We start from the raw sequence: 144,179 nt of genomic DNA, 5'->3' as shown, positions 1-144,179 counted from the left end.
ACTTAGATTTAATATGAAAATATTGATGTAATTGATCAATAGACAAGTAATGCTAATGCTTTTGGAAGGGATTTTATGCTATCTAAATCCTTGATATCAGACAAATTCTTGCCATTCCAAGAAATGTGAATGGTTTCCCTTACAAATTCAAATAATGTATCAATACCTCCATTATTCATTAATGCTAAAGATAGGTATCATATAAAGACACTTTAATTAGTGTGTAGATTTCATAATAATTGATAATAAATTTTATATAACATTCTATGAGTTATCTTTAAAATATAGTATATCTATAATTTCAATATGATTTATCTTTATTATACTGTGCCCATAGTTCTATATCATTTTTACGAGAATTTCTTGTTTCAGGAATTTCTAAGATATCCTTTGCCAAGTTATATAAAAATGGAATGTGTACAAATAATGCGTTTAAACACAAAAATTAACTTATTATTATTATTTGTTTAATTTTTGTTAATTGTTGTGTTTAAATAAATGCAAAAGTTTTTTTGCATTTTGTTAAAAAATAGTATAAAGGATAAAGAATAATTTGGATCCAATTCATGAAATATTCAAATTAATAGTTTTTATTTGCCTATTCAAACCATATGAATCCACCACAATAGGATTACTTAAATTAATTGCTGTATACCATGAAGGAAATTCCAGTATTTACAAATTTGTCCATTATTGTTGCATGATTTAATTGTGAAATATAACAGATGAGGTATAAATGAAAGACTTCACCATTCACTTCTTCTTCTAAGTAATCAGAATTGATAAATTGATTTATCTAATTAAACTCAGCAAATTTGAATAATTTTCAAGATTATTAATGCTGATAGCACATTTTATAATATAAAATTGTCCATGCACAATATAATAAATTTCATTATCTGTAATAAGATTATGCCTACCAGTAAATATAGTGGTATAAGTAATAAAACTTCTTAAATAGTTTATTTCTTTAAGAGCCTACTTTCCATTTAACCTTAGTAATTTGGAGAATATTTGTATAATAGCCATTTTTATAGATATAATACTTTAAATCATTTCAAATATTTTGATGGGTTAAGATTGAAATTATAATAATAATTATTTAGAATAATTATATTTGTGAAATAGTGTTGGCTTTATCAATTTCATCTATAGCTACAAATTCAGCACATCAATTCTTTTTATTGTAATTGAAGTCTTCATCGTGTAATGGTATCAAATTATTTAAATGGAATGAAAAAAATACATCATTTTTAGGAATAAATGTGCCATCCATCATCCAAAATAAATTCTTTTAGAATATAATTTCTGTGTCACAACTTTGGATTTCAGAGTTTAAAGAATTTAATATATGTAATAAAATATTGCTGATAATCCTTTTTTTATAGTCTTCAGATCAATTCTACAGTAAGTGTATTAATCTCTGATCTTTTTCAAGGTAGAAAAGTAATGACTAGATCCATATCAGATAACTTAACTTTGTGCTATAAAGAAAAATGCAAATATTTGAATTGTTGGCATTATTAGAACTAATGTAAATCTATTGCTTGTAGTTTTATATTATGATAGTGAACATGCAATATCATAGAGAAATTATAAAGTCCAATGATATCACTTTTCAATAAGATTTCCTTAACATTCAAAATCCATTTGTGCAACTAATAATAATCTCATAATTAAAAATTTGGGTACTATTTAAATAAATATAATTTCAAATTATTATAAGAGTATAAATATAACATACAATTCTTTAATGACATAATTAATGAGAAATCCAACAATTTGAGTAATAGAAATAGGAGCAAAAATAGTAGTGATACTTTTGATTAAATATAACTGCCCTTTGGGTTAATTTTTGGGACTCTTTTTCCATTAGTTGAATGGCATAAAACACAATAATGCCAATTCTAGGAATATTCTACTAATTCTACTCTCATGAGCAAGGTTTTTGTTTTCCATTGAGTCTTATTTATTTGCTGTTGTTGACTGATAATATCTTGTCAGCTGTTGGATCTGTTGCGATTGTTGCGATGATTTTGCTAATACTTTATCAACATCGTCTTCATACTCAGTATCACTTTTACAAACTTTTTTCTTAGTATTATCTTGAGATTGTTGTGATGATAACCAATAGCACAAAATAAATTGAAGATAATAATATGAGCCATCTGGGTAATGACCTTTGGTGTAACTAGCACCATGTAATGATCCTTGGTGTAACCAGCACCATGACATCATAAAACTAGCATGATGGCTAATTGGATTTGATATTCTTTGTAGAATATAGTTGATATATTTATGAATAAAATATAAGCCAACTTAAAAAAATAAACATTATGAAGAGTTTAGTTTAAAAAATTGTTGAGAATACTTTTGAATTCCAGTACAGCCCAATTTTGTTATGTATATTGTTTCTAGGTGGCAGTCTTTATATAGAATTGATATCGAAATAATTCATATTTGAATGAAAATTTTTTCAATTTCGTCCATGAGCCAATTATAGACCAGCACAGAATTTGAAATCGTGAATGGGATTGAAAATTTCATTAATATTAAATTTTTATAAAACTGTTACTTAATCTTTAAAATTATAGATCTTATTGTATATTAACATTCTTAAATATAGAAATTAATTAATTAGCAGTTCTAATTTATCGTATCAACAGCGTCTTCAAGCTACCCTCTCCTGTGTTTTGGAAGTCTTATTGTTGAATTAGAGTCTCAAATAATCTAACAATCAGAAGATATGTTTATACAATAAAATTGCGAAGCCACATTTGATATTTAATAAATAATATATGTTTGTTGAAAAAGAGACTTTCTTTATTATCAAATATATATTTTTTGTTTCTTTTGAATATTCATTGAAAAAGTCTCTTTCTATTCTCCCTTTGAAAATATTGTTTTGGTGGTTTTGTCAGTGTTGTCTTAGGATCATGAATGAATACCCATGATATCCGCTTAGGGGATTGCTATTTTCATCTTTTTTAATATTTTATAATTGATGAAATTGATGATTTGATCTTCCTGTAAACATGATGAAATGATGGATGTATATAATCCTTAATTTATGTAATTATTTTAATTATTTTATGTTATAGTGTTATATGAAGAAATTATATTAGTGTATCACTATGAGGGCGGACTTTATTGATAATATTATTTAAATAAAAAAATAAACAAATGTTTTTGATTTGATCATTTATTATATAATATTTAGGTGTTATTGGGAAATTATGAAATGTATATACAGTAATTTTATTTCATGAGACAGAAAAAAAAAGAAAGATTTAGTCTATAAGGAATAAGTGAAGTATAAATATAAAATGCAATCATCGTGGCTTTGTGCAAAAGATGGGGCTTTTTATACATGATAATCAAAATCAACAAAAAACTTTTTTTTCATTCCGTTTGTGTATGTAATAAGCCCCTAAAATAAAGGAGGTTATTTATTTTAAATTTGCTAAGATATATATGTCATGGCCAAATGTACAATGGGTTTTCCCTGAGACCTGAGTGGCTTAAGAGTGTTTGTTATGTTTGTTATAAGCCACTCAAATAATTGTAAGATGATTTGTACATTTTTAAATCACATGACCAAACATGTGTAGTGGCGTATACGAACCAATAGTTAATGGGATCACAACTACTGCGTTGTTACGCTAATCATTTCTAAATAATATTATTCTATCCTGACGTTTAATGTTTAAAAAAAGTTAAAAAACGGTATACAAAAATCTTCCAAATAAACCTGTAGAGTAGATAAAAGTATGCTTATTAATATGTACAGTAAATTTAGAATTTCGGAACTTTATTTGTTTATTTGTTTTATTTGCTTTAAAAAAAAAAAAAGTTCTTTAGAGAATTGCGTAAGCTGCAGGATAATACTACAACATGATCATCTTATTCGTTTAAGGAATTACCAATTTCGGAATCAATTACAAAAAAAAACCTTCAAGATATATATATTGAAACCCTCCTTTTTCATTATACGAAAAAGATTTAAAGGAATATAATATAATTGTTAATAAATTATGCATATCACAATTTTAATATAATGATCTAATTACTAAAAAAAATCAAAATTAACTAAATTAGTATAGTACATATTGCGTGTGGTCACTCGAAAAAAACGTGCTATTGTTAAAAAATAGGTTTTACCCCTTATTTTTTATTTTTAACCTGATTCCATAAAGAAAAATAGAACGAAATTTATTCGTTGATGAATAAAATAATATCCAATCAAAAAAATTTTAGTAAATGTTCATCCCATAATGTATTAGCGTTTACCTATTAAGGAAAAATCGTCTTATTATCAATGAAACGATTTTGGGATTCATATTATTGGAAATGATTAAATCTTGTTGTAGACCAAACAATACAAAAAATATGTGATTGTTAAAAAGCTAGTGTAAATGATAAAATTAATGATTACGTTCTGAAACAATAAAGTAATGATCTAAGGATCTAATATAAATATGGATGGTGGATGAGATAATTTTCACTTTTTTTAAAAAAAAAAATTATATACATAAATTTTGTTAAAAAAACAAATAATAGTTTACCATGGGCTGCAGTGTCAGCAAAAAGTCACAAGATTTTGAATTAAAATTAAGTGAATCATATTCTTCATTCTCTTTACGGCCTGATCCTTTTGATGAATTAAATTTGGAATTAACTAAGCAACGAAAAATTACAAAAATACCTTGGATACCATATAGTAATTTTAATAATATAACATCTATCCCAAATGATGATATTAATTATATAAATTATTTTGCTACATGGAAAAATGAACCTACTAGAATCAAAGATTTAAAAGTTATATTAAAAGAATTAATTAATTCTTCTCATTTGACTCGAGATGACTTAAAATTGGTAAATAAATTTTCAAAACTTGCTATATTATATATACAAATATACTAAAGTCTCAGTGTTATAATTTATAGATTGCAGCTGAACTCGAATGTAACGACAAGAAAAATTTGACCGAAGTTCTAGGGATTTCCCAGAATCCAACTTCGCTCAACTATATTATTGTCGTTGATTTTCTATTTTCTGGAAATTTGTAATGATGTAATCCCTTTTCTTCGGTTGTTTTAACGTTAAGAGCTTTTCGTGGATCATTTCCGTCTCAAGCGTCGATCATAATGACATCGAAAATCGTTATTATTTTCATATAGGGCTTCGACTTTCAGGTTTCGACTTTCTCGTAAAATTATTTCGTAACAAAATTTAACGATAATTTTAATCTAATTAAATTAATCATATATTAATTATCTTGTAAATAAATAATCAGATAATTTGATTTTATTTTAAAATATTCAAATAATCCAATGTATTTATTAAGTTATCGTTATAAATACACGAACTTTTTATATTTATTATTAAAAATATTATTATTTATTCATTACAAATTAACCGAGCTATTAATATTTTTTGAGCCATATAATAATTACAGTTGAATTAATAATAAAACTTTATTACACCAGTATATTTCAAGAGTCCATAAAAAAAAAGATGGTGGTTCCTCCTTCGCTAGTTTATTACAAGGAGATGTCTGACGGAAACAATTATCGTAAAATTTACGTAAATTCTCGTGATGTTGCCCAGTCACAACTTACCACAAAAAAAAATTCAAGACAAACATGGAAGGCTATATAAAATAGAAATGGTATTTATATTAGAGAAGTCGTTTGGCTGAAACTTAAAAAGAAAGAATTAAAGCGTATTTATTTATTTACTCTTACAATCTGGTAATAAAGTAAGTATCAAGATTATAATCATATCATGTAATTTTTTTCACATAAATAATTTTTTTTTTTTTGTATTTGTTTTTTCACGACTTATATTTCTTAATTCTTTTTACATTGATAATTTTAATAATACAACTTTACATTTTAACTTTACATTTTAATTTCGTAACATCAATAATATAAAAGTTATAAATCTTGTACTTAAAATGATTTCATTAAAAGAACTGGAAGTCTTGGAAAACTTTGGTAGAAAACGAGCCAGAATTTCAAATAAAAATTCTCGAATTTTCTTTCTTTACCAGTTTAACTTTCAGGTCTTGATTTAATATTTATATTGCACTACTAAGAAAGTTAATTATTGTTAATGCGACGAACTTCTGCTTCACGCCCTAAACCGCCAAAAGCTTTCATAGAAGTTTTACATAAATTCTTCGCTTTTTTTTTGGTATTTAGGGCTACGATTTGTATAACGTTCTGAATATATATAATTTTGCTGATCCTTATTTTCAGAAAGGAGTATGGTGTTCCTCCATATTAAATTATATAGACCTAGTTCAAACTGTCGCTGCCTTCGAAATGGTTTACAAATATTTAAAAAATAGTTGAGATGTTACCACTTACCACAGTGCACCAATATGATAATCCAACCGTAAACAAACATAAATTGCATCATCGTTTACTCCATTCCAAATAGTTCCACGTGTAAATACTGTCATGAAATATCAGGCACTAGAAAATAAATTTTATATGTTATATAATTCTAAAAAAGAAGAAAACACAATAAAATAGAAAGCACATACCATAAAAAAGAAAAGTTTCTCAGAAATCTATCGTAAACTGTTTTATTTTAAATTAACATATCGGTTTATCTTTCACATGATATTTTTCAAAATGTTAACTGAATGTTATTTATTGGCTTTATTGGCGTAACTTCTTAGTTATAAAAAAAAAAATGACATCACATGATTTTAAAAACAATAGTCTGGAATTTTGACGAAAATTCTATGATACATTTTGTGTTTAAATAATATGGTATATGACACTATTGTGACTGTGACTATAAAAACCTATTATTAACATCAATATGTCAGTCCAAATCATGCTGATTATAATGAAACATATTACATTATTACATGTTCTTCATTAATTACTGACAAATTTATGGTAATATTGACTCATATTAACAAAGAATATGTAATACATTTTAAAGAAAAAAATAGACAATATGATTTTGACTGATATATTAATATTTTATTTAATTATATTATATAATTTGACTAATAATGTACTTCTTATTCACATCAATGTGTCAGCCCAAATACTACTATCATGTTTAAATGATATAATTCAATGCAATTATTAACATTAATATGTCATTCCAAGTCTTACTGCCTGTAAATATATATAAATACCCATCCTATATGTTCTTACTTCAATAATTTAAATTTATTAATTTACTCTTTGACAATTTGATCTTTCTTAAAAATTTATTAATCTATTCTTTAAATTGAATCCAATCAATATGAGCAATTATCCTGGACAAAATGGTAAGTCTTAGTCTTATGAAAAGTGCTTCAATATAATTAATAAATATTTTGAACTAACCTTCAACCTCATATCTAGTTCTAATTTCTTATCTAAAAGAACGAGGTAATAAATCATCATATCGTGGATTTTTGGATAATAGCAGTGATATTATTACTACTACAATATCATCTGCAGATACAGTTAAAAATCTTGATGCTATTTGGTTTCGTCACTTTCTAAAGGAGGCAAAATCTCTATTCAATCAGGAAACTTATGTTGAAATAAGAAATAGGGTGTGTTATTTTTTATTTTGCAGAATTAGGGTAACTCCTAGTTGACTGCGTCTTGACTTAGGAGAATTACTGATCTCGACATCTTTGGTAACTAATCCATTGATCTCATTTTGGGCACCCTAATTTTGTAGTTGATACAAGTCTGCTAATTCTGGAGGAGGAATTGGCTATGTACCTTCTTGTATCACTAAATAAATTTTGATGCACTACTAATAATTTCTTTCTTATAAATAGGTAAATGAAGAACACTTTCGTTGTATGAAGTTTCTGCAAAATTTCTGGCAAAGGATTATTAAGGAATATAAAAAAGAAAATTTAGCCTCTGCTATTACATTAAATAGGACATCTGATATAAAATCATCTGAAATTTCTCAACCAGATATTAAGGAATATAAAAAAGAAAACTTAGCCCCTTCTGTTACATCTCACTTAAATAAGATATCTGGTATAAAATCATCTGAAATTTTACAATCAGATAGGATTATTAAGGAACATAAAAAAGAAAATTTGGCCCCTGATGTTACATCTCACTTAAATAAAACATCTGATATAAAATCATCTGAAATTTCTCAATCAGATTCTATAAAAAAGGGAGAGCTAAAAAGAGTAAGAGATGATAATACTGATACAGAAAGTTTATCCAATGGTAAGTTATTATAATGTTTATACTATTTCATAAGTAATATATTTTTAAATTATATTTGATAATTATCCATTAGAACACTGGAAGAAACAAAGCCAAATTCTAAAGCAAAACAAGAATAATTCAGCATATATCCAAGTTGTAGATAATGCACTTCTTGTTGCTTCAGCATATGAAAGTCTTATTGCAGATAATATCATACCTTTTATTAAAATTTTGAAAACTTTTTTATCATCAAGATCACGAATGTCTCTATCATCAGCAAATGAACCTGTACTTCAAGCAATTGTAGAAAATCTTTTGCCATTAAAGTATTGTATTCCAGAACTTTCATTAGTAATTAATGGTAAAAAGTAAAAAGGTTCAGATTGTTTTGGTTATTCAGATATTTTTATTTTAAGTAGTGAAGGAGATAATAATGTTATTTTAGAATTAAAATATATACCATTAGTTGGACTTATCAATAGTAATCAGAAAAATAATTTTGGTGCAAATGAACTTGAAAATCTAGATAAAATACTTGAAAAGGAAAATGAAGAATCTGTATTAAAAAGATCATATACATATTGGTCAAAGGAAGAAAAAAAAATGAATTTAACAACTATAGATGAAACATTAAATAAAGGGTTGAATCAATTAAATTTATATATGAAAATAATTTCAAAAGGAAAAGCTATAAACTATTCTAACTCAGGAGTATTTGATGAGCGTGTTAAAATAACAAAATCTAAACCTAATAAGTTAAAGGGATTTGTTATATTAGTAATTGGTTTTCGTCACATTTTATGGAAATCTGCCAATGAACTATATATATAATAAGATTTAAAATATTTAGTTTAGCATATATTGCATTTTTAGTATTATAATAATATATTAATAGTCTAAATTTATTAAGTTTTAAAAATATTATTTATTTTATTCTTTCTATTTCTAACAAAATACTTTAATTTTTTTTATAAAATTCCTTGTTCTTTTGCTTTTTACTATTCTATTCTTTTATTCTTTATTCTTTCTTAACAATTTATTAAAAATTTTTCTTTATTCACATAATACTTTCAATTTATTATTACTATATTTTAAATTCCTTATATATCAAACTAATTTGAGCAACTATATATCCTGGCAAAAATAGTACTAGTCTAATGAAAATTACTTTAACTCTTAATATTTATTTTCAACTTGTGATACTTAGTTACTAACTAATCTTTTAATCTATTATCTAAAGATACTTTACTCCCTGTAAAATTTTCTTTAACTATATTATTTACACAAATTTTTTCTCCAGCTTTTTCATTTCATAAAAACTTTTTTATAACTATTTAAATTTTCATATAATAATCTTTTATCTTTGTATACAGGAGATAAAAAATATCTATAGTTTATTATTATACTATATATATTATATACTGTACCTACAAATTTTACATGTTAATTGCTAGTCCACAAATGAACTATAGATTAATTGAAAACCTGATTTTACTTAATAATCTAAAAATAAACACAGTGTATACTTTCAGAATATATGATTAGGGGCGCCACAGATCATTTTAAAGCATCTTTGTGGAGTTATTTAACTTAAACTGAAAAATTTGAAAAAATCACAAAAAAATCAATATTAGGTAGTTTTGCAGGTTTTGAAGTCATTAAATCAAATATAAAAAAACATCCATATTTTTTTAATTAATTTTTTTTAAAGAATATATTAATGCATATGTAAAAGTATATAAATTGGTTAAAAATTGTGCCATAGTTGGTGATTATTATTATATGCAAGCAGCAAGTATTAATTGTTCATTTAAGGAAAGGTCATTGTAGTCAAACAAATTTGATACAGTTATAACATATTCCTTTTCTCAAGTCTCATTCTTGTATTTCTTTGAGAAAAAAAGGATAGTGACATGAATGAAATTTTAAATACTGTAATCATTTGGTTAATATTAATTTTTTTGGTAGTAATATATTTATGAAAAAGAAAGTTAAAAATACAAATTAAAAAGATATATATTAAATAATGTAATGAAATGCAATAGTATTTTTTTTCATATTAATTGTGACACTTTTGTGACTGTGACTATAAAGACTTTTGATTCAGGATTATTTACATCAATGTGTCAGCCTAAGTCATGCTGCCTACAATGAAATATATTACTTCTTCATTAATTACTGATAAATGCATGGTAATATTGACTCATATTAACAAAGAATATATAATAATATTTAATTACATTATTTAATTTGACTAATAATGTACTTCTTATTCATATCAATGTGTCAGCCTACTACATAATTTATATAAAATTATTTTAAACTGAACTATCATGTTTAAATAATGTAATTCAGTGCAATTATTAACACCAATATGTCAAAATAATGTAATTCAATGCAATTATTAACACCAATATGTCATTACAGCCTACAAATATATATATAATTAAAATACTTTTAATTTTTCATTAACTTAAATTACTATTTTTTTTATTCTTAAATTGATTATAATCGGAAATGAAGTGATTGATCATTCTGTCTATGGTATTCCTGGGTATAAAATTACTATTTTTTTTTATTCTATTCTTTTTTATTCTTAAATTACTATTTTTTTTATTCTTAAATTACTATTTTTTTATTCTTTCTTTCTTTATATTAACTATTTAAAATAATTCATTTTGCAATATTTCTTTTCAAAGATACTTATAGTTATTAACTAACTTCTATTTAGTTCTAATTGAATATTTAAAAGATCATGTAATAATCTTGATAATGTTTGGCTTTATCACTTTCTAAAGGAGGAAAAATCTCTGTCTAATCAGGAAACTCATGTTGTAATAAAAAATAAGGTGCGTCATTTTTATTTTGCAAAGTTAGGGTAACTCCTAAGTTGGATGCGTTTCGGCTTAGGAGAATTACTGATCTTGATATCATTGGTAACCAATCCATTGTTCTCATTTTGGGCACCCTAATTTTGTAGTTGATACAAGTCTGCTAATTCTGGAGGAGGAATTGGCTATGTACCTTCTTTTATCACTAAATAAAATTGATGCACTACTAATAATTTCTTTCTTATAATAGGCAAATGAAGAACAGTATCACCTATAGATACATGTGATAATATTAATACTGTTTAATTTTATCACTTTCTAAGGAATAATCTCTATGTAATAAAAAATAGGTATTGTCATTTTTTATTTAAAAAATTGAGTAAGGCTTATTAAGATACCAATTATACTTATCAGGATGCATTTTTAGCCTTCTGGATTTACTTCAAATGATAGAATCTTTGCAGAATTATGAAAAAGTTAGAGACAAATTCTTAATTTTCCCTGCAGAAATTTTTACATATTAATTAATATTAATTAATAATAATTATTTATAGACTACTTCCTTACAAGACAAATATATAATGTATTTATGAATAATGATATAATAGATATATAGTACAAGTGAATAAATTAGTATATTTAAATGCATAATGAATTCATTCAAATGTATATAATTTATTATTAATTTATTGATAAAATAATGAATTCAGTCAAATTTATATAAATAACAAAAAATTGGAATTATGCAAAATACAAAAAGTAAAAGAATATATATTTATTTTATAAAATATTTTCCTTTTAAAGTTTAAAGCTATATTCAAATACCTAAATACATTCAAATTTAAATATGCCTTTATTATTAATTTATTGATAAAATTACATTACTAAATATGCAAATAATATGTATTTTGAGGGTACACAATTAAACTAGCAATTCCAACAAGATTTTGCATTTATTGTGATTTTTTTATGCATAAATTGCACATTGAATATTTCCTGATGAAAATCAAATAATACAGATTCAATTTGGTTACACCACGATTTCCTGACAACCTTTTTCCTGACATACCCTTTGCCTTTTACAGATCCATTCACGGAAAATGTAAATAATTTGTGATATAATAAGGTTATTAATTCTAGAAATATGAGCCTTTAACGGAATGAGATGGAATATAAAAATGGCTTTTTTAGAGGGTCAACATATCTTGACATGAAAAGGATCTCTGTGTTAAGATTTGTTGTTTTTTTTTCAAATTGTTTCCTTACAAATTTAATCTTTTTGAATTTTTAGTTGTGATAGCATGTAAGAGAATTATATTTATATTTATAAACATGATACATTATTACAGTAAAAAATTACTTTTTGCAAATCATTTTTAACATGTCAGGAAAATGTCTGTCAGGATATGTGTTGTTGGGATAATGTCATATCAGGGAAAATAGCATGTCAGTATAATGTATGCCCTATAAAAAAAGAAAATTCGGAATTTGTCCTGAAAAGTATGGAAAATGTCCGGAAACTTTCCGTGCGTCCGGAAAACATTCGGAAACGGTCATGTTTTGGAACATTTTCTGGACGCTTGATTCTGGACAAATTCTGGACAAATTCTGGAGTGTCAAGAAAATGTCTGGAATTTTTGCGTCCGGAAAGTGTTCCAAAACGTGACCGTTTCCGAATGTTTTCCGGACGCACGGAAAATTTCTGGACATTTTCCATACTTTTCAGGACAAATTCCGAATTTTCTTTTTTTATAGGGATGTCCACTAGGGAATGTGTCATGTTAGTAAAATGTTCATTCAGGAATATGTTTTGTCGGGCAATTATTGTTGGCAAAGGGTATATCAGGAAAAAGGTTGTTGGGAAGTTGTCCAACATCAGTTCAATTTATAGATGGATTTTTAAAATTTTGATTTTGTAAGAATCACATTAAACATTTGAATAAAAAAAAATCAAATTTCAAAGTCCTTTCAATAAAAAGTTGATTTAGTTAAAAATTGTGCCATAGTTGGTGATTATTATTATATGCAAGCAGCAAGTATTAATTGTTCATTTAAGGAAAGGTCATTGTAGTCAAACAAATTTGATACAGTTATAATGTATTTCTTGTTTATTCTCAAGTCTCATTCTTGTATTTCTTTGAGAAAAAAAGGATAGTGACATGAATGAAATTTTAAATACTGTAATCATTTGGTTAATATTAATTTTTTGGTAGTAATATTATTCAATTTATGAAAAAGAAATTTAAAAATACAATTAAAAAGATATATATTAAATAATGTAATGAAATGCAATAGTACTTTTTTTCATATTAATTGTGACACCTTTGTGACTGTGACTATAAAGACTTTTGATTCAGGATTATTTACATCAATGTGTCAGCCTAAGTCATGCTGCCTACAATGAAATATATTACATGTTCTTCATTAATTACTTACAAATGCTTGGTAATATTGACTCATATTAACAAAGAATATGCAATAAAAAAAAAATAAGACAATATGATTTTGACTGATATATTAATATTTTATTTAATTATATTATTTTAATTTGACTAATAATGTATCACATCAATGTGTCAGCCCAAATAATGCTACATTTTTATATGAAATTACTTTAATCTGAACTATTATGTTTAAATGATATAATTCAATGCAATTATTAACATTAATATGTCATTCCAAGTCTTACTGCCTGTAAATATATATAAATAACCATCCTATATGTTGTTACCTTATTCATAATTTACATTTCACTGAAATGTAATATTTTAATAATTTACATTAATATAACATCACTGCTATCTATATCACAGATACAATAATAATAATTTTGGTTTTATCACTTTCTAAAGGAGGAAAATTCAAGGAAACTTAAGGTGTGTCATTTTTTATTTTGCAAAGTTAGGGTAACTCCTGGTTGACTGCGTCTTGACTTAGGAGAATTACTGTATTGACATCTTTGGTAACCAATCCATAGATCGCAATGCAGGCATCCTAATTTTGTAGTTGATATAAGTCTGCTAATTCTGGAGGAGGAATTGGCTATGTACCTTCTTTTATCACTAAATAAAATTTTGATGCACTACTAACAATTTCTTTCTTATAATAGGTAAACTAGAGTCATACCCTAGGGCCGGTGACTGGCCCTTTCTAAGAGTATGATATATACCATAAATTTTAACACTTTTTTGCAAAAACAAAAGTATTGATAAGATATAATTTAATTTTGTTTGAAATAAATAAATAATTTATTTTATTTTTTTTTTCATCTAAAATATTTTAATTTGTTTTTTACGTTTTGATTTAATAATCTTGTAATTGGCCTTAAAAGAAGAATTTATAAAAAACAATTTTTTTAAAAAAATTTTTTCATTTCTAACCAAAATAAAATAATTCAATAAAATTTATTTCACATGATTATAAACTTAATATTGTAGGATATTTCAAATCAAATTTGGACGATTCTACATCCACATATGTTTTTGGGTCTGGTACAAAATCCTGAATGTCAAAATCCCAAAAATCCCAAACCGGGCAGCATTATGCTTAATGTTGATCAATATTTCGGGATTTCGTACCATTCAGGATTTTGACATTTGGGATTTTGTATGGATCCCATGTTTTTAATAAATCAATTCATGTAATATATATTTTAATAATTAAATTTGTATAATGTTTTTTAATAATTACTAAATTTGCATAATGCTTTTTTTTAATAAATAAACTCGTATAATGTTTTTTAATAAATAAATTTAATAAATTTGGATATATATATTTTTTTTAATAAATTCGGGTATATATATTATTTTTAATAAAATTCAGATATATATTTTTTTAATAAAATTTGGATGTATTTTTTTTTAATAAAATAAAATTCAGATATATATTTTTTAATAAAATAAAATTCAGATATATATATTTTTGGATATATATATTTTTTATATAATTTTTTAATAAATAAACTCGTATAATGTTTTTTAATAAATAAATTTAATAAATTTGGATATATATATTTTTTTTAATAAATTTGGGTATATATATTATTTTTAATAAAATTCAGATATATATTTTTTAATAAAATAAAATTCCGATATATATATATTTTTGGATATATATATTTTTTATATAATTTGGATAGAGTTTTGCCAACTTGCCCTCCAGGTTAAATAAGCCAGGTTAAATCACCCCCCCTAAAAATTTATATTTTATACCAATCAATTTTAATTGGTTAATTTAATTTATTTACGTTACTGAAAATTTGCAACACTTTTCAGTTATTTTCAAAATTTTTTTGTTTAAAAACATTTAATCAAAGTTTATTAATAAGAAAAAATTCATACTTTATTTGTTTTTAACAGGACTAGTAATTATGGTACATATACATGAAAAAATATATGACAATAACAAAGCAAACAAAAGAATAAAGCTATAAGAATGAAGAATAAAACTCATGTAAAAAGTTAAAGAATGAAATGATGATGAAACCTATGAAATCAAAAAGTAAAATTTGTGACAGAAAAGTAAAACATATTAAGTCAAAGAGCAGTATAGAGTAAAGAAAAGATAGTTAGTAAAGAATAAAAATTAGAAAATAAGCAAGAACCTAAATATTAAAGAATAAAAAAAGATACCACCACAAAGAAAAAAGAAAAAATCCCCATAATTAAGTTTAAGAGTGAACCCAAAAAAAGTTAATGACCAAATAAAAGCAAGTTAAGAGCAAAATGCGTCATATAATGTTGAAGAGAAAGGATTTAAAGAATGGCATAAAGAAAAGAAAATATAGTTAGTAAGGAACAAAATTAAAAAACAAAACCAATAAAAAAAGAGAATGTATCTTTTTAACACATTAAGATATAGAAATTGTAAAACCTGAAAGAGCCTAAAAAAATGTACTAAAGAAAAAAAAAGAAAGCAGATAAAAATAATAAACAAAAAAAGGAAATGGAATGGGAAAAGAAAGGAAAATAAAACGAAACAGAGAGAACAGAAAAAAAAACAAGGGGGAAAGAAAAAACAAAAAAAATAAAATAAACATATAGTGTAACTATAAATATTAGTCAGCCGAATCAAATTTATCACATAATAGGGGTGAATAATTCATATAATTATATAAAATTTACTAGTACTAGCCTACTAGGTTAAATCACCCAGGTTAAATCACCTCAGGTTAAAATTAGTCTTATACATTTGGATATATGTATATTTTAATAAAATTCAGACATATTTTTTTTTTATATTTGATCAGGTTCATTTATTTAAGAATGTTATTCACTTTGTATATTTAATTTCCTTCAATTCCTATTATAATTAATTACAAAAATTAGCCTCCTAAACAATGTATACGAATAATAAATATTTCCTTGATGTTAATATGTAGTTAGCCCTATAAAAAAAGAAAATTCAGAATTTGTCCTGAAAAGTATGGAAAATGTCCAGAAATTTTCCATGCATCCAGAAAACATTCGGAAACGGTCATGTTTTGGAACATTTTCTGGATGCTCGATTCTGGACAAATTCTGGAGTGTCAAGAAAATGTCTGGAATTTGTGCGTCCGGAAAGTGTTTCAAAACATGACCATTTCCGAATGTTTTCCAGACGCATGGAAAATTTCCAGACATTTTCCATACTTTTCAGGACAAATTCCGAATTTTCTTTTTTTATAGGGTAGCTTCCAGATTTTTGGCCAGCCAATTGACAATTCATAATTCCTTGATGTCAATATATGGTTAGCTCATGATTTTTGATCAACCAATTCAGATCATGCTGCAAATTATGATCAATTTTTTTTTTATATAAACGACCATTGTTCGTAATATTGAACTCAATATTAACTCAATATCAATATCAATATCAATTCAATATCAATATCAATATCAATACAATATCAATACAAATATTAATATCAATATCAATATCAATATCAATAATATAAAAACGTACCCTATACTTAGCTAACCAAATTAGTAAAATTTTCCTTCCTTTCCAGGATAGCACGATTAGCATAACAACCAATTATAAGGACTATCACTATTAAAATAAAGAACACCTGATATTGTTAACTATATAGCGTGATCTGTATATGGTATCAATTAGGTAAATGAAAACAATATCATGTAATAATCTTGATACTGTTTGGCTTTATCACTTTCTAAGACAAAATCTCTGTTTAATCAGGAAATTTATGTTGTAATAAAAAATAAGGTACGTTATATTTATTTTGCAAAGTTAGGTAACTCCTAAGTTCAATGCATTTTGGTTTAGAAGAATTACTTTGGTAACCAATCCATTGATCTCATTTTGGGCACCCTAATTTTATACAAGTCTGCTAATTCTGGAGGAGAAATTGGCTACATACCTTCTTTTATCACTAAATAAAATTGATGCACTACTAATAATTTCTTTTTATAATAGGCAAGTGAAGAACAATATTACATGTGATAATATTAATACTGTTTAGTTTTATCACTTTCTAAGGCATAATCTCTGTAATAAAAAATAGGCATGTCATTTTTTATTTTGCAAAGTTAGGGTAACTCTTAAGTTAAGTTTCCAATCAGATTTAAATAACAAGAATACTAAAAAAATTACTCTTCAAGTTAAACAAAAAGGAGAACTAATACTGAAAAAATTACTTCAAATTAAACAAAAAGGAGAACTAAAGAGTAATGAGATGATAATGCCAAAATTTACCTAATGGTAAGTTATAATATTTCTTTTTGTATTTATATATATATATATTATATATTGTTAAATAATATTTAATAATTAGGCTGTTCCAATTTAATTGTTTGTTTAATGTCCAGACCTTTTTATAAAATTAAGGGAGGAGGGAGGCTTAAGTTAAACAAACTAAATAAATAAACATAGGAAAATTTGAAAATTTCAGGCAAAATTTAAAGGGAATATTTATCACTATATGTTTATTAGCTTTTAAATTTTTTCAAAAATAGAGGGGGTATTTAATAACAGATAATATGTGTTTATTAGATCTCAAATTTTTTAAAAAATAGAGAGGGGTGGGGGACATTAAATAAATAATCAAACTGGAACAGCCTTACCCACTAGAATACTAGAAGTAACAAAGCCAAATACAAAATAAGAATAACTTAGTATATAGACAAGCTGTTGATGATGCACTTCTTGTTGCCTTAGTATATGAAAATCTTATTGCAGTTAATAAATATTATTCTTTTTATTAAAATTCTAAAGGCTTCTCTTCTTTTAAGATTACAAATGTTTTTATCATTAGCAAATAACCTGTATTTCAAGCAATTGTAGAAAAACTTATTTCCATTTAAGTATTGTATTTTATTCAAGTAAAGAAGATAATAATATTATTTTAGGACTTATTAACAGTAATCAGAAAATAATTTTGGTATATATTTGAACTTGAAAATCTAGATAAAATACTTAAAATGAAGAATATGTATTAAAAAGATCATATATATTGTAGGTGGAAATGGAATCCAGTGGATTCTGAATCCACATAATGTGAATTTCAGATCTCATATTAACTTATGTGGAAATAGAATATTCCGTTTTCACATAAATCACTTATATGTAATAATAGAATTTTTTAGGAATAGTTATTTAGGCGACACAAAGTGGTAAAAATGGTTTTCATAGTCCGGCCGGGTCAGTTTTTGTTAGGTCTTAAAAAAAAATTTTTATATTGTTACTATGCCGGGTGAGAATTTTTTAAAAATTGAAAAAAAATTTCACATATAAAATTTTTGAAAAAAAAATTAAAAGCCGGGTTGCCGGGTTATTGATGAAATTTTTATATTATGAAAACCATAAAATCAAGTTTGTATGGCCTTAATTATAGAATACGAAATCTTACATTTTATTAAAATTTATTATCTTGACTATTCTCTATTTAAACATTTATTACTATGTGGATGACAACTACTTCCACATGCCCTATAAAAAGTATTATACTTAAAATATATTTAAAATATATTTGAAATATACTTAATTTAAAAATTGCAAAATACTTAAAATATATTTTTAATATATCTAAAATATACTTAAAATTATCTTAAAACATATGTCTAATATATTTAATTTTTGCCCATATACTTAAAATATATTTAAATTATATTTAAATTAAAATTTAAGTATATTATAAGACTATTATAAGTATATTTTTTATGTATTTAAAATATACTTAAAATATATTATAAAATATATTATAAGTATATTTTAAGTATGTAAAAAATATATCTATACACAGTGAAATTCGATAAACCGGATCTATCAGTTCCACTAAAATTATCTGGTTTATCGGGATATCCGGTATAGCGAAAAAATTTCGATATATTGGAAATCTATTATACTGAATTTTTTTAAAAAATTCATGCTAATAAAATTAATATGCACTATATTTTAATTTTTCATCTTAGTTTTAAGTTGAAAATGAATATAAAATATTTTTAATTGAATATATAAGTAATACATAACTTCAGCCAGAATTAAGATTTACCGCATCACGTTACTTAAATTTTATTGGTTAATGATCACGTGCCTAGGTTTATCGAATCATTTTTACTATAGCTGGTTAGAAAATTGATCCGTTATATCGAATATCGAGCTTTTACTAGTAAACTCCGGTATATCAAAACTATTTTAATATACATGATTTGGTTCCAGCAAAAAAGTCCGGTTTAGGGCCAAATCCGGTTTATCAAAGATCCAGTTTATCGAATTTCACTGTGTACTTAAATTTTGATTTAAGTATAATTTAAGTATATTTTAAGTATTTTGGCAAAAATTAAATATATTAGAAATATATTTTAAGATAATTTTAAATACATTTTAAGTATATTATAAGTATTTCGCAATTTTTAAATTAAATATATTTTAAGTATAATTTAAATATATTTTAAAAAGTTTTTAATTTTATTTTAAATATAAATACTTTTTATAGGGATGGTAAGTTAGAGCGTTTACATTTACAAACATTTTTTACATTTTCCCTTACAATTGCTTTGGACCCTAGTTATAGCTGATGTAGACTGCATTCTTGCAGCTTCTCTTACACTAATAATATCACTTTGACAATTTTCAAGTTTTCTATATTCATTAGGTCCTAGTGGCATAAGTTCATTTGCGCTAAAAGAAATATCAAGTATACCATTTTTGCATTGTAATTTATACGTTTGATCTGAATACTTTTTACATCGATCAATACTATTTCTGTCAATTCTTGGTATTGCAAGACACACATAGTCATTAATTGAATATTCAAGTGGATGCTTATTATTCTTTAACATTTGATCTTTCATTTGGTTTCTATAATTAACAAGTGACTTGTTAGCATAATCACAAAAAAGTTGATGATGTGATTGTGTATTTAGACTATAAAACAAATAGAAACCATTTAATATTGTTTAGTTTCAATAAAGATTAGAATAGAAATCAAATTTTTATTATATTATTTTTATCTTACTTTATGATTTTTTCGTCTTCTATATTTCTTTTGTCGAATATAGGAATTTTCTTAATCATCCTTACCAATAGTACTTGTACTAGTAAGTATTGTATCCTATATATAAAGTAAATTAAATTAATATAAATTAAAATAAAATTATAAAATAAATAAATATTTTAACTTGCCATTGATAATATTAATTGGCTATCATCATCCAATATATAATTATGATTATTATTTTCCCATTCTTGTATTGAACTCTCTTGCTATATAATAAACATTATAAATTTTAAAATTAAAGCAAAATTAAATGGAATTGTGAAATTTTCACCGGTGATGATTTTCACCGGTCATGTAATCATGTGATTACTTATGTTACACAACATAACATATATTTATCATATTTATGAAATTTGTTTTTGCTTTGCTTGCTTTGCTTTTCTTTTAATATTTTATGTGTTTTTAATACAAAAAATATTACTTTTGTTACACTATTAAACCAGGACCCCGAAAAATACATAAAAAGGTCACATTTGAGTTTGCTTAAAAAGAACCTAAATTTTCATGAAAATCTTGCCTTTTTTAGATAGTGCTGGCCTAAATTTTATTGTCCATTTTGATACTGGCTAGCATTATCATAATTCCGGCCCTGAAAAGTTGCTTATTTTAGGCCAAAATCTTGCCGATCATTTATGACTTCCATATGTATTTTTTGGGGTCCTATTAAACCCATAGGAGTATATTTCAATTTCATAAAGTTAGATATAATATTTATGAAAAAAAAAAACACATTTAAATATTTGTTTTTCTGTTTACCAAATTCAAAGTGTAATTTCAACACTTTAGTCAAATGATATCATCTTTCTTTATTAAGTGAAGGTCGTTCAGCGAGGTTGAAACTAGTTGTATATAAAATTTCATGGATGTAAGTATAATACTTGTGGAAAGAATTACATTTTTCATAATGGTACTAACTTTTGAATTTTTTTTTTTATTTGTGAACTTCAGAGTGTAATTTCACCACTTTAGTCAAATGAAATCGTTGTTCAGCAAGATTAAAACTAGTTGTGTATCAAATTTCATGAGTGTAAATGTAATACTTTTGGAAAAAATTGCATTTCTCATAATGGTATTAACTTTCAAATTTTTTTTTTCTGTCTATTAAATTTAAAGTGTAATTTCCTTACTTTGGTCAAATAAATTAAGTTTTTTTATTAAGTAAAACATGTTCAATATTTAAAAAAACTACTTACATTCAATTTTTTTTCTCGGTAAAAATTTGCAAAAAAATTTTTTATAATTCTGGCTAAATCATAATTTCTGCCAACATTAATAACGGTGAAAGTCACCACTGGTGAGATTTAGCAATACCCAAATTAAATTATTAAACAAAAATAACAAATATCTACCAAATTAATTTGAATTTCTTGTTCCTTATTTTCATCCATATAATTTTCTGGCTCTATAAGATCCTTAAGAAAAGTTATCTGGTAATGCCTTTTCATCAGCAATATTTTGTTTATGTGAATCATCAAGTATTGAAAAATGGCACATGGGATCTTTTCCAAATACAAATGAGTAAGGAGATTTACCAGTTGCACGAACAGTTTGAACATTCATTGCATCTAAAAATAATAAATCAATTAATTTTATATAGTTTTAACCATATAATATACAAATCTTATATATAATTAAAGGCAATCCTTCTATCCAATTATTTGTATTATTATCTTCCATCTATTTTCCAAGCTTAGTTTGCAGAATACCATTAGCTATTTTGACTAAACCCTGTGATTGAGGGTGCCTTGGACGTCCATTTATGATATGTACTTCTGGCCAAAAGGTTAATAACTCAACAATAGGCCAGTTCATTTCTGATTGTTCGGGTTTTTGATTGCAAAATCTGTTAGCCAATCTGAACATATAATCAAAATCAAAATTGAGTACACTGATCATTGGTTGCAAAAAAATTTCAAATAACCAATCAGCCCATTTGTTTTTGTTGTGCTTTGCCTATTTTAAAATATGATCAAAAAAATTCCACCTTTTTTTAGTTTGGGAAAACCAGGTCACTAATTGAGTTATACCAATTTATTAACCAATATTATTCAACTAAAAACTGATCAAAATTCTGAATGATCAGAAATGAACTGGCCTAATAATTTTAGCTGTAAACTCTTTACCATTGTCTAATTGCAGAATTATTGGTGCCCAAATACTGTAAAGATATCATATAAAAATACTGCCACTTCTGAAGCTCTTTTACTAACCAGACATCTTGCCCAAGAGAATCTAGTAAAATGATCATGAACATGGCAGTTGTTCTCCTACAGGTTGAAATGTTAAGCTGATTAAATCAACTTGGACACGAGAAAGGAATTTTGATGTCACAATAGGTCTGGTTGCAAGAGAATTGGGAAATTGTCTATGTTTAGCACATGTTAAGCATACTCCACAAAATTCTCTTACAAATGATTGAGGTATGTAATCATATTGTTTTCCAATTTAAAAATAAAAAGAATTTATTTATAATTTATTTATAAATACATTTTAAATTTTGTAATATTATATAATTAATACCTACCATGTTCCACATTTTTGTTGCTCCTACATGTTTCAAAACACTTGCATTAACTTTATACAAACATCATAAAGACGGTCAAAATGGCAAACAGTACATATAATTTCTGCTTCATTTTTATCTTTTATAATTGTTACTACTTGTATATTAGGATTACTTTCAGCTTCTAACTCTCTAATATGAAAAGTATCTTTTATCCAATTTCAATCTTTAGCAGTTCCTATTTTTATATTATTATGTTCGTGAAGTACTGAGATAATAAGGTCATAATCACTACAAGAAATAAAAGTTTTACAACATCTTTTAGGAGTTTTTTTTCAAGATATTTATTAGCCAAATCATTAAAAAGTTTTTTAGGAAAAAAATTGTATTCTTCTTGGTTTGACAAGGAAAAAGTTTTTATGTGAAACTTTCAATACAGTACAATCAATGATGCAATATATATTATCAGTTATGTAAACAAAATAATGTACTACATTGCACAATATCGTGTGATAACAAATATCATGTGGAAATGGAATATTCTACTTCCACATAAGTTGATATGAAATCCAAAATCCACATTATTTGGATTCAGAATCCACTGGATTCCATTTCCACCTACAACATATATATTGATACAATTAACCAAAATGACATCAATCGGTAAGCTACCAAATAAGAAAAATGGATAACAATAGATTAATCTAACAAATAAATAAAAAAAAACTGGATAACAATAAGGTCAATCCTATTGATATCCAGTTGCGAATGAATAGGTACTCTATTGATAACCTTACCCTGCACGATTGGGCCATTTTATAGTTACCAATCAGGCACCCTGCAAAAATAAATAAAAAAAAATTGGTGACCATCTAGGTCCTTTTAGGATAGCCTAGATAATCCCTGATTTTGTAGCTTTCAACCTGTGTATGAATTATTTAAGAAACATTTCATTGATTTTCTTCTCTTGATGATATTTTTTCAGGTTCTGGCCAGATTTCTCCTTTTTGAATATGAGAAGTATGGTTATTAGAGTTTAATTGTTAGGGTTAATAAGCTTAGAATAGGAACTTTACCATTACTTAATAACTTATTTAGTTATTTACAACTTCAAAATATAATTTTACCATAACTTTAATATAATTGTACTTATTTAATATTTACATAATATAACTTTAATATACATTTAATACATTTTGACTATACATTTAATATAACTTGACTATAACTTAACATAACTTTATGATGATCTCCTTAATATGCATCAACTTTATACATAATCAATTTAATCTTATATAATGATGTGAAACTACAGTATATCATGACCAAATCTTAGTTATAAGGTCTACAATAAATTTTTGACTTAGTTATAATATGGTTTTATTATAAAAAGTTCTGCAAAGTATATTTTTAGAGTAGTCACTAATCACTATTACTTAATATTATAATGAAATTAAAATTTTAACTGAATTTGAAATTCAGTTATACTAATTGTTTCACTCAAAATTAAAATCTAAATAAAATTTAAATTCAGTTTCAATTACTGAAATTAAATTTTCTGAACTTCAAATTAAATGTTTGGATATATATGTTGTGACTGAAATTTAACTGAATTTAAAATTCAATCAACTTTTCCAGAATTACCATATCTGAATTTTAAATTCAGTCAAATTTCTATTTCAGTTACAACAGATATACAATAGATAAGCAATCAACTATGTCTGATTTTAATTTCAGATAAATTTTAATTTCAAATACAACCCTTTAACTGAAAGACAAAATTTCAATTTCATTTAATTGATTGGCAAATTTTAATTTGAATTTAAAGATCAGCTAGATTTCAATTTCAGCCACAACAATTATTAATTACCATTGATTAGTTTGATCACCCATTATATTATATGATTTCATCACCTAATTTTTCTATCATAACAGTATTATTTAGACTGACACATTGATGTGAATAAGAAGTGCATTATTAGTCAAATTAAATAATGCGATTAAATATAATATTAATATACTGTCTATTTTTTTTTAAAAAAAAATGTTTTTACTTTCATACTTGGATTGTCTGCACAGATTAATTTATTACATATGAACTACTTAAACTACTTAGTGTGAGAATTTTTTGATCGGCAATTTAATTAAAGAATGAATAAATTCTTTGTTAATATGAGTCAATATTACCATTCATTTATCAGTAATTAATGAAGAACATGATGTAATATGTTTTATTGTATGCAGTATGACTTTGACTGATACATTGATGTGAACAATCCTGAATCAAAAGTTTTAACTATCAAGAAATTCTATTTTTTATTAAGACATATTCCTGGTTTATTTTCAAGTCTCATAGTAGTATAGTAGTTATTTATAATAAAGATGTACAATGGAAAAGATATATATTAAATAATGCAATGAAATGTATGTAACACTATTGTGACTGTAACTATAAAGACTTTTAATTCAGAATTATTCACATCAATGTGTCAGTCCAAGTCATGTTGCATATGATGAATATATTAAATTGTTCTTTGTTAATTATTGACAAATATATGTTAATATTGACTCATATTATCAAAGAATATGAATATGTAATACATTTTAAAGACAATAGATTTAATTACATTATTTAATTTGACTAATAATGTATTTTTATTCACATCAATGTGTCAGCCCAAATAATACTACATTTTTATATGAAATTACTTTAAACTGAACTATTATGTTTAAATGTTATAATTCAATGCAATCATTAACATTAATGTGTCATTTCAAGTCTTATTACCTGCAAATATATATAAATAATTAAGATACCATCCTATATGTTCTTAAATAAGTATAATAAGTATAATTTTTGAATTTAGTTCAACATTTTTTCATAAATTCTTTATTATTTACTATTTAATAATCTAATCAATATGAGTGAAAATATAGATGACTATCCTGGACAAAATGGTAAGTCCTATAAAAAGTACTTCAATCTAATATTTATTTTCAACTTGTAATATTTAGTTACTAACTAACCTTTAACCTCTATCTAGTTCTAATTTCTTATCTAAAAGAACGAGGCATTAAATCATCATATCGTGGATTTTTGGATATTAGCAGTGATATCATTTCTACAACAATATCATCTACAGACACAGTTAATAATCTTGATGCTATTTGGTTTCGTCACTTTTTAAAGGAGATAAAATCTCTGTTCAATCAGGAAACTTATGTTGAAATCAGAAATAAGGTGCGTTATTTTTATTTTGCAAAATTAGGGTAACTCCTGGTTGACTGCGTCTTGACTTAGGAGAATTACTGTATTGACATCTTTGGTAACCAATCCATAGATCGCAATGCAGGCATCCTAATTTTGTAGTTGATATAAGTCTGCTAATTCTGGAGGAGGAATTGGCTATGTACCTTCTTGTATCACTAAATAAATTTTGATGCACTACTAATAATTCTTTCTCATAATAGGCAAATGAAGAACAATTTCGTTTTACAAATTATTTTCAAAAATTTTGGCAAAAAATTATTAGGGAACATAAAAAAGAAAATTTAGCACCTACTTTAGCACCTACTGTTGCACCTTATTCAGATGAAACATCTGAAAATGAAACATCTGAAGTTTTGCAATTAGATTCAAATAAAACTAACAAGAATACTGAAAAAATTACTTTCCAAGTTAAACAAGTAAAAGATGATAATACTGATAATACTGATATAGAAGAACATTCATCTAATGGTAAGTTATAATATTTATTTTTGTATTTATATACATATCATTAAATTATGTTTAATAATTATTTATTAGAATACTGGAAAAAGCAAAACAATAATTTAGCACCTTTTGTTACATTTTACTCAAATGAAACATCTGCTATAAAATTATCTGAAGTTTCTCAATCAAATTCAAATAAAACTAACAAGTATACTGAAAAAATTACTCAACAAAAAGGCAAACTGAAAAGAGTAAGAGATGATAATGCTGATACAGAAAATTTATCTAATGGTAAATTATAATATTTCTTTTGTATTTATATATATATTATTAATATTTAATAATTATTCACTAGAATACTGGAAGAAACAAAACCAAATTCTAAGACAAAATAAGAATAACCTAGTATATAGACATGTTGTTGATGATGCACTTCTTATTGCCTCAGCATATGAAAGTCTTATTGCAGATAATATTATACCTTTTATTAAAATTCTGAAGACTTCTCTTCTTTCAAGATCATGAATGTCTCTATCATCAGCAAATGAACCTGTACTTCAAGCAATTGTAGAAAAACTTATTCCATTAAAGTATTGTATTCCAGAACTTTTATTAGTAATGAATGGTAAAAAGCCAAAAGGCTCAGGTCGTTTTGGTTATTCAGATATTTTTATTTTAAGTAATGAAGGAAATAATAATATTATTTTAGAATTAAAGTATATCTCATTAATTGGACTTATTAATAGTAATCAGAAAAATAATTTTGGTGCAAATGAACTTGAGAATCTGGATAAAATACTTGAAAATGAAAATGAAGAATCTGTATTAAAAAGATCATATACGTATTGGTCAAAGAATGATAAAAAAACAAATTTGATAACTATAGGTGAGACATTAAATAATGGGTTGAATCAATTAAATTCATATATGAAAACAATTTCAAAAGGAAAAGCTATAAACTATTCTAGCTCAGGAGTATTTGATGAGCGTGTCAAAATAACAAAATCTAAACCTAATAAGTTAAAGGGATTTGTTATATTAGTAATTGGTTTTCGTCGCATTTTATGGAAATCTGCTAATGAAGTAACAACTAACTATATATATAATAAGATTTAAAATATTTAGATATTGCTATATTAATAGTCTAAATTTATTAAATTTTGAAAACATTAATCTAGATTATATTATATTCTTTAATTTTTATTCTTTTTATTCTTCTTATTTTCTTTTATTTTTTACTTATTTTTACTTACTAATTCTTTAGTATAGTTTATACTTTATTCTATCTGTTACATTTATTAAAAATATCTTTTATTTTTTTTTATCATTTATTCTAATCTTTCTATTTCTAACAAAATACTTTAACATTTTATTAAATTCCTTATTTTTTGTTTTTTACTATTCAATTTCACTTATGCAATTTAAAGATATGTAAAACTGGGTATGATATTACTTCTGTGAAAATATTGAAGATGCAATCAAAGATCTAGTGGATACTCATATAGCACATATTCAACCTAACCATTCTCAAGATTTGTAATTGGTTTGATTATTATAATTAATAATTTAAAAGAAAATTACATACTTTATTTCTACTTTTATTCTTTATGCTTTCTTAACAATTTATTAAAATTTTTTCTTTATTCACATAATACTTTCAATTTATTATTACTATATTTTAATTTATTATTTAGTTATCAATATTCCTTAACAGTTTGAATTTAATCAACATGAGCAACTATCCTGGCCAAAATAGTACTAGTCCAATGAAAATTCAGTTACTTTAACTTTTAATATTAACCTTTTAATCTATTATCTAGATACTTTACACACTGTATAAATTTTCTTTATTCCTTCTATTCTCTTTCTATTATATTTATTAACAATTCATAGTATTAAATTATTTCTAAAACTTTTATTTTTTTTATTCTTTATTCTTAACAATTCATTAAAATTTTTTCTTACTACTTTCAATTTATTATTACTACATTTTAAATAATTTATTATTTATCATATTCCTTATAAACTAATCAATATGAGCAACTATCCTGGCATTATTACTTATTTATATAATATTTACGTATAATTTAAACTAACTAATTTCTTTATTTAATATAGATCGTAAGTTAAGTTATTTTTTTAATTCTATTATTACTTATTTATATATAACTAATTTCTTTATTTAAAAGTTATTAAATAATATAGGGTGTAAGCTATTTATTTAATTCTATTATTACTTATTTATACAAAATAGTACTAGTTCAATGAAAATTACTTTAACTTTTAATATTATTTTCAACTTGTGATATTTAGTTAATACTAATTAATCTTTTAATCTATTATCTAAAGATACTTTACACACTGTAAAATTTCTTTAACTATATTATTTACACAGATTTTTTCTCCAATATTTTCATTTCATAAAAACAATTTTTATAACTATTTAAATTTTCATATAATAATCTTTTATCTTTGCATACAGGAGATAAAAAATATCTATAGTTTATTATTATACTATATATATTATATACTTACACTAGTCCACAAGTGAACTATAGATTAATTAAAAACCTGATTTTACTTAATAATCTAAAAATAAACACTGTGTATACTTTCAGAATATGTGATTAGGGGCGCCGCAGAGTATTTTAAAGCATCAAAATTTATTTTCGTGGAGTTATTTAACTTAAACTGAAAAATTTGAAAAAATCACAAAAAAATCAATAATTGCTTAATATTAGGTAGTTTTGCAGGTTTTGAAGTCATTAAATCAAATATAAAAAAACATCCATATTTTTTAATTAATTTTTTTTAAAGAATATATTAATGCATATGTAAGAGTATATAAATTGGTTAATAATTGTGCCATAGTTGGTGATTATTATTATATGCAAGCAGCAAGTATTAATTGTTCATTTAATGAAAGGTCATTGTAGTCAAACAAATTTGATACAGTTATAACATATTCCTTGTTTATTCTCAAGTCTCATTCTTGTATTTCTTTGAGAAAAAAAGGATAGTGACATGAATGAAATTTTAAATACTGTAATCATTTGGTTAATATTAATTTTTTGGTAGTAATATTATTCAATTTATGAAAAAGAAATTTAAAAATACAATTAAAAAGATATATATTAAATAATGTAATGAAATGCAATAGTACTTTTTTTCATATTAATTGTGACACCTTTATGACTGTGACTATAAAGACTTTTGATTCAGGATTATTTACATCAATGTGTCACCCTAAGTCATGCTGCCTACAATGAAATATATTACTTCTTCATTAATTACTGACAAATGCTTGGTAATATTGACTCATATTAACGAAGAATATGTAATATAGTATTTAATTACATTATTTAATTTGACTAATAATTTACTTCATATTCACATCAATATGTTAGTCCAAGCCACGCTACAATGAAATATATTGCATGTTCTTCATTAATTACTAACAAATGCTTGGTAATATTGACTCATAATATTAACAAAAATATGTAATACATTTTTAAAGAAAAAAAAAATATGATAGTTTAATTTAAAGTAATTTCATATAAAATATGTAGTATTATTTGGGCTGACACATTGATGTGAATAAGTAGTACATTATTAGTCAAATTAAATAATGTAATTAAATAAAATATTAATGTATCAGTCAAAATCCCGCAAATATATATAAATAATTATAAATTCAATTTTTAAATTCAATATTTTAATATTTCATATTCAATATTTAACAATAAATAATTATAAATTCAATTTTTAAATTCAATATTTTAATATTTCATATTCAATATTTAACAATAAATAATTATAAATTCAATTTTTAAATTCAATATTTTAATATTTTATATTCAATATTTTACATGAATTTATATTATACTTAAAATTCAACATTTCAATATCTTACTTTACATTCAATCATTCTTAGAATAAAACATTTCAATATCTTACTTTACATTCAATCATACTTAGAATAAATAAAGAAATTGTTTAAAGAATAAATTTTTGAATTTAAAGTATAATTTTTATTCTTTCTTAACAATTTATTAATCTCCTTTATAACAATATGAATAAGCAACTATCAATAGTAAGTCCTATGAGAAGTACTTCAATGTAATATTTATTTTCAACTTATAATATTTAATTACTAACTAATCTCATACCTTATCATCATATTGTGAATTTTTGGATATTAGCAGTGATATCATTAATACTACAATATCACAGATACAATTAATAATTTTGGTTTTATCACTTTCTAAAGGAGGCAAATTCCAGAAAACTTATATTGAAATAAGAAATAAGGTGTGTCATTTTTTATTTTGCAATGTTAGGGTAACTCCTGGTTGACTGCGTCTTGACTTAGGAAAATTACTGTATTGACATCTTTGGTAACCAATCCATAGATCGCAATGCAGGCATCCTAATTTTGTAGTTGATATAAGTCTGCTAATTCTGGAGGAATTGGCTATGTACCTTCTTTTATCACTAAATAAAATTTTGATGCACTACTAACAATTTCTTTCTTATAATAGGTAAATTAGGTAAATGAAAACAATATCATGTAATAATCTTGATACTGTTTGGCTTTATCACTTTCTAAGTAGAGTTTGGAATCGATTAAGGTTAATCGATTAATTAATCGACTAAGACGGTTAATCGATTAAGGTATCTCAAAAATCGGTTAATCGATTAAAATTATCAACCCATAATTCTGGTCAAATTATCTAATGCGGCCCAGAGCTATGAATTTTTGGTCACGTGTTCTCCGAACTTGGAAGAATTTGTATTAATTTTTTAATGATAATAATAATAAATAAGACTTCCCTATAACTAAATGTATGATCAAAAACAATTTGGTGCAATCTGCGGTCAAAAAAAAAAATTTTAATATTTTAATATTAATCGATTAATAATCGATTAGGGCCCTTGGTTAATCGATTATTAATCGATTAAGGTTTTTTTGGTCGGTTCCAACCTCTATTTCTAAGGCAAAATCTCTGTTTAATCAGGAAATTTATGTTGTAATAAAAAATAAGGTGCATTATTTTTATTTTGCAATATCCAATATAATTCTGATTGGAAATTATAACCTGTTTACTATATACTACACCTTTTATTTGATTGCACAATCAAATGATAATAATATTGATATCATTCTTGTTTAATTTTGTTTCATTATACAAAAAAGTAATAATATACCAATAAATAATGATCCTATGATTGTGACACATAATTAAAGTTGTTAAAAATAAACATTGTGACCAGCTAACCAATATTGTTTCAGCAGAAATCTGTAATTTAAGAAATTTTGACTTAAATTATATAATTATTGTAATTTTGGGCTACTTTGATGACATAACATTACAAGTAAATTGACATTATTTTTTTTTATGCTATAATGTACTGTATCTCAAAATAATATTTTTAATTTACTAATGAAGTGTGAGATTGTAGAAATTTATTAATCTTTAATTACACAATTTGCTAATTATAAAGGTTATAAATAAATATTATTGAAGTATGAATATGACTTAAAAACAAAATTATTTCTATTATAAGTACCTAAACTTTCACTCATATCATTATTATTATCTTCCATAATTACAAACTTGTCACTTAATTCTTCTTGTTCCAACATTTCATTTAATTTAGTTGAATAATTGATTTTTCTACTAAAATAATAAGATTCTGGATGACATTTTAATTTCTAATTTATTTTCTAAAAAAATTTAATAATAGTTAAATAGTAAATATTTAATAAACAATATGATTTGTAAAAAAATAATAGAATTACCAGGAAAAAGTACTCTCTTTTCTTCATCTTTTTCTATGGGATATTTTTCATCTCATTTAAAAAAAAATGGTTTTAATTCCTTGGCAGTTGGCCTCCTTTCAGGATTATTATCCCAACATCTTTTCATTAATTCAACATATTCTGGAATTGTTCCTTCTACAATTTCTGGTCTTTTACCCTTGCAAATATCTAAAGAAAAGAAAAAATCATGAGAAATATTATGAAATGCCGGAACTCCTGACGTCATCTCCCACTGATTATTCCAAAACAATAAATATCTGCAGCTTTTGTATATGGTTTACCGATCTCCATGAACTAAATCTAATTTATGAATAGCTTCAAGCTGTGCTGAAATAAGAAGTAGATTATTAAATTTATCATTTGGATTATATTTTTTAACCATTAAGTTATTTCTTAAATTATCAAGTGGCATTTTTCCCATTACAACCATATAATTTTTAGTGTTTGGATCTTGTGTTATTCCAAACAATGGGACAAGACCAGAACCATTTGATAATGCTTCACACTGACATTGTAAATGTAACCTCCACTGTATCATAAAACATAAGCATTAATTAGCATAAAAAATTACATAATAATAATATTAAATATAACTACATACCTCGTTTAAAAACTCCTCACTAATATTTGATAACTTTTTAGTACTAAGAGAGCACTGCCACATTCTTCGTCATTTCTTAAGAGGATTTATAATATTGGTATCAATTTCATCGTCATAATCATGCGGCATAACTGGACGGTACCATGTTTTTCATAATCCCACTTTTCTATCCATTCATCTAACCAAATTGCTTCATAAATTGTACTAAACCCTCCTTGAGCCAAATATTTGATGTTTCTTAATCGAGAATAAAAAATCCATTCAAGAGCTTCAAAACTTGTTCTTGCATTTAATTGTGAATTCTTAATAAAACTTATCTACACAGTGAAATTCGATAAACCGGATCTTCGATAAACCGGATTTGGCCCTAAACCGGACTTTTTTGCTGGAACCAAATCACGTATATTAAAATAGTTTCGATATACCGGAGTTTACTAGTAAAAGCTCGATATTCGATATAACGGATCAATTTTCTAACCAGCTATAGTAAAAATGATTCGATAAACCGGAGCACGTGATCATTAACCAATAAAATTTAAGTAACGTGATGCGGTAAATCTTAATTTTGGCCAGAATTATAAAAATCTTAATTCCGGCTGAAGTTATGTATTACTTATATATTCAATTAAAAATATTTTATATTCATTTTCAACTTAAAACTAAGATGAAAAATTAAAATATAGTGCATATTAATTTTATTAGCATGAATTTTTTAAAAAAATTCAGTATAATAGATTTCCAATATATCGAAATTTTTTCGCTATACCGGATATCCCGATAAACCGGATAATTTTAGTGGAACCGATAGATCCGGTTTATCGAATTTCACTGTGTATATTATCATTTCCACTAGTTCAATTATCAAAATTTTGTTGACATTTTTTGGAACATTTATTACACCAATCATGATGTGTATTTGGTTGATTACATCCAGGACATAAGCCAAATTCTTGATTAATTAAACGTTGTTCATATGAATAAGAATAATCATCATTAACCGTAAAATTGCTAAAATTTCTTCTAATAATGTAAATGTTACTGTTATAAAATAATTCAAAATAAATATCTCATAAAGTGATTCATAGAGAAATTCATATAACTTATATTAATTCTCTTATAAGTACCATTATTGAATTTGAACTTTTAAACATATACTTTTGTAATTTGTATCAGAAATAGATTTAAATAACGATTTCTCCGAATGTGTAACGATGTACTGCAATGCCAGGAATTAACCTAGTGAATTTATTAGTTGTGGGGCGCAGTATTACATTTAGTTTAAGTGTATAAAATTTTAAAGTATTATAATTGTGGAATGTTACGTAACATCCGTAAAGATGTAAAACTATTCTTGTGTTCACCTTTATTTTTAGGTTTGGGAATGGGAATTATGTTCGGGATATTTCTATAATAAGAAATGGATTTGGAGATCAATTTTTAGGAATTTTCAAAGTTAATATTTATCAAAAGTGGGAATTGAAAAAGGGAAACATGTCAAGAAAATGGTTTCCTAAAATCAAAATCCGTTTGTATAAAAATGGGAGACTTCAAGAAATATTTTCACGAATTTTATCATTTAGGAATTAACTTATTAAGAAAAATTACTAATCCAAGCATTACATTACATTATTTTGTATTATCATATTTGTGTAATTAATAATCATCATTTTTGTTAAGACTGCGGTGGCAACGTACTGTAGTTTACTACGAGCGTAGGTCTTACAGTGTAACAGTGCACAATTAAATAGTCGATCGTTGTGAGACGCAGAATTTATAGTTTATGTAATCAAGTTGAAAAATATAATTCGTACAAAGTACAAACTATATTATTTTATGTATAATGCCGGTCACAGATCCATGAAGTTAGAAAAAGTTGATAAACTGTCATTTTGTATTAATAAAATAATTGATAATATTATATTGAATGATATCAGAGTATATAAATTTTATTTATTGCATAAATAAATCTGAACAATAATAAAATTATTACGAATAAAGTCATTATTAACATTATAATAAGTGACACATTAAAAAATTAATTATCTTTTTTAATATTATTTATTTTGATAAATATGTAGCAATATTTGAGTAACGAAATTGACAAAGTATAAATTAATAATGAGTATTTTATTTACCATTATTTTTCAGTATTAGGAAACATAAACTATAATGCTAATCACATGAATAAATAAATGGTGTGGTTATTTATTTATTTTATGTGAAGCAGTAGAATTACAATGAGAAGTCGCTACACTATTCTAACGAATATACATACGAATATACATAAACGGACACCACGTCCAAACCAACGGTCAAAGGCCGAAGGAGCGGACCTTCACTTGTTAAATCCCACCTATCCCGGATCCCGACCGATACGGGGTAGTAAAAGAAGAAAAGAAAAAAGACTAACTCCTAAAAGAAAAGGAAACAGCATTAATTCTAGAACGGTGGGTAATAATAGCTAAACTTTTAGAAGCAAAAATTATACAAGTGGTAGGTGACTGACTATACATAAAAGGGTACGTGTCTATAATCTATAGAAGAACTACGTGTATTATCTGTAAAACTAAGGTTTGGGTGTTGATAAAATGGTCCGCTATGTAAAAAGTTGGATGACGTAAAAGGATAAATAAAAGATCAGTATTATTCTTATAATTCCTATAAACAAAGTACGGGTTGCAATATACAAATCAGTTTTAGAGCTTGATCGTTAACGAACAGCGCAAGCGGCTCTGTAGGCCGATTCTGATGATAATCTTTGAATTGATGTTTGGTAATACCATGGCCCATGGGTGCGTTTCCAATCCTTCCATTTCATGGAACGAGTTTTCCAAACTTTTGTCTTGATCTCGACTAAGGTAAATTGTAGAAAAGGCAACAAAATGTTTGAAATATTTTTGTATGTGTTAAAGTGAGCTTGAAAGATATTAAATAAGTCTTGAGTGACGTAAGATCGCATTAACAAGATGGCTTCTATCGTGATCGGTTGATGGTTAAGGCCCATTTGAATGTGTTTGCATATTTAACGCTATTGGGAATACAAAGTGAAGAGCTTGTCAGCATGTTGTTGTAATGTCATTTGGAGAACCGTAGCAAGATGAAGCAATATGTCTCTAATTGAAAATTGCGGTTAAGTATATCTAAAGTTGGTAAAGTGTTGGTGGAAGTTTTTATTTTCCAAGTCGCGTCTTTTGAGTGATTCTTGTCTGTGCCTTATGTGCGAGCATTGTGGTTAAGCCTTATTTGTGATGATGATTTGTCTATGTTATCAATAAATTTCAATGGTAATAAAAAAATATTAAATATTTAATAATGGATTAAGTTTTTTTTTTAATAATATTTATTTTAGTTATTACTTTTATTACTTGGATAATTTTTTTTTTATTGATAATTGATGTTTAATGAGCCAAATTTGAAGTTTCGAATGAAAAGGCAAAATCAAAAATTCAATTTTGATTATAATCGATATTATATTATAGTAACATATTTTTCAGGCAAAATTTATTGCATTTTTGTAACATAATGAGCTTATAAAAATTAAAAGTTAACCATGTTTTAGATAATTATTTTACTCAATAAAATTTTTTAAAAAAAAAATTTATTATAGTTGACTAAAGTTACTAAATATTTAAGATTATAAGACAATACATAATATCCCTTTTTAGGTATATCTGGAAATTTTGATGACATTATTGATGACTATATCTATTTGGTGAACGACTCTATAAAATGATCCTTATTTTAAATATCGTTTTTTATTCACTGTTTAATGCAAAAAAAATCATTTATTAGGGCTTTCTAAGAATTTAGTCCATTAGAAAATTATACTAACCATTTTCATAAAATTCTTGAAGAATTTCCTAATGGTTCACAAGTTTACAATATTCTAATATTATTATTTTTATTTAATTTAGTAATGAAGGTTGATTCGATTTAAACTGGCAAATAATTAAAAGAACTTTTTTAACGGTCATGAAAATTTTTACGCCAAGTTTTTCCAGATTTACGATACAAAAATTTTAGAAATTGTTTATAAATTAAAATTAGGATGACTATTTTTACTCAATTAAACTCTTGGAATATTCCACATAATTAAATTACTTTTTATACAAAAATATGTTAAGTCTTTATAATTTTTTTAACATATTTTCACAATATCAATTATATCATAAAAGTAAATTTATTGGATACGGATACAATAAATAAATATAAAGCATAGAAAAACAAAAATTATATGACGTAATATTAATATTATTAATTTATTGTGGGTTGAAAGATTCTATAATTGGCTAAATAAAAAAAATGTCATAAATTATTATGATAACTTGATAATTTTTTTGAGATAATTTATTAATTAATTCACCTAAATAATAATTTTGACGCAAACGAATTTAAGATTTTCAGTTTATTGTTAAGTGATATAAATAATAAAAATGAATAAATAACGATAAAATTTATTTCTATTATAAAGGAATTTGGTGAATTTTTTTAAATTATACGGTGTAATTATACGATGTTTTTTTTCCATTCTTTTTTCTTGACATTATAAATCACAAGAATTTTGATCGTGTGACTTTTGACCTGATTGTTTGCATCTACGGCGGGTAGGGAATTAGATGTTAATCTATTAACGTCACTATATTACGTTATGAAGTTCGTTCATTTGAATTCGTGATTAATTGATCAAAACTTTTCTAAAAATAAATATTTTTTTTCTTAATTATAAAAAATCAGAAGAATAATACTTTTAACTTTATAACTTCGTAATTAATATTTATACAAGAAAATTGGAACAAATGAGGAATTTGTACAATGGTAGATTCTTTTTTTTAAAAAAAAAAGTTTCAATGTATTTTACAAACAAAAAATATTCAACTTTGTAAAAAAAAAATCAAATAATAAGATCCGAATAAAATTAGAAGTCCATTCATTCGAATATCATAATATGTAAAGAAATTTTGCTTCATCGTTCTCTTTCGAGTCATGCGAAGAAATTTCCGTTTGATTTATTAAATTTTAATCCAATAAAGTTAAGAATTTACTAAAAAAATTAAGAAATTTTTTATGATTTTAATTATTTTTTTTTTTTCGTCGTAAGATAAAGAAAATATTCGTTTGTAAATTAACTGCTTATTATTTGCTATAACTTTTTTGTCAAATCTTTGTGTTTTATCCGAGTCTATTTGACTATTTCCCTTTATAAGAATAGTAAATGTTTTTGTAAAATGACCCAACTCTCTCAAGAAGCTATTCCAATACTCGTCTTCAAGGCGATTGTCACTAAAAGAAAATAAAATGAACGTTAGCAACGTTCTTGGGATGATTCCCTCCTTCCCAATTACCTCAATATTTAAGAAGCCATTCCAATAGCGGTTATCTCTATAAAAAAAAGATTGTGACGTTTTGTAAATATAAAGAGATACAGACTTTCCCTTTTTATTTACCTCAACTCTCAAAAAGCCCCAATAGTCCTCAAAGTGTATTCTCTTAAAAAAAAGAAAAAAAAAGTCAATAGCGTTCTTGATAAGAACCCCAGACTCGTACCTTCAATTTCCATTACCTCAAGAAGTTTTAAGGTGGTTATCCTAAAAGGAAAAAAAATGAACATTAATAATGTCCTTTTAAAGAGTCCGGAACTCTCATTCTTCCATTTACCTTAAAAAATAATTCTCACGTTAAAGTGACGTTCCTGAAAAGAAACCGGCCCTTCCATTTACCTCAAGTAGTAATCACTAATGGTTGTACTTTAAATTTAAAAAGGGAAATATTATACAATATATACTGTACAATTGACAAAAACTATTTTATTTTTAATTAAGAAAAAATTTTTTTTGTTTATAAAGGGTAAAAGGGGTTCCGGATCTGACGGATGATCCTACATCATCCGATCTCATTCCGTCATCCGATCCGTTAAAAAATACTCATCCGATCTATCTGATTTATCCGACGAATGACGGATATCCGAATTTCAAACGGGATGAACGGTTGACGGATTGGAACACTAATGATACATTTCTTTAACGACTTTTCGTTCTAAATTAAAAATTTTTTAATTTTTTAGAAAACAAACATTTAAAAGGGGTTTTTATTGGTTCATATATTCTTATTATATATATAATTTATTATTCTTCCTTAGTAAATTTATTTAGAATATTTAAATTTTGACAAATATTTTTTTTTTAGACATATACTAGCCAGATAATTTTAGAGTAGTGTAACCTTTGAATTTCAATTGATTTAATTTATACTTGTTATACTTGCAAAATTTTCAGCTTTATTTGATTTATAATTAATTGGAGACGATCGTGCGGCTAATTGGCGACGAAACATCACAAAATAAGTAAGAATGAAAAGAGACACACGCTGATCACATTCGATTCTATACTATTCATGAAACCTATTCAATGCAACATTATTCACATTTTTCTTTAGACAGGTAATATATTAATTTATACAATATTCATGCAACTTTATTTTTTTTTTTAAAAAAAAAATTGAATTCTGTGTACTTAGATAATCAAATATCAAAAAAATTTTACTTTATTTATATATATATAAGAAATATTTAAGTTAAATATATATGTAATAATGTACTACAGGTAATCAAATGAGACAGTCATAGATGACTCAAAAGAACGAATTTTAAAAAAAAAATTCATATACTAATAATCAGCTATTTTTATAACATATTTACCAATATTTTTACCATTCAACATATCAACAAAAGCTTTTGCTATATTTTCAACTCCGTCAATCACAGTCTCTTTATAAATAATTTTACCACTTTTAACCCATTCAATAATATCTTTTTCAAATTCTTTCTCAATATCTTTACCAATATAATCCAATGCAATAAATCCTTGGAAAACAATGCTTTTAACAACAATATTGGCTAGGGTTTTTATCCCATATCCTTCTTCAGGAGTTTTTATATTGTATTGTGATATCATACCACAAGCCACAACACGTGCAAATCGATTACAATGTTCCAAAGCCACTTCAAGAGTTTTTCCACTATTTTTTTTTTTTAAAAAAAAAGTATTAAAAAATTTTCATAATGAGGTCATATTCATACAGATACATACCCAACGTTATCATAATAAATATCAATACCATTTGGACAATATTCGGATAATGCCTAAAAACATAACGAACAAAGTTAAATATATAAATAAAAAAAAAAAATCTATTTAAAAGTTAACTTGCTTACCTTGTCAAGATCAACTTTTTATAATTAAAAGCAGCATCAAATTTTAATTCATTCAAAAGAAAGTCAACTTTCTCATCAGATCCGGTGGACCCAACAACTCTCAATCCTTTAATTTTAGCTATTTGACCTACGAGTTGCCCAGTAAGGCCAGCAGCAGTCTAAAATAATTGGTAAATTTTATTTAAGCACCTTTTTTAAAAAGAATGTAAGTAAATATAATTAAGAAAATTTATTATACATACCGAAACATAAATTGTTTCTCCTTCTTTTGGTTTTCCAATATCTATAAGAGATGTATAAGATGTCAATCCACCAAATCTAAGAAAGCTAGCATGATAACTTAATGGTGTATCTTTCAACAATTCTTTATTTACGAACATAAAAGAAAAGACAGAAGCATCATCGGATTTGATATGAGAATATTCTTCCCAACCTAAGATAGAACAAAAAAAAAATAATAATTTAATTTCAATTTTTGCAATAAAAATATTTTTACATATGTTTTTACATATTATTTATTTACCAATAGGTCCATAAACGAGATCTCCAACTTTATAATTAGGATTATTTGTTTTTACAACCTCAGATACTCCTAAACCAGATATAACCTGACCGGTTGATATCATTTTACCATGTTTCATAAAGTTTAATGCTGGGTCATGTAAAGTAACACGAACATAAGGATCTATAGACAAATATAAATTTCTTAAAACAAATTCATTTTCTTTCAAATTTAGACATTCAATATCAATTGTACGATGAGTCAATTCAAAATTTTCGTCAACTTCAGGAATTCCTTTTGGATATGCCTTAAGAATTACTCCTTTATTAGATTTGACTGTCATTTTTTTTTTTTAGTTTTAGAAAAACAATAATTCTGTGTGAATCAAAATTTGCACATTTTATAGTAAAAAATTCATTTAATTTCGAAAGAATTTTCTTATTTTTAAATGGACTTCCATATCTAAAGTGTAAAAGTAAATTTGCCATTACAATAATTAAAAGTAAATTTGCCATTATAATAATTAAAAGTAAATTTGCTATTACAATAATTAGTAAAAGGAATTTGCCATTACAATAATTATAAGTAAATTTGCCATTACAATAATGAGCCTATTAAATCAATTAATTGATTTTCATTTATCAATCAACAAACAAATAAAGGAGGAAGTATAACTTAACGTTAAAAGTAAATCAATATAACGACAAAATAAGAAATAATATTCCTTTAATTGTTAATTTATTATGTGAATGATGACTCATTTTCATCGAGTTGCATAAGTTGCACAAAATTCTCCGGATGTCTCGTGGCCATATGTAAATATTAAAAATCACCATGGTTAATTAACAGCTAAAATTAGGTAGATTACCAAATATTATATGATTTGCGATAATGTAGAAGCTTTATAAAAGTCGATCTTTTGCTTTATTATTTGTGTGATAGTTACACCGCTGATGTGAGGCGCAGGATATGACAATCTGCTTGTATAAATGTAAAATATGTAGTTAATTTATCCATTAAGTGAAATCTTTATAAAGTAAGCCTCGTTTTTTATTAACAACACAATTTAGATAGTACCCTAAAAACCTTAACTGATTAACGAAAAAAATATAAAGATAAAAAAATTTATTTTAGTACATACAGGGAATAAAAATCTGATTCGTTGATTGAAATTTAACACAGTCAATAAAAGTCTAATAATGGGCAATAGACATACTTATTATTCAATGGATAATTGAATATCAATGAATAACTAAAATATTCACCGATGCATTGGGGCCCCGATCCTATTGAACAAAATGATTACTGCGGGTTATTCATGTGACGTGAAACGACTGAATCGTCAGGTTTCGCTTTCATAGCAAAAATGATCATGTCTTCATGTGTTTTATACGATCAAATAAAATTTTCTGCCAGAATTATATGGTCATATTTAACTTTTTTCATATAATGGTGTAGTTAGCCGAAAAACGGAGTCGAATTCCTGATTGCCGATCATCCGGACCCGGTTTAATCGCAGAAAATCCCTGGAATTTCACGACGATCTACGCCTGAGCCGGGTCCGGATCACGTTGCGGCTAATTATTTTTCGGCTAACTACTCCATTATCTTTTTAATCGAAATTGAAGATTAATAATAACACTATTATGTTTAGAAAGTATATTAATTTTATCTTATAGTATTGTATTATGGTCAAGATTTATGTTTAAAATATGTTCAAAAGGAATAACTTTGATTATAAAATTTCTTGCCATATTTAAATTAAAATAATAATTTTTACGTATACTATAGCTGATAATCGTTCATATAAAATAGAATTAAAATTTTTCATTAACTAAATTAGACAAATTTCTTTCACAAAATTAATTATTTCAAATTTTTTTCTTGAATATTTAGTGATCACAGAAATTAAAAAATAAAAATGATCTACTTTTACGAAAAGACTTTTTCAAATGATTTGAATAAAAAAATACAATAGAATATATTTTAATAAGTTTGACAAATTTTATTATTGCAAAACTAACGTATTTATAATAATAAACAAAGTTTTTTATAATAAGTATGCTTTGCGTAGTTTCTAGGACTATACTTTCAGGAATTAGTTTACTTGAATCAAAACTAAGTAGTAAATTTATTATTTTTTACATATATTTAGTGTATGTACGTACAGTCTGTCCTTTTAACTACGCTCAAATATTTGAACGATCCTAACAATTCTAAGCGATTGTGTAACATGTGAATTCGTGTTACTTACGTTTGTTGAACTTTTGTAATATAAGATCTTTGTTCCAGCGGTTTCCGAAATTTCACGCCTAGTGATATCAATAAAAAAAATAGTGCGACATAAAAAAGCGCAGTAGTATTTTAACCAAACGTATTTAGAAGTTCATGTTTCAGCGAGTACCTTATATGGAAATTTAAAAGTGAAATAGGTTAATTTCTATTTTCGATCTCAACGATTCCACACAATTTCATTGTAAATTTGACTATATTTTGACATTTTATTATAATGATTTAGTGTTCTGACTTAAATTTTTAATTTTTTAGAAAAAAATCATTTAAAAAGGATTTTTATTTGTTCATATATTCTTGTTGTAGGTTTATAATATAAGATTTAAAGTTTAATATTAGGAGAATATTCATTAATTTTAACCGAATTTTTTATTTTTTGTAATATCTAACAAAAAAAAAAAATTTTTTTATAATTTATTATTCTTCCTTAATAAATTCATTTAAACATTTTAAAATTTGACAAAGAACATATGAACTTTAATACGAGTTTTGGATAAAGTCCAGCTGCTTCACGCCATTGTTTAAACTCTTGAAGCCAAAATAGCGGATCTTCACCTGGCAAGCCTTTGAATTTCTTAGGTGCGTATCTGAGTATCTGGTTGTTGCATTTTTTTAGACGTATACTAGCCACTTCTCTTTGCCCGTTTACTATTATTATTATTTCTACAAGAGATATTTTTAATTTCTTGTCTCATCCATCACAAAGTGAACGGAAGTTGGTAAGAAATTGAGTAGTGTAACCTTTGAATTTCATTTGACATAATTTATACTTGCAAAAATTCTCAGCCTTGTTTGATTTATGATTAATTGGAGACTATCAAACATTGGAAATATAAATAAAAAGAGACACACGCTGATCACTATAGTACTATTCATGAAAACCATTAAAACCATTCTATACAACATTTTTCTTTAGGCTTGTAATGTCATATATTCATACCACTTTTTAAAAAATCAAAAAATTGAAATTTTGTGTTCTCTGATAATCAAATATAATCATTTCCTTTATTTATATATATAACAGAACATTTGAGTTAAAATATATACTAGACAGTCTTGGATGACTCAAAAGAATAAATTTTAAAAAAGAAATTCATATACTAATAATCTGCTATTTTTACAATGTACTTGCCAGTATTTTTACCATTTAACATATCAACAAAAGTTTTTGCTATATTTTCAACTCCATCAATAACAGTCTCTTTATAAATAATTTTACCACTTTTAATCCATTCAATAATATCTTTATCAAATTCTTTTTCAATATCTTTACCAAAATAATCCGTTACAACAAATCCTTGGAATATCATGCTTTTAAGGACAATATTAGTTAAGTTTTTCACTCCATATCTTTCTTCAGGATTTGTCACATGGTACTGTGATATCATACCACAAGCCACAACACGCGCAAATCGATTACAATGTTCCAAGGCAACTTCAAGAGTTTTTCCACTATTTTTTTTAAAAAAAGAGTATTAAAAAATTTTCATAATGAGGTCATATTTTACATGGATACATACCCAACGTTATCATAATAAATATCAATACCATTTGGACAATATTCGGATAATGCCTAAAAACATGATGTACAAAGTTAAATATAAAAATATAAAAAAATTCCATTTAAAAGTTAACTTGCTAAGTACCTTATCAAGATCAACCTTTTTATAATTAAAAGCAGCATCAAATTTTAATTCATTCAAAAGAAAATCAACTTTCTCATCAGATCCGGTAGACCCAACAACTCTCAATCCTTTAATTTTGGCTATTTGACCAACGAGTTGTCCAGTAAGACCAGCAGCAGTCTAAAATAATTAGTAATTTTATTTTAAGCACCTTTTTAAAAGAAAATGCAAGTAAATACAATTAAGAGAATTTGTTATACATACCGAAATATAAATTGTTTCTCCCTCTTTTGGTTTTCCAATATCTATAAGAGATGCATAAGATGTCAATCCACCAAATTTAAGAAAACTAGCGTGATAACTTAATGGTGTATCTTTCAACAATTCTTTATTTACGAGCATAAAAGAAGAAACAGAAGCATCATCGGATTTGATATAAGAATATTCTTCCCAACCTAAGATAGAATAAAGAAAATAATAATTTAATTTCAATTTTCACAAAGATATTTTTACATGTTTTACATATTATTTACCAATAGGTCCATAAACGAGATCTCCAACTTTATAATTAGGATTATTTGTTTTTACAACTTCAGAAACTCCTAAACCATTTACAACCTGTCCAGTTAGTACCCCTTTACTATATTTCATAATGATTGATGTTGGATCTTGTAAAGTAACACGAACATAAGGATCTATGGACAAATATAAATTTCTTAAAATAAATTCATTTTCTTTCAAATTTAAACATTCAATATCAATTGTACGATGAGTCAATTCAAAATTTTCGTCAAGTTTAGGAATTCCTTTTGGATATGCCTTAAGAATTACTCCTTTATTAGATTTAACTGTCATTTTTTTTTTTAGTTTTAGAAAAACAATGATACTGTGTGAATCAAAATGCAGCACATTTATAGTAAAAAATTCATTAATTTCGAAAGAATTTTCTTATTTTTAAATGGACTTCCATATTTAATGTGTAAAAGTAAATTTGCCATTACAATAATGAGCCTATTAAATCAATAAATTGGTTTTCATTTATCAATCAACAAACAAATAAAGGAGGAAGTATATCTAACGTTAAAAGTAAATCAATATAACGACAAAATAAGAATAATATTCCTTTAGTTGTTAACTTATTATGTGAATGATGACCCATTTTCGTCAATTTGCATGAGTTGCACAAAATTTTCCGGATGTCTCAGGCCATATGTAAATATTAAAATCACCATGGTTAATTAACGGCTAAAATTAGGCAAATTACCAAATTATCATATGATATGCGATAATGTAGAAGATTTTTGTTATAACAGTCGATCTGCTTCAGTTATTATTTGTGTGATAGTTACACCGCTGATGTGAGGCGCAGGATATGACCCCAGCATACCCTACAAAAATGTCACGGTCGGCATTAAGAAATTAAGAAATTAACTATGTGACAAATAATGTGTGACAAATAGAATTTCACACCTCGAAAAATTCGTCCCCCAGAAAATGGCGTGTGTGACGCATGTGACGAAAACATTAACGTGATTATTTCGTGACATTTTTGTAGGGTACGCTGGGTAAATCATGAAAATCTGCTTGTATAAAAGTAAAATATGTAGTTAAATTATGCATTAAGTGAAATCTTCATAAAGTAAGCCTCGTTTTTTATTAACAACACAATTTAGAAAAACCTTTACTGATTAACGAAAAAAATATAAAGATAAAAAAACTTATTTTAATACATACAGGATATAAAAATCTGATTCGTTTACACAATCAATAAAAATCTAATAATGGGCAATGGACATATACTTATTATTCAATGGATAATTTGATATCAATGAATAACTAAAATATTTACCGATGTGGGGCCCCGATCCTATTGAATTGATTACTGCGGGTATTCATGTGACGACTGTGACGTGAAGCGTCAGGTTTTGCTTTCATAACAAAAATGATCAGCATAGATCATGTTTTATACGATTAAATAAAATTTTCTGCCAAAATTATATGGTCATATTTAACTTTTTCATCGATAAAATATAAAATAAAAATTGAAGATTAACTAAATTTTCTTATATGGGTGAATTTGTTCCTTACCCCAAGTCATAAATTGTCAAAAATGTCAAAAATGGTATTTATAACCTTTCTTAAGGTATTAAGTAAATTTGTAGAGCAGTCAAAATTAACTATTGGTCCTAATTTTGAAGGCTATACAAAGCTTATATTAAGTTTTATTTTAAAAAATAAAATTTTTTTTCGTCAAAAATTACCTTTTGAAAATGATCGGCAAATGATCAGCATGATGTCAAAATTCAGAATAAATTTTTTCTTACGTTTAGAAAGTATATTACTAATTTTATTTTATAGTATTTATTATAGTCAAGATTTATAGTATAGTATTATAGTCAAGATTTATCTTTAAAATATGTTCAAAAGAAATAACTTTATTATAAAATTTCTTGCCATATTTAAATCTCTATCTATAAAAAAAAGCATTGTGCGACCGTGACGTTAAGACTACCCTGCATAAAAAGGTGGATTTAAATTGGATTGTCCATCATCATGTGTCTGCGCCCTGTGCTACAGATTTTTATATAGGGATTCGGAGTGGCGCATCATTTGACATTGATTAGCAGCTCTAATCCCAATACAATTTTGAATTAGGCTGCATAAATGATTGGCGTAAAAACAAATTATAGCAACTAATCCAATTAGTACTAATTGTAATATAAAATATAAAAAATTTATTGAGCAATCGTCATTGTTTTTTTTAAAAAAAAGTTTTTTGGATTTTCCCATACGACACATTTTCTTTTTTTTTTTAAAAAAAAAATATTTTTCAGTTTCTGAATTTTCCCATATGCCGAAAAAAAATCCCTTTCTTTTAAAAAAAAATACACCTTTTCTTTTACATTTAATTTTTAATTTCTAATGCCTGCACAGCTCTCAAAGTAGGATTTTACCAGGGGGATTGAACATTTCTAATAACAGCAATTACAGGTATTTAATAACTATGCAAAAAACCAAAAAAAAACCCAAAAAATAAAGCTTTCTTTTTTTAGGTATCAGTGGTTTTCTTGGTTTGTTTTCAGACGCGTGGAAATTTGGTAAGGAAGGATTTAATACATTTCTTTTAATCAAACATTTCTAACAGTTTGATTTTTCATTTTTTTAGATAACTGAAAAAGGAATAATTTATACACGAACAGAATTGTGGTGAGTATTTTTTCTTTGAAAATTTTTTAACAAAACATTTACTAACATCATGTTTCTTCCTTTTTTATATGGTTTGTTCATGATTCTGGATGTGTGAAATTTTAGTAGGTTCTTTTAAAATGCTTCTTTTAACATAATGTTAGTTAACAAAATGTTTACTAATGTTTATTTTTGCATTCTGTAGGGTGGTTCTTTGGCTCTTTCCAGACATGGAATTTGTAAGTGTTTTTCATTAATTTTTTTTATTTCTTAATGAAATGAAACATTAAAACTAACATTTTGTGTTCTATATTTTGTAGTTTAGACAGTACTGCAACACCTTGGACATATGTAAATTTTGGTAAATAATATTTTCCTAACATTATTTCTTTAACGAAACATTATTGATGATTCATTCTTTTCTTTTTTTAGTAGATGATCAATTTTTGAGAACTTTGGGTAAGTTCTGAAAATGAATTTTAAACTTTAAAAAATGTCACTAATTTAACTTTTTTTTTGTAGGGAACACCCCTTTTCTCTTTTTTAGGTTTTGGTAGTCCTTTCAGAGTGAAGGTTAGTTTGAATTATATTTTTAATTTTTTTTAAAAAATTCTTTTTCATAATTACTAATCATTTTTTCTTTTCTTTTTTTAAATTTTGGTACCTTTTTTTAGGTCTAATGATTCTTTGGATGTTTTTTAGGTTTGCCCGGCTTCCTAATGAACCACTATGACTATTATAATAACTATTATAATAAAAAATGTATTGCATATTATTTATACTGACACTCATTATCTGTTATACTTTGTAATGATTAATATTCCTATTAATATGTAATAATTTTTAAAATATTTCGCAAGGATTGTGAGTGCTGTAAAATCACTACGGCATATGAAGTTTATACCGTAATATATTAAATCGTCGTAATGCCGTAATTATTTAATGCTAAATATACAAAAATTACACAGAGAAAGTAAATATTTTTTTTTTATTATGCCGAAGATAATTTGTAATCCGTAAATCTATAATGCTGATCTTGATGATTTGTTTAGATATTTAAATGGTAAAATCTATATTTCGTAACGCCATAAATTCAATTCGGCAATTCCGACGGCGCCTATAAAAATCCCTTGCCATACACAGCCTATGATTCCCTATTTACCACAAAATTCTAAATTAATGCTAATAACCATTCTAGACTTTATATAACAGCTTAGCAGAAAGGTATCTGATTTTCATAATTTTAATTAGCCAGGCCCGCGTAAAACGCGGGCATCCAGCTAGTTAAATAATAATTTTTTACATATATAGATGATAATCATTCAGCATTAAAATTTTTCATTAACTAAATTAGACAAATTTCTTTCACAAAATTAATTATTTCAATTTTTTTTCTTAAATATTTAGTGATCAGCTATTTTTTTTTTTCATCAGAAATAAAAAATGATCTGGTGCGTATCTGGTTGTTGCATTTTTTTAGACGTATACTAGCCATTTCTCTTTGCCTGCCTACTATTATTTCTACAAGAGATAATTTTAATTTCTTGTCTCATCCATCACAAAGTGAACGGAAGTTGGTAAGAAATTGAGTAGGTAACTTTTGAATTTCATTTGACATAATTTATACTTGCAAAAATTCTCAGCCTTGTTTGATTTATGATTAATTGGAGACGATCAAAACATCAGAAATATCAATAAGAAGAATGATCACTATAGTACTATTCATGAAAACCATTAAAACCATTCTATACAACATTTTTCTTTAGGCTTATTCATGCCACTTTTTAAAAAATCAAAAAAATTGAAATTTTATGTTCATAGATAATCAAAATATAATCTTTTCCTTTATTATATATAACATAATATTTAGTTAAAATATAGTATATACTAGGCAGTCTTGTACGACTCAAAAGAATAAATTTTAAAAAAAATTCATATACTAATAATCTGCTATTTTTACAATATACTTGCCAATATTTTTACCATTTAACATATCAACAAAAGTTTTTGCTATATTTTCAACTCCATCAATAACAGTCTCTTTATAAATAATTTTACCACTTTTAATCCATTCAATAATATCTTTTTCAAATTCTTTTTCAATATCTTTACCAAGATAATCCGTTACAAGAAATCCTTGGAATATTATGCTTTTGAGGACAATATTAATTAGGTTTTTCACTCCATATCTTTCTTCAGGATTTGTTATTTGGTACTGTGATATCATACCACAAGCCACAACACGCGCAAATCGATTACAATGTTCCAAAGCAACTTCAAGAGTTTTTCCACTATTTTAAAAAAAAAAGTATTAAAAAATTTTCATAATGAGATCATATTCATACAGATACATACCCAACGTTATCATAATAAATATCAATACCATTTGGACAATATTCGGATAATGCCTAAAAACATTATAAACAAAGTTAAATATAAAAATATAAAAAAATTCCATTTAAAAGTTAACTTGCTAAATACCTTATTAAGATCAATCTTTTTATAATTAAAAGCAGCATCAAATTTTAATTCATTCAAAAGAAAATCAACTTTTTCATCAGATCCGGTAGATCCAACAACTCTCAATCCTTTAATTTTGGCTATTTGACCAACGAGCTGTCCAATAAAACCAGCAGCGGTCTAAAATAATTGGTAAATTTTATTTTAAGCACCTTTTTAAAAAAAGAATGTAAGTAAATATAATTAAGAGAATTTATTATACATACCGAAATATAAATTGTTTCTCCCTCTTTTGGTTTTCCAATATCTATAAGAGATACATAAGATGTCAATCCACCCAATTTAAGAAAACTAGCGTGATAACTTAATGGTGTATCTTTCAATAATTCTTTATTTACGAGCATAAAAGAAGAAACGGAAGCATCATCGGGTTTGATATGAGAATATTCTTCCCAACCTAAGATTAGAACAAAAGAAAATAATAATTTAATTTCAATTTTCACAAAGATATTTTTACATATGTTTACATATTATTTACCAATAGCTCCATAGACGAGATCTCCAACTTTATAATTAGGATTATTTGTTTTTACAACTTCAGAAACTCCTATACTATTTACAACCTGTCCAGTTAATACCCCTTTACCATATTTCATAATGATTGATGTTGGGTCTTGTAAAGTAATACGAACATAAGGATCTATGGAAAAACATAAATTTCTTAAAATAAATTCATTTTCTTTCAAATTCAAACTTTCAATATCAATTGTACGATGAACCAATTCAAAATTTTCGTCAACTTCAGGAATTCCTTTTGGATATGCCTTAAGAATTACTCCTTTATTAGATTTAACTGTCATTTTTTTTTTTTTGATTTTTTAAAAAAAGTATGAACCAAAATTTGCATATTTATAGTAAAAAAATTCATTCAACTATGAAAGAATTTTCTTATTTTTAAATGGACATATACTTGAAGTTTAACACAAATAAACGGCGACAAAATAAAAGATAATATTCCTTTTTTTCGTTAACTCTTATTGTGCCTTATTGTATGAATAATGTACTATTTTCATTATCTTATTATGTGAATAATATAGTCTATTTTCGTCAAGTTGCGTGATTTGCTACTTGTAATTCGTGATATGGAAGATTTATAATGTTTCGTATATACCTGATTTTATTATTTTGTGCGATAGTTACACTGCGTAGGATGTGGCTTGTATAAATTAAAAATATATGTAACTTAGAAACCTTAGAGGCCTGCATTGACCCCTATTTTACAACCGGCCCGCTGGATCCGTGTCTGGAATTTTCGAGTTACGGTCACGTTTGTAGGCTTCTAACTTAGTTAAATAATCCATTAAGTAGAAGCTTTATAAAGTATTATTGACCTCATTTTATTAACAATTTTACTACATTTATAGTCATAAAATTTGTAAGAATAAAAACTAATTATATAACTATCCCCTTTAAACGGTAATTAAGGAAAATTGCCTGCAATTTTTTTTTCATTAGTAAAGTTTTTTATAAATTTACCCGAAATGTCAAATTATTCTGCAGGTGAAATAATCAACATGATGATCATCAAATGTATGGTTAGTTATTTGGCTAATCGGCTAATCATTAAAATAAAGTCGCCTGCAAATCAAACATTTCGGAATTTAGAAATCCCGAAATTTTTTTAATGTTTTGCATTTTTTCTCACACTTTCAACTTTTTATTTATTTATTTTATGAAACTAATGAAGAGATACATAGGCCCTATAAAAAGATTTTCTGGGAAAAACTCCGATAAATGATCATTTTTCTAGAAAACTCTGACATGTGATCTGAAAAATTTTTATTATAGGGAGTACAAGAAATTGAAGAAATCTTAGAGGCAAAGCCAGAGGTAGCGGTAGTGGTAGTGGTAAAGGAACAGCCATGGCAATGAAGATGAACAGATTACACAACTTCCGGCTCCACCTTTTAATATCCTATAACACTCTAAACCTTTACATGAATTTACCCTATGAATGCCAATTTAATTTTACCAACACCCTATTCCATTTTTAGTCTCTTTTTCTCATTAGAACAAATAAAAATAATTGTTAAAAATACCAATACTTATGATGGAAGTGAGGGAAAGATTTAACAATAAAGGAATTTAGAATATGGTTAGTGATAGTGATATATTTTAAATTACCCAGTATTCGGGATTATTAGAAACAAGAATAGTAGATACTCTAAAAGAAAATGACAATTAATAAAAATTTTTTATATTTTAAACTCGTTTGCACTTTTTTTATTAATTTTTCGAAAATTATTCAGTTTTTTAGGTCCTATGTAGGATTAAAATCCTACTTTTAAATCTCAAAGGTTCAAATAATAAATGTTGTTTGTCATGACTAATCTACATATTGTATTATGATACTTATATAGCTATAATTAAATCCTGATGAAAGCGTCGAAATTAATTGCAAAAATTTTTAAGATCGCGGTTGTTATTAAAAATGCTAACTTTTTAACTAATGATTAATTTTTCAAGTATATAATCAAAAAATAATGGTCACCCGTCATCATCATATAATATGTCGTTTAAACTGTTAGGGAAAATAAATAGCTTTATTTTTTAGAGGAATTAGGGCTGAATTTTTATTAAAATCGCAGGCAAATTTGCCTGCAACTGCTTACCGTTTAACAATTTCATACCGTTGTAAGACTTGTTACCGTCTTCCCTATGAAAAATTTTATCCGTAATTTCTGTAAAAACTCCATAAAAATATAAAAATGAGCCCTTCATGGATCCATCACGGAAAATGAAAATGATTCGATAAATACCGTGATATAATGTTATTAATTCCGGAAATATGATTCTTTTGCGGAAAAAAGATGGAATATAAAGAACGGATCGACTTTTTTTACAGGGCTTATAGACGTTTTCCACCACAAGCTACAAAGATAATCCTTTATTAATTATAACAAAATATTAATATATCCCGAGTTTCATACTAAATAAACTAAAATAACAAAAATCAAATAATTTGAATTGTGTAATATGAAACACATGATCTGCCGCGCCTCTGTTTGGGTTATTCATTGACGTTGATTACTAATGAATGTATTATTAATTTTTTTTTGGCTAGATTTTTTTTGATTAGATTTTTTTTTATAATATACTAAAAAAAATTCCCTGTATAACCTAACGTTTAGATTAGCCTGTATGAATTGTGATTTGTATACGCCTGAACTATTCCGTATCCATGTTGATTACTAATATAAAATATTTTAAATTATTTTTTAGTTTCCAGTAATTGAAGTTTTTCTAAGAATAATAAGTAATAGACAATTAAACTTATTAAGTTAATAAATTGTAAACAATATAGTAGCTCTTCTTTTTATGATTAGTAATATTTTTATTTTTATTTTTTCTTAACAATAGATCGGACTTTGCCCTTTCTTTATGTTCGGCAACTGACATTTACTAATATTAATTAGTAATAATTAGTTCCTTTATTTTATTTAATTTTATTATTTATTTTATTCTGAATCATTTATTTACTTTCAATTCTTCAAATTTCTAATTACAAATAAAATTAGTATTATATAAGTAACAAAATTTCTAAACATAATCAGAATTTTCTTTTCAATACATAATACTATAATATGCAATTAATATATATCCCGGCGCAGCGCGACGGATTCTCTCCTATTAATAATTTTACTAAACCATTAATAAAATAAATAATGTGGCACTTTTTCGTCATAAGAAAAAAGGCAAAAAAAATCGATTAATTAAAATAAGAATGTAATAATCTAATTAAAATCCTCCTATAAATCATTCGAATTTGAAGTATATTTGTATCTTCTGAAGTGATACTAATCCTAAATAAATCTCCCATTAAAATACCAATTAAAATATAATTTCCAAAATAAAGTATCGAACCAATAATTCAATGATCCTGGAATCAAATTTTTCTTCCAATATAAATTGAATTCGTTAATCATCGATAAATTCTACGCTATACTCTTTTGATTTTTTATCTTTTTCTTCATTTAATTCTTTTCTCAGATTCCTTTTCAAATCGTCTAACTCTGTTAATATCTTACTATTACATGACTCTATATTCATCTTAGTTTTCTTTAGAAAATTCTCCATAAACATTAAATCGATATACATTTTTTCATCCAATTTTCGTCTATTACTCAAATTTTTCATAAATTCATTCAATAGTTTCAATATATTAATATTGATCCCAAAATATATATCGCTTTCATTTTTTATCAAAATCAATCCTATTATTAAACTTCTCAATAGGATTTTATATTGTAACTTTAAATATAGTGTTCATTTTGATTTCTCATCTCTTATTATCCATTTTACCCTATATCCATAATCACGTTTCTCATTTTGTCTAATTTTATTCTTTATCTTTAAACAATCTATAATTAACCTAAATACATTCCGTCTATTTCCTATCCCACTCTCTTCAATAATACTATTTTCAAAATATTTATCCAATTTTCATTCGCACTAATTAAACTATCTATAATATCTATTCTAAAATTATAATGTTCGTTCATTTTATCTTCTATTACATAATTTTTAATCATTACATTCTTAAAAATTATATTTCTTAATGATTCATAAGGTTTAACGCACCAACCTTCAAAACGCTTTTTAATTATCCTACTTTCTTCGTTCGCAAATATATTAGACATTCACCTATTTCACCTTCTTTTATCTTTTTCTTACTTATATTTCGTTCACATACTTCACACTTAATTAAACTTGGTGATTCATCTATACTTCATCTTTGTTTCTTAGAATTAAATGACTTCTAATTCTTTTATAATTTTTGCTTTTTTTATTTTTCTTGTCTACACCAAACATTGGGCGTCCCTTTTCATCATTCCACGTGACAATGTTATTATTATTTACTTTTTCGTCTTCGTCAAAAAGCTTTAAATGAATATTCTTTTTATCGAGATTTCTATTTATATATTTCTCTTTTATTCATCTCGACTTTTTATCTTCTAAAACTTCTTTTTCTAAATCCGTAAACCACTTTGGCACCTTTCCTTTAAAACTTAATCCCTTTTCTGTACAGAAATGTTTCTACTTCATTAAATGTTCTTTATCACTTTCTAGTACTTGTTCTAAAAATAATACTCCTTTTGTTCTTCTTGATTGTGCACTTTTTAATATTTCTTTTTTACTCATAAGATCAATAACTTCTACATTTCCTCCTTTAATTTTATGATTTACATCTTTATCTACAATTTCATGTATACATATACTCATGTCTCCCGATTTTAACAAATTAATTGCGTCTCTTATCCAGCAATTTACTCCTTTATAAATATTTCTCCTATACATTTTGCAGTCCAAATTCTTTTGTCCTTGCATCATTTTTATTTTAAATAATCTCCTCAATTTTTCGTTACCGTTTGCTTGATAAATTATATTCTTACTTATACTTTCTAATTGTAAATCATATATTATTTTCAGTCCATAAATTTCTTTTTCATAAATTATGAAATTTGGTGTCGATCTTGATAAATTTGCACATCTTTTCACCAAACAATTAATTCTTTGCATCAAAAATTCGCATTCCTCTTTACTCAATACTATTGCTTGTAATTGGTATTCTATTCTTGGAATTACCACCATATTTCAAACAGCTATTATTTGTTTTTCGTTTAAATTTTTCCATGCAAAAATTTTAACATGCTTTATCAATTATTGTCTTGATCTTTTTCTTAAAATTTTTCCTTCGATTATCGTATCTAAACCAAATTCCAAGATATCTATTACCTTCTTCGTGATTCATTTTCTCTATTTTTGTACCGTCTATCTCTAAATCCTTATCCTTATAATAATTTTTTTCAATTCGTACTTTTATACATTAGCTTTGATGTCATTTATCTGAAAAAATTCATGACAAATTCTGACCATTTTTTCTTCAAAGTCGTATCATCCATAAATGCTGTTACATTAAATTTTATCGATACTTCCTCTTCCCAATTGTCATTAATATTATTGATAGGTGTAGTGGAAAAATCTTACCACACTACGGTGACTGCTGCGTTCGCGTTGCTTAATTTATATCGTGACATTTTTTGAATGGCCTGATCTTTATTTGTCACACCACCCATTGAGTGTTATAAATGTCACCATAAACGTATCTATATAGTGGCATCTTATTTCTAGCACCAAGCCGCCACCGCAGCTGTCTTTAAAGGTCAAAAATTACTCAGACTTTTTCATATGGCCACCTTCTTACTTCATAACAAATTTGCAAAGAGCACTATATTAGTTTTAACTTTTAACTCTTCTATAGCTAATGATCGACAAGAAAGTTGTGTTACCGAATAATGACGGTAATAAAGAGACGAATGGCGGATGACTTATATCGTATAACTAACTACACGGATACCAACGAAATTCTTACTCAATACTACCTATCCAAGGTATTTCCGGTATTGTTCGTTAAGAATCGTCAAGGTAAACAACTATAAAATACGATTAGTAGTAATACGCGATATATAAGACAAATCTTATATAAATATATATAGAAACAATGTATAATAACCAAAATGTAACGATTTTATTTAAATAGAAGGGGAACTTTCGGTTTACAACAAAGCGAATAAAGGTAATAGGGGAAAATTCTCTAGAACAACTATATATGTCTCCTCCTTTTTATAATGGAGTTAGTAGAGGCGTATTTATATCTTATTAGGACCCCGAAATATATATGTAGAGGTCAGGTCCAGAAGTGGTCCAAAATACGCATTCTTTCAGGGCCGGAATTACGATAATTTCAGCCATTATCTAAATTAGGAAATATTATTTTGGCTGGGATTATCCATAAAAGGAATGATCTACATGATTTTTTTGACTCATTATACGCAAACTCTGACCTGACCCTTTTATGTATATTTCGGGGTCCTATCTTATTGCCATCTCTTTTTCTAACAATCAAGGGCGAAATCTAATCTAATAATGTTTAATCGTCAATGTTTCATCTCAATATATTACAATAGCGATAATTTTTATTGTAAGCCACCTTTTTAATAGAACACAAACGATAATTTTAGACAATTAATATTATTGAACTAATTTTCACACAATTATCTTCAAATAAATTCAATAAAATTGTTACATATAAATAATACAAATAAAGAAAATAAATGATATAACTAATAATAAATAAATAAATTAAAATAGATATAAAAACGATATATAAGTAAAATATCAAATAAAATCAATATCTTTAATATAGTTAAACTATACATCGGCGTAAATCGTCTCGTAACACCGGAAATCGACATGTACACAAATGTACCGAAATTTCATCGGATCATCATGTAAGATCGGAAATCACGTGCGCAAAAATTCGCGTAACAGTTGTAATCAACATTTCGGATGCTTTAACGGTTCCTGTTATCTCATTTATCTGGCTGAAAATTGGTATCTGCATTTTGCATAGATAATATTACACAAACAACCATATATACTCGAATAAAGGCGTTTAATTGTATTTACCCAAAAATAAAATTATTCAGTAATGGCTCAAAGTAACGACGAAGGTAAAAGCATATAATATGAATATAGATATCTAATACAAATTGAAATTGCTCTAAATTTTTTTTCAAACCAAATTTGCAACATAGTGGACCTATTTTTAAAAATAGAAAAAAATAAAGGTAAGAAAATTATTTAACAGCTTGTAAATTATAAACATATAATTTAAATTTTTTAAACTATTTTAAAAATTATTTTTACTATATTAGCTCGTAAGTAATAGGCTGTCTTATAATCAGAATGATAATTAATTACTTAAATTACTTATTTCTATTATTTTATATAACCAAATAATTTATTTTATTATTATAGTTGGTAAGTTAATAGTTATTTTTTTTCATTGAATTTTGCATAATATTTAATAACAAAATTTTCTATTAATATAATTGTTTAATAATTATGGTACTAATATTATAGAAAGTAAGTATTTATTTTATATTTATTTAAAAGTATTTATATATAATTTAAACTAATAATATTTATTTAAATAATTAGATTGTAAGTTACTGTATATACTTAATTTTTATATACAATTATAATATTTTATCTAATTGGTTATAATTACTTTACTTTATAATTATTATTAATTAATAATGCTACAGGGTGTAAATTATTTATTTAATCTATTATATTTATATAATGCTTATATATAATTTAAACTACTAACTAAATTCTTTATTTAAAATTATTTATCCAATAATATGGGCGTGCGTCAGTTAAAAAGGGGGAAATCTACCTCAAAACCAAATTTGAGGTTTTTGGCTTATATTGTGTAAACCATCAATGTACACTATTTTCACTTAATATTGTATGCCGATAAGCATAATAAATTATCGAAATAAAATCAAATAACTGAAATATGCTATAGGGACGATCATTTGATTATTTGACGATCATTGACTTATTTAGCAATAGCATGACGTAAATGATGAAGGTAAAGTCACATGATATGGATAAAAGTTTAGCCACCAAATTTCCCCCCTTTTAACTGACGCACGAAAGCAAAATGTTTTTTCTTGCAAATAAGTTAATTTCATTTTTCTCAAAATGATGAAAACGTAGATTTCCCCCTTTTTAACTGACGCACGCCCATATAGGGAGTATGTTATTTGTTTAATTCTATTATATATATATAATATTTATACATAATTTAAACTAACTAATTTCTTTATTTAAAAATTATTCAAATATTTTAGATTGTAAGTAATTCTATTATATTTAAACTAACTAAATTCTTTATTTAAAAATTATTCAAATATTTTAGATTGTAAGTAATTCTATTATATTTATATAATATTTACATATAATTTAAACTAACTAAATTCTTTATTTAAAAAATTATTTTGTAATTTTTTTTAGTTGGTAATTTATAAATTATTTATTTAATTCTGTTATATTTATATAATATTTACATATAATTTAAACTAATTTAATATTTAATAATATAGGGAGTATGTTATTTATTTAATTCTATTATATTTATATAATATTTATATATAATTTAATTCTACTATCAGTTATATTTATATAATATTTATATATAATTTAAACCAACTAAATTCTTTATTTAAAAAATTATTAAAATATTTTAGATCGTAAGTAATTCTATTATATTTATATAATATTTACATATAATTTACCTAACTAAATTCTTTATTTAAAAAATTATTTATTTAATAATATAGGGAGTATGTTATTTATTTTAATTTTATTATATCTATATATAATATTTACATATAATTTAAACCAATAACTTCTTTATTTAAAACATTATTTATTTAATAATATAGGGAGTATGTTATTTATTTAATTCTATTATATTTATATAATATTTACATATAATTTAAACTAACTAATTTCTTTATTTTAAAAATTATTCAAATATTTTAGCTTGTAAGTAATTCTATTATATTTATATAATATTTACATATAATTTAAATTAACTAAATTCTTTATTTAAAAATTCAAATATTTTAGTTTGTAAGTAATTCTATCATATTTATATAATATTTACATATAATTTAAAATAACTAAATTCTTTATTTAAAAATTCAAATATTTTAGCTTGTAAGTAATTCTATCATATTTATATAATATTCACATATAATTTAAACTAACTAAATTCTTTATTTAAAAAATTATTCAAATATTTTAGCTTGTAAGTAATTCTATTATATTTATATAATATTTACATATAATTCAAACTAACTAAATTCTTTATTTAAAAAATTATTTATTCAATAATATAGGGAGTATGTTATTTATTTAATCCTATTATATTTATATAATGTTTACATATAATTTAAACTAACTAATTTCTTTATTTAAAAATTATTTATTTAATAATATAGAAAGTATGTTATTTATTTAATCTTATTATATTTATATAATATTTACATATAATTTAAACTAACTAAATTCTTTATTTAAAAAATTATTCAAATATTTTAGATCGTAAGTAATTCTATTATATTTATACAATATTTACATATAATTTACCTAACTAATTCTTTATTTAAAAATTCAAATATTTTAGCTTGTAAGTAATTTTATTATATTTATATAATATTTACATATAATTTAAACTAATTAAATTCTTTATTTAAAAATTATTTATTTAATAATGTAGGGAGTATGTTATTTATTTAATTCTATTATATTTATATATAATTTAAACTAACTAAATTCTTTATTTAAAATATTTTAGATCGTAAGTAATTCTATTATATTTATATAATATTTACATATAATTTACCTAACTAATTCTTTATTTAAAAATTCAAATATTTTAGCTTGTAAGTAATTTTATTATATTTATATAATATTTACATATAATTTAAACTAATTAAATTCTTTATTTAAAAATTATTTTGTAATTTCTTTTAGTTGGTAAGTTATAAGTTATTTATTTAATTCTGTTATATTTATAATATTTACATTAACTAAGTTCTTTATTTAAAAAATTATTTATTCAATAATATAGGGAGTATGTTATTTATTTAATCCTATTATATTTATATAATATTTACATATAATTCAAACTAACTAAATTCTTTATTTAAAAAATTATTTATTTAATAATATAGGGAGTATGTTATTTATTTAATTCTATTATATTTATATATAATATTTACATATAATTTAAACTAATTAAATTCTTTATTTAAAAAATTATTTAATAATATAGTTCGTAAGTCATGTATTTAATTTCATTATTACTTATTTATATAATATTTACATATAATTTAAATTAACTAAATTCTTTATTTAAAAATTATTTATTTATAATATAGGGAGTATGTTATTTATTTAATTCTATTATTTTTATATAATATTTATACTAAATTCTTTATTTAAAAAATTATTCAAATATTTTAGATTGTAAGTAATTCTATTATATTTATATATAATTTATATATAATTTAAACTACTAACTAAATTCTTTATTTAAAAAATTATTCAACTATTTTAGATTGTAAGTAATTCTATTATATTTATTAATATTTATATAATATTTACATATAATATAAACTAACTAAATTATTTAAAAAATCATTTAAAATATTTTAGCCTGTAAGTATTCATTTTTAATTATAATAATCCTATATTTTTTATATTTAATTTATTATAATTATATAATATTAATTAAATTTTTTTAAAAATTTTGATAATTTATTTTAGTTTGTAAGTTATAAGTTATTATATACTATTTATTTATTTAAAATTTAAATTAATTAATTATTATTATATTAAAATCTTATAATTTTATTTAGAGTAAGTATAATTAATATTATTTAATATTAAATTTTTAATTGTAAATTTTATTTTGAATTTTAATTTTTAATATAATTTCATTTTTATATTTAAAGATTTGGTAATAGTGGAAGTGAAATTGTGGATCAATTTATTTCTAAAAATGAATTAAAATGGGTTCCTTATGATAAATTTGAAAATATTGAATATCTTGATAAAGGAGGATTTAGTACTATATATAAAGCTAAATATGATAGTATTGAAGTAATTTTAAAATATTTTGATTATCTTAATAATTCAGATGAAAGTTTAAATGAATTTTTAAATGAAGTATGATTAAATATTATTATTATTTTTTTTTTTAATATTATAATTTATTTATATTAATTAATTAAATATTATTTTTTTATAGTGGAAAATTATTAATAATTCACATGGAATTATTAAAATATATGGATTTACAAAAGATCCAGATACTTTGTATCATGTATTAATAATGGAGTATACAAATAAGGATAGTTTAAAAAGTTGTTTAACAGAAATAACAAAAAATTGGGAACAAAAATTATTTTATTTATATCAAATTATTAAGGGTCTTAATGATATTCATGAAAAAGATCTTATTCATTATAACTTTCATAATGGTAATATTTTATGTAACAAATATGAAGAAGATACGTATGGAATTTTTATTAGTGATTATTTAGGATTATATCAACTTGCAAACCCTTTTTTAAAAGAAAATGACATCTATGGAGTTTTACCATTTATAGCACCTGAAATTTTAAGAGGTCAACCTTATACTCAAGCTTGTGATACATATAGTTTTTCTATAATTATGTGGGAATTTACATCTAAAATTCCACCATTTAATGATAAAGCACATGATCTTCAACTTGCTTTAAGTATTTGTAAAGGTGAACGTCCTAAAATTATTGAAAATACTCCACAATGTTATATAGATTTAATGAAAAAATGCTGGGATGAAGATCCATTAAAAAGGCCATCTTCTAAAGAAGTTTTAAATATCATTGAAAATTGGATTTTTCGTCCTGTGTATAAGAAAATTGAAGATATTAATGAAGAATTAAAAAGAAATATCATGGAATTTATAAATGCACCAATTGAACATAATAATCTTATTGTAAACTCTCATCCAAAAGCATGCTATACAAGTCATTTACTTGATTTTACCAGTGAAGAATTAAATGAAATTCTAGAAGATTCTCAAGGATTTTTTAAATTTTTGAAACAAAAATATCAAAGTTCTCAAAATGAGTTTGATTATCACTCTACAAAACCGAAAATAAAATGGGTTTCATATTCACAAATTAAAATTTTAAAAAAAATAGCAGAAGGAGGATTTGGTATTATTTATAAAGCTTTAATTAATGGAGACATTGTTGCTATAAAAAAAGTTTTAAATTCTCAAGAACTAAATAAATACTTTTTTAATGAGGTAATTAATTTTCAAAATTTGTTTTTTTTTAAAAAATATTTAATATACTAATTTAAACTATAAAATTTTAGTTAGAATCATTTTATCAATGTTATGATAGTAAATTTGAATATATTATTAATTGTCATGGTATCACAAAAGATCCTATAACAAAAGAATTTATGTTTATAATGAAATATGCAAATGGAGGAGATTTACATAATTATTTACAAAAGAATTTTACGGAGATTACATGGAGGAAAAAATTGCACATTTTGTGGCGAATTTCAGATGGGTATTTATAACTTAACATTAATTAATAATGATTTTAAAATTATTTAAATAAAATTTTATTAATAACCAATTTCTTATTTTAGACTTCAAACTATTCATGAAAAAGACTTCGTACATCGAGATTTTCATAGTGGAAATATATTGGTTGAAATAATTGAAAATGATTCATGTAAAATAGATCAATATCTAATTGGAGATTTAGGATTATCACAGCCCGCAAATGACATTCCACATGATAGCAGTATATATGGAGTAATACCTTATATTGCACCAGAAATATTTAAAGGCGTCAAATTTTCTAAATCATCTGATATTTATTGTATGGGCATGATTATGTGGGAATTAACAACTGGCTGCAAACCTTTTGCTAATGTTGAACATGATGCTGATTTAATTTACAAAATTATTGATGGAAAACGACCTAATATTACTTACGACACTCCTGAAGATTTTGCTAATTTAATGAAAAAATGTTGGAATCCTGATCCTAAAAAGAGACCTTTGGCAACGGATGTTTGTGAAATTTTTAATTCTTGGTCAAATATGGGAGTGGATGCCAAATATTTTAATCAAGCTGAAGAAATAAGATTAGAATTAATAAAATTAAAAATGCTTGGACCAGATTTTAATGAAAAACCTCATCCAAAAGCAATTTATACAAGCAGATCATTAAGTTCTTTAACTGGTTCACCTTCAATTATAACATTTAATACGAAACCAAGTATGTAAACATTATTTTATATAAATTTGGACAACATTTACAATATTTTAACATTTAATAATTATTATCATCTTAGATAATAAACTTATTGAAGAATCAATCAACAATAAAGGTACGTAATAAATTGTTTTTTTTAATCAGTACGTAAAGGAATTTATTAATTACTTGATTCTTTTTCTTTAGAATATATTACAAAAGAATATGAGTTTGATATAAATGAAATTTAAAGATACAATTAAAGTTTTCTATTATTGCTTTTAATAATTGTTTTAGACAATTCAATATCAAGATAAGATTTCAGAAGTAATCCAATAAATTCAAGGAAACAAGAGTCAACTGAAGATTTTGATGAATAAATTTTTTATGATTTTTATTCTATTTTATTTTATTTATTTTCTTTTTTAAAAAAAAGGAATGCATATTAAAGTTAGTAACAATTTTAACACAGAATCTTATGAATAGAAACTTTTGTAATCATGTTCTGCTTTATTAAATTATTTATTTATTTTCCTTTTTTTATAGAAAAATTATTTATTATTACAATTACTATTTGTTGTAATAAAGATTATAATTACATCTAAATTGTAAATGTTAAATTCTCACTAGTTGCTATAATTTTAATATCATATTATTTATTTACGTTTACTACATAAAAAAATGCATAAGTAGTAAAGTTACAACTTTTCAGATAAAACCATTTATTTGCCAAACCTGTACACATGAATGTATATAGCTTTTCTCTAATGCGGACCAAATCATGATAATAAAGCTATAAAACACGTTTTGCACTGAATATGATTATTCCTGATGAAATAAATTATTGTACACTAAAATCATAAATGATAGTACAGTATGTATTTAAATGATATTTGAAGATAAAAATAAATTGATGAATAAGCTAATAACTATGTGAGGAAACATGCATGCTGGATACTCATTCGTTTTGTTATTATTTGAATTTTGTAATTTACGTACTAAATACAGTAAATACTTTTGAATTAATCATAAATTTTACAGAAAAATTTTAAATATTTCTATATTTCTTTCATTAATTAACTTTGCAAAACAATAATAAGGCGATATAAAGTTAGAAAACTGGTTCTCATATTAAAATTTGACCCGGCCGCACGGCTTTTTATTTTTTTTTAGAATAAAAATTTTTTTCATAAATACGGAAGATTTCATATGTACATTTATATTAATATAGTTAATTCAATAAAAAGTCATAGACAAATTTTATATATCAAGTTAATTACAAGTTTATTTCTCATAGTTTAGAGCGATTTGATTGGTTAACAAAAAAAAAATAAAAATTTAAGATTCCCGCTCTGGTGAGAACCAATTTTTTAACTTCATGTCGCCTAATTGATAATGTACCATCGTTATAATTAGATTCTAATGAATAATTCTCTTGATTATTATTACCCATGCATTTAGCTACAAAAATTTATTGCAACGCTATGAATATTTTTAAATTTGATTTTATTTATTGCATTTACATATTTGATAAAGAGCTAATATCTCAAAATAGATTGCCTCAACAAAAAAACCGTGTATTAAACAATTATATGGACATATAAAAGAAATTTTTTAATTTTATTAATAAGAATATGAGTACGTAGTCTAAATATTATATTCTTCTTCTTCAAAATCTGTAACTTTAAATTTCTTAATAACACCTAATTTAATATATTTATTAATTATTTCAATATTTTCATCATTTTTAACTAAGCTATCTTTTTCATCATAAGTAATGATTACTAAAGAAAGTGATTTTTGTGGTACACGATTTGTCCAATTTATGAAAAAGGACTCTAATTCTTCTGGTAGTAAATTAAATTGTATGGTAAATTTATGATATAATATTAGTTCATTGATATTTTGTGAATATTTCACAGTCATTTCTAATGCTTGCTTTTCGCTCAAAAATTTACCTCCACACCAAATTTTGATACTTTCTAAATATTTGCAACTATTAAAAATTATTTTTAATGTCTCCAATTCATTGTTTTTAATTCCAGTGGAAAGTTTTGTAAGCATTGGACAAAACTTAGAAATAGCTAAATTTAATGAATTATCATTACAATCTTCAATTTCACCTATATAAATTTCTTTTAGATTTTTCCCATTATTTTCTAAGAATTTTATTAGTAATCCATCACTTGGAAATGCATCCCAAATTTTTAAAACTTGTAATTGTGAAAAAATAACATATTGTAATTTTTCAAAATCAACAAAGAATTCTTCAAGATCAAACGATAATTCAAGTTCTTGTAAATTTGAGAAATTGGCAATAAAAGACAATGATGGAGTACAATAAACGCTGCTATAAATACCTAATTTAATTAAAGTTTTAGGAACTTTTGACATTAATGAAAAAATTATATTTGCCATACTATAATCATCATACAGTATCATATCAAATTGTTTCAAACTTCTCTGAACAGAAATTATATCTGCTATTCCATTTGAAATAATTCTTTTAAATTCTATAGTAAGTGATTGTATATTATAACATGTTTGAGATAGTTGATAAAATAATTCGGTGGAAATATTTGAACAACAGCGTAATTCTGAGAGATTTTTTAGGCAATCTTTTGCTCCAGGATATAATGAAAAAGTTATATATGGAACTGAGGTAAAAGTTAGACTTCTTAAAGAAGAGATTTCTTTCATGAACATTTGAAGTACCTCCTGCACAACTATAAGTGTATAATTTTTAAGATTTTGTAGTAAAATATTTTGTTGATTTTTAAGAAGCCTTTCAATATTGTAATAAATTCGATTAACTGATAGAACTTTGCAAAATGATGCATAATTGAAAGTGGGAGGTTTTAAAGTTGGGGTTAAAATAGTAATTTCATTTTTAGATAAAATTTCTTTTGACTCGTTTGGAAGGCAAGCAATTAAAGTACTGAAGATCGAAGTAGTATAATTCCAATCATTTCTCCACAAAATTCTTACTGAAACTTCACACCAAAGGCGATTAACTAATATGCATGAATACAAAGTATGTATGTTATCTTCCAAGTACTCAAAAATCTCATTCCAGCAATCAGCAGGAAGTTTAGACATTGTTTTTCAAATATAACAAAAAAGAGTTCAAACTTTAAAAATTAAAATGAGGCGAAAAGTTCATTATTTATATCATTTATGATTATGCCGATCGTGTTACAAACACAAAGGTCATTTGGTCTTACAAGTTTAATTAAGGTAACATGTAAAGCTAATATGATTGGCTGCCTTACTAATATCATTATATGTGTTTATAGTATAAGATTTAAAAAATATTAGTGTGAGAATATTCATTATTTTTAACCGGATTTTTTATTTTTTTGTAATATCTAAAAAAAAAAAATTTTTTTATTCGTTTATATAATTTTATATTAGTCTTCCTTAATAAATTCATTTAAACATTTTAAAATTTGACGAAGAACCCATGAACTTTAACGCGAGTACTGGCGTTGGTATTAGGATCAAGTCCAGCTGCTTTACATCATTGTTTAAACTCTTGAAGCCAAAATAACGGATTTTCACCTGGCAAGCCTTTGAATTTCTTAGGTGCGTATCCAGCATTCCGGCCATTGTTGGTTGCATTTTTTTTGGACGTATACTAGCCAATTCTCTTTGCCTGTTTACTATTATTTCTTCAAGAGATAATTTAAATTTCTTGTCTCATCTATCACAAAGTAACGGAAGTTGATAAGAAATTGAGTAGTGTAACCCTTGAATTTCATTTGATACTTGCAAAAATTTTCAAATAAAGATGGGCCTTGTTTGATTCAGTTTATATTAATTGGAGACGATCATGTGGCTAATACACTGGAAATATCTCATAAGCACACTGATCACGTTTGCATCTATACAATTCGTGAAAACACATGTAACATTTTTCTTTAGACTTGTAATATACTATTAATATTATATATTCAATGTCAATTAAAAAATAAAAAAAAAATTGAATTCTGTTCATAGATAATCAAATATAAAAATCTTTTCCTTTATTTATATATACTGTCAGAAATTGGAGAAAGAATATTTTTCCTAATAGCATAAAAAAAATTTTACCTAGAATTCATTATTAGAATAAGAGAGATTCTCATCGTCGGGACATTCATAATCACATTTTTCAAATTCTTGTTGATCTTGAACGGAATAAGGATCTTAGAAAATATTAAGCAGTTAAGATACTGTATATATATAAAAACGCATTAAAGGAGATAGAGTAATTAATTGTACCTTTGAAGCCTGTTCTCTTCCAGAAAAGTTTGTGAGAAATGAAATCTTTTGGCTTATCAGGATTAGGCAAAACTTTCTCTGATTAAATAATAATAACAATAATAAGTAAATAAGTTCACTTAGGACAAAAGAGTTTATAAATTACCATTAATGTGTTGTATATCTCGGCCTTGATTTTCATCTTTGCAATTAATTACATTTTGACAATAATCGATATGACGATGTCTGCCTAAACCTTTACAGAACTAATATAGAGAAAGAAAAAATTAACATAAATAGGAAATTATCAATTATAGTTTTGTGTTTATGTAATACTCACTAAATTGCAAAGAACAAATGTTCCTTGATCACCAACTCTTAATTTATATCTAACAATTAGAGATCTTAATTAAAAACAAAAACATCATATTTACTAGTAGGTTATTTGTTAATGATTAATATATTATACCCTGCATATTCAAACACATTATCTTCTCCTGTGAATTCAGTTTGAGTCATAATTCCATGTCCCGTGTCATGAGTGTGTAGTGTGTGTCCATAGGGTAACGTACACTAATTTTTTATAGTTTTAATATTTTAATTAACAAAAAAATTAAACATAAATTTTCTTAATACATACATAATATTCACAAAACTGGCATTTTGCATCACAATAATGAAATCCATTTTCCTTATGCGTATGTTTTCCAGTATGTTTAAATTCATTTGGAGGAATCTTTTTATTACATTTTAATCTTTCACTTAACTGAATATACTATTATAAATAACAAAACTTTAATACATTTTTGTATTATACCAACAATATTAATTAGAATTTTATATGCATTAAATTGTACCTTTGTAAATGTAATGGAAGTTTCTTTGACTAAACCTTCATAAATTTCTTCTTGCTCTTTAGGTTTAGTTACCACTTGACATATACCATTATCTTCACATAATTCACGACATTGATGCTCATTCCTTTAGTCAAAAAAAAATTATTTTTAATTAATAACATTTATTTGAAAATAATCATAATAATACATACCCACAAAAATGATTGACCTGTAGGTCAGAAAAAGCATGAAAATGATCATCACTTTGACATCTTTCTTTGCAATTCGGAATTGGACATTGAATTGGACAAATTGTATTCTCACAAAGATGCAAATCATGTTCTTCTTCATATGACATAATACATTTATTTAGACATTGATAATCTCCTTTTTGGGTATATGATGATAATGTACAATTTTTTCCACAATAGTGACGTTTTGATTGACATAAATGTTCATTGTCATCATGTCCGATTTTCTTTGAACAAACCTTTTGACAATTACGCTTGTCAATAAGACTACAAGGTTTACCACATAAATGACTTATTTTATCGCAAGCATGTTTTCCTTCATGTCCAGCTTTGTGACTACATTCTGGGATTATTATATCTTTGTGAGCTTCAGTAAAGTGACAAGAAAAATGACACTTATGATCAGTTAAACAGTCATGGTTTTCTTTGTGATCACGATTTTTGACACATTTCAAACCACATTGATGACATGTTAATCCACACAAGGTCCATAGGAGTGAGAGTTTGCTTATTTCTTGCTCCATTTCATACTTTCCATTAACAACATTACTGTTATCTTGTGGAAAATTGGCAGTATTTTGCATATACCAATTTTGAACACGTGAAGTTCGACGAGCAATAATATTCTTAAAGAATCTATCAAGGCTAGAAAACCATTCATTGTCATTAGATGATTCTCTTCGAGGTTGTACAATTTCTTCAAAATAGTTTCTTAAAATATTAGAAAGTTGGATACAAGTTTCATATTTATTATCATATAACCAGATATTAGAGTCTGGTAATAATTTAGTTGATTTTTCAAAGTTATTCAAAACGTCACATAAGTTAATTATTGGGTCATCAATTGGTTTTCCAGAATCGTGATTCTATTTGAATAAAAATTAGATATACCTCTCATCAAGAATTTAATATTGTGTACATTAAATAAAATTTTTTATTTACCATAAGGTGTTCAATGATAGAATCTTTTTGTTCTATACCATAAGAAACAGCAATTGGAAATAATCTTTTTAATGTTGCAACGCGAATTTGTATGAGGTTTTCGTCCAATGAACCCCAATCACATATCTAAGTTTACATCCAATGATGAGAATTTTTTTTTAATTATCTTTATTTAATGTTTACACAAACCTTCAATTTAGCCATGATTACTTTTGTATTTTGCAAGAAAGCTCTTGCATTTTCATATTTAGTTTCTAGTTTATCCAGCTTTGTTTTAAATATAAATAACTTTTTAAACCATGCGATATCACCAAGAACTGGCCAAGATATAATATCCAATCCATTTCCACACATTCTTGTTATAAAATTATCTTCAACTTCCTAAAACATTCAATTAGTTTTATTTTTTTTTTAAAAAAATAGACAAATAAAATTTTTTAATTACCTCTGAAAATAGTTGATCAACTCTCGATTGAAATTCTCTAGTAATATAATCTCTATCTAATTTAGGCACGTCTTTAATGATAACACAAAGTCTTGCCTATAATAGTTAATAGGCAATGACTTTTTAGTATTATAGTTTAAATTTATTTATAATCATGATTTACCTGGAATATATTTGGATCAGACTCAAAAAATTTTGAACCATCTTGAAATTTTTGAAACATTGATATATCTCTATTTATAGCAAATTGATTCTTTGGAAATAAATAATTTATTATTCATATTAGTAACATGTAAAACAAAAGCGGGTCAGCAAAACAGACAATATTTACTTTAAAAAAAATAAGATTTGAAACAACTGTATTAAAAAGTGCTAAAAACATATCTAAGGATAATAAACATTCTTATTAGTTGATAAATAAAAGGGATTGAATTGTAAGAGATATATACCTTCTTGTGGAGTTCTTTCAAGAGAATTTAATCCTTCAAAGTCGAGCGCAACATAGACACATTCTTGTGTATTTACTATAATAAAAAGTTAATAAAATATCAATAAAAAATATATATTTTTTAAAAATTACCTAATGACATCCATACGCCTTCAGTACAACGCTGAAAACAAATTAGCTTAAATTTTAGAATTAATAAAAAGGCTTAAAAAAGAATATTTATTATACCATTGCTGATCCAAATGTAGTTCCAACAATATGGTTTAGCATAAATGATTTCCCACACGATTGTTCGCCCATGATTGAAATAACTTTTACTTTTTTATTACCAAAATGCTTGAAGATTCCTTCATACCATCCAAAAGATATATTTTTTGATATAATGTCTACATGATTATCATCTTCAAGTTCAATTAAATAATTTTCGTTCGAAGATAATCCATCTTTAAGTGGTTGAAATAAATTATTTCTTGTTACAGCAATTTGTATAGGAATTAAACAACAAAGTTGAATAATCCATTCGCCTAATTGATATTCTGATGAAAATTTCTTCTGAAAATTCGCATCTTCAACATCAAGTTCCTGAAATGTAATCACTGATGTAGAAAACTTTTTTAGAATTGATGCGGGTTTTTTTGTGGAATGTTTCAAATTTTCGAACATCTTAATGATATATTCTTCAAATTTTTCGCCGTAATCTTCAACAGCATCATCATCAATATCGAGAACTATTTTCAAACAAAGAGGACGATTTTGCTTAGAATCGATACAGTTATCAATTGGATATTTTTCAAACGTTAATTTATAGGCATTAATAAGATCATTTAGGTTTGTTCTCTGAAATATAGGTGACTTTTTTCGCATGCATTTTTGGAAACGAAATTGAGCTTTTTCAAGAGTAATTTTGACTAATAAAGAATTCAAACACCCATTCTGTAAATCGAGTGAGATCAAATGAGTCTGTCGGTTATTGATACAGGAAATTTGAAGAGATTCCAAGGATTTAAAACTTGATGGTAAATCAATAACTGAAATATATTAATAATATTAAATTTAGTATAAATTTTTATATCATAAAATAAAATTTTAATAACACACCTTTACTAACAGGATCTCCAAAATTTTTGGAAAAATAAACGTAAACACGATTAATTTCTTTAATATCATTATTGTAGTCGCGTTGCTCTTTCGCAAATACCATAATACAAGAACCATCGGTAGAACTTAGAACATTTACCAATTTACGTGGAAAATTACAAGCTGCTGGTCGGAATTGTAGAGTTATGAGATTAAAAGTACGTGCTCGTCCATCATTCTCAACAAAGCATAGTTCCTCAGTATCTTTGATGAATAGAAAATATTTAATGTTCGGTATACTATTATTATACCATTGCAATAGTTGAATATTTGCATAGTGTCCATATAATCTTGATTGATTATCATCAAAAGAAAATACATCAAGCTGTTATTATCAGAATTTTTTTTTTTAAAAAAAAAGAAAAGAAATGCTATTAGACAAAAAATGCAGAACTTAAATAAACTAGGGATTTCCAACAAATACCTTAACTTCTTTCGTATTATATATTGCGAGGAACCCTTTTGGCTCATTAATTGCAATAATAAAATTTTCATCTATATTCAATATTTTAAATGGTTTAATAGTCAAATGTGATTTAAAATTTTGTGCCAATTGTCGCGCAGTATCAAAGAATATTTCGATTCTTTGTATTTTTTTATTATAAAGCACAAGAAGAAATTTACGATTATCGAATTGAGATATCTTTCTATAATTATAAAAATGATATTAGATAATGTCTTAAAAGATTTAATTTTGAATTATAATTTATTAATATCTTACTTAAAATTATAGTTCTGAAAATCAATACGAAATGATATACCATATTGATCCATGTTAGAAAGTAAAATTGGACATGGAATATGGGAATCATTTTCATGAATCCGAAGCTTATCTTCTTCTTTTAATGCTGTTTCATAAATAGTTATCTGCAGTTGGTTTGGTTGAAGCTCTTCAATATCATATTCAACCATAAAGCATGCAAATGATTCTATAGAATAAAAAATTATTTTTTAACCTGATTCATTAAAAAGTATATTCAAGTAATATAAGAAATTAGATTACTTTTTACATCTAACACAATTAATCGCATAGAACTACAAAATGTGTAATTATTAGTTAATATAAATAAAGAATAATTTCTAAAAAAAAAAAACTCACCCATCTTTATATTTAGCTTCTATTTCATTACATATTTTGTCAAACATATCTTTCTCAATTATTTTCTTTTCTTCTTCATATTCTCGCTTTAATTTATCTTCTAATAGTATGTTATTTCGGATATTATTCAAAAATTCTTGAAGATTATTAAGAAAATCATTTTTTTTCCATCTATTATATTCTTTAAAGAAATTATTTATAACCAATTCTTTAATATCATCATATCCTTTAAATAATTCAAAATTTATGAGTTCTTGAATAAATTCTTCATCTGATTTATCTTTGGTCTTTTGTTTTGCTTCATTGATATATGGATCGCCAAATACCCATCGCTTTGCCTTATCGATTTTAGAATCATAAAGTATCCAATTAAATTTTGATTGTATTTGTTGTGTATATTTTTCAAGAAATTTTTTTAAGTCAGTTTCGTCATCAATGAACATATTACGAAAAATATTTGCTACATATTCTGTTATTTCATCATCATTTTCTCCTGCTTCGTTGGCTTTTTCCAGTATATCCTCAATAAAGGTATATGTTAAATTATACCTTTTTTTCATTTTTTTCCAATTTTTTGAGTTAATTTTAATCTTTTCTTTAATTTGATTTTCTATTTCGGGATATTTTGTTCGAATTCTTTCGAAATCTACATAATTAAATAAATACAATAAATATTGCTGGTTCATTAATGATTGTTTTATTTATAATTACCCGTATCGCCCAAATTTGTCTGTGATAATGAACTTTCTTGTATATTACGTTTGTCAAAATTGCTATACATTTCATATATAAGAGAAATAATTTAATGATTGTATAAATATACATTATTCAAATAAATATTAATTAATATGCGAACCTCTCAAAAGAACGTAGTTTTATTGATGTCATTTGTTGAATGATACTAATATCTTCATCGATAGCACTTTTTCTTTGAATCTTCCTCATTTCATTTTGCATTTTAGCAACGGATAGTGCTTCGTGCAGTGGAACTAAAAGTTCACCCATGTTTAATCCATGTTTGACAAGTAATTTCAATGCTTTTATATCCATCCTATTACGATCAATACGTAAATAACGATCTTGCGATTTAGTTTTAAGATCATCTGGAAACTGTTCTGCAGAAATATATGAAGTAATATTTTTTATATGCCAAGTTTTCCTTATCAGTTGCCGAGTGACGAATGATTGATTTGTAGTAGATTCAACAACTAAGAATAAATAGATTTATTTAATAAAAGATAAATCTCAGTTTAAGTTAAAGTAAAAATTTTATAATACTGAACCTATTGGATTTAATGGGACACCATCTTCCATTTGATTATTAATTTCGATCTTGATTTTGTTAGGCAGATTCACCTTTATATGAAAAATTAATAAAAAAATTATTAAATTAATTATAAACTTATTTATTTAATACAAAAATTAAACCTTAAATCCGTCATCAATTTTGACATCATCTTTTTCTTTTTGGCTATTCTTTACTTCAAATCTATAGTCATCATCATCATCATCATCATAATAATCATCATCATCAGAGTTATTATAAGAATTTTCTAAATTTAGATTAAAATTTTCTAAATCTTTATAGCTCATAAAACACATCTGATGATCGGTAAGTTTTGTTAAGTATCTAATAAACAAATTCAAAATGAAATTAATTATAAAACCCTAAATTTTTAATGCAAAAAAAAAACAAATAAAAATACCTATGTAAATTAACCATATTCCTCTTAATCGGAGAAGAATAATTTGAAGCATTTTCATAGCATCCAATTTCGGGCCAATGAATAATTAAGCCCAAATTAGAATTCACTATTGATAAGTAAATTCCTGGACGTAACGAAGGTTGGTTTGTATCACCAATTGATACCGAAGTTGTAAGTGAATCATATCTATAAGAAAAATTTGAATTAATTATTTTCGTTTATATGATATTATTACAAAATAAGATATATTATATTTACAATTTTTGATCAATTATGTTTCTATTCAACAAGAACTTTGCGATTAAATTGCGATTTCCATAACATCCAATAAGACGAAATGAGATTGAATTCAATTCTGTATAATTAATTTCAGAAATAGATTTGAAACTTGATGGGACCATATCATTGCATAGCTTCCTTAAATATTCCTTGGAAATAATTATCTTATCCACTTTAAGAAATTAAACATAATTAAACCACTATTTCTTTGCAGAATGTCCTAACATTTTGAATTCACAACTAAACTTACCAATGCCGTTTGAACCTTCATCATTACGTAAGTCTAACAATCGATACAATTTACTAATATGTGAAGGCGCCGTCAAAGGATTGACATGAATGAAAGAGTCACTCATGTCTTCTAAAGAAAGAATAACGAATATATTAGTTTGCTTGTTGATCATTTCTTATTTTATTGAATGCCGAAAATAACTTTGAATTAAAAGCAAAAAAATAAGTAAATAAAATTATATATATGTACCATAAAAATCGTTAAAAATCTGTTACATACAAAATTAATTTTAAACGACAAATCACATTCCATAGATATCCTTGATATTTATATAAATAAAAGTTCTAAATTGTTTTTGGAAACAATCGGCTAAATAAAGCGCCGACATATAATAAATTCATGTGACAAGTAGATCTTTATCATTTCTCGACCATAGACGCACAACAAATGAACCGTGAGAAAATTTATTTAGAATGTATTTATTTTGAAACGGTGTAATGTGCAACATGCATAAAGTTGAATTTTAAAAATCAATATGACGACGTCGCTAATGTAAGGAAAAGAAATAAAATAATCAAAAATTTCAAAAACTAAAATTAATAGTATATTTATTATAAATTATGTAATCAGTAAATGATTATTTAAAAATTCACAGAATTGAAACTTTGCATTATAAAATAAACAGCATCTTAATTTTCGCTTAGTTGAAGAAGACTACTGTATATTTACTAATTATTTGGGCCAGTAAATCGGTGACTGCGTAACCGGCTAAAACAAACAAAAACAAAGTGGCTGATTAGTTGAAATGATTTTTTCGTGATAAGTGATAATATTAGCGATCAACAAGCTCCAAACTGCAAGTTTTCAAATAAAAATACAATTCATAAGTGGATTTCATTCAACTAAGTAAATTAGCGAAATTGATTACTACAATTTTGTATTGTACATATAGTAGCTTTAACAACCGTATATTTAAGGTAGTATTATTGTCCGGAGCGAAGCGAAGGACAATATATGTTTACGCGCTAATCATATGAAAAAAAAAAATCGATCACGTGAATTCTCTGTCCGCTACGTGATCGTCACCCAATGAAATCGCATATTTTAGTTTTTCGCTCCAGTTCTGAGCAAACAGGGCGGACATAAAAACACTAATTTTAGAACTTTATTCCAAGCCATATGTCTACGCATTATGAAAAATGAACTATCACGTGAGTTTTTCTGTCCACACGTGACGTCGTCGAGTTTTATCTTTTTTTCGCTCCGGACTTACAACGGTTTCCGTTCCTAGTTTATTATACTTTCTTCAATGTTAGTAAAAGTGATTAATTAAAGCACGTGGCGGACAGAGAAATTCACGTGATTGATTTTTTTTTCATAGTGCGTAGACATATATTGTCCTTCCCTTCGCTCCGGACAAAAATAAATAAATTATACCGAATAATTAAAGTATTTTAACATGCTCAAAATAGTATACTTTGCAAGATCAAAGTGAGATTCAATCAAAAGTCCAGCTTTCTGAATTGCAAGGTTATAGTTTGTTCCACCGCGAGCTTGATTATATTTAATAATCCTTTATCTAGATTTTTGATAACCTGTAGAAAGATAATTTACCACCATTTGATTCATTTCTTTAAAATAAATCAAATGATATAAAATTGTAAAATTTTTAAATTTAATGTTTTTCAATCATCATTTTGTTAATATCAATTATGAAAACCATCATTTGATTTGTTATAATAAGATGAATCAAATAATTATAAATTTAAAAAATTTATAATTTCAAAATACATAAATCTTATATTATTAGTTAAATTACATTTTAAAATCTGATCTTATATTATTAGTTATTTAAAAGAACTTACTATAAAATTAATATTGCTTTTTTTTTAACTTATAAAAAATCTATCGGTATTCTAACTTTAAAAATTTAATACTTTTTTAGAAAACAATCATTTGGAAAGGATTTTTTATTTTGGCTCTTTAATCGTTCATATATTCTTGCTGTAAGTTTATAAGTTTTAAAAATGTTAGTGTTTTAATATTAATGGATATTCATTATTTTTAACCGAATTTTTTTACTTTTTGGTATAATTTAAAATGTAATCTATTAATAAATTCATTTAACCATTTTTAAATTTAACAAAGATTCCATGAATTTTAACACGAGTTCTGGCGTTGGCATTGGGATTAAGTCCAGTTGCTTCACGTAATTGCCTACCAAAGTAACGGATCTTTATCTGGCAGGTGCGTATCCGGGCATTGTTGGTTGTTGAATTTTTTTTAGGCGTATACTAGCCACTTCACTTTGCCTGTTTACTATTGCTTCTTTCGAGAGATACTTTTTAATTTTTGTGGACTAATAATTTCTTATAATCATAAAGTGAACGGAATCACGGAAGTTGGTAAGAAATTGAGCAGTGCAATAATCTTTGATACTTGCGAATAAAGATGAATCTTGTTTGATTAATTGGAGACGATCATGTGGCTAATTAGTAATGAAGTACCGGAAATATCATAAAAAAATGAAAAGAGACACGCTGTTCATGTTTGCGTCAATACTATTCGTGAAAACCATTCTATGACATTTCTTTTTAGACTTATAATATATTAGTGTTATATATTCATGTCAATTTTAAAAAAATAAAAAATTCTGTTCATAGATAATCAAATATAAAAATCTTTTCCTTTATTTACAGTATATATATATCAGAAATATTTGAGTTAAATATATATGTACTGATGTACTACAGATAATCAAATGAGACAAAAAAGAAATTCATATCCTACTACTAATCAGCTATTTTTACAACATATTTACCAACATTTTTACCATTCAACATATCAACAAAAGCTTTTGGTATATTTTCAACTCCATCAATCACAGTCTCTTTATAAATAATTTTGCCATTTTTAATCCATTCAATAATATCTTTTTCAAATTCTTTTTCAATATCTTTACCAATATAATCCGTTACCATAAATCCTTGGATATTTATGCTATTAGCGACAATATTGTTTAGATTTTTAATTCCATATCTTTCGTCAGGATTTGTTATATTGTACTGTGATATCATACCACAAACCACAACACGTGCAAGTCGATTACAATGCTCCAAAGCCACTTCAAGAGCTTTTCCACTATTAAAAAAAAAGAGTTTTAAAAAATTTTCATAATGAGGTTATATTTATATGGATACATACCCAACGTTATCATAATAAATATCAATACCGTTTGGACAATGCTCGGATAACGCCTAAAGATATAATGTACAAGTTGAATATAAAAATAAAAAAAAATTCCATTTAAAAGTTAATTTGCTTAGTACCTTATCAAGATCAACCTTTTTATAATTAAAAGCAGCATCAAATTTTAATTCATTCAAAAGAAAATCAACTTTCTCATCAGATCCGGTAGACCCAACAACTCTCATTCCTTTAATTTTAGCTATTTGACCAACGAGTTGTCCAGTAAGACCAGCAGCAGTCTAAAATAATTAGTAATTTTATTTTAAGCACCTTTTTAAAAAGAATGTAAGTAAATATAATTAAGAGAGTTTGTTATGCATACCGAAACATAAATTGTTTCTCCCTCTTTTGGTTTTCCAATATCTATAAGAGATGCATAAGAAGTCAATCCACCAAATCTAAGAAAACTAACGTGGTAACTTAATGGTGTATCCTTTAACAATTCTTTATTTACAAATGAAAAAGCATAAGCAATATCAGATTTGATATAAGAATATTCTTCCCAACCTAAGATAGAATAAAAAATAATAATAATTTAAATTCAATTTTTTGCAATAAAATATTTTTTTTACATATGTTTTTACATATTATTTACCAATAGCTCCAAAAACGAGATCTCCAACTTTAAATTTAGGATTATTTGTTTTTACAACTTCAGAAACTCCCAACCCTTTTATAACCTGACCAATTGGTATCTTTTTATCATATTTCAAACTGGATGATGTTGGTTCTTGTAAAGTAATACGAACATAAGGGTCTATAGACAAATATAAATTTTTAAGAACAAAATCATTTTCTTCCAAATTCAAATTTTCAATATCAATTGTACGATGAGCCAATTCAAAATCTTTATCAACTTCAGGCGTTCCTTTTGGATTTGCCTTAAGAATTACTCCTTTATTAGATTTGACTGTCATATTTTTTTTTTTTTTAGTTTTTAGAAAAAAAAATTAATTTGTATGAATCAAAATTTGCACATTTATAGTAAAAAATTCATTTGACTTGGAAATAAAATTTTTATTTTTAAATGGACTTCCTATATTACCCAAAGTGTAAAAAGTAAATTTGCCATTACAATAATGAGCCTATTACATCAATTAGTCGATTTTCATTTTTCAATCAAACCAAACGAAGGAAAATATATCTTAAAAAAGAAATCAATATAGCCGACAAAATACGAGAGAATATTCCTTTTTTGTTAATATAATGATCGCCTTATTGTATGAATAATCATGCTTATGCATAATAATCTTTATTATGTGGTCGATTTCCGGATGTCACGTGACCAGATGCAAATCAACGGAGGATAATCTATCTTAAAATAGAAATCATTATAGCGACAAAATAAGTCCTTTTTTTTTTTGTTAACTTAATCATAGTTTATTGTATGAATAATCATACTTACGCATAAAAATCCCATTATGTGAATAATGTGGTGAGTTGCACAATATTTCCGGATGTCCCGTGACCAGATGCAAATGGTAAATCACAAACGGTAAATGATTAAAATTACTACCATATTGGAATAAATATATTTATGAATTATGATAATATATTATATATTTGTATACGGCAATGCCGAAGCTTTATAATATTTCAATATAATATATTCGTGCTTTTATTATCTGTGTAATAGAGGCGTACCGCAGAAAAATGTCACGCTCACGTGATTTGTGATGTTAAAATGCCAGTTCGAAAATAACGACAAATAAAAAGGTAAAACAAAATAGTAAGACTTTGATATTTTTATTTAAGTTAATGATGATTAATAAATTTTTTTTTATTAAATCTTTTTTATTAATACAATATAACTTTATAATGTAAATTATTACATATTATGTCCATTGCTATTATAATCTTTCCAAGTATAAGTCACTTATTATAACTTTCAATATCTTTTATCATTTTTGAAAGCTATAATTTTATTCGACTTTTTTTTAATTATTTCAATATTCCCTGCATCCTTTTGCTTCTTTTGCTCCTTAAGGATTTTTGATGTACTGTAGGATCAATTATTTGAATAAATTCATCAAAGAAGATTCTTTTGTTGATTACATGCATTATTGTTGTATTTTGTGCCAAATATTCCATTGTTATTAGGTCCTCATTTTCATTTGGAATGATCAAACAAGTGTATAATTAAGCTAAATTAAATCCCTATAAAAAATTTATTCCGTGTTTTTTTTTATTCCATGTTATTTCCGGGAATGTATCATATTCACGGAATTTATTAGCCTCAAAACATAGAAATTATTTGCTTGGATTTTTAGTTAAATATATCATGTTCATGGAGTTGTACAGAAATTACAGTTAAAATTTTTTTACGGGGAATGGAAAAAATTCGTATCCATATTACCATTAAAATGAATTAGATCACTCTGCTTTTCCGTTCCCGTCTACAAAGAATTTGTTGAAACTTTTATTCTTGTAAAGGAACAATCTTTTGATAAAGTATATGTAACTAAATTATGTGACCTACCAAAGTAAATACTATATTTATCGCAAATGGACACATGACTGGCCTTGTTAAAAGTCGTAGAATGATCAGACCCAATCAATTACTTGGATTCAAAATTCGTGATCCTGAAATACCAAGTGTCAAACGGTATAAGACTATAAGTATTAAGTCGGAAGATTTGACAAAAATTAGCTTAGATCATCTTCCTAGGATACATGGGGATGACGATAAACAGGTGTGGTTGAGCGGCAGACGATCAAAGTTAATACATTTCGTCGTACATTTTCGTCATACATTTTGTTACCCAAAAACCATAATTTGGTCAATCTTATATCTGTTATATCAATTTTATTATTATTGAAGCTTTATTACTTGTTTTATAATCCATTTTAAAATTCTCATGAAATTTTTAAAAATAAATGAAAGGATGAATTAGTATTGCAAACGAATATTCACGGCCATATGGGTTGATAGAAAACAGTGCGTAGACATATATTGTCCTTCGCTTCTCTCCGAACAGTTAGTTATTGATACGAATTTCATGATTGAACGTTTAACTTGTAATATACGGTGAACATTTATAAAAAATTAGAATAAATGATTATCAAATATTTGATTTATTGGTTTTATTTAAATAAAATTTATTATATAACCATGATTTTAACGTTGCACACGCGGACGATGATTTTTTATTTTTGATTTTTGACAACATTGATGGATGATTGATTTTTCAAATTATTATATATACAGTATTATTTAACAAGGGAATACCGTCCCAATTATTAAGGGAACCATGAAAGTGCCAACAGCAATCCTGATTATTATTGATCGGTCCGCGTGTTTTAGTATCTTCAAAGTTCTAAATAAAGGTAAAACGTTGTATAGTTATCAGGTATAGCCAAACTGATCAATTTGATTTTGATGTTCTAAATCTAAAGTATCGATGGCAGTAACTACAGCCCATGTACTGTACCTGCAACAAATTTGTTATAAACCCATATTGTATGGCCTGTATATACAAGATATTGCATCTAATTAATACGTAATAATACTGAGAGTCTGAGAGAATTACTGCTATAACTATTCAAAAATTTACCTTCAGTGAGCGATATATAAGCTATTTGACTAAAGATGATTGAAATTATTAAAGCGAGAAGAGGATGAGACTTCATGGTAAATATAAATGATACAGTGTATACCAAGATTTGGTCACGATATGGTTTTAGTTGCATTTAAAAAGAAATTATAAAGTGCGTGCATTTAAAAAGTGTTAGCTTAGATAGAATTGACTGTATAATTATTTGAATAAATTCTGGACACTTTTTTCAATCAAACATAAGGTTTTATACTCCTTTAGTATTTCTCTTTGAGGAGGTCATCAGGATTTACAAAAAATATTTATAGAAATAACAAATCTTAAGTGTACAACGTGACAAATTTATTCGAGAGATTTTATCTTCTCGCTAATTTTAAGAAAATTTCAGAAATCAAAATATCTCACAATTTCATTTAATAAATGCTTGTAATTACCTTTGAAATTGATGCTAAATTTCGAGTTGTTTTTGCCAAATTTTCAACCAACTCCTCTATCTTTTCTAAGCGTTCGTTCAAAATTTCATGTCAGGATCATCATCGCTTTTATTTGAAACGTCAGTTATATTAGAAAGCTTTTTATTAAATTTTTTGTTAGCAGTGGCATTTTTGGTTCTAAAATATTTTTATTATTTTTATTAATTTGCTTAGGCATTTTGCTCAAATATCAATTAGTATATAATTCGATAATACATATATTACTATACAATATACAGTATACAGTATGTATTAAAATTTAAAAGTGTTATTATAACTAAATGATTTTTTTTGATTTTATTAGATTTTTATTAATGAATTTTTGTAATTACCGCCGCCGGTGACCATCACCGCTATCACATGATTGATATAACACGTGATATTTACAATGTGATTGCGATCGTTTACTTGCAAATTTTAAAAAGTTTTTAAGCTCCCTATGCAACTAATCCTAACCTAACCCTAAGTTTGACCTTCAACGCAATAATATTCCTATGCAACTAATGCTAACCTAACCCTAAGTTCTACCTTCAACGCAAATGATATTTTCAACACAATTAAATCCAAGTCACTTTTAATACAATCGATAAAAAGAATTCAATTGGTAATCAATTTATTACATAATAAAAAAAAGCATTACAATATTAAAATTACAGAAGTAATTACAATATAAGAAGAATCATATATAGGTACGATGCCAATTGTACTGAAACACCAAGGAATCATAATATCATTAATAAAACTGGTGATTTTTACAGAATCTGTATTCTTTATTCTATTGACATTGCATACCCAAGGACAATTTATCTTTTCTGATTGTCAATTTCTTTGTTGCATAAAATCAATAACCTTCTTTGATTTACGAATTCTTTCATGATGACATTCAAAAGACCTTCTTACAATGATTGATTTATCGGTTTTATCTTTTTCTATTCGTCCTTTTATGATTACAAATCCATTTGATTTTGCATACTGATCAAGAAAACGTTCTGCAAGCTCATAATTGTAAAAATCATTCCAATTTCTGATTTCTGTTTCCTCTTCTTGGTACTCAAAGCCATCATTAGTTGAAAATCTAGTTAAAATATCAAAAAAATCAATGTTAGTAAAACAAAACTGTATATTAACACTTACCATCATCATTTTCAAATTCATCCGATTTATTAGCAATATAACTGTAGCTATTATTATCATCAAATATTATTGTAGGATCATTCAAATTAATTTCATCATTATAATTATCAATATTCATTTTGGAAAAAAAGAAAGTATATATATAATAAAAATAAAAAGGAAGAAATATTTGTATATGAAAAAAAAAATACTTTCACAAAACTATTTTGATTTGATTTGGAATCAGTAAATAAAATAATATCGTAATAATCACGTGAAACAAACTTTTGCGGTGATGATCACCTGCGGCGGTACTAAGATTTTATCATTTATTTATTTCAAATTTATATGTACAATTATAAATGAAAGTTGAATTTATAATTTTGAAATAGGAATTTAAAATTGCATAAAAATCTATAATCACTATTCATAACTAATTTATTATCTATCAATATCTTTATCTGCAATATAAAATAGTTTATCAATCTCAATTGGGAAAGGGATAGGAGTAATAGTCTAAGTTGATTCAAAAAGGCTAACATAAATTAATAAATAAATTTTTATGATAATACTTAGGTGTAAAGTTGCTATTATAATTGGTATCCATGTACATTTCACTAAACCCATTTTTCTGAAGAAATTTCGCCAGAAATGTTTTACCAAAGTGCCATTTTGTCAAAAAACAATTTCCCGAATGAATATTCTCCCTAAATGGCTATTTTGCTGAAAGACATTTTGCCAGAGCCATTTCAGTGAAGGAACATATTGCCAAGATATGGAACTTTTTAAATTTCCTATTTTTTTGAAGATAAATGAATTATTTATATGTTATATTGACTCATTTTTTTTATTAATTTTATTTGATCTTAAATTTAAGATAATGAAATCATCATACTCCTAATTTTCTGGAATAAACGAAAAAAGAGAATTTGTTCTTTGAAAATTTAATTATTTTCTTTGTATTAAATTGATTTAATTAAGGAAATATGTCAATTACTAACATTTTAGGTAAAATGTCCCACCAAAATAGATGAGGAGCCAGCGAAATGCCCATTTGCCCATTTGATGGGATGTCTCTTCTGCAGAACTTCCAAAACTTTCTTTTAGTGAATGACTTTGGAAAAATGAGTTTCTGCAAAACAGACTTAGATGAAATGTACGATAATCATTATAATTTATAAGAAATAATGAAATAAAAATATTGTATAAACAAACATTATTCAATAATTATTATATTTAATAACGTTCATTTTATTGCAAAAATTGTAAATTACATAATTTAAATATTTTCTATATAATAACTGATAAATAGTTCAATAAATAAAAAGATTATTGATTTTCAATTATACATTCAAAACACTCAGACTTTTCTTGAACTAAGAAGTTTTCAGACTTTCCCTGAATTACGATTTCAGATTTATTTTGAGCAGTAAATTTGCGACTTGTATAATATGCTTGTGGATGAGATTGCATAATAGGAGAATTTGCATGTTCTTGTACTGAAGTTTTGTCTGCTTTTGCAAATTCCAACATATCATCTTTTAATCGATTAACAACATTAGGTACCATAAATTTATAATCTCCATCCCTGTTTATACTATAATATTCACTAATACAACTAATCCATTCAGATATAATATTTTCAAGCATTCTTATGGTTGGTCTATTGGAGGGATTTGAATCCCAACATTTTTTCATTAAATCTATATAACATTTTGGAGTATTTTTTATAATTTCAGGACGTTTCTCTTCACAGATACTCAAAATAAGGTGATGATCATGTGCTTCATAATTAAATGGAGGAATACCTGATGTAAATTCCCACATTATCATTGAAAAACTATAAATATCACTTGCTGGGGTATAGGGTTTGTTTCTTAATATTTCAGGTGCCATATAAGGTAAAACTCCATAAATTTCGTTAACCTTATTATCAGAATCACTTATAGGTTTACATAGTCCTAAATCAATAATAAATAATTCATTGTGATTATCTGACATTAAAATATTACCATCATGAAAATCACCATGAGTTAAATTTGATTCATGAATTACTTTGAGTCCTAATACAATTGTTTTCAATAATTGTAACTTGTCTTGCCACTTAAATTTAATTATATCAGACAAACATTTTCTCAAACTTCCTTTTTTTGCATAACTCATTACTATTATATAATTTAAATTATTTGGATCTTGAGTAATTCCAAAGAATTGAATAAATTTTGAAAATGATTTTTTTTGACAATTATAATGATATTTCCACTATATAGATGATAAAAAAATTATTAATTTTTTTGCAAAAGAAAATAAAATTTGCTATTAAAATAAATACTATACCTCATCAAGAAATTTACTATTTAAATTTGATGAATTATTAAGTGTTTTGAGAATAACCTCATACTCTGTTTGTCTATACCATTGTTGTTTGTCAAAGTCCCAACTATAAATAGGTCCATCTAACCAGATAGCAGTATGAATTTCACCAAATCCTCCTTTATCATAATAATCTATACTTGACAATTTATTATAAGGTATCCATTCTAAAATTTCATAACTATTTTTAGCATTTAGTTGTGCTTCTTGAATAAAATTATTAATAAATTCATTTTTACTAGTCCACTTTGAAAAATCTTGTTGAAATCGTCTAGTATTACATTGTTGGCACCACTGATAATCGGTATATGGTTGCTTACATTCATTACATGATTCAACTTCATTTTTAAGATTTACTTTATTATTTTCTGCTACTTTTTGATACCAATAAAAAGCTTTTTCTAAATTCTTCTCTGTTCCTTCTCCATTTTTATAACATATGGCTAAATTATTCATTGCATTTTTATCACCATTTTCTGCTGCTTTTTGGTACCAATGAAAGGCTTTCTCTAAATTCTTTTCTGTTCCTTCTCCATTTTTATAACATATGGCTAAACTATTCATTGCATTTTCACCGTCATTTTCTGCTGCTTTTTGATACCAATGAAAGGCTTTTTCTAAATTTTTTTCTATTCCTTCTCCATATTTATAGTGTGTAGCTAAATTATTCATTGCACCAGTATGACCATTTTCCGCTGTTTTTTGATACCAACAAAAGGCTTTTTCTAAATTCTTTTTTGTTCCTTCTCCATTTTCATAACATATGGCTAAATTAAACATTGCTACTTCATTACCATTTTCTACTGCTTTTTGATACCAATGAAAGGCTTTTTCTAAATTCTTTTCTGTTCCTTCTCCATTTTCATAACTTATGGCTAAACTATACATTGCATTAATATGGTCATTTTCTGCTGCTTTTTGATACCAACAAAAGGCTTTTTCTAAATTCTTTTCTGTTACTTCTCCATTTTCATAACTTATGGCTAAACTAAACATTGCATTAATATGGTCATTTTCTGCTGCTTTTTGATACCAACGAAAGGCTTTTTCTAAATTCTTTTCAGTTCCTTCTCCATTTTCATAACTTATAGCTAAACTATTCATTGCATTTTCATCACCATTTTCTGCTGCTTTTTGATACCAACCAAAGGCTTTTTCTAAATTCTTTTCTGTTCCTTCTCCATTTTCATAACATATGGCTAAATTAATCATTGCTACTTTATTACCATTTTCTACTGCTTTTTGGTACCAACAAAAGGCTTTTTCTAAATTCTTTTCTGTTCCTTCTCCATTTTCATAACATATGGCTAAACTATTCATTGCATTAATATGGCCATTTTCTGCTGCTTTTTGGTACCAACCAAAGGCTTTTTCTAATTTTTTTTCTGTTCCTTCTCCATTTTCATAACATATGGCTAAACTATTCATTGCATTAATATGGCCATTTTCTGCTGCTTTTTGATACCAATCAAAGGCTTTTTCTAAATTCTTTTCTGTTCCTTCTCCATTTTCATAACATATGGCTAAACTATTCATTGCATTAATATGGCCATTTTCTGCTGCTTTTTGATACCAACCAAAGGCTTTTTCTAAATTCTTTTCTGTTCCTTCTCCATTTTCATAACATATGGCTAAACTATTCATTGCATTAATATGACCATTTTCTGCTGCTTTTTGATACCAATGAAAGGCTTTTTCTAAATTCTTTTCTGTTCCTTTTCCATTTACATAGCATATGGCTAAATTAAACATTGCTACTTCATTACCATTTACTACTGCTTTTTGATACCAATAAAAGGCTTTTTCTAAATTCTTTTCTGTTCCTTCCCCATTTTTATAACATATGGCTAAATGAAACATTGCCACTTCATTACTATTTTCTGCTGCTTTTTGATACCAATGAAAGGCTTTTTCTAAATTCTTTTCTGTTCCTTCCCCATTTTCGTAACTTATGGCTAAATAAAATATTGCTTTTTCGTCACCATTTTCTGCTGCTTTTTGATACCAATAAAAGGCTTTTTTTAAATTCTTTTTTGTTCCTTTTCCATTTTCATAACATATGGCTAAACTACTCATTGCATTAATATGACCATTTTCTGCAGCTTTTTGATACACTTTTTTTAAATTCTTTTTTGTTCCTTTTCCATTTTTATAACATTTGGCTAAATTAATCATTGCATCAGAATTACCATTTTCTGCTGCTTTTTGATACCAATGAAAGGCTTTTTTTAAATTCTTTTTTGTTCCTTCTCCATTTTCATAAAATATGGCCAAATTATTCATTGCTTCTTTAACATCATTTTCTGCTGCTTTTTGATACCAATAAAAGGCTTTTTCTAAATTCTTTACTGTTCCTCTTCCATTTTCATAGCATAATGCTAAATAATACATTGCATTTTCACCGCAATTTTCTGCTGCTTTTTGATACCAATGAAAGGATATTTCTAAATTCTTTTCTGTTCCTCTTCCATTTTCATAACATGTTGCTAAATAAAACATTGCTTCTTTAACACCATTTTCTGCTGCTTTTTGATACCAATAAAAGGCTTTTTCTAAATTCTTTTCTGTTCCTTTTCCATTTACATAACATATGGCTAAACTATTCATTGCATAAGAATCACTATTTTCTGCTGCTTTTTGATACCAATAAAAGGCTTTTTCTAAATTCTTTTCTGTTCCTTCTCCATTTTCATAACATATAGCTAAACTATACATTGCACCAATATGATCATTTTCTGCTGCTTTTTGATACCAATGAAAGGATTTTGCTAAATTCTTTTTTGTTCCTTTTCCATTTACATAACATATGGCTAAACTATTCATTGCATTAATATGGCCATTTTCTGCTGCTTTTTGATACCAATGAAAGGCTTTTTCTAAATTCTTTTCTGTTCCTTCTCCATTTTCGTAACTTATGGCTAAATAAAATATTGCTTTTCTGTCTCCATTTTCTACTGCTTTTTGATACCAATGAAAGGCTTTTTCTAAATTCTTTTCTGTTCCTTTTCCATTTTTATAACATATGGCTAAACTATTCATTGCATTAATATGACAATTTCCTACTGCTTTTTGATACCAATGAAAGGCTTTTTCTAAATTCTTTTCTGTTCCTTTTCCATTTTCATAACTTATGGCTAAATTATACATTGCATTAATATTGCCATTTTCTGTTGCTTTTTGATACCAACAAAAGGCTTTTTCTAAATTCTTTTCTGTTCCTTCTCCATTTTCATAGCATATAGCTAAACTATACATTGCACCAATATGGTCATTTTCTGCTGCTTTTTGATACCAATGAAAGGCTTTTTCTAAATTCTTTTTTGTTCCATTTCCATTTTCATAACATATGGCTAAACTATTCATTGCATTAATATGACCATTCTCTGCTGCTTTTTGATACCAATGAAAGGCTTTTTCTAAATTCTTTTCTGTTCCTTCTCCATTTTCATAACATATGGCTAAATTATTCATTGCATCAGAATCACCATTTTCTGCTACTTTTTGATAAAAGGCTTTTTCTAAATTCTTTTTTGTTCCTTCTCCATTTTTATAACATATGGCAAAATAATTCATTGCACTACTCTGACCATTTTCTGCTGCTTTTTGATACCAATGAAAGGCTTTTTTTAAATTCTTTTTTGTTCCTTCTCCATTTTTATAACATATGGCTAAACTATTCATTGCATCTTTATCACCATTTTTTGCTGCTTTTTGATACCAATAAAAGGCTGTTTCTAAATTCTTTTTTGTTCCTTTTCCATTTTCATAACATATGGCTAAACTATACATTGCTACTTTATCACCACTTCCTACTGCTTTTTGATACCAATGAAAGGCTTCTTCTAAATTCTTTACTGTTCCTTCTCCATTTTCATAACATATGGCCAAATTATTCATTGCTTCTTTAACATCATTTTCTGCTGCTTTTTGATACCAATATAAGGCTTTTTTTAAATTCTTTACTGTTCCTCTTCCATTTTCATAGTATAATGCTAAATAAAACATTGCTTCTTTATTACCATTTTCTGCTGCTTTTTGATACCAATGAAAGGATTTTTCTAAATTCTTTTCTGTTCCTTCACCATTTTTATAACATGTTGCTAAATAAAACATTGCAATAATATGACCATTTTCTGCTGCTTTTTGATACCAATAAAAGGCTTTTTCTAAATTCTTTTCTGTTCCTTCTCCATTTTCGTAACTTGTGGTTAAATTAAACATTGCTTCTTTAACACCATTTTCTGCTGCTTTTTGATACCAATAAAAGGCTTTTTCTAAATTCTTTTTTGTTCCTTTTCCATTATTATAACATATGGCTAAACTATTCATTGCATTAATATGACCATTCTCTGCTGCTTTTTGATGCCAATGAAAGGCTTCTTCTAAATTCTTTACTGTTCCTTTTCCATCATAATAACTATTGGTTGGATTACCAAGGTTAGTTCCCATTTGGTTATTTTAGAAATTTTTTTATTGAAAATAATTTTTTTGAAAAAAAATTTTAATTTTTTTTTTTATTCAATATGCCATGAATTGGTTACTAAAAGGGAATATTTAACGAAGTTACTACAAAAATGAATTTTTTTGGGTCATATTTTTTCCGATGCACTGATCTGCATCATACCTATTTGAAACAGATTGGCGAATTTCACTGTGTATAGTAGACATGCAAAATTTCAAACAATTTATGTATTTTATTAATTAAAAGCTCTAATTAAGTAAAATCTAAATAAAAAAAAAATTTTAATTTAAAAATAAACAAGCTTAATTTTTGAAAATTTTAAGATTATTAGAAACATTTTTATAAGCATTTTATTAAATGAAATTGCAAATAAATTGGTATGAATTGAAAATTTTCATAAATAAAAAACTAATAACTATTATTTATATAGGTGTACAAAAATCTTTGTACTAATAAATATATTAAATTGTAATAATAATAATTTTCTTATGTTCTTAGAAATTTGACGATACATAGTATAATAAATGATTATTATAAATTAAGAATCCTGTTATACTCACAAATATACTTACAAATACACAAATACTAAATAAAAAAAAGAATTTTTTTTTTAAATAATAAAGTTAAATATATAAATTATCGCCGTTTTCAATTTGGCTGAAACTGCGGCTTGTCGATCAATTATAATTAAAAGACGGAAAACTCGTAATTTTGTGAAACTGTACTAATAAAGCATCACGTTTCAGTCGTTTCACATATGAACACACAAAAAAGGGGTGCATTTTGATTGATGCATTATGCTAAGCCACTCCTATATTACTTTTATAATGTTTTTTTTTTTTTCGTAATGTTTCAATGGGAGATTACTAGCGATTCAACTCTAAGTATAATGGAAGTATAACAGCAGTCCCTTACCGAAAACTGCAACTTCATACTAAGTATTATATTATTATTTTTTATTTAACTGAAGTATTTAACTGAAAATACTTATAAACATTTAAAAATACATGGTCTCTGGCTGTATATAAAAAAAGTTTTGTTATTATTAATAACTATAGATAAATGCGTTGGTATTTGTGTTTGAGCAATTTTTGGATTATAATTAGAAAAAGATTTATTTCTTCTTTCAAAATTAAAGAATCATTTGAATTACAGAACACTAAGATTTTGACTTTTTTTTTTAAAAAAAATCGCCATAATTACAGTACTATATAAACTTTGTAACATTTCAATTATCTGTGAATAATTTTTTATTTAAAATAGTAATTATTATTTTTAAATGGTTGGTGAAATTTTTTAATTATTGTAAAGTTGTAAAAGGCATAATAATAAAATTTTCTTTTGAACTTTTGAAAGTTTGAAGTTTGAACGCGAAAAATAATTATTTTACTTAGTAAATTATTATGTGTTTAAATTTCATTGGCTGATCATTGTTGATCAACATGTGATTAAGTGTTTTCGTATTTTATTATTTTTATTTATAATTTGATCAGTTTCAACTAAATCGAAAACAGTGATAAATCTATTTTTGATAAAAATAGATGTCAAAAGTTACAATAAATGAATCCTAAATTTAGATTTGCCCATGTGCTATTACGTAATTCTAATTTTTGTATAATGATTAAAATTGAAAAAAAAATTCAAAAAATTCTAATGGCAAATAATGTTTTATTATCCATTACGTAAACCACCATAGTGCAGATCAATGAAATATAGCCCGAAAAATAAAAATCAACGAAAATTTTTAATTTTAGTTAAAACATGGAGAAAAACGGCGATAAAAATTCGCCATAACAAATACTGTAAATGTATGAAATGTGATTTATTTTGAACTTGTTCATTTCTAATAAAATCATGACATTCGAATTATAATAAATATTTTTTAACCATATTGAGCCAACAAGCAGTAAATTCCAAATTGTGGGTAAGAGGAGTTATTGAAAAGGTTGTTGAACCCGTATTATTAGGATGAATAAGCGCATATCCTCCGTCCATCGTTGCAACCGTCTCAAGCGGGTGGCCTGTAAGATATATGTTTACAGTTTCTACAATCTGTTGTATTACTCCATTTTCATCGCTTAAAAAAGGAAATATTTGAATGTTAAAATTAATTTTTATCTTAGTTTCTATAATTAAAATTTAGAAATTTATTAGGATAAATTACATTTTAAATTTCTGTAAGGAATAACCAGTAGTATTTGTTATAGGAGCAATTTAGATAAATCCCGATAAACATTTAGCGTGATGGAATCTTGACCTGGTCTTCCATTCTTTAGAAGCGATATTAACATACGATGATCCCAGCTTAATTTTACTATAAAGGAATTAAGTAAGTATTATTGTTTTATATATATTTAAAGGAAATTTATTTATTACCTGTGGATTACTCCATCTAAGTCGATAACCATTCTCCAATCATTATAAGTAAGAGGATTGTTTATATTATCAGCTTCCACGTAAGTTACTAACAAAAAAATTTTTTTTTACGGAATAAAATCTGAGAGGATTTGTTTTTATATATTTTGGAAGAATACAAAAATTAAAAGATTGTATATTTAATGTATCTGAAGGAAGATCAAATCCTTTAACAGTTCCATCGGGATAAATTGTACGAATAGATAAATATTCCTCAAATCACCGTAATTTGGAGGGATCTTTACGAACTATTCGACCGACAATAATGTTATTATTATAACAATCTAAACTGAACATTCTGGATATTTGTGCGGTTAAAGGTTGGTTTTCTTCAAAAATGATTGATGATTTTACTCAATAAAATTATCGATAGAGATATAAAAAGTGATATATGATTTAATTTCATTTTGAATTTTTTTTTAGAGTTGTAATAAATTGGGCATGAAATAATTAAACTTTTTTTTTTAAAAAAAAAGTAAAAAGAAATTTGTTTTTTAAGGTATCTTATGATTTTTTTTAAAAAAACTTTAATGAAATTATTATTCTCATTTGTTATAATTTTTTTAAATTAAAAATAATATGAACGTTGCTATTAAGCAGTAATAATAATGGTTACATTTTATTATGCATAGGACTTACTTTTTTTATACAATCAAAAACTTCAGATAATCTTTGAAGTTTCCAGTTACGTCACGACAATTTTGGAATCTTTGAATGAGTGAATTATTAAATTCTTTGACGATCAAGTTTGACTTTTTCGGAATCTTTGAATAAACTTCCTATTGCGTGTTCCAAATATTTCTATAAAGGGTAAAATTAAAACAAACGTATGAATAAAGGTTTTTTATAATATTAATTGGAGTTTTTATAATCCGTACTCCGACTATCTTTGAAATTTTTCATGAAAACAAATTTAGTAAATTCAATTAAATTTACTTAATTTACATAAAACAAAAAGATTTTATATTTGTTTACATGTTCTTATGATAAAATATTTTATTTGTTTCAAAGAAATTTTTTTTAGTTATTAATGTAATTTTTTGTAATGTAATTTTTTTTTCATTAAAAAAAAATATTTATACGAACTCTTCTCTCTTTATGATATAATGAATCAAATAATTTATCCGAAATTATTGACAATAAATATCCTTGCCGCAGTTACTGTATATTAAGGTTATTGCTTGTTTTTAACTGTAATATTTTATTTATTACTATAAATAAATAAATATATATAGATACGACCGATACATGTAAGTTTTATGTTACACAGCTTACGTTATATTTGTTTCACTATTACAGTTTTTAACTCTGATAATCTTGGAATAATTGATACGGGAAGAAGCCATAAAAAAAGTATTAACCAATTTATCAAACCAACAATTAGAAGTTACAAAAAAAAAAATTCTTTACATGTTTATTCATTAATCATTTCCCTGAATATTTTCTAAAGACTTCACCCATATCATCCATCTGAACATTTATTCATTACTCTTTTAAAAAAAATTAATGCACTTAAAACATTCCGAGCTTATAAATTTCCTTACAGAGAAAAGTATACATTCTTTAGCCTTGTTACATTTTTTTTTGTTTTTTTGTTTTTTTGTTTTTTTTTGGCTTTTGATGATAATAGTCCCGTACTCCAATTTTCTCTAACCTTATTTGAATTATTTATTATTTTTTCTTTCAATGATGTGTCTGCTACACAATGTATCACAGTATGTCGATCGTAGTTACATTATCATCTTGTGCAACATTGAATCTAACCACTTTTGAATTTTTAAACGATGTTGTGTCTACACAATGCATGTTGATCGTATCATCTTGTATCTAACCACTTGTATATCGCAGTAGTAAGTACAATTTACTGCATCAAATGATTGCTTTTCCGCTTGCATATCTATCTATGTAAAAGTAAAATCGTTTTTTTTTTAAATATTATTGGTTTTTCATTATTTGTTAACTATTTATGGAATTTTTCAATGAAATTCTTTTTATTGTTCGTTAGACTTAATTATTTAGTTATGGAATTTTTCAATGAAATTCTTTTATTGTTGTAATTATTTTAATCTAAATGAATACAATTATGTTAATATACAATAATATGATAAAAAAAAAAACTTGTATCAAAAACAAATAATTGGTAAATTTTAAATGAAGTGATGAATTGGGATAGGGACGTAGGATCTAATATACATTTTTTTTTTTTGGTATTCCGATTTGATGGAAAAAAACTAGATTATTTTTCATTGTTAAATAAAGCATATTTTGTACAGTACGCGCGTGTCTACCTTTAATCAAAGAAAAATCGAATGTGCGTGCGGCGTGCCGTCATAAAAATACGATGATTAATAATTATTTTTAATTTCTTTTAAATCTCTTTTAAATCATTTATTACTAAAAATATGACGAATGATGCGATTATAAAATCGACCTTAAAGTCTACTGTAAATACTTGGCCGAATTTATCATAGTGCGGGCTGAATTTAATAATCAAATCACGTGATATCAGATATAGCTTAAAAGTACTTTTAAGTTTTTTTTCAAATCGTATGAAGAATTATTTTCTTTGTGAAATAACAATAACAATTTGCATGAAGAATAAAGTAAATAATTTAATAAATACAGTTTTTATGCAAGAAATGTTATTTTTTATATATATTTATTAGTAGTTATTCAAATAATAATTAATTGATCGAGTAAAAAAATTTAATCAAAATATAAAAGACAATACATAAGAGACTTAGATCAAGTTTAAACACCAACTTATTCTTTTACATAAATTTGGTTTTTTGCTAGGTTTGTATTTCATGTTGTGCCCGGTGTTGTCAGTGTTGTCACTTCATATATCTAATTCCACTGGACCGTTTGTTCCACTTTAAGTCCAGTTATCAAAATTAATTAACTAGCCCATCCAGTCAAAGAAAGGTACTAAAATCTCATTTTCCAGTAAAACTTGATTTAGCTGAAAAATAAAAATAAAATTAAATAATAGGAAATTAAAGATCGAGATAACTTTTTTTTTTGTATAAAGTACCAAATGTTCTAAAGTTTTGGAGTCACGTTATTTTCTATTTCGCCAATAATTAATTAAATCATGCCAATCCATCAAATTTCCGCACAATTATTGTACGAATTTGATATTTAAAAATCTTAGTCAAAGAATATTAAAATAATATGTATAGACAACTAAAAAGGTTTAGAGAATAAAATAGTATACGACATGATGATGTATTTATTTTATAGTTCAAATTTTATTTTTCTTTGATCAAATAAAGTCACGTCACTACATTTAATATATAGTAATAAAAATAAAAAAATTATAAAGAAATTTACTGAAATAATATAATAAAATACTGAAATCAAAAGAATTTGTATAAGAAAATGGAATAATATATAATTAAAAAGAAATATTAAAATATACTAATTTTAAAATTGAAATAATTTATTCATCACGTGTGCGATATCATCGCTACCTTTTGTCACCCTCTCTATTTTGGCTGGCATTACATAATTTTTCCCAGAGGCGATGCGATAAATAAATTTACTCCTTAAAATTTATTCATCATCGTCTTGGTTGAGATCTATTTTAAAAAAAAATGATAATAATAATTAAATTAAATTAATAATTTCATATATTTAAAACCAGATTGCTTACCTAATTCATTTGATTCACAACCCAAACATTCAGAAACTATTAATAAAATGAAAATAAAATTATTATAATAATCACAATAAATCTTTAACAATGCAAATATATACTTACTCGGATTTGCTGATGACGATGAAATAGTTTCTATTAAAAAAAATAAAAAAAATCAATAAATTATATTTTCATATTAATTTTTTAAACGTATAAATACCGGTTGAATTAACTGGTTCTGGAAGATTTTCAAAATTTAAAAGTCTGCTAGTATAAATTGCTTGTGGATGTGTTTGAAGATTTTTAGATTTATTTTCATTTGTTCTGTTTTTTGATTTACTCTCTTTAATTTTTTCACGTTCTTTTATTTGATACCTAATTTCACTATTTTCATCATCCATTCCTGCTCCATATTTAAGAATTGTTTGGCGTAATTCTTTAGCAGTTGGCCTATTTTCTGCTTTAGCATCCCAACATTTAATAATCAAATCTACAATTAATTTTGGTATATCTTCAGAAATTTTTGGTCTAAATCCTTTACATATTTTAACAACCAAAAAATGATCATGAGGAATATCATTATAAGGAATTTCTTCTGACATAATTTCATTCATTATTATTCCAAAGGAGTAAATATCTGCTGCTTTTGTATATTGATATCCACGTAAAACTTCGGGTGCTATATAAGGTATTACTCCATAAATTCCTTTTCGTTCATTATCATTTACTGGTTGACACATTCCCAAATCACTAATTGATAGTATATCATTATCATTATCATGTAATATATTGCCCGGATGAAAATCTTTATGAATATATCCAGCATCATGAATACCTAAAAGCCCATCTATAATATAAAATAAATATGCTATTTTAATTACAAGTTTTGAACCTTCCACTAAAGCATTTTTCAAATGTCCTCCCTCAAAATATTGTAAAACCATCATATAATCCTTAGTATTTGGGTCTTGAGTTATTCCATAACACTTAACAGTATTAGTAGCATGAAAATGACCTGAAATATAATATTTAATCTAAAATCACAAATTTTGTTAATAAATTATGTATTAAAATACAAATAATAATATAAAGCAAGATTTATTTTAATTACCTCATTTAAAAAATCATTACTTATATTATTAGATGAATTATTTAAACTTTTCAATGCAACTTTTCTTGAACTTCGGAACCATTCTTGTCTTTCAATACCCCAACATACAATATTTCCTTCGGGCCAGTAAGCCGAATAAATTTTACTAAATCCACTTCTATTAAGATAGGTAACATTTTCAAATTTTTCAAAAGGTATCCATTCAAGAAATTTTGAGAAATGAAAAGCATTAAGTTGTGATTGTTGTATTAATTCATCAATATTTTTATTTCCACTAGTCCAATTTTTAAAATTTTCCTTAAATCTTTTAGCATTACAAGGTTGACACCAACGCCATCCTGTACCTGGTTCATTACATTCTCCACATACTCCGTATGCTTTTTTTCTTTTTTCTAAATCCATAATATTTAATTTTACTCTTTTACGAATGGAAGTAGTTTCATCTGATTCAGTAGTTGAATCAGTTGAAAAAATTGTAGCGTGGAACTATCAAAATAAATGGTTAAAAATTTTAATAAATATTTATATTGTTTATTATATTATAATATTTTTACCTGATATTCATTATCATCATCTTTCCATAAATTTTCAGAATCAGTTTTAGAATTATTTCTTATTGTAATCTCAGTTGTATTTAAATTTTGGTTTGAAATATCCATCTTATTAATATTTTCTAAGTAAAAATATAACACTTATAATTTATCAAATATACTCAATAATTGTAAATTTTTAATAATATTAATAATGAAAAAAAAATATTTTTTAAAAAAAAGAAAAAATCGAATTAAAAAAAAAATTGAGCGACGGTTAAATCTCATTTGTAAATCTTCCCTTAACTTAGAATTTTGTGTCAATGTTATGATCTCATGACTAAAGGTTCCTTTCAGAAAAAAAAAATTTTTTCTCTGGTCTATATCACATGTAAATGGTAAAATTTTCATAGAACTTTTATCCTGATAAAATTAACTCTTTTACTTTTTGACAAAAAAAAATATTTAATACTGATACCGTTTTATTTCTTGTGTTTGGTAAAAACAAAATTATGCCGATCATCTTTCGATCATTTTTTATTTAAGTTAATATTTTTTGTCGAATTTTTTTTTTGACATTTGGATAAATTGACAATTTATTGGACACATTTTATAAGTGTATAAAGTTTTTATATGAAAAACCTGTTGTTATATCCTTAAAAAAAAAGTTGATATTTAAACTTTAAAAGGTTCACAATAAAATCATACTGAAGAAAGCTGCTCTTTAAAAGAAAAGTAATTTTATGAGATCAAATAATGATGATAGGATGTTATTATTGTATATTGTATAATTATGAGTTATGAAATTGTCTAATAATTAGTACATTTTCTATTAAACGTTACTGTGTTAGATATTGTATGACATAAATTATTAGATTGAACAAAACTTTGGGAAACTATAAAGACTATGTAATGTATTAGTTGGTATAAGTTAAAAACTTATTATTTTATATAATTTTATTCAATTTTTTTTTTTTAATATACTGTAATAATTTAACATCATATTTTAATTTTTATATAGAAATTTATTATTATTAAATTAAATGATACTAAATTTTGATTCTTTATTTGCGGATTATGTTTAATTTTTATAAAATTTCTAAAAATTTACAAATTCTTATTAACGCGTCCGATTCTATTATGATCATTTTTGCGTCATTAATTTTGAAAGCCACTAAATTTAAAAATACTCAATATAACACCATAAGATGCTGGTAAAAAGTATGCCAAAAGCATCAAAGAATATTTACGGACAAAATATTCCAAAGAGTTTTCAAACCGTTCTGCACTTCTGCCACCCAGCAATACCAATTTTTAATTACACAAAACTATGTTTAAAAATTAAAATTAATTTTTGTATACAATACGCATTTGATATGTAGAAAATTTTTTAAAATTTTTTATTGTTAAATTTATCATTACGAAAAAGAGTCTACTGTTTGTATATCTTGTTTTTAAACAACGTCAACGCAACAATTAAATCACGTGACTAAGCCGTCGTTTTGCACGTTATACGACGCATTATGAAAGTGAGAAAATTTATCACAATGAATTTTTCTAACTATCACCGGGAGTGATGCTCACCGGTGACTGAAATTATGACGATCGACCAGCATTAAAAAATATAGCGCCGGTAAAAATTGATAATTCTGGCCAACGGTGATGATCACCCCCGGTGATTTGAAGTAAAAAAACTAACTTTAATATTAGTATCATCCGTCTCAAATAAATCTGGGACAAGTTTGTTATCTGTTATCTATCTAGTTAAACACGGTTTTCAATACTAAAATAGTGTGTTAAACGCGTTTTGAGTTAAACGCGTTTTTCAATACTAAAAATAGTAAACTATTTTTATCACAGGTGCGTACTGCTCCGTATGTATCATTTTGTGAAACATTTAAGAATATAAATAAACATCACGTCTATCTTTTTTTTTTTGCTCTATTTGACCAAAAGTTCAAAATAAATGTTAAACTGGTAAGCTTTATACTTTGTATTGTGGACATGCATTATATACATAAAACCAAAAATTTTTAAAAGGAAATACTATGACTTTATTTTTCTTAAGAGTAGCTTTTTTCTTATGAGCAGGTCTGTATTATTGATAAAAATTTTATTTAAATTAAATTTCAGATTTTAAAAATATGGCAGAAGTATTTACTTTAAGTGAAGATGATGTAAATCAAATTAACAAGGCATTATCGCTAATCTGGAGAAGAACTAAATATAACAGATAATATTGCAAATATTTCTTATGGTAAACGTTCTGACAGAATAATAGTTAACCTTGAAGATTCCAATTATATTATAACTGATCAGGTTCATATAATTAATATTTTAAATATATATATTGTAATTTTTTAATAAAAGTATTAAATGGTAATTATTTTAATAATTTAACTTCTAGGATTTTGAAGAAAATTGTAATATTCAGTTGAGCATGCAAAGAAAATAGATCAATAATTGCAAGTAAGGGTACATATATAATGAACCTTGTTTATTAACGTTAATTTAAGCAGCTTATCTTTATAATTTAATTTTATATTAGAAAAATTTGCTAATTGCCGAAAAAGCTTATGAAAAATTAAAAATAAATAATAAGCAACTTAATGATGAGTTAAATTCATTGCAAATTTATAATCTTAATCTTGAGGTAAATGTAAATGCATATTAGATTTAGTTTTTACTTTTTTAAGATTAATTCAATTCAATGAAATTCTTAATTGCAAATAGAAAAAGATCAATAAGTTCAAAAGAAAATCTGACCAATTCAATACACCAAAAAGCTCTTCAACAATAGTTTCTACATCAAATGGGATATACAATAGAAAGCAATCCAGATTCCAGATGATGTTTGGGAGTCATTAAATAAACGTTGTTATGAAAAATTTGATTTTGAAGATCTTATTAAAGAATCAACTGAAATAGAAGAATTACAATGGGCAGAAAAAACATTACCTTCTTATACAATCTGGGATAAGTTTAGTTAATATCATTCACTTGTTAAACTTTGGATTAATAAAGTTAATAACTCTTACAAAAAAAAGGAAGAAGGTAAGAATTTCAAGTAGCAATAATATTTATTTATATAACTTATATTAATTTATTTGTTTTATTAAAAAATATTGATACTATAAATTTACCATAATTAATCAATCTATATTCTTATATTAAAAAGGTTAAGATATGGTAGTTGAAAATTTTGAGAAAAAAATTATTGCTAACAAAGGTAAATGGCAAATATTAAAATATTGATAATTATAAATTTATCTTAATTTTATAATTTGATCAAATTTTTTAAATTAAATAACAGAATTACAAGAAAGTGAGAAAAGAAAAAAATATTCTAATTTTGGAAAAAATCTAAATAGTTTGGTAGTAAAAACCATTTAATAGAAATCAAAGACTACTAAATTCACACAAATTTTAACCAGACTTTAAAAGTTATTACCTCAGAACCAATTCAAATTACAGATGAAGATTCTGCCAAGGAAAGAATTACACAGTGAGTTGATCAAAAAAATCATTCAAAACAATTTGAGCTTGCTACTAAAGCTTATAAGCTTTATCATCAAATGTCACTTGTTTATATTTATAATGACTTACATATCATTTCAGTGGAAAATATCCAAATGATGAGAGAGAACAAAGTATATTTGAATGAAACTTTATGTGCATCAAATTAGGTATTCATACTAGATCTGAATAGCAACAAAAGAAAAGTGCTTTTAGAATACATAAATTAATTAATATTGGGATTACATTTGATCAACTTGTTAATACTGGTCTTAATATTTCAAATTTTGAAGTTACAGATTATTATTATGATGTTTTTTTCAACAGATTTATAATCGGGAATGATTAAAAATTTATTTCAAAAATCTAATATGCAAGAAGATGATATGGATCTAGATATGAAAGATAGTGAAAGTAATGAAAGTGATATTGCAAATTAAAGTAATTAGTCATTTTATTTATTTTTTTGCATGTACTTTTCTCTTTTTGTTTTATTCTATCTTGTTATTAAATAAAATTAATAAAATTTGGTGGAATAATACTATAAATTTGTCAAAGATATATAATTTTTTTAAATAATGTTTTATCACCTGACTGACTAACAAATTTATATACATGTTATATTATTGGCATTGTTACACATTATTTTTTGGCTTCATTGAGATGGAAAATAATAACTTTGACTTAGATTCTGACTTAAGTGGTAAATATTTATAAAATACATGAATATATGTTAGGTTTGGATCAAATATTGGGAAGAATTTTATCAGACTTATAGCAACTTAAAGTGATGAAATCATTCCATTTCATTGTTTCTCTATTTTTAAAAAAAGATATATGATGTTCATATATTATTATATATTAATTACATTTGACTTTTTAACAATAAATAAATTCAACCTGTATTTATTCTGTATATAAGAAAATGAAGGAATAATCAAATCTGTTGCTGAAACTAAGTCATCTGAAATTTTACCAGATGAATCTGAAACTGGACATACTTTTAATCTATCTGATATTAATATTTCAAAACCTGATAGCATTGAAACAAGAAATAAAGTAAGATTTATTTCGCAGGAAATGTTTGGTAATATTCAATTAATTTTAATTCAATTTTAAATTTAAAAATAAAAATTTACTGTGATTATATTATAGAACAAGGTGTAAAAGGTAATATTATACCATATAAAAGATGGAAAACACAAACTCCATATAAAGTTATAAGATGGCTATTAGATGTTGAATTTCAGGATTATTCTAACCTTAAAGAAGAAGAAAGGATTAAAGTTTTGGATTCACTTTATAACATTAGATTTGAACGAAATGAATAGGATATTAGTGAACTAATTAGTGCAATAGGAATAATAATATCAATCAATAATAAATAAAATACTCAACTAAGTTTAATTCATGTGATCAAATCTGTTGCTATATTATAATTTAAGACAATTCATTTGAATTAATTAATTTTTCATTAAAAAAAACATGGAGAAAAATAATAATCTTGATGATTAATTAAATATTCATAAAATTAATTAATACATTTCTTACATTACAGATTGTTTATAAGAACAAAATTTTTTACATTTATAAAGTCTTATTTTTATGTAATATTTAGAGCTTTTTGTATATATATATATGTATATATGTGTCCATTAAATAATATTAATACATTTTACATTTTAATATTATAAATATTAAATAATGAAATATAAGTTAATTTTAAATTACCACTATACAATACAAAAAAATATGAATTATGAGAACAAAAAAAATGTCTCAAATTTACAAGAATAACAATTTCCTCAAAATTTACAAGGACAACAATGTCATCAAGACTACAAGGACAATAATGTCCTCAAATTACAAGGATAACAATATCATCAAAACTATGAGGACAAAAATGAAAAATGTCCTCAAAATTATGAGGACAGTAATATCATCAAAATTATGAGAACAAAAATGTCCTTAAATTATGAGGACCAAAATTACAAGTACGAAAATGTCCTTAATTCCTCAAATTTACAAGAATAATAATATCATTAAAATTGTAAGGGCAAAAATATCCTCAAATTATGAGGGCCGCAATACCATCAAAATTACAAGAACAAAAATGTCCTCAATTCCTTAAATTTACAAGAACAACAATATCAAAATTGCAAGGACAAAAATATCCTCAAATTATAAAGACAGCAATATCATTAAAATTACAAGGACAAAAATGTCCTCAAATTATAAGGACAGCAATATCATCAAAATTACAAGGACAAAAATGTTCTCAAATTTACAAGGACAAAGACAATAATGTCCTCGAAATTATGAGGACAGCAATATCATCAAAATTACAAGTACAAAAATATCCTTAATTCCTCAAATTTACAAGAATAATAATATCATCAAAATTGTGAAGACAAAAATATCCTCAAATTATAAGGACAGTAATATCATTAAAATTATAAGGACAAAAATGCCCTCAAATTACAAGTATAACAATATCATCAAAACTATGAGGACAAAAATGTCCTCAAATTCATTTATGAGGATAGCAATATCATCAAAATTACAAATACAAAAATATCCTTAAATTATGAGAACAGCGATATAATCAAAATTATGAGGACAATAATGTTCTTAAAATTATGAGGACAAAAATGTCCTCAAATTTATTAAGACAAAAATGTCCTTAACAGTTAAGTTACGAGGACAAAATGTTTACACTTATAAGGTTACATCACGGCTTAATATTGGCCAATAAAAACCGTGGTTTCCATGGAGGATATTAACCTATGCATTTGAGACACGATGGATATATCTTTACCAACCAGGCGAATAGAGTGCAATAACTGCAATCATGCCAATCCGTCAAATTTACTGCACAATTACTGTTAAGTATATATATATACAATACGAATTTGATATTTAAAAATTTTATTAAAATAATATAAACTAAAAAGTTTTAGAGGATAAAATAGTATATGACATAATGATGTATTTATTTTATAGTTTAAATTTTATCTTTCTTTGATCAAATAAAGTCACATCGCTACATTATATAATAAAAATAAAAAATTTATAAAGGAAATTATTGAAATAATATAATAAAATACTGAATCAAAAAGAATTTATATAAGAAAATGGAATAATATATAATTAAAAATAAATATTAAAATTTTTTGAATATACTAATTTAAAATTGAAATAATTTATTCATCTCGTATTGCTACCTTTTGTCACCTGTCTCTATTTTGGCTGGCATTACGTAATTTTTCCCAGAGGCGATGCATCGCTATAGGCGATAAATATTTACTCCTTAAAATTTATTCATCATCGTCTTGATTGAGATCTATTTTTTAAAAAATAATAATAATAATATAATTAATTAATAATTTCATATATTTAAAAAACAGATTTCTTACCTAATTCATTTAATTCACAATCCAAACATTCAGAAACTATTAATAAAATAAAATAAATATTATTATAACAATTACAATAATCTTTAATAATGCAAATATATACTTACTTGGATTTTCTGATGATGATGAAATAATTTCTATTAAAAAAATAAAAAAATCAATAAATTATACTATTTTCATATTAATTTTTTAAACGTATATTTTACCTTGATAAGAAGATGAATAATCGGTTGAATTAACTGGTTCTGGAAGATTTTCAAATTTTAAAAGTCTACTAGTATAAATTGCTTGTGGATATGTTTGAAGATTTTTAGATTTATTTTCATTTGTTCTGTTTTTTAATTTATTCTCTTTAATTTTTTCACATTCTTTTATTTGATAACTAATTTCACTATTTTCATCTTCCATATCATTTCCATATTTAAGAAATGTTTGGCGTAATTCTTTAGCAGTTGGTCTATTTTCTGCTTTAGCATCCCAACATTTAATAATCAAATCTACAATTAATTTTGGTGTATCTTCAGAAATTGTTGGTCTAAATCCTTTACATATTTTAACAACCAAAAAATGATCATGAGGAATATCATTATAAGGAATTTCTTCTGACATAAGTTCATTCATTATTATTCCAAATGAGTAAATATCTGCTGCTTTTGTATATTTATATCCACGTAAAACTTCGGGTGCCATATAAGGTATTACTCCATAAATTCCTTTTCGTTCATTATCATTTACTGGTTGACACATTCCCAAATCACTAATTGATAGATAATCATCATTATCATGTAATATATTGCCCGAATGAAAATCTTTATGAATATTTCCAGCATCATGAATACCTGAAAGTCCATCTATAATTTGAAATAAATAATCTATTTTAGTTTTAAGTTTTGAACCTTTTACTAATATATTTCTCAAATTTCCTCCCTCAAAATATTGTAAAACCATCATATAATCTTTGGTATTTGGGTCTTGAGTTATTCCAAAACACATAACAGTATTACTAGCATGAAAATGACCTGAAATATAATATTTAATCTAAAATCATAAATTTTGTTAATAAATTATATATTAAAATACAAATATTAATAAACAAGATTTATTTTAATTACCTCATTTAAAAAATCATTACTTATATTATTAGATGAATTATTTAAACTTTTCAATGCAACTCTTTTTGATTTTCGGTACCATTCTTGATTTTCAATATCCCAATACCAAATATTTCCTTCGGGCCAGTAAGCCGAATAAATTTTACTAAATCCACCTCTAGTAAGATAGGTAACATTTTCAAATTTTTCAAAAGGTATCCATTCAAGACATTTTGAGCCAAAAAAAGCATTAAGTTGTGATTGTTGTATTAATTCATCAATATTTTTATTTCCACTAGTCCAATTTTTAAAATTTTCCTCAAATCTTTTAGCATTACAAGGTTGACACCAATATAATCCTGTACCTGGTTGATTACATTCTCCACATACTCCGTATACTTCTTTTCTTTTTTCTAAATCCATAATATTTACTTTTTTAAAAAAGGAAATAGTTTCATCTGATTCAGTAGTTGAATCAGTCGAAAAAATTGTAGCGTGGGCCTATCAAAATAAATTGTTAAAAAATTTTAATAAATATTTATATTGTTTATTATATTATAATATTTTTACCTGATATTCATCACCATCATCATATTTCCATAAATTTTTAGCATCAGTTTTAGAATTATTTCTTATTGTAATCTCAGTTGTATCCAAATTTTGGTTTGAAATATCCATTTTATTAATATTTTCTAAGTAGAGATATAACAGTTATAATTTAGTGAATATACTCTTGTAAATTTTTAATAATATTAATAATTAAAAAAAAATATTTTTTTAAAAAAAATAAAAAAAAAAATTGGGCGTCACGGTTAAATCTCATTTGTCATTAATTGCAAATCTTCCCTAATTGATATTATATAATGAACCTTAAATTAGAATTTTGTGTCTATGTTATGATCTCATGACTAAAGGTAAAGTTTCAGAAAATTTTTTTTTTCTGGTTTATTTCGCATGTAAATGGTAAAATTTTCATAGAACTTTTATCCTGATAAAATTAACTTTTTTACTTTTTGGCAAAAAAAAAATATTTAATACTATAATTTGCACAAGATAAAATTGTGACCTATACTGAGAATTATTTTTTTTCTTTTTCAAACCTTAATTCGGATTTTTGTGTTTCGTTAAAATTTTTTTTTTTAAGAAAATGTTGTTCTTTTTCGTAAACTAAATTAAAAATTTTTTGATACTTGTACGAATATAGAATTGTCACACAGCATGAATTTTTTCTCACGGTATCATTTGATCATCATAGTGGTGCCGTCACTGCCGTGAGAGGCGTGAGATCCCACGCAGACTAACGTTCCGTAAACTACTGATAAGCTTCTTAGCTTATCCTTTTAAATAAACATCCTCCATAAAAATATCAATAAGGAAAATCACGGACGACTATATAAAAGTAGTTGTTTTATCGATTTGCTTTCCTACTTAATTATGGATTTACCAAAGTATACTGGAACAATTCATCCTGAAGAATGGGTAAAACAAGTACAAATTTACTGTTACTTAAAAGGAATTGAAAGTGAAGGAAAAATTATTAAATTTTCTAAGCTCATGATAGATTACACTATAATAATTCCTAATGTTAATGAAATTAATTCTTTTGAAGAACTTATTAAAGCTCTTAAGTTACATTCGACCTTCAGTATTTACAAAAATTCATGCAAAAGAAAATTACAATTAATAAAGTATATTCCTGAACAAGAAGATGTCGCTACATTCCTTGCTAATTTTCGTTCACTTTGCATGGAAATTAGTGATCATAAAGAAATTATAACAATGCTTATTAATTCATATTCAAACTACTTCTTCAAAGGTGAATTTATAAAAAGAGTAGAGGGTATTAATTCTGTAGATGAAATATTTAAAATATTTAGTGAGGTTGTATTTGACGAATTAAAAATAATTAAATTTGGGTCTTCAATCGCTCTGAAACATGTTGCAACAGGAAAATATTTATCAAGTTGGAATGTTAATTATCCAACAGGTTCCAAGCAACGAGTGGTATTTATTTAATATATTTCAATTATTTAATTACCTTATGTCATTTTATTTATAATTTTTTTTTTATATTTTAGGTATTTGCTGGTGAAAAATTGTCAAATGGAAATGCTTTGTGGTATGCGACATGTACTACTACTAATCGCAACTATCAGAATTGTACCTATGATGATAGATTTTATTTGACTCATAAAGTAACCGGTAAAAAATTATGCATGAGTATTAATTATAAATCTCCTACAACTAGACATGCAGAAGGTACTGTATATGTAAACGTTAATAATATATAAAAAATTATTTTCAATAATTATTTGTTTATTTACTGTATTTATTTTACAGTAAGTTGTAGAAATGAAGGTGATTCTTTGAATTGGATAAATATTAATCCAACAAATGGTTACGCAACTTACGTAAAAGCAAGAGATGTAATTACTTTAAAATATAATGATTATATTTTCGTAGTCATGATTTCACATTTACAATTGGAAATAAAACTTTTCAAGAAGTTGTTGCCCATGAAGAAAGAATTGGTGGAAATGATGAGGTATTTAAATTTAATTTACTCAATATTATATCTTCGTATGTGTTAATTTATTTATAATTTTTTATTTACAGTGGCAAATTGAAATTGTTTAAAATGATAAAAAATTTATTTTTGTTTATTATTGCTAGTTTTATAGCCATAAAATTTACATTATCGATTGGTTTAAAAAAATTCATGAATTCAAAAGTCAATATGGATGAGAGGTCATTTTTATAAAGTAGTATATTTTTAAAATAGTTTATTTTTTTGAAATAAAAATTTACCTGTGTCAATTAATGAACAATCAATTATAACTGATTACAATAACTAATAATTACGTGTTTAAAATTTTTTTTCCTTTTTGCCTAAAGAGAAATTGCAAGTGAATCATTAACTGGTAAAGCAGATATTTTATGAATAGATGTCCCTACATTATTCTGAGATGATGAGAATTTTTTATTAGTAGTAGTTAACAGATATGTAAAATATCTTAATATAATGATAAAATTTTACTTACTACTATAGGAGAATGTAAATTTTTTCGGTATAATTATGATATAATGTTTTTAACATAGGCATATCAAAGTCTGACTGTGTAAATCGATTCAATTAAAATAAAATTTATTAAAATAAACTTTTATATAGACTATTGATAAACTTTTCTGTTATGGATAATTAGTGTTGGATTTGGATAATGTTCAATTGATATTATGGGATATTAGGACAATTGAAAATCCAATTGGACAATATCCATATTATCCCAATAATACAAAAATAATTGGACAATTGGACACTGACGTGACAAAATTTCAACAAATCACCCATTAACCATGCGAAATAAGTGATATTAATCACACTGAATAGTAAAAATTAACCTTATGATAAATTTCTTACTAAATTAATATTTTATGACTGCACATAACTTTATTGATAACTTTGAATTACGTAATGTTAATGTATAGATATGCACTTTATTGGCTAATTTTGAAATGAAGTGCCTAAATTCTGAGTTTTATAGTGTATCTAGATAATTAATGTTAGTTTCATACTTAAATGGAATTAGTCGGGAGTTTACTGTATTAGCCTTATAATACCTACAATATTTATGTATGTGATTTAAATATATGAATAAAAAAAATCTATTGGTAAATTGAGATCAAGTTTATTCATAATTGATTATAATAAATTTTCATATTTCATTACGATAAATGATGAAATAATTTGAATAATTTGTAATTCAAAATTTACATGAGTATTAAACTATCCATACATTTAATTTGTTAATAATCCAATATTTGTAATAAACATAAAAAATCTTCGTGATATTGGAATTGTAATTTCAGCCCACATTATGATAGTTACGTTCCAGCATTTTTTCGAAGTTCAAGTGCACGTTCAGTATCATAAATGTACTGTTCCACCTAGTCTTGACGATTTGAATCTTCAACATTTTTGGTGAAAGTTCGAAAGGACATTTTTAACTATAAATATCGTCTCAGCTTATTAAGTGACTCTTATTATTTTAATATGATTTTATAAAAAAGCTCAAGTGAAGAAATAGAAAAAAAAAAATATTTGATTTGAAAGTCGATAATCGAAATCACATGTAACTTGTATGTGTAACCGGTGAATAAATCCGGCTACCATTTTTCATATATAAAGTTGGATATTTTTATCTCCCATTTTATTTACTTTATTAAAAGGGTTAATTTTATTGCGTTCTTTTGATGCCTCTTTATACAGTAAATGAACAAAAGTTAACAAATAAATTATGTCAACTTTGCTTAAATATAAAAATTTTAGTCGTTAATTGGCTCCTAACTTTACGACTAATTTATTGTGAACTCATTAAATTAGACTTTCCACTCCGTATATAAAATAATTTATTTGCAGTAAGTCAAAAATTTTATTTATCGCAGAAGTTAAAATTATTTATTTAATGAGTAAGATAATAATGATAATAATAAAAATATAATGATAATAATAAAAATAATGAAATATTGAATTATTTAAATTACAAACTAAGAATCTTGTAAAAAAATTTTTACATACTCTATACTTAGTGTTCAAATAATTCAAAATAAAAAAAAGCAAAAGTATACAGAATATATTCTGTCAGATATTAAGTAATTTAAAATCCATTTAAATTAATAAATAAAATATAAAATTAATTAGTTAAATAAATACACGTACTGTATGTAAAGCACAAATGGTAATATGAAAACACTTGCCATATGAAATTTCAAATTTATTTTGTTCCTCTGAATGAAAATTTTTATCATCATGGATTTCATCCTTATCTGTAAAGAAAAAAATAGAATTAAAAAAATAATACTATAATATTATAACAATATTAAATTTCATTAATATACATACCATCAATGTTGACATTCTTTATTTGTTGTTGTTCTACTATTTCTTTTTCATAATTAATTTGATTATCTATCAAAGTAAAATATGATATTAAATTTATAGGAATAAAATTATAATAAAAATAGTATTATTTATTTACCTTCGTTTGAGTTTATTTGTAATTCATCAAATGATTTAGATAATTCTTCACTATCACCTAAATTTTATTTCAAAAACAAATTAATAATGATTATAATTGTCATTAAAAATCGAATTGCTATAAGTTCATACTGTTAAAAAAAAAATATAAATTTAAACGATTAATTACCTTTTAAAACACTACTTGCTTTGGATGTGCTACCATAATTTTGATTACTTGAACTATTAAAATCATCGACTGAAAATAAAAAGATTAATAAATATATTATAATTACTAATTAGTACTTTTTGCAAATACTTACTATTATCAGGAATATTAAAATGGTCATATGAATTATTACTATGAAATGCTAATAAAAATAATAAAATTATTACAGTAAGTATTATCTCGATTTCAGTTATACATAAACAAATGTTATAGTATTATTTTTACCTTCTTGCTCCTCTATTTTTATTTAAATTAAAAAGCAATATCAATATATAATTTTTTAATAAAGAAAAACTATTAATTATCAATTAATATAATGAATATTATAATTATACCTTCTGTTGCATTTCTTGGTTCAGGTAAATTTGTAAATTGATGAATGTTACTTGTAAATAATTTGCTACCTGTTATTGATTTGTTTGCTTCATTCATTTCTAAGTTAATATTTGTTTCTTGTTGAAGTGTTTCATTTGATATATTATGATAAATTTCTTTTAATTTTGAATATAGTGTTTCAGTATCAAGTCTTTTTGATGGATCAGCATCCCAACATTGTTTCATTAAATTTGCATATTTTACAGCCCTATGAAAAAAGTCTGTGTGATTTTTGTTGAAAAATCATTCAATTAAATTCACTACGATTTCTGTATATTTGACCATACAATAATTGTGCTAAAAATTGCAATAAATCACACAATTATTGCATGGTAATTCATTCAATAATTATCCTATTTTTGACCTGAATTTATACAATTATTGTGTGATTTTTGAGCCAAATTTTAGGCCATATTTTAGGAATTATAGGTTAAATTTTACAGTAATAATAGGCAATTTATAAAGTAAAATTATGAATTTTTATTGACTTAAAATATAAAAAATATACACAATATTTCATAAATAAAATACTAAATTTGATATAATCATAAATATAAAAATTTGTAAGAAAATAAAATAAAATAAAGTATGTTAGCTTAGTAACATGAAAGTAAATTAGTAGTATCAAAGAAGAAAGTAAATTATTAGTGTTAGTAATAAAAAAGTATGAAGTTAGTGAAGAAAGCAAATTAGTAATGTTAAAAAGTAAATTATTAGTGTTAGTAATAAAAAAAAAAGTATGAAGTTAGTGAAGAAAGCAAGTTAGTAACATTAAAATGTAAAAAGTTAGGAAAATAAAAAGATAAAGAACACAAGTTTTCTTACCTGATATTTTAAAAGAAAGCTGAAGAAAAGTTAAAAGGTTAAAAAAACATAAACAAAAACATTTCGCGTCATCATATTTATTTTGACGATCATATCACGTGATTAACATATATAATTTTAAGAGTTGATTTTTACCGCTTAATTCTGGCCAAATTATAATTCCAGTCAGAACTAATTGTGTAACTTAATAAAAAGTTTTTGACTTTTCTTTAGTTACAAGGTGATATAAAAATTTCACCAATGGGTCCGGAAGATGCCCATTTATAAGCAAATATGCAGTTGAATTTTGTGTAACCTTACTGCATAAATCACTTTACTTAGAAAAATCTATTTGTAATGGTTAAAAGTGGTCTATTTGACCCTAAAAGTGGTCAAATGTAACCATACAGGTAAGATGGAAAGTAGTTTAGTAGGATTACCCAAAAATTGCTTTCCGTATCCTAAATTTAAGTCTATTTTCAAGTTGTACAATAATCACAATTTTTATTGTACAAAAATTGAATGTTTTCTGTATCCTAAATTTAAGTTGTATAAAGATTACACAAAAATTGAACATTTTCTATATCCTAAATTTAAGTTGTACAAAAATTGCATACTTTTAATATGCTTTGAAAAACTTCATAGCTATTTTTATCCAAAAATCTGCAATAATTGTACAATTTCCACACAGACTTGAACAAATATTGTACAAAAATTGGATGATTTTTTTTCATAGGGCAGGAGTTCCTGCTATTACTTTTGGTCTCATTCCATTAATTATTTTCAATGCAAGATCATAATCATTTTCAAAATCATTAAAAGGAGGTTGCCCGGATGAAATTTCCCACATAAGCATTGCAGCACTATAAATATCAGATTTTTTTGTAACATACTTTCCAGAATTTCCAGAAATAACTTCTGGTGCTATATAAGGAAGATTACCATATATACTTTCTGTTGATTTATCAGCAGGTCCACAAAATCCAAGATCACTAATAACCCATTTTTGATTTAGTTTTGAATACAATATATTACCAGAATGTAAATCTCTATGGATTGCATTCTCAATATGAATAACATCTATTGCAAGAACTATTTCATAAGCAATTTTTATTTTTTCTTTCCATGAAAGTTGATTTTGAAATTGTTGTAAATATTTTCTTAAATCTGTATCCATTCTATAGATTACAAGCATATAGTTTCCATTTGATGGATTTTGTGTTAAACCATAACATCTAACAACTGTCACCCATTTATTGCCTATTTTTAAGTGTGATTCAGCCTATATATATATAAAATTTATTATTCACTAAAGCTGAAAGTGATAGTCAAATAACATTAAAATTTACAAACCTCTTCAAACCATCTTTGATCTGCACTTTCAACATTTCCTAATACTTTAAGTATTACTTTACGTTTTCCAATTTTTATTAATTTTTGTTCTTTAGAATCCCATTCTTCATATCTTCCATCAATCCAATCTGCTGCATAAATTTCAGAAAATCCACCTTCTGTTAAATATTCAATATTTTGAAAATTATTATAAGGGATCCATTCAATTATATTATCTGGCATGAGTGTTGTAATTTGAAAATTCTGTATTAAATTATCAATATTATTATTTCCAGATGTCCAATTTGAAAAGTTTACTTTTAAATAATTTTGAATACAATATTCACAATATAATGTAGCTAAACATTCTTGGTTACAATTTTCACAAGTTCTTCTTGTTCCTGAATTATTCATAATTTTATTCTTATCATAATTCTTATTCAATACTTTTATTGCATAAGTTTTTTCATCATTTGTAAGAGAATTATAATTGAGTATAATTTCTTTTCTAAATTCATGCTGTTTATGAAAATCATCATAAATATTATAATCTATTGACATATTTGCTTCATTAATTGCAGCATGAACTAATTCTATTCGAATATCAGACATAATAGACATAATAGATATAATGTAATTTTCTTATAAAAATGTTTAAATTATGAAAAAAAAAAATTAGTTTTTGTAATTTAAAAAAAAATCTGGGAGCGGAGTTTTTCATACGTTTTATGTCTATCATGTAACTAATATAAATTAACAAAATGAAACAAAATTTAGTAATCATTATCGGATTATCGGCCAAATAATTTAACGCTAATCATAACTTTTCCTATTTTGGTCTAAATTTTAAATTTCAATTAATTTTATTTTAAATTTATTTTATGTAGGACAAAAATGTATTCTCATGAATTAAATCACGCGATATAATAGAAGTGGAATTATATAATCCTTTGAATAGAAAACTCTTTCCCAAAAATTCTGGAACAAAAATTTTAACATCGTTGGTTGTTTATTTCACCATTAAATATAACAAAAACGTCGTTCCTTCACACTAGAAAGAGTTTTCCCACGTTTACAAACTATTTTTCAACTATTTTTTATACCCACACTATTTTTTTTTCTATACTTCGCCATATTTTATTTTCTGTTGAAGTTATAACCCTACCACCATTATAGTACCACTTTCTTCCCCCAACATACTCACGAAGTCTTCTCAAAAGTTTCTTATGACAGAAGTCCTCCAAAACAACACCACTAAGACCGTGCTTCGAGTATACCGCCCTTGCAAGGCGCATTCTTTTTTCTTCGCTATACAAATCCTGCACCCTTACACAAGTTGCGACACATGTGGAGTATAACACTAGAAAAGGAAAATATTTCTTACTGCACCTCAGCACTTATCATCATACGCCGATCAACCCCTATAGATCAACACCGAATTTCTAATGATTTCGAATTATCACGCGAACATCGTCATACACTCATACTCATACTTACAGATCTACAAGTAATAAACCAAATGTCAACTACCGGGTCGTATCTCACTTTTGTGTTTTCCCTTAACCGTCAATATTCAAAAGATGTTGTCAACAAATATTTCAAAAGATTACGGGAACTCCTTAAAGACAAACTATTGGCTATTAAAAATAGAACTTCTCGAACCAAGAAAATAATAAACGAACTAAAACGTTTATCCATTTTAGCTCGGGTAATCATCCTAACCCGTGATCTACCTAGGATTTTATTTCCGATGTAACAACGATTTTTGTACTTCACCCGCCGCCTTCGTTATGTCACAAAAGCGTTGGAGTTGCGGCGAACATTTATGGAAATCGGATTTAGCTACAAGTTCACATAGTCAACGTCATATTGCTTAAGATCACGTTTTTACAAAAAACAGCTATTAAAGACGAGTGGTCTTAAGAATAAAAGAAACGTCAAAAAAGTTCATTCAAATCGCCTCGACGTTAGTTATATAGTCACTGTTAGGAAATATAACTCTCATTTTGGGATCGAATGGAACATAACACAAAAAGGTAGAACCATCACTGAAAGAAACCATTACAAAGAATACTCCAAATTGAAATTTGACATTGTACGCTCACCACAACAAATTACCCATTGGAATCGACTTACAAAAAGCGTATTAAATCAAGAATACTGCTCCGACATTACTAAACCTTATATTTTAACGTAACCTACGTGGATGACGACTTCTCAAAAGCCATCGCTAACGCCCACTACATCATTTCTAAAAAGATCAAAATATCATCAACGCTCCTGATGTATACCTATTTAGAACTCTGCCCCCGGACAACACATCGCACACCACCGTCTCAGACAACACGTACGTCTCCGCTAGGGAATCAAGCGAGACCATCATCTATCCGCCGACTCCGGCGCATGAATAAGTAAACATCCATGCAAAACAATACCGGACCCAGATATTAAGACAACATTCTATACTTGACATCCTTTTTTTGTATTTTGTTCGCTTCTCTAGTCTTGTGTCGTGCGTATGATCCGGCGTTGTTCTCAGAGCATCCCCGTTTCCTTTTTATACAATTTCCCACAAAGGGGACATTGCCCCTGTAGCGATTTTGTTGTCAGTTTTCTAATTACTTTCGGTTTTAGTTTTAAAGTCTTTGTAATTTGTACTGTAACTTTGTTCACTTTGTGAAATAAAAATGAAAAATTACTAGAGATGAGTAAGTTGTAACAATAAAATAGAGAGAAACATACTGTACCGTTTCATTCCTGCATCAATTTGATCGATCATTAATTTTGTTCAGGCCAAAAATATATGAGATGAATTGATATAGGAAGTTGAACATTGCGGCGGATTTATGAAATTTGGCAAAAACCCTGCTGCGTTCTCGGGAATTAAAATTGACTTACAGAAACATTAAGCTTTTTTCCTAAAAAATGTCAAATATGACGCACCTTTAACACTGGAAAAATTGGTTAGACGCAAGATTTGGGGTACAAAAAAATTTTTTAGGGCTCATTTTTGACTGTTCACTAATAAATTTGAGAAATTTGGTGACTAAAAGACTGTCAAATATTTATTTAATTTGACATGACGGACAAATTTAGGGTATTTCATAAATCCGCCATGATGAATACTTTTATAAATTTAGTTCTTCCATTTTATACTTACTATACTTTTTTTTTATATTTCATACAGAAAATCAAAACAATTCAACGAACAAATTATACCAATTTTGCTTAAATATAAAAGTTTTAGTTGTTAATTGACCCTATTGTTACGATCATTTATTGTAAACTCATTAATTAGCTTTAAACTTTCCACTTAATACATAAAGTATTTACAGTGTGGGACAAAAAAAATCGGATAAGTGATCACGTGACTAAAATGATCTACATCGCCAAAAAAATAAACTAAATTTGTACCACTTAAAGTTAAATACATCTGTGACTACGTTTGACTATCTTTGCGTCCATTAACACCCTTTATTTTTGGGAGAAATTCCAAAACAATGACTTGCGCAAAAAGAAAAACTTATAATAATTCTCATTAGACTTATGAAATAATGGTATATATAATATTAAAGATTTACATAACCCCATGTAATTTTTATTGCCAACAATTTATAAAAACAAAAAAAAATCAAAAAAACTAGCTTTTGAAGCATCATAGAGGGAATAGAAGACCCCAAAAAAATTACCGCAAGTGCATTCCATACACTCAGTCAATATGTAAGGCATGATACATCCTTTTCTACAAGAATTTTAGCAAGAAAATTGAAAAATACAGGTGAAAAGTATAATATAGAACAATTAGAAGTCATCTTTCAAGTGTTAGTTATGTAGAAAAAACTCCCAAAGCAACTCTTATGTTAATCGAAGCACACAAGCAAAGACATGTATAGTGGGCACAAAATAATATTATGACCAATGGGAAAAAATTTTATCTGCTGATAAAACAGCCTTGCAACTCTTTAGTAACACTGTTAAATATTGGTATAAGGAGGAAAGACCAGTTTGTTGTACGTCTAAAGATTATATAAGAAATTATGGCGTGGGATGGTTGTTTATGAAAGGAAAAGCAAGTTTATTTTGTTTCAGACAAATTATGAACATCGAGATTTATGCAGAAATTTTTGTACACATGCTTCTGAGATCTCCTGGATGCTTTGTAGTCGTTTGTTGGTGTTTCCAACAAGAAAACTACCATGCATAATAGTCATTTTCTAAGCTCTGTCTAAAAGAAAATTCACCAGAAGTTTCAGTGTGGCCATGAGATAGCCCCGACCCAAATCCTATTGAAATTTATAGGATATCACAAAAAATAAGGCAGTGAAGCAAATACAAAAAGTTTTTAATTCTTTGGAAGAATTTATGGTGGAGAAATGCCAAAATACTCTAAAAATCGTTCTAATCGATATTTTAAAGTCAATTAGACGATGTTGTAAGTTAATTATTGAAATAATGGCGAATGTGTATAATACTAAATTTTTTTTAATAAAATAAGCTGATTTAAAGCTTTAAAAATACAGTAAATTTCACGATTTTTTTTTATTATAATTGAACGTTAATGATCAAAAATAAAATTCCTATTTTTTTTGTCCCACACTGTATTTGCAGTAAGTTCAAAAATTTTATACTATTGCAAAAGCTAATTATTAATTTAATGGGTAAGTTATAACAATAATAATAAAAATAATGAATATTTTACTTTTTTTTTTTGTTTTAAACACTAGATATCTTAGTTTTTAACGTAAATAAAACAAAATATATTCTGTCAGGTATTAAGATTAATAAATAGAATATAAAATAATTAGTTAAATAAATACAAATATGAAAATGATGAAAGTGAAGATATTTTACCTTATATAAAAGAATATATAATAAAAAAGACAAGAGTTAAATATTTAGCTATTTTAGATTTATATTTATTTCATAGACAAGATGAAGATTTGTATTCTTTGAAAGATAAAGTAAAGGAATTTCAATTGCATGATATTCAAGTTCTAAATTATAATGACTTGGTTATTGATGTTTATGATTTTATAAAAAAAACTTATTAGTTATTTATGCAATTTAAATTAATTCAATATTGAAATTTTAAAATAGTATAATAATATATAAGTAATTTATTTATAATTAGAGTATATATACAAAAGAATTTATGCTTTTCTAAATTAGTAACAAATGAAATTATTAATTTTTTATATTTATCTCCAAAAATATATTTTCAATTTGTAAACTTTTTAGTTGCTTTATTAAAAAAAAAATTAGTATTTTAATATGTCATGTATTTTACTAAATACATAATGTACGATAAATTGTATGTCTAATATTACATATATTGAATTTTTCAAAGCATTAAATTGTCCAATAAATTATAGGGTATTATTTAAATCATTCCGATATTATATAGTGTAGCAGTTATGGTTTTGTTGTTTACTTACAGTTATGGGACATCAATAATTACTGGCCTGACAATTAAATTTACTAATCATATTGTCTAAAGTTGCAGATATAATACGAAACTAAATATATAAAGATTGTACTTGTAATAGCACAAGTCCAGCTAATAATTAAAGATAAAGAAGCTGAAATTTCCCAACTAATTGCGTCCGGCTGATAATTAAGCTGAAATGGCCCAACTAAAAGAAAAATAAGCAGTTTATAAAAATAAAAATTATTATAAATTTACTAAAATTTTCATGTAGTAAAGAATGTTATAAAAGATTAACTTTTTTAAATATAATTAGCGTCTAAGCCATTATTGTTTTCCTAATTATTTTTTTTTACTAACTTTTTTCGTTCTTTATTTGAATAAATATATTTTGTATGATTTTTTAGTTAAAATAAATATATTTCTTTACTTAGTAAAAATGAAAAAACATATCCAGCCAAAAAAATAGAATCAATAATTTATGTGTCTAAATTGAAAATTAATATTTTTATTAATAATTAGTATATAATTAATATCTATTTTAATGTTGTCCTTTTTTTATTGTTAATAATTATTATTAATGTTAACAGTTAATAAAAAGAAAATTTATATTACTTTTTCCATACCTATTTCATGTGAAAGTAAATAATGTATTGATTCTCCCCTAAATAAAATGCATAATATGTCTAATGATATAATAATACTTCAAGAAATGTTTGAAGTCGAGATGCCGGAATAACAAAAAAAAAGATTATGTAAAGAAAGACAACAAAGCTTTAGTAGAAAAGGAAAAAGGCCATGGGTTTAAATTTTATATAATTATTTTTTTGTAATTTTTTATTTCTTTATTAATGTCTTTTATAATTCCTTTTTTTTTATAAAACAAACTGAAATTTTCTTATATTTTTTCTTTATAATCTATATTAATAGTTTTTTATATGATTTTTAAGTTCGGATCAGGATAAAATCACTGATCGGGGCAGGTGCATTTTTTTCCTTTATTTATTTATTTTTTTTCTTGACCTTTCTTTAGATATTTGTGAAGATTAAGACCGAGAATTGTTGAAGGTACATTGCCAGTATATAAGATTAATGAAAAGATGTTGGGATTCCGATCCTAATAAAAGACCGCCAACTGGTGAATTGGTTGAAATTCTTGCTTGTTGGTTTGGATTATTATCAAAAGTGGAATATTGGAAGAATACTCTTTCCTGGTAAGTTAATCTTCAATGAATGAATAATTTATTAATTCGTAGTAATTATTTTATTATTTCTATCTAATTTTATTAATTTGATTTTTTAGATAATGAGCCTATTACTAAAAATCATACATTATCTTGTTATATAAGTAGAAAAATTGATTATTCCGCAAAATTAAATGAAATTTTAAATCAAAAAGAATTAAGTTCTAAATTAGTAATATATGGAGAAAAAGAAAACTGTATAATTATGATGCAACATTAAGTGAAAATTTAGGCATCAAAATTTTCATATAATTTTTCTTAAATCTTTAAAAATTTATTTAGATGAGTACTAGTACGTTTAAGTTCACAGCTTAACCTTAAGGCTGTTGGCTGTTTGAGCAAATTGAAATTCCTATTTTTATGAAAGAAAAAGAATTTTGATGCATCAAGTAATTTACAATAAAAATTTTTTATTAATTATTATGAGAATTATATATTCTATTAGTATATATTGATCATGACAAATACATAATAAATTTTATGGAATTACCTCTTGTAAAAAATTAAAAACAAATTTTTTAATGTAGAACGTGTGCACAATATCTTGTTATACTTTCATGAGGTCATATAATAATTTGGATAAATTTATTAAAATTATTTAAATTACAAACTAAGAATTTTGTAAAACATTTACTACTCTGGTCTTAGTGTTTAAATAATCCAAGATAAAAAAAATAAATAAATAAATGATGATAATTTAAAAATATAAAAAAAAAACACATTATTAAATGTTTCAAAATCCATCTAAAGTTAAAAAAAATTAATTATTTGCTTTATAAAGAAATTTAATTTCTACTTTATATTTTAAGAACTTACCATCTGGAATTTCTAGTTCATCTTGTTCTTCTGAATGAAGATTTGGATCATTATATACTTCGTCTTCATCTGTAAGAAATAAATAATTAAATTAAAATAAAATTTTATATTGACAAAATACTTTTTTTTGCTTACCATCAATATCAATATCTTTCCTCTTCATTTGTTGTTGAATTATTTCTTTATCGTCATATTATTTTTAAAATAAAAGTCACGTTATTTAATAAATGAAACTGATACAATGAATATTTTATTTCACTTATTTACTTACTATTTGAATTTATTTGCAAATTTATAAATTCTTTGGGTAATTTTTCACTATCACCTAAAATTAAGAACATAGAAATAGATTTAAATATTTAATCTATTATTTCAAACAAATCACCTTTAAAATATTTATTAATAATTTCTTACTATACTGCTTATTTGATCCATTAAAATCGTTAACTAAAACAAATATTAATTGTTAAACATTTATATATAATACTTCAACGCTATAACATTAAATACAGTACTTACTATTGTTAGGAATGTTAAAATCATACAATTTACTATGAAATACTATTAGTAGTAAAATTAAAGTATTAAGTATTTTAAAAACTGGATTATTATAAAAAATTATAGAAATTACTATTTATACGGTTATACCTTCTTGTTCTTCTATTATCAGTTATAATATAAATTCAAAAAAGATAATATTATAGTATTAATAATATATTTTAAAATAAATACATTCATTAATAAATATTATACACTTATACCTTCTGTTGCATTTCTTGGTTCAGGTAGATTTCCAAAGTTGTGAATTTTACTTGTAAATAATCTGCCACTCGTATAATTTTCTTCTACTTTATTCATTTCTAAATTATCCATTTCTGATTTGAATAATTCATCATCTGTCATATTTTGATAATATAAATTAAGTTCATTCACTTTAATTGCAAGTGCATAAGCGTCAGGTCTTTTTAGTGGATCAGCATCCCAACATTCTTTCATTAAATTTTTATATTCTAATGGAGTTCCTGGCACAATTTTTGGCCTTATACCGTTAATAATATTCATTACAATATCATTTCCATGTTCATAATTTATAAATGGTGGTTGTCCAGATGAAATTTCCCACATAAGAATTGCAATACTATAAATATCAGATGCAAAAGTATATTCTCTTCCAACAATAACTTCGGGTGCTATGTAAGGAAGATTTCCATATATACTTGTTGAAGATTTATCAGCAGGTCCACAAAATCCAAGATCACTAATATACCAATAATCATTAGATTGTGAATATAGTATATTTCCGGAATGTAAATCTCTATGAATTGCTTTCTCTTTATGAATATAATAAAGTGCAAGAATTATTTCATAAGTAATATTAATTCTCTTTTTCCATGTAAGTTGATTATGATTTTGTTGTAAATATTTTCTTAAATCTATTTCCATACTCGCCACTACAAGCATATAATTTCCATTTGATGGATTTTGTGTTAAACCATAACATCGAACAACAACTGGCCATTTATTACTTATAGTTAAATGTGATTTAGCCTAAAAGACAATAATTTGTAAAAATACTAGTGCTAATACAAAAAATTACAACAATTTTATGAAATATAGAATACAATAATACAAACCTCTTCAAACCAACTTTGATTTGCACTTTCAACATTTTCTAATTTTTTTAATATTACTTCGAAATTTTCATGTCTTTCTAATTGTTTTTTTTCAGAATCCCATTCTTCATAATGTCCATTAATCCAATCTGCTGTATATATTTCCGAGAATCCACCTTTTGTTAAATATTTAATATTTTCTAAATTACTATATGGAATCCATTCAACTATATCCTTTGGCCCAAGTGATTCCATTTGACATTTCTGTATTAAATTATCAATATCATCATTCCCAGATGTCCAATTTGGAAAATTTTCTTGTAAATAATTTCGAACACAATATTCACAATGTAATGTAGCTAAACATTCTTGGTTACAATTTTTACAAATTCTTGTTGTTCCTGAATTAAAAATAACTTTATCTCGATCATAATTTTCAACTAATTTTCTTATTGCATAAGTTTTTTCATCATTTGTAAGAATTTTATCAGCAAGGACTGTTTGTTTTCTAAATTCAAATTGTTTGTGTATATCATTGTAAATATTAGTATCTGTTAATGTTGCTGCTCTATTATTTGTTGCATAAATTAACTCGTATCGAAGAGTGGACATAATGCAATCTATAAGAAAGAAAGAAATAATTATTTTAAGTTCGTTACTCCAAGATAAATTAGTAAAATGCAAATTGTTGATCAAACTTCATGTTACGCCACATAAATTTTGTGACCTTGAGGCGTAATATTTTACGCCTCATAACCAAAAAAAGAACCATTTATTATTGTACTTTCTATATTTAGTATGATAATTTAAAATTAAAAATTTACTTTTTTTTTATTTTTTTTATTTTTTTCAGCGAATACAATTTATGTTTAACAAATTTGATTGTCATACCTAATGAATAGATAGTATCCTTGATTATTGATTAATATTCAAATAATTTAATAAACAAAATTATTAATTTATTATTATTTTTAAATCTTATTAAAAAAAATCAATAAAAACATGATTGATGAAAAGTCAATTTAGTTATTTTCAATTGAATTTATTTTAAATAAACAACGTGGCGAATAATGAACATGAAAGATTATAAGAAACTATTCAATTTATTATTTCTACTAAAAAAAGTCATATCTAAGAGAAGAATTTCTGTAAAATTATAATTATTATTATTTTTTTTTTAAGGTGTAATGAATGGATCGCAAATATAAGTTTAAATAAAAATATATTATATATGGTTCAATAAAAAAAAAAAGTTTGAATGAAATGAAATGATTACGTAACGATTTAGTGCTATAATAAATAAGGAATAGATCAGGCGCAAGTATGTCACGGGTTTTCATGTTACACAATTAAATTATTTATATGGAACGGCAAGACATATTATTTAGATATTTCATCATAAAAGTTTATTGGTATATATAGATAACCATTTTTATAAAAAATAATAAATAAATACATCATAAAGTAAGTTCAATTGAAAAATCTAAATCAAGCATTTTTTTTTAATTCCATTCAAATTCTTCAAAAAGACAACTAATGAAGAATTTTTTAATTATCTCTTTCACTTTATATTTTTCAAATAAATCTACTAATTGATGATATTCTTTCAAGCTAATAGAAAAAGGATTGTAACCTATTGTTAACAGTATAGGATTCCTATTTTTCCAATTGTCAAAAAATAATTTAAAATCTTCCAATTCAAATCTCTTGGAATGAAACTTAAATTTAAATAAACCAATTGGTGCAGACTTAGCTAATATAATAAACAATTTATCCCAACTAAATACATTAATATATCTATCATATATTTCAATAATTAATTCACTTAATAATTTACAATTAATTAATAAATTTTCAAATTCTGAAATAAGTGAATTAGTATTATTCATTAATGATATTTTAAGATATCTAAGATTTGGACAATTTTGATATATTGCTTGAATAAGCCTTTCATTATCAATATCATTATAAGTTATATCAATTTCAGTAAGATGCCCTTTTGTACTTTCAATTAAATTTACTAAACTTTTAGATGGAGCTCGATGAGTCTTTAAAATTTTTAAATTAGGTAATGATAAATCGTTTAAATAATCTAACTCATCCCAGCATTTAGTATGAGTTATATTAAATTCTAAACTTAATAAGTTTGGAAGATATGAAAGAAGTCTTGTAATAGGTTTCCAATCCATTCTCAAATAATGGACAGTTTCAGCGTGTCTAATCAAAGATTCTTCAAGAGACTTGTAAAATGATTTATTAGTATTTAATCCATTATTGTAGTAATCATCAGTGAAATCAACATCATTTAGTCTTTTTTGTACTTCAATTAATTTAATGATTCCAGAAATATCGGCACAGCAAGAAACATATTCAAATCTAAATTTTTTAATCGATTTGCATATTTTAGCCAATCCTTTCATAACATTTTGATCAACATCACCTTGGCAGTAAAAGGATTCAAGATTTGAAAAGCAATGTTCAGCCCCTGAAATATGATGTAATTGATAATCATAATATTTTTTATATTTATCTTGGATAAAAAGATGAATAAATTTTGTATTTCTATTTTTATTAATAAATAACTTTAATATTTCGTTTTTTATAACAGACGTGCTGGAATTTTTAATAATTCTTCTTCCAAAAATTAAATTTTCTATAAAAGATATATCTAAATACTTCCAGTAATCAATGTAATTAAATAAAGGACGTTTATATGTTTCTGTAATACTATTATCAATTCCTAAAGTATCTCTTGATTCTTCCGATAAATGTAAAATTATTGACTTAAATAATTTACTCATTGAACTATTATAACCGTGATATTGACCAGGATTTTCCCATAAAATGGGCACCACTATTTCACACCAAGTTCTATTAACAAAAAGACATGAATAAAGTGATTTTTTATCATGCTTTAATTCTTTAAATATTAAAAAAAGTACGTCTTCGTTGAGTTTTGACATTTTTTTTTTATTTTTTTTTTAAAAAAAAAAAATCCCGTACGTCCTGTTTTATATTCATGAATAGAGTTGTGCGACAAATATTTCGTAATTCTTGAATATAATTGGACATCATGTAACATGATGATCGACATTATATTTACATCAATAAAGATCAGTTGATCAATGAATACTTTTTTTTCTGACGTTCTGAAGATTATCGGCCACTAGACTTATTAATTTTACAAAATCTATATATTAAATAGGAAATTTTTAACTTTTACTTAAACATTTTTAATATGATAATATTCAAAACTTTACTAGTAACATTAGCTCTTTATGATAAAACATTGCCACTTCCCGACTTCACGTGACTGCCGTGGCTCAGGCATCTGCGCAAATAAATTCTTTCCATTTTACTATCATATTCTATGACTTTTTTTTTTAATTGTAAAAGAACTTTTCATGATACCGTTACCTATTTACATAGAAACAAATAATGCTATTGTTCTTTTCTACATCTTGTTGAAGCTCAATTTTGAGAAAAGTTTTATTTAAACGATTAATCATCAAAGGGAAAAATAATTTCGCATGATATTTGATAAAATCGGGTATCGATCGTTTCTGTTTATTAGATTGAGTGTTATGATCTTTTAATAAACATGTGATTTTACTGTAAGAATTTCTTTACAATTAACAAATAATGACAAAAGTCATTTATTGTTCGATAGAAAAGACTCTAAGAGTAAGATGAACGAGGTTAGTAGTCTGTGAAGACATAGTTTGAAACGTTAGTTGCGTTCGCGTGTAGGAATATGATGTGCTTTTGCAACGCATGTGGTAGAGCTTATTTAAGATTTGATTGTATTGAGACATTGAATCTTATAAATTAAGGAGAAAGGTTCACTATGTTAAAAACTTTTGTTGTGAATTATTCATTTTATTTTTCTTAAAAAAAAAAATTATTGAAGTTTTATAAATAATAAATAAAAAGAGTTTTTTTTAAAAAAAAAAAAATTTAAAAAAGGATGATTTGAGACCCTCCCAGTAATCTGATTTCAGGCTACATTTGTTTGAAACCGGTGATAAAATATCGTTTTAATAAAATATAGTTGTTTTTTGTTAATACTTTATGTGAATACAAGTATTTACTTGTTTTTGTTTTATTTAATTTTTTTTATTTTTTATTTTTTTTCCAAATTAATAATTAATAGAATGACGATTTTTTATAACTAAATTAAGGGTACTTACTAAATTAGTGAGTATTAGACTTTAAAATTTAATGGCCACATTTTTAAATAGTACTTTTATAAAGCAAGTAACAAATTAACAATGTTTTTTAAATTATTTTATGATCTCTTCTTGTATGATATTCTAATTATAAATACGTTATGTGCTTTTTTAGAATAAACTCTTATACTTTTCGGTTACAAATTATTATAAAATAATATTGTAAATAATAGTTTAACTGTATCGTAATATATTATAAAAAATTTCTTATAAAAAGACTCGTAAAAAAGATCGTAAAAAAAAAAATATTTAGCATATGCTTAATATTTAACAAAAGAAAATATAGAACGGCATTTACATAAATTTAATTTATCGTTATTATATTTTTAATTAATTATATTATATTATATTATATTATATTATATTATATATTTATTTTATATTATATATTTATTTTTTATCTCTTTAATTGGTAATCAACAACCAGGCGCAATTGTCTCCCTTGCATCATAACATCAAGAAGATCCTCCAACTTTTTGAAAAATTAATATCTTATTTGTGAGTGCGTAAAAGTACAGCAAATCAGATTAAAAACTTCCGAAAGTTACTGTACAATCAAAAAAAAAAAAATCCTAGAAGAAACTCACCATTCATCTTCATGTTATGGCAAATTTTCAAAACTTTCTAAATTTCAATGTTTGGGGTAGAGATATGAGAACTACAAACAAGAATGGCAATAATCCCTAGTACCTCATGTGATTAATACGCCAGCGGTTACTCCTAATATTAATGAACAGATTTTGCCGCTCCAAATAAGACATTTCAATAGTCTGCAAACCTCTTTAAATGTTGCAATGGTGTGAACGCTTTTAATCCATCTTGTGACTGTTTCCACCCTTTTCCTGGCAATAATCCTTCTATTGTGCATAATTCACCTCATGCGAGGCTCCTGTATTCGTTGAGTGTGAAATTCCACAATATAATTGCATCTTTTTATGTGATTAACATCGACAAATGGGAGTCATAGTTGAGTTGTTTTTTTATACCTATATCCAGAATTATGTTAATAAAAAATGTTAAAAATGTTTTAATTTTTTATTTTATTTTATAATGACGATAGTTTAATAATAAAAATAAAGGGTTCTGGTTTAAAAGCGAACAATTTAATATATAAAATAATAGAGAATCTATGCATTATTATTATATGTAATAACATAAAATAAGGTCACTTTTTTATGTAGTAAATTCTTTAATTATGGGACGCAGTATTATATTTTAATTTTAGTGACGTCCGCAATTGATGTTAAACTATGACGTTTAAGTATGATGTAAGATTATGTTCGTGTCATTTTTGTAATGAGTTATTTTTAGATATAGAACAGGGAACTATGTTCGGGGAATTTCTAAATAAGGGCATAAGTTTGAAGGTCAAAAAAGGAATTTTTAAAAAGTTGATATTACGAAAAGGCGGAAGACGTTAAATTCGAACTATTAGTGATAAAAACAAAAAGGTTTACTAATAATAGGAAAAATTGGAAGAATTAAAAATGGGAAACATTAATTCATTAAAACAAAAACACAGAAAAAATATTTTGATGAAAATCATTTCTTATAAAAGGGAAATTGATACTATTATTTTAGAAAAAAGGAATTTTTTAATAACCAAGCACTATATTATTTGTTATTCGGATTATATTTTTATTAAATAAAGTATTATTTTGTTATAACTGCGGTTAGGGATGGCAACGGTCACGGTCATTAACCGGTTATGACCGGTCATGACCGTGACCAATATCGGTCGGTCAAAGACCTCTGACCGACCGTTTGACCGACCGGTCTGACCGACCGGTTAACCGACCGTTTGACCGACCGTTTAACCGATCCTGAAAACGTTTGCGAAACGTAATTTAATAAAAAAATGTTTCGCAAACGGTTTCAGGATCGGTTAACCAGTCGGTCAAATGGTCGGTCAAACGGTCGGTCGGTCGGTCAAAGGTTCTTGACCGGTTATGACCGACCGATGACCGACCATGACCGACCGTTGCCATCCCTAACTGCGGTGGCAACGTAGTTTACTACGGGCGTAGTTTTACAACGGTTAAAATTTTTTTTTATATATGTTATTAGCCGCTATACTGCAAAAGGTAAATAAGGTATTAACTTTATCGGGACATTATTACACAATTATACTAATCTGATCTAGATATTTTTTTTTTCAAAAAAAAAAATATTTATATATCGGATAAACGCTAAATATTTATTTCCGGTTATAAAAGTCTTTGTTATAGGATGGGTATTACTAGTTCTTAATTTAGAAAATATGTTGAAAGTTGATCATTGCTCATTTAACTTTTCATAATAAAAAAAAAAAAAAGATTTTTTTATGCAGGAGACAAAATTTTACGTACAGTCATGCATACAGTATTTATACATGTGTTACAAAATAAAATAGCTCAATTAACTCTTCACAATAAAAAAAATTTTTTTTTTTTCATGCAATAGGAAAATATTACGTACAGCCATGCATATTTAAAAATAAAAAAGCTCAATTAACTTTTTATAATAAAAAAAAAATTTCATTTTTTATGCAAGAGGCGTGTGTTTCAAAATAAAAAATCTTAATTAACTCTTTACAATAAAAAAAAAAAATTTTTTTTTCATATAATAGGAAATATTACGTACAGCCATGCATATTTATACATGCGTTACAAAATAAAAAAGCTCAATTAACTTTTTATAATAAAAAATATTTTCTTTTTTTATATAAGAGGCGAAATTTACGTACAGCCATGCATATTTATACGTGTGTTTCAAGTAAAAAAGCTCAATTAGGCTTTCACAATAAAAAAAAATTTTTTTTATGTAAGAGGAGAATTTTACATACAACCATGCATATTTACACGTGTTCAAATAAAAAAAAAGTATATAATCGCAAATGGACGACATAAAAAAAAATAATTTCTTTGGTAATAAATTATATATTTATAAGCAATTACCAAATGGATGATACTTCAGTAAAAATTAACGATGATGCTAACAAAATCGAAATCGAAGTTGATAAAATCGATGTTGATAAAAATTATGATGTTAAAATATTTACCTTCGATAATGAACTACATAATGGTAAACCTATTACTATGATAGAAATATCACCAAAAGAAACCTACCTTATTACTTATAGTGAAAAAGATAGTTCAATTGTCGGTTGGAATGTTGAAGATATAGATAAGGTTCGACTTAAATTTCATCAAACTGTTAAAATTAATGAAGATAAGAAATATGAAATCGAAAGTTTAAGTGTTTCTGATGATAAGAAACTTGCTTATATTGATACAAATGGTAAGTAATATTATGTAATTATAAACTTATGGTAATTGATATTTATTTTAATATTTTTTTTTAGACGGTATATTCGGTATAATCGATATGAATAATAAAGATAAAAAAATTGCATTAGATTTAAATACAAAAAATGATTATCATACAATTTATTATTATAATTGTACCTTTAATTTAAAAGGTGAATTTATTTTATGTGGTGTAGTTGGAAATAATAGTACTTCTGAAGAACATGATATTATTTGGATTTATTCCACACAAACTAAAAATAACAAATGGGAATGTAAGAGATTTTACAGGTTACCTTATTATTATGAAATAATTAGTATATCAAAATATGATAAAGTTTACCTGTTTTCATATGAAAATGATTACATTTATGAATGGAATATTAATACTGAAAAAAGTGTAAAAATATTTGTTAATAGTAAGAAGGTAATAAATATTATAAAATTATTTTCAAACCAATTGATGTTAAATTATAATTAAATATATTAAATATTATTTACTATTTTTTAGATTAAAATAAGAAATATCGGAATATTCAGTAATGAAAAGTTTAATATTTTAAAAGTCAATGATATAATCATAGTTTATTCAATCGAATTGGGAATTTCTATTGCTTCTTTGGATATAAATGATGGTAACCATTTTTAATAAATTTTATTTATACTTCAATTATTACTCATATTAATCACTATTTTTTTAATTTAGATATTCAACTTTATAATTTTATGAATCGTACTGGTTTATTTCTTTTACCTTCTTTAATCTATTATACATCAGATAAAGAAATCAATTATTGCTGGAATAGTAAATACAAAAATTGGCGTAATGAAACTGAACCAACAAATGGAATTCTAAATGAACGTGTTTGGAAATCTGAATTTTACGAAAATATGTCAAAAACTAAAGTTATTGAATATGATGATGATGACAAGCAAACTTACAATCACTTAAATGTTCATTCAATTAATCCATATATGAATACTGTATCTACATTATTTCAAAATGCCACAGCAATTAGTGATTATACAAATAAATTAACTGAATCAGTTGAAAATTTAATTAAATGGGAAATATATATATATTCTGATGATGACAAAATTAGACTAGAAGTTTTCAAAAAAATTAATACTGAATGGGAATTAATTAGCACAAGAATTGAAAATCATCCTTATAAATCTAAATATTCCAATCATAGACTAATTGTGAGCTCATTATTTAATAATAATGATATTGTTATATTGACAACATTTGGTATTCTTATTTATACTTTTAGTGAAAATAACAAATCTATTTCTTTAAACTATTTTTATTTTATGAATTTCGAAGATTATAGATACGATAACAAAAAATATATGGAAACACTTCAACATAACAAAAGAATATTTTCAAAATCTACTTTACCATTACCAAATTATGACAGTCTTAAATTAAATGGATGGGTTTTAGAATTAATAAATAATAAGTCAAGTTTTTTGAAATATGGAGTTGAATTATTAACATTTGCAATTAAAGAACATAAGTTAGAATTAATTGATGATATTTATAAAAAATGTATGACTTATTTTAAAGAGGATCCATCGAATAATAAGTCATTTTTAAGCATTATCACTTCTGCAATGCCATTACTAGATAAACATTATCCAGAATATATTCCAGGATATTTATCAGAAACGAATATGATAATAGATTCTTCTTTTTATAGTATAAAGCATCAAAATAAAAATTTGCATCTTTATTCTTTTTTTCAATCTCCTCAAATAGCCAATTTATCGAAATCTCTTTTATGGACAAAATATTATTATAAATTTTATTTGAAATTTAGAAATAAATTTTTAAAAATTATTCTTGCTTTAATAATACTTTTATCTTTACCCCTTTATTTGGCTATATTTTATATTTTAACAAAATACAATTTTATTAATAATATTTACACTCCAGATGTATTTTCTTCTCGTGCTGTTAAAATTTTTAAATACTTTCAAAAAGATATAATAACAACACCAACAATTACTTTTATGACTCCTTATATTAATTTTGTTAATTATTCAAAAGATTATAATTGGTTCTTAGAATTAATTAGACCTCAACCTAGTCCATTTACTGAATCAATCACTAGAATTATCTATAAAACATCAAATGGTGAAGCATTAATTAATTTTAAATGGAATGCTTATGGAAAATATTATTATGCAATGATTTGGATTTTATTTATTGCTTTACTTGGATGCTTTACTACTGCTGCAACAATTCCTCAGCAATATATCAGTGAAGAAGTTAGACAACAACTTTTTATTGCTTCGATTATACTTGGATTTATTCATTTGATTTTTGAAATTCGTCAATTTTTTTATAATATTACTAATTGGGTTCATAATTTGTGGAATATCTTGGGTAAATATAAATGTTTATTTTAATTATTTTACAATATTTTCTTTAAGCAAATGGAATTAATTATATAATATTTTAAATTACAGATATAATTGCTTATTTGTTTTCAATTTATACTTCTATTTACTGGCTTCAAACAAATGATAAGAACAATAATTATCTAATTCAATTGCTTTCTTTTTCATGTTTATTTTTGGATATAAAATTTTTGTTATTTTTTAGAATATTTGAACAGATTGGTGTATATTTTGAAATTTTTGATAGGGTTTTAAAAAGGATTTCTTATTTTTTATTTGTCCTATTCATTATCATAATAAGTTTTGCACATGCATTTTATATTTTATTATCACCAAAATCTGAATTTTCACTTGAAAAAATTAATACAAATAATAATGATCCAAATAATCCTTGGAATTTAGCTCCTAGTTATAGTCAAATAATTGATAATGATAATGGAAATATAAACTCCAATCCATTTATGATTCAAACACCTGATAAAAATACAAATATGTTTACAGATATTAGAACTTCCTTATTTGCTATGGTTTTACTTTTAATAGGTATAGTATTTAACATAATTATATAAATATACATAAATATTTTTCTAATATTTTTAAGCAATTCTTTTTATCAATAGGTGATTTAAGTGCATTGTCCAATTGGTCATATATAGACAATCCATCAGTTACAATATTGATTGTTTTATTTTCCATCTTAATTGCTATGTATCTTATGAACTTATTAATTGGAATGCTCAATATAGCAATTAACGAAGAAGATAATAGAGTCTCATATTTGATATGGAAGGCAGAAGTAAATAATATTAATATTAATCATTCAATTTCTGTAAATATACTAATATATCTCAATTTTTATTTTTAAAGATTTTGGCTGAGATTGAGTTATTTTACCTATTACCAAATCAGAGACGTTGGAAAACATGGTTTCCTGAAGTAATGTATGTAATTTTGCTTTTTTTTTTAACATAATTTTATTAATTATTCAAATTTATTTTTCTAGACATTATTATGCTGATGTTGAAAAGACTCGAACAGAAATTAAAAGATTGATTAAAGAGGGTGAATGGGATAATAAGAAATTCATGCAAGAAAAACTATTAGAGAAACTTCATATTGAAAATAATCTTAATGACAATAAGGTAATATTAGAGAAAGTAAAATCTAATGATGAGAAATTAGATAAGTTAGAGAAATTAGAGAAATTAGATAAGTTTGAAGAATTAGAAGAGAAACTAGAGAAATTAGATAAGTTAGAGAAATTAGAAGAGAAATTAGAGAAATTAGACAAGTTAGAGAAATTAGAAGAGAAATTAGAGAAATTATTGGAAGAAATACATGCAAAATAATTTAATTTTATATTAGTTTTATAATTTGATCACTGGAGTTATTGGAATTATGAATAATGTATTAAATAGACCAGTTTGTAATCAATTATAAGAATTAAATAAAGGTATTTTATGCTTTTTGAAATAGTCCATTTCAGTTAAGTTTCATATAGGTGTTTTTAGCTTAAATTATAGCTAAAATCTATAAAATCTAGTTGAAATTGACCAAACTGTCTTGCCAAAATTTATTTCATGTATGTTTGTTTAAAAATGGGTTTAAAAGAAACCAAAACAGGAAAACGGTTGAAAATTAATCTTTATATGTTAATGTCAACGTCAACATTGGCATTCGTACCAGGATTGGAAAATTTTGTTAAATTAACACCGGTCTTACTATTTTTGTAGACTAATGCTTTTAAGGCCATATAAATAAAATTGTTAGTTACATTTTTATTTTTATTTTTACATTCCACGTGAACTAAGCCACGGTACAAATTAGCGGCCGGGTTACAAAAACGTCACGAAAAAACACTTTTTTTTAGTCACATGATACCGGCCGGGTTCAAAAAATTTTAAAAATAAATAATTTTTTTTCATTATTTAATTACATCATACTATATATAAAATGCAAAATGATTTAATATATACAAATAAAACTCTTATTATTATTTATTGATCATATTATTATTATCCATATTAGTATTATTAAGGTAAAGAAAGTTGGGAGGCACTAGACATAAGTTCTCTAAATGCATTTTTTTCTTTTCGTATAGGTGGTTGATAGTCTTCTGGAATTTGTAGTTCAAATAAAATTTCATTTAATTCACATTGAATATTAACATTAACAAATTCGTCTTTTAATGAATTTCCTACTTTCGAAAGTCATGATAATTATTATTAATAAAAACTTCTGGCGAAATTTCTCCAGTAGCCAATAAACGAAAAAATTCACATAATGAGGGATTACCAGCAACAGGATGTATTTGCCAGTTGGGTATTTCTTTTCTATCACTTTAACGCTTACAAAAGGCATTTTCTATTTTTGAAAAAAACTATGCTTATCCAATTATAGTTAAGGGGAGGGATTTTTTGTATTACTAATCGATCTTAAATTTTTCATGCGGGTCACCGGATAGGAAAAAAAATTATTACAGTAAAAATAATAAAATTTTTTCCCGAATCACCGGGTAGGAAAAAAATTTACGTTTTTTTAACCAATCATATTTCAGAAATCGTCTAATCTTTTTTTTTTATTTTCCCGGACGGCCGGATTACTTTTTACTATTTACTGTATATTCACGAGAAACGAATTATTTTATTTATATGGCCTTATTTATTTTTGTTGATTTTGCTTAGATTTATTTCCTAGCGACCAGGCTGCGGATACTGGTAAGTGATCACATGATTTTTCTCACTAATATTATTAATTTTTTTTCGTATTTGCTTTCAACTACTAATTGTTCTTTTTTCTAAAAAAAAAAAAACAACTAGCGTTATTTTGTTTTGTTTTTGTTTTTATTTTAGAATATAGTAATATAATTTTCTAGGTATTTATGGGAAGAATTTCTTTGGAGAAATATGATACTCCAGATATAATTAAAATTTTAGGTACTGCTAACTAATTCAGTTACTAATACAAAATGGATAGAAAAATTTTTTTGATCTAATATATCAGACAAGTTTCAAAAATGATTCTTTCTTGGAATTTCAAAAAATATTGATTTAATATTCAAAAAGCCAGCTATAATATTCAAATCACTCAAATTTTTCTTTGATTCCAGGAAAGCTTTTAATATCACTTATTCAAAATGATTATTTTCAAACGAGAGTAGTATAAATTTGGGAACGAGTGATTAAATTAAAATTCGTTCAAAATCCTGAAATTTCCTCAAATTTTACTATCGATTAAAAAAAATAAATTAGCTAAAGAAGTTCTGCACATATTTCACAAAAAATAAAATATTAAAGTAGATTTACTTAAAAAGGAGATTCATGATCATAAATCACAATTTGTATAAAAATCATTAGAATTTTTAATTATTTATTCTATATATAATTCAAAACAACAAGATACTAATATTGATGTAAAACATTATTATTGTCAAGTTGTATTCGTGAAGAAATTTATTAGTATATTTTTAAACATATTCAGTTGTAAAGTCCATTCTGTTCATTCAGTCGGTCAGCTCATTACAGCTTAATGTTTACCCACTGCTGCTACCCAGTTGACCATGTTTAGTGCGTGCTTCTGGCATTTTAAAGAATTATGAAATATTATTAATCTATGCCAGATTTGCCAGATTTTGGTGGCAAAAAGAAATTTATTTGGTTAATTAATTAATAATAACTAATTATTCTTTTATTTATATTTTTTTTTTTCCGTCTCATTTGAGATCAACGGATGCTGCGGTGAAATAGTAAGCGTTTATTTGTTTCATTTTGGAATTTTTTTAATTTTTTTTTATATTTACCGGTATATATTTAATTTATCTTGGATTGGATTCAAAAAAATACTTTTGTGATACGGTAAGCACTAATTTACTTTATTTCAGAATTTTTTTTAATTTCTCTACTTTATTTTACTGATATTTTTTTTTAATTTTTCTTTTCGTCCTTTAGGATTGGAAACTCATGAATCAAATGGTGCGCCCTGATTAACACAATGGTTATATTAAATGACCTCATCAAAAAACATTAACAAATGGATTCTTTTAAAATAAAAAAAATATATCAAATAGTTCTTATAAAAAAAATCAATATCAAATACTCTTCCTTTTTTTAATTAATTTATTTATTTATTTTGATAAAGAACAATATTAATTTAAAGATATATAAATATATGTATTAAACTATTCCATTAATATTATTTAAAAGTGGTGTACATTTGTGAGCACTAGAATGTAGTGTCTGAATTAAAATTGTCAACATCAACATATCAAAATTGAATATAATTGTAGCGCTATAATTAAAAGGCTTCCATTATGGACAAGGGAATACGTCCCAATTACCAGAATTTCCATTATAGTGCCAACAAGAATCCTGATCATTATTGAACGGTCCGCGTTTTTTAAGATCTTGAACGCTGCCTAAAACATCAAAATCAAGGTAAAACGTTGATTTGTCTTCAGGTATATACAAATGGTAGCCTTTATGAGCAGATGCCATTTTCTCATCAATTACGACGCCATCTGGAGTAAGGGCAGTAGTAATAGACACTGTGCCAACAACCAATTTGTTTTGAATCCATACTGTATGCCCTATACATACAATATATTACATCCAATCAATACATTTTAATATTGAGAGAATTACTGCTATAATTATTTAAAAATTTACCTTCAGTGAGCGATGTAAAAGCTATTAGGCTAAAGATGATTGAAATTATTAAGGCGAGAGACTTCATGATAAAAATAATGATACGATTTGTAGTTTGTGGATTCGATAAAAATTCTTTACTTCTTCCTGGTAAATGTTTATGTTTGAATTCTATTCAAGATTTATTCTTGGTGTATTTATAAGAAATTTACAGTTTATCCTCAAACATTATTCTGTCATATTTTAATGAAAATTTCAATTAATTAAACACAAAAAAAGTTCTTTCTATTTGCCCATTCATTATTCTCTCATTTAATTAATTTTATATGCCATACTAAGTTATTCATGAAATAATTTTTCATACATGATTGTCTTTATAACAAGAACGTGCCATGAGCATATTCAGAAAGTATCATTACTCCACGCCATATCACCTCCGATTTACAAAATAAAGATAAAAAAGATAAAAAGATAATGAATGTATGGAAATATAAAAACAAAAAAAAAGGGGATATTGAAGTAAAGTAGTGCATAAGACGGAATTTTATTACAACACCTATAATCATAAAAACATTAATAATTAAAATGACAAGTTCCTGAAGATTAATTTTTTTTTCAAACAGGGATGATCTATCGTCAAAATCTCTGTCCCTGCCCGGGTCTGATTAATTTCACCGAAAATCACTTCGCCGAAAATCTTTCTCCTTATACAGTCATTTCAAGCAAAGCTATTTTCAAAGGAAAATTGAATTAAATTTTTTTTTTTTTTTGGTTCATTACAGTTGAAAATAATAATAATATGAGATAATAAAAAAAGTTTGAGGACATTAATTAAGGCCATTATTCCAAACTAATAATTAGTTTAACGTCCTTTCTGGCTCAAAAATTTGAGGGAGGGGGAGGGAATAATTTAAACAAACATGAAATTAAAACATATTAAAGATTTAGGAAACTTTCGGTAAAATCGGAAATATTCGGTATCATTCAATTTTAGTAAAGAGAGGTGTGCTTTAAACATATGTGAACATATGTGTTTAAATTACCTTTGAAATTTTCAAAAATAGAGAGGAGGACGCTAAACTAAAAATTAATTTGGAGCGGCCTAATTAAATGACAAGCTCCTGAAGTTATCCATTTATTTTCAAAGGGGGATTATATGTCGTCAAAATCTCTGGTTCACCGACTATTACTTCACCGAAAACCTTTCTCCTGCAATCATTTTACACAAAGCTATTTTCAAAGAAAAGAAAATTGAATTAAAAATTTTTGTTTTTTGTTTATCATAGCTAAAAATAATAATGATATGAGGTAATAAAAAATGTTTGAAGCCATGTACATATAATATTTACTAAATAAGGACAACATTATAAAAAAAGAAATTTTTTTTGCGAAAGATATAAAAATACATTTATTATTTTTTTTTTTAAAAAAAAAAGTCATTTGATATTATTATAATGTCTAAAAAGTATTGTAACATATAACATATAGTAAGAGCCGATCAAAGATCCCGACATAGAATCCCGTTATAAAACAAGCCCAACGCTCGTAATCCTAAAAAATCATCATAACTGATAATCTCGAATGTTCAAAATCCTGACACTCATTATCCCGACATTTATTTAATTTTTTTTTTAGACGTAATACCTTGTATTAGTATCCCGTCACTTTTTCCACTCCACGTGACTTGTGTGGCGAGATTAATTTTGAAATAGAAGACAAAGCCTTTTTTTTTTTCCACGTTAAAATAATGTTTTAAAAATTCATTAAATAATAAAAAAAATTTGAAAAGCTTAAGCTGTAAATGATTTTATTTTACTTTTTTTTTTTAGAATTTATATTATTAATTCTGAAATGACAGACTAGTAGTTATTTAACAGGTATAGAAATATTTATTTATTGATTTTGCTTAAATATTTGTTAAAAAAGTATCTATTTTTTTCTAATAAAATTAATTGTTTACATTTATTATTAATTTTATAGCGTAATTTTGATACTTAAGTCAGCGGGTATGGAACTACTTAAATATTAATTTTTATCAAAATATCTTGAATGTTTACAAAAATATTGATATTTTTATATGGAATTGCGCAGGTGGGTATTTTCACTTTATAGCTTAATTTTGGTACTTTCGTTAAATAAAACAAGTCTTTAAAGGTTAAGTAATATTATTCAGCAGGCGTTGAAAGTTGAAACTATTTATATATAATATTTATCAAGCTAGCTTGAGTATTTATGGAATAATTTGAATTTTTTGCAATAAAATATTTAAAAATTATTATCTTTAAAAAATGTTTATTTATTTGTTTATTAAATTTAATATAGTGTGAGAGAGTTATTTTTTAAATGTATTTGTTGTAAAAGTAATAAAATAATTTTATTTTATAATATTTTAAGAAAAAAAATATTTTTTTTTTGTGGTTTTTTTTTTCTAAGATAAATGTTACATGCGAAACTACCAACTCAATTAAGCCAATTAAATTTTAAACGCAACAAAAATCACGTGGAGTGGAGGTAAATGGTGCCCAAAACATCAAAATAAAGGTGAAATTTTGAATATTTATCTTCACTCTTCAGGTATATTCAAATGGTAGCCTTTATGAGCATCCTCATCGATGGCAGTAACTATAGACACTGTGCCTTTAACCAATTTGATTTCAATCCGTACTATACAGCCTGTATACATAATACAATATTACACCTAATTAAGGTATCTGGACTTTTCGCCGAAAGTCCATTTCACTGAAACCCATTTTGCCGAAGCCATTTCGCCGAAGGGATATTTCGCCGAAGGGATATTTCGCCGAAAGGACATTTCGCCGAAACCCCTTTCACTGAAATTCCATTTCGCCGAAGCCATTTTATCGAATGGACATTTCGCCGAATGGACATTTCGCTGAAAATTATTTATTCCATTTGGTTATTTATCTAAATACATAAAGAAGTGTTTTCTATAAATTTTTTTGAATTAGCTGATTTTTATTAAATTTATCTTGTTGTTTATAATATATTAATAATCATGTTAAGTGATAATATCCTGGAAAAAAAAAAAATCTCTACTTTATTGCGTGATGAATATTTTTATTAAAATGTTAATCGCCGCCATTTTTGGCGAAATGTCCATTAACGAAATTGAATTTGGAGAAAGTGGACGATTTGGTGAAATGGATTTGATAAAATGCACTTTCTACGAAATATCCTTTCGACGAAATGACGAAACGACGAAACGTCCCTTCGGTGAAATATCCCTTCGGTGAAATAGCTTTGGCGAAATGTGTTTCAGTGAAATGGATTTCGGCGAAATGTACCGTAACCTTAATTAATACGATTTATACGTTATAATGTTGAGATAATTATTCAAAAATTTACCTTCAGTAAGCGATTTGAAAAGCTATTAGACTAAAGATGATTGAAATTATTAAAGCGAGAAGAGAATGAAACTTCATGGTGAATATAAATGACAGTGTATGGTTTGTGGATCTCTTTACTTCTTCCTAGTAAATGTTTATGTTTATAATTATTCTGGATTCTATAATCAAGATTTATTTTTGGTGTATTATTAAAATTTACGGAAATTTACGGAAAATCTTTGGGTCACATTAATAATACTTAAATGACAAACTCCTGAAGATTATCCATTTTATTTTCAAAAGTGGGATCATCTACTTATATGATCGTCAAAAATCTCTTCCAAGACTGGTTAATTTCACCGACAATTACTTCATCGAAAAACCTCCCTATAAAAATGAATTGTGTTAAATTCGTATTCATGTGTAAAAAACGTCTAAAAAGTACCATTTTGTCCGATTTATGTCTTATTTTAGTAATTATTAATATGTACCCTATAAAAATGTAATGGTTTATATTTGTGTTCATATGTCTGAAAAAGCACTATTTTGTTTGATTTTTTTTTTTTGTAATAAGTACAATTAATAAAAGAATTTTTTTTATTTTTATGAGAAAGATATAATAAAATATTTATTTTTTTTTAAAAAAAAAATCATTTTATTACAATATCTAAAAAGTATTGCATATGTCAATGAACCCCTATGAAAAATATGGGAGCCGACGATCGAAATCACAAGCGACAATCCTAAGTCCTAACAAATCATAATCTCGAAAGTTCAAAATCCTTTATTATCTCGACATTTATTATTTTTTTTTTAATTTTTTTTTAGACGTAATAATTTTTTTATACCTTTGTAAATTGTAATGATTAATATTTCTATCAATAATGTCTTTATTGTAAAAATTAAAATTTTTATTAATTTTAATAGTATTATAAAGATCATTTTTGAGTAGTTCCCGAAAAAACAATGATTATGCAACATGATTATAAAATATATTAAATGACTTATCAAAAGATATTAAAAAAAAATGGATCCCCCTAAAATAAAAATAATATTAAATAGTTTCTATAAAAAAATAAAATATTAAATACAAAATATTAGTTAAAAAAAGAAAAAGAAAAATATCAAATAGGCCTATCAATAATATATATATATATTAAACTATTCCATCCATCTTATTCAAAAGTGGTGTGCATTTGTGAGAATTAGAATGTAGTATCTGAAATAAAATTGTGTATAAGAAACATTCATTTATATAGCAATTGTCTTGCGATGATACTATGATCAAAAAGTTTCTAGCTCCCTCTAATAAACCTATTTCTCGTTATTATTAACAAGCGTATACGTCCCAATCATTAAGGGAACCATGAAAGTGCCAACAGAAATCCTGATTATTATTGAACGGTCCGCGTGTTTTAGTATCTTGAGTGGAGGTTATAGCTTCTAGATAAAGGTAAAACGTTGTATAATTGTCAGGTATAGTCAAATGGAAGCCATGATGAGCAATTGACCATTGCTGATCAATTTGATTTTGATGTGCATAATCTAAAGTATCGACGGCAGTAACTGCAGCCCATGTACCTACAACCAATTTGTTATGAACCCATATTGTATGACCTGTATATACAAGATATTACATCTAATTAATACGCTATAATACTGAGAGAATTACTGATATAATTATTCAAAAATTTACCTTCAGTGAGCGACATAAAAACTATTAGATTAAGGATGATTGGAATTACTAAAGCGAGAAGGGGATGAGACTTCATGGTAAATATATGATATAGTTTGTGGATCTGATAAAATTTTCTTACTTCTTGCTAATAAATGGCTATGTTTCTAATTATTTTGAATTTTGCTCAAAATTTATTCTTGGTATATTTATTAAAAATTTGCAGTTTATCTTCAAATGTATTTACCGTATCACTAATGAAAACTTTGAACAAACAAAAAGGAAAGTTTTTTCGTTTAATCATTTATTCAATATTTATATCTTCGTGAAATGTAATTTATTAATTAAATTTTATGTCATACTAAATCATTTTTCATATGATTATCTTTATGTTAAGAACATATCCGGAAAGTATCATCACACCACGTCATGCTACTAAGACGCAATTTTTTACGTAGTTCGCGTGTGAACGATAGACTAATTGAAAACCTGATTTTACTTTAAAATAATCTAAAAATAAACATCTTGTACACATTTAGAATATGTGATTTAGGGGCGGCGCAGATCATTTTAAACATAAGATTTATTTTCGCGGAGTTATAAACCCGAAAATTTTTTAAAAAAAAGATATAATCTGGAGGTTTTTCAACAAAAATTTTAAGTGATTTGGTTAAAAAAAAAACTCATTTATTATAAATTTGTGTAATAATAAAATAAAAATTAATTCCTTAAGGTATCCATTCAAGTACTATATCGTCATAGTCATTTATTTTTAATTGCCGAAATTATTTATGAAGATACCACTCCTGAATAAGTATTGAAGATCATCATAACAATCACCCACACCCATAACTGATAATATCGATCCCAATTTTGCCGATCATTTGCTGATCATTTGTCGATCATTTTTCATAATAATATGCTAATGAATATTGCAACTTTTTTTTTTTATTTTAGACTAGGCGTAACCGTCGCGCTGC

General features: G+C 25.1%; 30 protein-coding genes across 30 annotated transcripts; 11 read left to right on the top strand and 19 right to left on the bottom strand.

The window, feature by feature from the left end:
* Positions 1-1,965: 1,965 nt before the first annotated feature.
* On the bottom strand, positions 1,966-3,272 carry OCT59_016989 (uncharacterized protein; the record flags this gene model as incomplete). The annotated part of the gene is made up of 1 exon (XM_066146059.1): positions 1,966-3,272. Exon 1 carries the CDS (start codon positions 2,236-2,238, stop codon positions 1,966-1,968), a length of 273 nt encoding a protein of 90 aa, XP_066003786.1. The 5' UTR covers positions 2,239-3,272.
* Positions 3,273-4,566: 1,294 nt separating this feature from the next.
* On the top strand, positions 4,567-5,072 carry OCT59_016988 (uncharacterized protein; the record flags this gene model as incomplete). The annotated part of the gene is made up of 2 exons (XM_025326879.1): positions 4,567-4,878; positions 4,950-5,072. The coding sequence occupies 2 exons, from the start codon at positions 4,567-4,569 to the stop codon at positions 5,070-5,072; spliced, it is 435 nt and encodes a 144-aa protein (XP_025173920.1).
* Positions 5,073-7,278: 2,206 nt separating this feature from the next.
* Positions 7,279-9,035, top strand: OCT59_016987 (uncharacterized protein; the record flags this gene model as incomplete). Its single annotated transcript, XM_066146058.1, has 5 exons — positions 7,279-7,303; positions 7,380-7,576; positions 7,811-8,222; positions 8,296-8,530; positions 8,621-9,035. The coding sequence occupies 5 exons, from the start codon at positions 7,279-7,281 to the stop codon at positions 9,033-9,035; spliced, it is 1,284 nt and encodes a 427-aa protein (XP_066003785.1).
* A 10,957-nt stretch (positions 9,036-19,992) lies between these two features.
* OCT59_016986 (uncharacterized protein) lies at positions 19,993-20,548 on the bottom strand (the record flags this gene model as incomplete). The annotated part of the gene is made up of 2 exons (XM_025326881.1): positions 19,993-20,398; positions 20,490-20,548. 2 exons carry the CDS (start codon positions 20,546-20,548, stop codon positions 19,993-19,995), a joined length of 465 nt encoding a protein of 154 aa, XP_025173922.1.
* A 1,396-nt stretch (positions 20,549-21,944) lies between these two features.
* Positions 21,945-22,343, bottom strand: OCT59_016985 (uncharacterized protein; the record flags this gene model as incomplete). The annotated part of the gene is made up of 2 exons (XM_025326882.1): positions 21,945-22,096; positions 22,238-22,343. The coding sequence occupies 2 exons, from the start codon at positions 22,341-22,343 to the stop codon at positions 21,945-21,947; spliced, it is 258 nt and encodes an 85-aa protein (XP_025173923.1).
* Positions 22,344-25,955: 3,612 nt separating this feature from the next.
* Positions 25,956-27,865, top strand: OCT59_016984 (uncharacterized protein; the record flags this gene model as incomplete). Its single annotated transcript, XM_066146057.1, has 6 exons — positions 25,956-25,992; positions 26,079-26,275; positions 26,506-26,773; positions 26,843-27,040; positions 27,105-27,206; positions 27,291-27,865. The coding sequence occupies 6 exons, from the start codon at positions 25,956-25,958 to the stop codon at positions 27,863-27,865; spliced, it is 1,377 nt and encodes a 458-aa protein (XP_066003784.1).
* A 4,354-nt stretch (positions 27,866-32,219) lies between these two features.
* Positions 32,220-33,237, bottom strand: OCT59_016983 (uncharacterized protein; the record flags this gene model as incomplete). The annotated part of the gene is made up of 4 exons (XM_066146056.1): positions 32,220-32,242; positions 32,321-32,430; positions 32,855-33,102; positions 33,175-33,237. The coding sequence occupies 4 exons, from the start codon at positions 33,235-33,237 to the stop codon at positions 32,220-32,222; spliced, it is 444 nt and encodes a 147-aa protein (XP_066003783.1).
* Positions 33,238-35,884: 2,647 nt separating this feature from the next.
* Positions 35,885-36,178, bottom strand: OCT59_016982 (uncharacterized protein; the record flags this gene model as incomplete). Its single annotated transcript, XM_066146055.1, has 1 exon — positions 35,885-36,178. One exon carries the CDS (start codon positions 36,176-36,178, stop codon positions 35,885-35,887), a length of 294 nt encoding a protein of 97 aa, XP_066003782.1.
* Positions 36,179-39,691: 3,513 nt separating this feature from the next.
* Positions 39,692-41,229, bottom strand: OCT59_016981 (uncharacterized protein; the record flags this gene model as incomplete). Its single annotated transcript, XM_066146054.1, has 5 exons — positions 39,692-40,188; positions 40,260-40,312; positions 40,385-40,542; positions 40,627-40,817; positions 40,908-41,229. The coding sequence occupies 5 exons, from the start codon at positions 41,227-41,229 to the stop codon at positions 40,121-40,123; spliced, it is 792 nt and encodes a 263-aa protein (XP_066003781.1). The 3' UTR covers positions 39,692-40,120.
* Positions 41,230-44,142: 2,913 nt separating this feature from the next.
* On the bottom strand, positions 44,143-45,685 carry OCT59_016980 (uncharacterized protein). The gene is made up of 5 exons (XM_025319388.2): positions 45,337-45,685; positions 45,068-45,258; positions 44,825-44,983; positions 44,699-44,751; positions 44,143-44,630 (listed from the first exon to the last, which is right to left on the bottom strand). Exons 1-5 carry the CDS (start codon positions 45,656-45,658, stop codon positions 44,279-44,281), a joined length of 1,077 nt encoding a protein of 358 aa, XP_025173927.2. The 5' UTR covers positions 45,659-45,685; the 3' UTR covers positions 44,143-44,278.
* Positions 45,686-49,928: 4,243 nt separating this feature from the next.
* OCT59_016979 (uncharacterized protein) lies at positions 49,929-51,309 on the bottom strand (the record flags this gene model as incomplete). The annotated part of the gene is made up of 5 exons (XM_025309716.2): positions 49,929-50,280; positions 50,345-50,397; positions 50,471-50,629; positions 50,716-50,906; positions 50,988-51,309. The coding sequence occupies 5 exons, from the start codon at positions 51,307-51,309 to the stop codon at positions 49,929-49,931; spliced, it is 1,077 nt and encodes a 358-aa protein (XP_025164073.2).
* Positions 51,310-61,944: 10,635 nt separating this feature from the next.
* OCT59_016978 (uncharacterized protein) lies at positions 61,945-64,451 on the top strand (the record flags this gene model as incomplete). Its single annotated transcript, XM_066146053.1, has 9 exons — positions 61,945-61,948; positions 62,073-62,101; positions 62,184-62,415; positions 62,734-63,230; positions 63,302-63,504; positions 63,587-63,672; positions 63,952-64,224; positions 64,301-64,336; positions 64,408-64,451. 9 exons carry the CDS (start codon positions 61,945-61,947, stop codon positions 64,449-64,451), a joined length of 1,404 nt encoding a protein of 467 aa, XP_066003780.1.
* A 1,396-nt stretch (positions 64,452-65,847) lies between these two features.
* OCT59_016977 (uncharacterized protein) lies at positions 65,848-67,299 on the bottom strand (the record flags this gene model as incomplete). The annotated part of the gene is made up of 1 exon (XM_066146052.1): positions 65,848-67,299. One exon carries the CDS (start codon positions 67,297-67,299, stop codon positions 65,848-65,850), a length of 1,452 nt encoding a protein of 483 aa, XP_066003779.1.
* A 993-nt stretch (positions 67,300-68,292) lies between these two features.
* On the bottom strand, positions 68,293-75,941 carry OCT59_016976 (uncharacterized protein; the record flags this gene model as incomplete). The annotated part of the gene is made up of 28 exons (XM_066146051.1): positions 68,293-68,387; positions 68,464-68,541; positions 68,609-68,708; positions 68,783-68,831; positions 68,912-69,015; positions 69,083-69,217; positions 69,300-69,423; positions 69,491-70,395; positions 70,472-70,597; positions 70,661-70,852; positions 70,917-71,012; positions 71,080-71,169; positions 71,248-71,300; positions 71,366-71,440; positions 71,497-71,527; positions 71,593-72,392; positions 72,463-72,826; positions 72,926-73,148; positions 73,223-73,430; positions 73,505-73,536; positions 73,601-74,246; positions 74,312-74,373; positions 74,457-74,808; positions 74,884-74,956; positions 75,029-75,230; positions 75,307-75,492; positions 75,565-75,757; positions 75,836-75,941. The coding sequence occupies 28 exons, from the start codon at positions 75,939-75,941 to the stop codon at positions 68,293-68,295; spliced, it is 5,700 nt and encodes a 1,899-aa protein (XP_066003778.1).
* A 2,668-nt stretch (positions 75,942-78,609) lies between these two features.
* Positions 78,610-79,983, bottom strand: OCT59_016975 (uncharacterized protein; the record flags this gene model as incomplete). Its single annotated transcript, XM_025319393.2, has 5 exons — positions 78,610-78,958; positions 79,022-79,074; positions 79,147-79,305; positions 79,389-79,573; positions 79,662-79,983. 5 exons carry the CDS (start codon positions 79,981-79,983, stop codon positions 78,610-78,612), a joined length of 1,068 nt encoding a protein of 355 aa, XP_025173933.1.
* Positions 79,984-84,040: 4,057 nt separating this feature from the next.
* Positions 84,041-84,345, bottom strand: OCT59_016974 (uncharacterized protein; the record flags this gene model as incomplete). Its single annotated transcript, XM_066146050.1, has 2 exons — positions 84,041-84,168; positions 84,228-84,345. 2 exons carry the CDS (start codon positions 84,343-84,345, stop codon positions 84,041-84,043), a joined length of 246 nt encoding a protein of 81 aa, XP_066003777.1.
* Positions 84,346-92,907: 8,562 nt separating this feature from the next.
* OCT59_016973 (uncharacterized protein) lies at positions 92,908-93,449 on the bottom strand (the record flags this gene model as incomplete). The annotated part of the gene is made up of 3 exons (XM_066146049.1): positions 92,908-93,118; positions 93,299-93,355; positions 93,418-93,449. 3 exons carry the CDS (start codon positions 93,447-93,449, stop codon positions 92,908-92,910), a joined length of 300 nt encoding a protein of 99 aa, XP_066003776.1.
* A 3,562-nt stretch (positions 93,450-97,011) lies between these two features.
* Positions 97,012-98,866, bottom strand: OCT59_016972 (uncharacterized protein; the record flags this gene model as incomplete). The annotated part of the gene is made up of 7 exons (XM_066146048.1): positions 97,012-97,037; positions 97,112-97,147; positions 97,220-97,249; positions 97,317-98,130; positions 98,208-98,323; positions 98,552-98,693; positions 98,762-98,866. The coding sequence occupies 7 exons, from the start codon at positions 98,864-98,866 to the stop codon at positions 97,012-97,014; spliced, it is 1,269 nt and encodes a 422-aa protein (XP_066003775.1).
* Positions 98,867-100,881: 2,015 nt separating this feature from the next.
* On the top strand, positions 100,882-101,727 carry OCT59_016971 (uncharacterized protein; the record flags this gene model as incomplete). Its single annotated transcript, XM_025326887.1, has 3 exons — positions 100,882-100,914; positions 101,286-101,390; positions 101,566-101,727. 3 exons carry the CDS (start codon positions 100,882-100,884, stop codon positions 101,725-101,727), a joined length of 300 nt encoding a protein of 99 aa, XP_025173939.1.
* A 196-nt stretch (positions 101,728-101,923) lies between these two features.
* Positions 101,924-102,416, top strand: OCT59_016970 (uncharacterized protein; the record flags this gene model as incomplete). Its single annotated transcript, XM_066146047.1, has 4 exons — positions 101,924-101,966; positions 102,051-102,112; positions 102,172-102,242; positions 102,356-102,416. The coding sequence occupies 4 exons, from the start codon at positions 101,924-101,926 to the stop codon at positions 102,399-102,401; spliced, it is 222 nt and encodes a 73-aa protein (XP_066003774.1). The 3' UTR covers positions 102,402-102,416.
* A 500-nt stretch (positions 102,417-102,916) lies between these two features.
* OCT59_016969 (uncharacterized protein) lies at positions 102,917-103,584 on the top strand (the record flags this gene model as incomplete). The annotated part of the gene is made up of 3 exons (XM_066146046.1): positions 102,917-102,956; positions 103,176-103,340; positions 103,409-103,584. The coding sequence occupies 3 exons, from the start codon at positions 102,917-102,919 to the stop codon at positions 103,582-103,584; spliced, it is 381 nt and encodes a 126-aa protein (XP_066003773.1).
* Positions 103,585-104,328: 744 nt separating this feature from the next.
* Positions 104,329-104,619, top strand: OCT59_016968 (uncharacterized protein; the record flags this gene model as incomplete). The annotated part of the gene is made up of 1 exon (XM_025326888.2): positions 104,329-104,619. The coding sequence occupies one exon, from the start codon at positions 104,329-104,331 to the stop codon at positions 104,617-104,619; it is 291 nt and encodes a 96-aa protein (XP_025173940.2).
* A 951-nt stretch (positions 104,620-105,570) lies between these two features.
* OCT59_016967 (uncharacterized protein) lies at positions 105,571-107,438 on the bottom strand (the record flags this gene model as incomplete). Its single annotated transcript, XM_025333255.2, has 6 exons — positions 105,571-105,596; positions 105,670-105,705; positions 105,777-105,806; positions 105,876-106,707; positions 106,782-107,261; positions 107,331-107,438. The coding sequence occupies 6 exons, from the start codon at positions 107,436-107,438 to the stop codon at positions 105,571-105,573; spliced, it is 1,512 nt and encodes a 503-aa protein (XP_025173941.2).
* A 756-nt stretch (positions 107,439-108,194) lies between these two features.
* Positions 108,195-110,112, top strand: OCT59_016966 (uncharacterized protein; the record flags this gene model as incomplete). The annotated part of the gene is made up of 6 exons (XM_025319395.2): positions 108,195-108,764; positions 108,839-109,019; positions 109,101-109,305; positions 109,377-109,508; positions 109,656-109,681; positions 109,964-110,112. The coding sequence occupies 6 exons, from the start codon at positions 108,195-108,197 to the stop codon at positions 110,110-110,112; spliced, it is 1,263 nt and encodes a 420-aa protein (XP_025173942.2).
* An 11,804-nt stretch (positions 110,113-121,916) lies between these two features.
* Positions 121,917-122,902, bottom strand: OCT59_016965 (uncharacterized protein; the record flags this gene model as incomplete). The annotated part of the gene is made up of 8 exons (XM_066146044.1): positions 121,917-121,927; positions 122,000-122,068; positions 122,135-122,179; positions 122,271-122,324; positions 122,414-122,446; positions 122,519-122,560; positions 122,648-122,659; positions 122,761-122,902. The coding sequence occupies 8 exons, from the start codon at positions 122,900-122,902 to the stop codon at positions 121,917-121,919; spliced, it is 408 nt and encodes a 135-aa protein (XP_066003772.1).
* Positions 122,903-125,114: 2,212 nt separating this feature from the next.
* OCT59_016964 (uncharacterized protein) lies at positions 125,115-126,575 on the bottom strand (the record flags this gene model as incomplete). The annotated part of the gene is made up of 1 exon (XM_025326891.2): positions 125,115-126,575. One exon carries the CDS (start codon positions 126,573-126,575, stop codon positions 125,115-125,117), a length of 1,461 nt encoding a protein of 486 aa, XP_025173947.2.
* A 4,205-nt stretch (positions 126,576-130,780) lies between these two features.
* On the top strand, positions 130,781-132,405 carry OCT59_016963 (uncharacterized protein; the record flags this gene model as incomplete). Its single annotated transcript, XM_025319396.2, has 5 exons — positions 130,781-131,120; positions 131,185-131,555; positions 131,640-131,763; positions 131,835-132,331; positions 132,403-132,405. 5 exons carry the CDS (start codon positions 130,781-130,783, stop codon positions 132,403-132,405), a joined length of 1,335 nt encoding a protein of 444 aa, XP_025173948.2.
* A 1,862-nt stretch (positions 132,406-134,267) lies between these two features.
* On the top strand, positions 134,268-134,883 carry OCT59_016962 (uncharacterized protein; the record flags this gene model as incomplete). Its single annotated transcript, XM_066146043.1, has 3 exons — positions 134,268-134,330; positions 134,402-134,475; positions 134,538-134,883. The coding sequence occupies 3 exons, from the start codon at positions 134,268-134,270 to the stop codon at positions 134,881-134,883; spliced, it is 483 nt and encodes a 160-aa protein (XP_066003771.1).
* A 2,958-nt stretch (positions 134,884-137,841) lies between these two features.
* On the bottom strand, positions 137,842-138,265 carry OCT59_016961 (uncharacterized protein; the record flags this gene model as incomplete). The annotated part of the gene is made up of 2 exons (XM_066146042.1): positions 137,842-138,119; positions 138,199-138,265. 2 exons carry the CDS (start codon positions 138,263-138,265, stop codon positions 137,842-137,844), a joined length of 345 nt encoding a protein of 114 aa, XP_066003770.1.
* Positions 138,266-142,854: 4,589 nt separating this feature from the next.
* OCT59_016960 (uncharacterized protein) lies at positions 142,855-143,296 on the bottom strand (the record flags this gene model as incomplete). The annotated part of the gene is made up of 2 exons (XM_025330542.2): positions 142,855-143,141; positions 143,221-143,296. The coding sequence occupies 2 exons, from the start codon at positions 143,294-143,296 to the stop codon at positions 142,855-142,857; spliced, it is 363 nt and encodes a 120-aa protein (XP_025173950.1).
* Positions 143,297-144,179: the final 883 nt, after the last annotated feature.

This window comes from Rhizophagus irregularis, chromosome 25 (assembly GCF_026210795.1).
Source record: "Rhizophagus irregularis chromosome 25, complete sequence".
Taxonomy (NCBI): Eukaryota; Fungi; Glomeromycota; class Glomeromycetes; order Glomerales; family Glomeraceae; genus Rhizophagus; species Rhizophagus irregularis.
This window is presented reverse-complemented; position numbering and strand designations above follow the sequence as displayed.

Coding starts and splice junctions, on each gene's coding strand:
- OCT59_016980 (XM_025319388.2), bottom strand. CDS start 45,658: ATGACAGTTAAATCTAATAAAGGAGTAATTCTTAAGGCATATCCAAAA. Junction 44,984..45,067: donor GAGAAACAATTTATATTTCG/GTATGTATAACA, acceptor TAATTATTTTAG/ACTGCTGCTGGTCTTACTGG. Junction 44,752..44,824: donor AAAAGGTTGATCTTGATAAG/GTACTTAGCAAG, acceptor TCATGTTTTTAG/GCATTATCCGAATATTGTCC.